Genomic DNA, 123,565 nt, shown 5'->3' with positions numbered 1-123,565 from the left:
ATTCGCAGCCCTTTTTACACTACGAGTCACATTCACCATACAAGGTGCCACCTGCCGCTCAGTTATTAACACAGACATCGGGAGCAATTTGGGGTTCAGGGTTAGGGTTATCTTGCTCAAGGATACTTCAACAGACTGGAGGAGCTGGAAATTAAACCGCTTATCAGTGAACGACCCGCTCTACCTCCTGAGCCACAGCTGCCCTAGACTTCAGACTCACCTGCATGGATTTCACTTCCACACTGCAGCTGTACACAGGAGAGATGTAGACTTGAGATCACTTAAAGTCCTTGGAAAGCCATTTTTGCAATTAACCTCTTAATATGACAAACAAGGTCCCAGAAAGTTTTTTTTGGTTATTTAATGAGAGATTTTCTGTATTTTGTGGTGTGTTTTGTGCCTGATCAAACAGACTTTTTGAAGCAGATTATCACACACACCAAACGTTGAATGTTGCACCTTTAGTAATAAGCAATATGCTTTTTGGGCCTTTCAGTCACAAAAATGAGGGCTTTAGAAATGACTTGGACTTGAGTTTGTTGAGACTCGATCTGACTTGAGGCTAGAGAGAATAAACATTTTAGTACCAGGCTGTGAGCTGGTTAAACCTCGACCCTATAAAAAATAAATAACACAGCCCTGAGCAGACCTTGCACAGCCACACCTTTCATATTTAAAACACCGGGCTAGGCGTTGAAAAGACTTAGCCTCAGCTAGGCCTGCAACTAATTTTCAAAGCTGGTGAATGTGCTGATTATTTTTCTTGATTAACCAACAATTAATTTTGTCCACGAAATGTCAAAAAATAGAGTGAAAGCTAACACAAGTTTCCAGAGCCCAAGCTGACATCTTCAAAATACCGGACTTTTACAAAACCCGGACATTTACTCGGACAATTAGAAAACAAGCAATTATTCACACTTGAGAGAAGCCGGAGAAATGTTGGCATTTTAGCAATTTACTAAATTGTTGCAATTATATTTTCAGATGATCAACTAATCAATTAAATGAAAGTGTTTTTATCATTAATTAATGTGTAAAAAAACAGTGTTAACACAGATTTAAAATAAAGTATTCCAGCGGTGTGACATTTTAACGGTCAGTACTCAGAGAGAGAACATAGAGACATGGAAGGCTTGACTTGTGTCTTATCTCTAGACTTGCTTTAACAAGACTTGAAAATCGACTTGGCTCAGAGCCCCTAAAATAAGCAGATGAGCTGTTGAGCTGAGGGAGCAAGAAACAATTTGAAGGCAACATGCCCGAGCAAGTCTCCGTAAGACTGTCCCACCAAACGCAACTTTGCAAATCTAGATATTTAAGTGCCTGCGCCAACCCTATGCACCCACTCCCTTGTCTGTCTATCCAATCCCTGGATTCATTTCCATTTGTTAATTAAAGAACCGGCCAATCTAAACGTTTTGGGGAAATTACTTGGGAGTGTGTGAGTGAAGGTCGGCCTGTGATTTTGACCCCAGCCTGACATGATGGATCTACCTCTCTGCTTCTGCTGGCTCAACACATGAGAGATCTGATTTCCATTAGTAAAGAGGACATAGTCTCCCTCCTACTGCCTTACACACACACACACACACATACACACCAACTGTGACTCTATCTCTTACAAATACACAAACACACACACACATTGTTTTATTGCCTCCTTAGCAAGCAACAATTCTGTGTCCAAGACTGGTCAGCACTTATGTTGCTACTTCCTTTGCCGAGTTAACACAAAAAGTGTTGAAGTGACCTGCATCTCAACACACTCACAGACACACACATACACACACAGATCAGCGTGTGTGTGTTTGTGCAATATGAATTATTGAGTGTGTTATTTGAGGGACAGCTGGCTCTTGAACACATTAACTCCCTCAGCCAGAGAGACAGTCATACGTCTACAGTGGCGGGAGCGAGTCACAGAACAGGAGAGAAGAAGAGAAATGAGAGAATGTTAATGCAATTTCACACTGACTTCAGCATCAGTAGGCAATGATATTATAAAGTGTTTATATAAGCTCTCAAGTCAATTAACATGAGGAATAAAATGAATTAATCTTTTCACCGGGAAGGGAACATTAAGTTATTTTTATTAGACTGAATACAATTACAGTCTGCAAATAGCACCGTCTGAGTGACATTTGAAGTTTATAATAGAGTCACTTGTGAACTGATTGCTACGACTTGAGCTCTTGCTTGCTGCATCTTGTATTGCATAATGTTTTGTTTCTGTCACGGCACAAAAGCTGCAGCAAATCCCAAAATTACATACAAACACACTGACTCCCAAATATGGATACTTGAATTTATGTTGCTCATTATAATCTTATCCAATAAGAGGTATTTTCAGGACAATATGGAGAAAGAGAGATGAACCCTGCTTGTAATTTCACATGCACGACTATCATCCCTCTAAGCCTCACTGCCGGTGGTCCTGCTGTGGTGAGCTCCTCCCAATTGTGCACACCTGCGTCTCATGAGTGCGTGTGTCTGTTTGTGTGTGCGGTGTGTGTGATGCCTCCCACCCATGTTGGTAAATTTGGGTTCCTTCCTTCCAGCACCACTGGGTGTAAGCAGGGTGCTGCCTTTGGGCCCCCACTTTCCTCTCCACAGGTGTTCCTATCCTGCCCTCAGATATGTTTTGTGTGTATGTGTGTGTATTGTTGGGACATACATGTGTTTCCACAGTCACATTGTGGCAACGTGTCCTCCTTTACGGGACAAAACTCAAGTCCCCGTAATGTAAATTATTAAATTTAAGGTGGAAGGCTTGGTTTTAAGGTAGGATAAGGCGAGATTTAGGTGAAGGTCAGGGGTTGGGATTATGCAAGTAGTGATTAGCGTTAGGGTAAGTCTCCAGGAAATGAATAAGTCTAGCTCGTTCTCACTCCCAACTTGTCAAATACCGCTGCTTTGTCAGTGATTTCAGCGTCAGACACCGATGCACACAGGCACCTTTTGTGGTGATATTATACACACCAGGCAGGTCAGCTTTCGAGGCAGTGGGCAACAACACAACTTATCCAATACCGCAGCTGTGTCGGTGGACGTCAGCTTCAGACACAGACGCACAGAGGCACCCTTAACGACTGCAGTTTGTAACGCAACACATTCTCAATCATACCTCGTCACATATAGACATTTGGTCATGGACTTTCCACGTCCACATACGATGTGCGAGGTACCCTGGGTGCGTTGGTTGTTGTGTGAATTGACATTTTTTACCCCCAACAACAAACACACATGGTTAGGTTTAGGAAAAAAAGAACAGGATTTGGCTTAGTAATCTTCCAGGACGCGAACACCACTGTCCTGGATGAATGTTGGCTTTTGCTGGACCACTCCACCTGCCCTCCCGCCCACCCCAGTTGGACTTTCATCGCCTTAACTTTCGTCCTTGCCCCGCCACATTTCCACCTGACGCCACCAGGCACCATTTAACAATAACGGCTACAAGCCACATATCATGCCGACATTAAAGGACGCCTTTTTTTTTGTTGGTTTCTGACACCGCAAGTCACTGCCCAAGTGCCAGATTTCGACGACTTTAAGGTGAGACCGGGCTCTGTAACGCTGTTGGTAACTACCATAATATAAAGAGCAAGAAAGTTTGCATAGAGAGGGTGGGAGGAGTGGTGGATGGGTCAAACAAGCTCTGGACTTTCACCTAGGAGCCTGCTGTTCATTTCCCGTGTAAATTTTAAGCCAAACCATGACGGTTTTGTTTTAAAAAAGCCTAGCCACATGCTTTTGTTGCCTAAACCAAAGAAAATAAATCTAAAAGTGATTGTTCTAAAAGTGTTTTATGTACTATGTGAGTTTATATTAAAAAAGACTGAATGCACATAACAAACAGAAACTGCACATTTCCTACGTAAATGGAAGTGTATTTTGAAATGACACAACACATGTCACAAGTGTGAATTGACACGCTGTCCCAGAATGTCCGAAACTGACGCAGGAGGGTACCTAGCACATCATGCTTAGACGTGTAGGTCCACTGACAGAGCAGTGGTAATAGAAAAGTTGGGATAAAAATGTGTTGATAAGTCAATGTAGTGTCCTCTGAATGGGTTGGAAAGGCGACTGTGTGAGTGTGTGTGTGTGTGTGTGTGTGTGTGTGCAGTACCTACCCATTTGACCTTACAAAACAGTCTTTCTCATTACCTTTCATTGTCTCACTCTCCACCCTCATTTAAAGCCCACCTTGGGTCCAAGACATCTCCATGGTAACAAGGAGCAATGGAGGAATGGGAAAGTAGAGTTGGCGTGAGAATATTGCACAAAGAGAGGGCAAAGTTTGGGTACAAAGATCATGTACCCCAACATGTTCATAGTTGTGATGAGATGTGTAAAGCACTCGGGCCTTTGACTCATGCTTCTCAGATATTGCGAAGTGGCTCATTACACCGTTCAATGGTCAAAATGTCTGCAGTCATCCTTTAACTTTCACAGCGTCGGCATGCACTGTAAAAGCTATTGCGCTGTTTTCTGGGGTTTAAATGAGCCGTGTGGTGACTGGGAGGTAAATGTCATCGGTTTTCAGCCGGAAACCTTCACCGCAAGAATGTGACCGCGGGATACCGAGTAAATCAATATGGAAGCCAAGGGAGGAGGCTGAAGGAGGGGGGTAAAGAGAGAGGGATGTTACCGCAGGTGAAAAACTAAATGACAGCAGCAGAAGGAGGAGAAGAGGGAGAGAATGAGGGAGAGGAGACTGAGGAAAGAAGTGAGTTAATCTGTGACATTATCAGTGTGTGCGCATGTGTAGTGGGGGGGCGGGGGGTCAGTCAAACAGTGGTAAACGGTGCATTTGTCAGGGACTATTTTCATCTGTGGATTATTACATTATGTGAGATCAAAGATCCAGATTAAAATCAGAACTGTCTTACGTAATTCAGAATCCTTTTTCTTTTAAACAACCCATTTTCAAGATGTCACTCAAATAACAACTGGGCCCAGGAGTGTTCAGTGGAAATCTGGTCTGGGACCTTGGGTGGTACCGATGTTCAGCCCAGATTATCTGGTTATATTTTCAAAGATACAGTCGTACATTTCCCGAACTGCTCGCAAACTTATCCGGGCTGCCTGATCATTTAAAACATGTCCGATTTTCTGTATTGAAAGTTACACAAACGAAAGCTGAAAGTTAAAATCTCGCCTCAAGTTTCCGCTGAAGAACAGTAAACCCATGCCGAACGCATCTCCCTAACCGTTTCCTCATCCAGACTTATTGAGCCATCTGCTTTTGTTTTTCTCACTGCAAAGCATTTCCATTTTGTTTACATCTGCCTCCCCATGAGATCATGTGAGGATGTGCATTCATGCTCCCTCTGGCACGACCATCATAATACCCTGTAGTGTGTGATACACAGTCATTTTCGAATCTTGGAGTGTGTGCACGTTTGAGATTAGAGAGAAGAACATCTGTGAAGTTCCTCCTTCTGTGTGTAACACTACCTGACTTCAAAAGTGTTTAAGATTTTAAATCTCCTGTAATCTGAGCCTGGCTTTGTCAGCTTTTGGACAACAACGATGTTCTACTTGTCAGTGGGATCAATTTGTTTTTGGTTTTGGTCTTTTCATGGGATTTTTTGGCAACAATATAAAATATAGAATATCACAAGGCATCACCTAAATCACACACATGCATAAATGCGTCTGCAGATAGTTTTATTTTCTTTTAATTCAGGGAACTCTGCTGCCCAGACTCCAGTCACAAGTGGCCACCTCCAGGGCTGAAAAGTGAAGCCAATGCTGAAGTGCCAAAAACTGCAGTTCCTTAAACGGTCACTTGAGGCTGGCTCTAGAAGCAAGTCAATCCCCATAGTCCCCCATATTAAAATGCCAGACTTTACAGAAGAAATAAACATGTTTACAGCCTGGTCCTAAATTGGTTTTGGTCTTTATAGCTTATTTCGCCATTCATGACAGCTGTACAGGTGTTGATTTTTTTTATAATTCACCCATTGGTGTTCTAATAAGGCTGAAAGTTACCCATAATTAACGGTGTGGTTGCTTTGAGAGACAGGCTGTCTACTGATAGTGATCTCTGCTTCTCAGTCAGATCCACCCCTCACTCCTTTACAGCTCCAGCTTCTCCTCCAAGTAGGGTCACTTCTGACTCCAAAAATAAAAGAAAACAAGATGGGCATGGCCAAAATGGCAAATTCAAGGCTTCAAAATGGGATTCTACAAACCAATTTGTGAAGCCTTATACAGTGTATGGTCACAAGTCCAGTACAAAGTAGATGAAAAATTCAAATCATCATAAAAATGACACTGACAATGACAACACAATTAAACCAAAACTCTGTGCATGGCTAAATACCAGTGTGTGTAAGTGAGAAAATATCTTTTAAAAATCTTCTCCATGATTTGGGCAGAGTGACCCTTTACAATGTCACTTCCAAAAAGTACACACTCTTCTCCTACACACACACACACGCACACAGTGATGACATTTCTCACTCCTGAATAGAAAGCCATTTAGCTTGACTCACAGAGAGGAGCAGACACAAAAGCAACAGCACAAAGAGGGAAAGAGCGAGGGGGGGTGGGGGGGGGGGTTGGGTCTTAATATTGTGGAGAGTAAAATACATTAAAGAGCATAAAAACTTGAAACCCAAATATTGAGTAATTGCATGTGTTGAGGATGAACAATAGACACGGAAACTTTATCAGATTATCTGGATTCTATGGATTATTATAGGCTGTATTCTAGATAAAATATGTTTCAGTATTCCCGTTTCTCGCCACCTTTTCTTTGCTGCGGAAAGTAAACAAACAGACGAATCAAAGCTTTGTCAAAAATGATTAAAAACCAAATTGGGTTTCGGGTGAAAATACAGTCGATTCGCTGCACTGTGAGGGTATTCCACTAATTATAAAAAGCTTCATCTGCTATGAAGGCGTCTCAGGAGACGTGTGCATGCGTGTGTGTGAGTGTGTGTGTGTGCATAGGTGTGTGTGTGTGTGTGTGTGTTAAAGACAGAAGGGAGGGCAGAGTGGGAGCAAGTGAGAGAGAAATTACATCTGTTTTGGGTCAGCAAAAAACACTTTATAGCCGTGCTCAAAGAGGCAGTAATGAAGCTGCCAGCAGGCAATACACTCAAGTAGTTCTCTCTCTCTCTCTCACACACACACACACACACACACACACACCCTCACACACAAAATCTACACATACAGTATGCACCCATATCATTTCATCAGCCCACCACAGCATTAACTGCAGATCACATATTATTCATCCTGCACACACACACACACACACACACACCTGTGCACTATCCCAGCTCTCATCTCCTCCCCTGCAAAGCTTTAAACGTGCCTGAGATCATCAGCGATCATCCAGATATCTACATGATAACAATATCAATTATCACAGCATCATGTTGAATCAGCACACATTCCCCCAGTCGACACAGACTGAATGCAAATGAAGATGCAGATCAGCTTATTCAAAGTGCCGCCGGGTCTTATCTGTATCTACAGTAACAATGCACGTTAGACTGCGGGGCAACGCTGCCGCTCAGTGGTTCATACAGGAGCTGCACACACACAGACACACAGAAGTGGGGTAAGTTGGTGAGGAGGTTGAGCAAGGTGACATCTCAGAAGAGTTAAGAGCACAGGAAAAGTGGTGTTTTTCTTGAGAGCATGTTCAAGGCTGTGTTTCAGCATACAGACAGCTGATTTAGGTGTTTAGTGCTGCAAAGATTGATGACAAATCTCTCAGCTAAGGTGATCACAAAGGAACATTTATGAAACTGCACATTTACAATCAAACGTAAAGGCGTCGCTATACTTTGTGGATGATCTCAAGTATCAGCCTTGACTATGAGACACACAGACCAAGCCTGAAAGCTATTTTAAACTTTGTCGGAGCAGACTGTAATGCTGCGACACCTGGCTGTGATCTGTGACAATGGGCCTCCATACATAACAGGATAAAACCTGGAGAGAGAAACAAGGCCTCTGATCACTCCTTTGACCTGCACTCTAATCAAGTCATGTTGGGTAATCATACCAAGATTGACACTTAAAATGTGTGCGTCCTGCTAAGATAATGGGACCAGAGTTTGCAGACAGCCTGATGCTTAAGTGTGTTGCTGGATTTGTAGTGACTGCAAGAGTCTTGTCGTAGATCTCGGCTGTGCGGTATGACGTGGAGAGACAAAATCCTCTTATGGTTGTTACAAGCAATCTGATTTTTTGCTCTGATGTGACACAGATTTGTTTTTTTTTCAGAGCAGTGTGAACACAGAAATCCAGTTTTCTCCAATCAGATCAGGCCACTTCCATATGCTGTCCATGCGGTCATATCAGAATGCATGTGTGTTTATCTCATGCATCCATGGTTTTATCCGGCCATGCTTCACTGCACGGCTCAGATCTCTCACCATACAGTGTCCGAGCTGTCCGTTAAAACTACAGAAGGCTGCCACACCGCTGCTATGGTAGGCTGCCCCAGTTGCCAGCCCCACCTGCCAGACGCTTTCTGATGGGGACAGCTTGCCTACATGCTATGAAAGGGTTGTCCTTGCCATTCAAAGGTTTTGGAGGACCTGTTCCTCTGCGAAACCCTCCACATCGCGACCCCACTACTTCTGACTCCTCTCCCGGCTGCACCAACACCTATCTTTCCACAGAACTACCAGCAGTAGCTGCTAATAGAGCTAGTGGACCGAAAGCTCATTTGTACGACAGCCCATGATCCTAAAAACAAACAGCCAGCCCTCCAAGGGGCCATTTCTCCAAAGATATGCTACACTCTCCCAAACAGAAGCACATGGCTAATCATTAGGCAGAATGACATCATTAGACCTTCGTGCTATACAGCGATAATTTGTTATGTCATTCATTTTTACACCAAATTTTTGTTTCTCAAAAGTGACATTTTTCATTGTTGTTCAAAAGCACACATGTGTGAAGTTACTGGTTGCATGTGAGGTGTTTCAGGGCAGAGATCTGTTCACACTGATGTCAGACATGAGTCACCTTAAAGAAACTACAAAATGAACCAACAACTATTAAAAGAATCAAAGTTTTTTACAATATATGATACTGCTTTAACTCCCGATCATTTCAGAGTATTGATGGTTTGAAATAAAGTACAGAAGGTGCCACATTCCTGCTGCCACTGAGGCTACGTTCACATTACATGGCTTAATGCCCAATTCTGAATCTGATTATTTACCCAGATCCTGGACTGTTCACATTCAAGTTTGAAGTGACCCATAACTTTTTTCCCATCAATATCTTCATTGAGTTTTCCATTTATTTTTCCCCCATAAACAAGACGACAGAAGCCAGAGGTCTGCAATGCAGCCCTAAGTTTGACCATGTACATCAGAATCATGAGAAATTCTGTTTTGTAAAAAGGTCACAAAGGTTCCCCAGCATTTCTCAAAAATGATACGTAATCTTCTCTGAGGGTAGGTATGATGAGAACTCTTTAAGCCACAGAGACACACTAGGGGGCTCCAAACTTTTCCAGCGCATGGCAACACATTTGTTAGATGCAATTAGGGCTAGTCTGACACAACGAATATTGCCTCTCATATTGAGTGGTAGAGCTGATATGTCCCCCAGTAATGTCAGTCTTGGGTTGGTTGGGATCTTCACCCCCACAATTCTTTTTATTATATCTAAAATAGATCTCCAGTGCTGATCCAAACATCTACATGTCCAGAACATGTGTAGAAGAGTCCCTGCTTCAGTCTTAATAATAATAATAATAATAATAATAATAATAACTTTATTTGTATAGCACCTTTCAAAACCAAAGTTACAAAGTGCTTTACAATTAAAACAAAAACAATAAAAACAATTAATGGTTCATTTTGCTGTCTTCCATTCTTCCCACTTTGTTTTCGTCTTTCCTGTAAAGCAGCTCATTGATGTAATGTAATGCACAACATGGAGGCTTATCCTGACCTCTGGTGCATCTGTAGCCCCACCCAACAGTGATGTCACAGTGTACAGAGACACCCTGGAGTGCACTTTGACAACACCATTCCCAGAAAAACATAATCACATTTCCAATATAAGTCCAATTTTAGTTTCAATGTCACTCCAAAATTAAACTTTATCGAGACCACTGATGTCTTCAACGTCCTTGCAGAAAAAAACACTGGGGCATTTCTCGATGTTTCTAACAGCTAAAATAAAACTGGTAACAGAGGACATACTGAGGACACACCGTTAGCACCTCACGGGTGGAGCAGGACAGGAGAGCTCTTCAGAGGCCCTGAGTGTCACTGAGGGATACAGACACTCTACTTTAAAACCTGTCAATTACTCTTTTCATGTCAACACAGCCTATTTTCTGATGAATGAGTACAGCAGGAAGGAGAACTTCACCTTCACCCATTCCATCTGGAATGAGAAGGTGCTTTTCATCCAGGAAATAGTCGGAGAACAAAAGAACTGAGCCGCTGCAGCCTACAGCTGTTAAACCACCGTGGAGGAGGTCACATTGTGGGAAATGTGCTAGATGTTTAATTTGAGTTGCCTAAGGAAACAGAAGTGCGTGCTGCGAGAGGTGAGCACGTTCACGTCCTGAAAGAGGATAGAAGCACTGCCCCTCACATTATAAACAATACAATAACAACATGAGTGCAGGAGAAAGGGATTCAAAGGGAATAACATGCTCTCACTATTCTATGTTTGAACTGCATGGATACTGACTGAATAGATTCAGTCTTGCTTAGTATCAGTAGGTGAGTGTTTTATCTGGCATGTTTTGAGCCCTTTACCTGCATGTTTTTTTTCTGCTACAGCATCCATGTCTGCTCTGAGATTCACATGAACGCCCTTGAGACAAAAGCATAACATAAAAGGTAAAAAATGTGTTTGGTTTTTTAATGATATTGCCCCAGCGCATCATTTGACAATACAAAGGCCTCCTGATGATCTTCAAAGGCTCAAAGAATATTTTATTCATCCATCCACCCATCCATCCATTTTCGTAACCGCTTATCCTCTTGAGGATCGCAGGAGGGCTGGAGCCTACCCCAGCTGACATTGGGTGAGAGGCAGGGTACACCCTGGACAGGTCACCAGACTATCACAGGGCTGACACATAGAGACAGACAACCATTCACACTCACATTCACACCTACAGACAATTTAGAGTCACCAATTAACCTGCATGTCTTTGGACTGTGGGAGGAAGCCAGAGTACCTGGAGAAAACCCACGTTGACACGGGGAGAACATGCAAACTCCGCACAGAAGGGCTCCCCCACCCTGGGGTTTGAACTAGGAACCCTCTTGCTGTGAGGAAACAGTGCTAACCACTGCACCAGCACCACCCTAATAATAATAATATAGTCAGCTGAGGTAATTTAAGCAACTTAAAAACTTACCTGCTAATTTCATTTTGCTCAGTTTCGATGCTAGTGTGGTTTTCACTCTTCAGTGCTATGGGTAACTCAACTCCTAACAGTGCTTTAGTTTTAATTGTTCTGCAGTAGCTTGTGGTGGCTAGCATTAGCATTAGTGTTTGACTTTATAACTTCTCTCTATTTGTGTTACTATTTGAATGTGTTATAGCATTTAACATTGTCTGGCTAATGTCTTGTATGCTGTCTAGTGACTGTTATGTAATCTTGCTTTCAACAGACATGGCTAGTGACGTCGAGTAGTGTCTCTCTAAGGGCTCATGTGTCCTTAACATTAGATATGGAGACGGAGATGGAGATGGACGGATCCTGCTGTCAGTACTCTGCATTCATTTCATCCTATTCGTGCAAGTTTTCTAAAAGTTTATGGATAGGATAGGGATGAAACGGAGCAGTACCACTGGAGACTGTAGAGGAAATGTAGTGTAGTTCAAGTGAGATACGACCATAGGAGACAAAGAAGAAATTCAAATAATGATGGAACCAGGTGAATTGGTAAAATAGTGAAAAGCATTCTGGGATGTATAATAATGGCCTCACAGACCACTGCTGTCTATAGTGCTGCCTTTCTTAAAAGCTACATCAAGCTCCTCAAATGTCATCTTTGTTGTTGTGTGAAAGTTTTGACTCTGCCCTCTAGTGCCATTTACATTTACAGAATACACAAGTGGCCTTATCTAGAGCCGGTGTTTGATTTGTCTGTTCAGGGCTACTGTAAAACAAAATGGCAGCCTTTGTGGAAGAGGACCCGCTCTGTGTGAAGGTAAAAACGTCTCATTCTAAGGTAAAGAAAGCACATTCTGATTGTCAGGTGATTCAAAACTGGTGGGGAGTCATTGATTCTGGGGAAAGATTGTTAATACATGAACTCATTACCAAAACAAAAACACCTCACCTGTCAGTACTCCTTCGAAAGCCTCCTGTCCTGCATGAGCACAAATGCCACCTGTTGCTGAATGGATGCAAAAGCATTGTTTGGCTCATCCAAGCTACTTTGTTTGTTTCTCATATACAGAGCCAAGTCTGTGGAGGTATGTGTTGGGTTTGACAAAAAGTGTCTTGAATTAGAAGCCCTGACTGCACCTTTAAATGTGAGTCTTATGCACAGACACACGCACAGAATTGACACTCTGTATTTCACACTGTAGACAGACCAAAACAGACCATTAGGAGAGGTCACAGAATTAGCGAGGGGGCTAAAATGTGATTTTACCCTTGTTATTTACTGCTTTTATTGATAATTTCACAGATTAATGTTCCTGGAGCGCTGGTGTCTGTTGTGTACACAAGGGGGCAGCAGAGTCCCTCTTTTTTTATTCTTTTTTTTTTTAAACTTGTAGCTTGGCAACACTAAAGGAAAATCCTCTGTCTCTTCTCTGAGCCTTGCTGTTTCCTCTCCTTTTTTGTGTGCTCTGTTCCTCATAGCTCTGTCCATCTTTAGAACACAATACTACACGCTTTGTTGTATCGTCTATTTATTGAGGATTAGAAACATGAAAAACATACCAAAAAGCCTGTGAAAACATGAAATAATCGTACACACCAAATAGCAAAAGATTTATATAAACACTTGATAACACGAAGGCTAATGTAGTAAACCTCTATGACACCTTAATGAACAATATCCTCAGCTGTCGCTGATGTTGGCACCATGCTAAAAGAGCATATTCACATGTAGTGGTTCATTTTGTGCTTGTGTGAGCAGTAACCTGAGCTTTGAGAGGTTGTTATTTACATAAAGGTGTGAAAGTTTGGCTGCAGCATAACTATGCAGTGTTGTTTGTGTGGTGCATCCACATCTGAGTTTGAGAGAGTGTGCAGAGTTGTCCCAGTTCTAGTTTTCTGGCTCCGTGGACCATGACCAGGTGATGTGCTCCTCCTCTGGGTATAAATGTGGAGGCAGGGTGCAAAGACAGATGATAATCTATGAGTCACTAATAAAAAAAGTTAGAGCCATGATGGACATATCGCTGGAGAGATTAGATTATGACAGATGTTTGTGCGTGTGAATGTTTGGATGTCAGGTTGGGCGGAGGCCAGGTCATGAGAGTGGTGGCAGGGATCGGGTGCTGACCGGGCTGTACTTCGCCTTGGATGGTGATGGAGGAGGCTGGGTGAGGTGAGGGGAGGAGGGGGATGGACGCATGTGTCCACTGTGGTACTCTCTCCCACTCCCTGAGTGCTCTGAGCCAGGAGCTTGTGACCGACCTCTGGGCCTGCGTAATTGAGGCGGGGTGGTGGAGGAGGTGGGCATGCATTTGTACCGGGAGGGAGAGTGATGAGATGACGGATGGCAGGTGGGGGAAGAATAGCAACCAGGTGCAGAGTGACGACTGGGTGATGGGTGGCGACTGGGTGAGGGGTGACGACCGGGTGAAGGGTGACGGCCAGGTGAGGAGTGTCTCACAGACAAGGGTTCACGGTTACTGGGTGGGTGTTCCTTTGTGTGTCTGGGTGATTTGGGTGACTTAGGCACCTTAGGTGACTTGGGTGTCTTGGGCGTCCTGGGTGTCTTGGGTGATTTAGGCAAGGGGTGAGAGGAGGTGTAAGAGTTGGCGCTGTGAGTGGGAGGGGCTTGGCTGGGAGAGGCGGAGTCTCCATTGTTGGCAACCTTGTAGAGGAAGACGTCATACTGAAGGGGCGAGCTGGTCTCTGGGTGGCGCTTGGCTTCTTTGGGGAGGAGCACCTCCAGGCCAATAGTGACTCCATCCTGATGTGGGAATATGGTGAGTGGAGAGGGATGCAACAATGTAGGAAAAGTCACAGAGGCAAAAATAAGGACAGATATGGATGAATTATGAGACAAAAACTCCCCGGGCACAGACACATCATCTTAAATCTGCAACAACTGATTTGTCAGCCACTTGGGGGCAGTGGAAACAAGCTGTGAACACAACACTGACATGTTATCACCTTTAACGTAATACAAAAGCAGGCGCCCATTTACACATCCAGCAGATATGGAGCAACATTAGCATTTATTCAGAGTTGTGTTTGTGGCCATTTGATGAGTGTAAGCCCAACATTCACTCTCCTGGTAGCTGTATTTATTGGTCAACACTAAATTAAAATACAGTTTTCCCTCACTGTTTTTCACAGCAGCAAGACTGGGGCTTTAAAGGGACAGTTCACCCTCAAATCTAAAACGCCAATCTTTTGTCTTACTGGTAGGACTATTTAGCAATCTAGACTGTTTTGGTGTGAGTTGCAGAGTGTTGGAGATATCAACTGTAGAGATGTCTGCCTGCTCTCAAATATAATGAAACTCAATGGCACACGGCTCGACATTTGAAAAGCTTAACAGCAGCGTCTCTCTCCAGAAATCATGACCCAGTTACTCAACATAATCCACGACCTTGTTGTGAGCAGTTTCATGCAGGACGTATTTTTTTTCTACTGAACTACACCCACCAACCGTATCACCATGTAGGAGGAAGTGTGCATCTACTCATAAACAAGAGGCTTGTGCTCATGACATCACTGTGGAGTTTTTTAAATGCATTTTTTGGCGTCTGGAGCACCACAAACCGAGTGAGAAGGCAGACATCTCTACAGCTGATATCTGTAATACTTGGCACCTCACACCAAAACAATCTGGATTAGTAAATAGCACTATAGGTGAGAGGTAACACATGTATCATTGATTTGGGGGTGAACTGTCACTTTAAGTTACATACCAGCCTGTAGTTTTAATCTTCTGAGAGGGAGGAAGTTATATTTCAAGCACCTGTGGTAGCTTCCATTAACTCTGGAGAGCTGTCCTTGGTGCTGAACGGGCTCACGGCAGCCATTGTTTGTGTGGCGTAATCTGTGAGCAGCCTACTGTAGCACAAAAGCAGGGTCAGCCGTGCATTCACTCATTATTAGCAGGGGAGCGGTTGGGCAGTAGTTAGCTTCATCATGAGCAGACATGCAGAGAGAGCGAGAAAGAAGAGAGAGGGAAAGTAGAGCTAATAGCAACACACAGGGACAAGCTGGATAAAATTAAAAAGATTTATTCCAACAACTGTGAACTATAATCCTCCATGTATACCCAAAAAAGTACAAAAGAACCTCAAGTACATTAAAGTATTATAAATCACATTGAAAACCAAGACACAGCGTGTGTTATATATGTATATAGATTCAAATATCAACTCCAAGCAGTTACTTTGACCTCATGTAATCTAGACATATCCACTTATTAGCAATGTCAAACATGAATATTTCGCAAATACAGATTCACTTGATTTCCACTTACTTCTTTTGCAAATATTACGTTTTTCAGACACTTTTCTTCGATAACACCAATGCATGCGGGCAGAGAGAGACAGTAAGGCGGGGCAGGCAGAGGCGAGGGGAGGGTTTGGGGGAAACGGGAGAGGAGACAATGAGGGAGAGAGAGTTCATTGGCCGAAGACCAAGGCAGGGCATCAGTAGAGAGGAAAGTCAGTCATTAGTTGGTCCAAGCCAGTGATTTTAGTCCAGCGTAAGAGGCGATAGAGAAAAGAAAGGAGGCGCGGCACCACTATGTGATCAGCATTGGCATGGCAGCCTTGTAAACAGGACTATTGTGCTTCTCAAGTTGTATTCGTAAATTCATGTTGTGCTTACTTTTGACATTAGGCCCGATTGGACTGTTTACAATACACAGTATGTACTTTGCACCACTCTATAACAATTTACTGTAGTGTAGTGTGCGCGTTAAATATTTTGGTCTGATTCTCCAGCAGCACACTTTGACAGATGGTGATATTATACCAGGTTGTTCTGGAGCGTGTTTACCTCGGCGTTCTCCTCTGTGTTGTTAGGGGTGTGGCCCTGGTCGTGGACGACAGAGGTTGGACGGTTGTTCTCGTGTTTGGGGGAATGAGAGTTGAGGATGTTCATTGACCCCTCTTCCTTGGCTTGTGGGGACTTTGCAGGGTCCTCCTGCTTCTGGGGATCATCCTGTGGAGAGAGTTTGTTACTCTTTACACATGCCTCGCACTGATACATATAAACACACGTTTATATAGACACACAGGGGTCACAGGTAAGTCAATGTTTTGCAACCTGAGGCCCTGTCTACACATATAGATCATTTTGTAAATAGATATTTTCCTGTATGTTTTGGCCTCTCATCCACACACAAACAGAGATTTAGGTCATGAAAACTGCACCAGGGGCGGGACAAACATTATTATCAAGCTGCTGTTAAGCATTTTGAAGCTGTGTCCCAGAATCAGTGAGGAGTAATAACAACAATGGCGACTGCCGTAGACAAGATAGACGCTGTTGTCTAGGCTGTTCTAAATCGGCATGTCTTCTCAATGTCGCCTGACATCGTTGTTGTTTTTACTTCGCTCTGCTCCACTCTTAAAACCCCGGCAAATCAAGTATGTTGGCATGGCTACACATCACCATAGACTTAAAATGACGTCGGATTCAGATGGATACATGCGTCTCTGGTGATTGGTCAGGGAATATTAAATCCCCCTCCCCCATGAAAATTGGTTAGAGTGCAATGTCAGACTGAAGACAGAAACACAGTGTAATTATTTGACATTACTGTCTGAATATCACCCTCACAGGTAAGCTCCTGGTTAAAAGACGAAAAGACGAAGCTTCATGGCTACCTCATGTGTATTGGAGAACACACATGGGACATTTCTCAGCACTTTTGACTGGCTAAAACTGTTTGAATTAACTAAATATCTCAATTAAAAACATACAATTCAGTAAAAAAAAATCCCAGGGAGCACTTCCTCATGTCAGAGATGATCATTCCTGAGTTTATATAGGTCACCCTATGGACTGATACTGCACCTGCAGGCATAGACTTTTATCTAATCAACCAATCATGCCTCAGTGTTTAAAAGAGAATCCCAATCGGACCTTTGACATTTAAAAAACTGCATTGCAGACCACGTGTCTGCAGGGGCTTTTTAGCCTCTAGACCTGACATTTAGAGCATCCGGAAATCACAGATACTCATCTATAACCATCGCATAGAAATGCCAGCAGAGCTCTGAGTGTTGTGGCGAGTCACAATGTGTTCACTTCATTTAGCCCAGCCAGGTGTGGCTAATGGACTGGAAATTAATATACGATTTTGTGATCCATCAGTGTGTGCTTTTGTTTGCAGAGTGTTAAATGCAGTAAATTCATGCAATTATCAAAGGGTGTAGGTTTTGTTTCATATGAAATGGGTGGATAAGGGTCTTCTGCCAGAGAATTTTAAGCATCAAACACTTCATTTCCTGAATTCTGGTGAATTTCTATGCAACAATTTGTGACTTTCTGCATCAATTTATGGTGAAAATGTCTTAGATTTTGTTAAAATACAAGTTGTCTGCTACTTTAATGTCCCAATCTACACCTGTGAAACTATCAGTCAGAGAGCTGTGTTTGACAACAAAACTATTGTGCACGTCTCAATGTGTCAGTTTGCAAATGACCCAGCTATCGATTGATTGGCATGTCACAGACATCTGAAGGTCATACGCACAGCAGGCAGTAAGTAGGGCACCATCGATTGGTCATACTGGCTACTGCTGGACAAAACACGCTAATCACCCTTTCACACCAGGGACAACAAGCTCAAAAGCGTAAAGTCACAGAGCAAAATGTCTTTGTTCTGTTGATCTCATAGACTTGATGTGCTATTATGGTTAAGCTCTGTTTATCGACGAGATTCCTCATTGTTTATTTAGATTAAGAGTTTAACCATGCATCAGTAACCCTAGAGTATAAACTGTGTTGGCTTAGTAACCCAGTGGGCGAGTATGATTGATGAATACCTAACAGGGGCACACACACTAATCTGCCTGCAAACACAAAACCCCACAAACACACAGAAACATGGATAGAAATTAACACATCCATGCGTGCGGAGTCATATCCACAGACACACATGCTGCTACAGAATGCAGCTCACTTCATAGCAGCACTACATGCATGACCTTTGGAAGAGGACTGGGTAGAGACGGGAAAACCTGCACAGGGACCCTAAAATGGCTGTCTGAGCTTTGTAAGCACAAGAGCAAAGCCAGCAGTTAAAACAAAATGGAGGCTCAGCTTCCTCACAGAACTTCTCCGGAAGCTGCGTAGGCAAGAAAGGCAGCAAATGAGGGAACTTGCTATTTAATCACACAGCTGTCAATACATAACACCTCTGAACAACTAGTTGTAGGAATCCTTGCAGGGAGGTGATTAATTATTTCAGCCTACAGTGTACGTGGAATGCAGCTGATAACAAGAGTTTGTGAGGTTTGCGTTGAAGAGAGAGGCGAACTCTGGCGTCTAGCGGTTGCACAGTGGGTAGGTTTCAAAGCAAAGCCAGGGAGGGAAATTGCTGTAGGACAATGTGGACGTTTCCGCTCTGCTTACCTGGAAGTGATTATAAGGGTTTCTGGGTTTATATTCCCAGGTATAGCTGCTTGTTGATTGCCTCTGAGGGGATTGGTGAGTGTAAAAAGCATTAAACACACACATACTGTACATTTCAAATTGTAGCCCAGTGAGAGGTTACTTGCTTTAACAGGGCACTAAGGTGAGTTAGATGTGTGCATAACTCTACGAGCTCAAAGGGGACCTATTATGCCTGTCCTTGTTCTCTGTCATATATTATGTTACAGTGTTGGATGATAATATTAAACATGGCCAAAGTTTCCAATAATGAGCATATGTAAAAGTAATCTCTGTGCCTCAGGTGTCAGGCTGCTCTGAATACTCTTTACTCTCTACTTTCGAGACAAGCTGACGTAAGCTCCATAGAATGGAAAAATAATGGCTGTAGCTATGGTGACATCACCCATTTGTTTGCGGACTCCCGTTCTGAAGTCTTGAGTTGTTTTTATAGAGCCAGAAGTGAACATATTTAGACGAGAGGGTGGATCTGACTGACAGCCCAAGGGCACTATCAAAGGAGAGCCTGTCTAAGCAACATCGCCCTTAATTTTGTGTAACTTTAAGCCCTAATAACATTTAAATTATAGATTAATTCAGCTTCCCATAGAGTTGTCATTAACAGGGAAAGTAGCTAGAGGGACTAAGGCCCTGATCACACAGAAAGCATTTTAGCAGCTGGAGGTGCCTTTTGTATAATGAGAATTAAGCTTTTTGCTCGTAGTTTTTGCGTTGCGGTGCACCTTGTGTTTCTGCGCTCTAAGTGCCTGGTGTTTTTGCCAGAGCGCTCTGAACTCCTCAAGCTGAAAAAACTTCAACTCAGAGCATAAATGCACTAGCCTGGTTCCAGACCATAGACCCTGCCCACTCAACTGAGTAGGCTTGCATCTCTGGTCTGGCATACTGCAATGAATTTGCGATTTATCTCGTCCAAACGATGGATGGACCAATGAACGCCGGGGGTGGGGGCGGGTCTAGCGATTAGCCAATCAGTGCCAGTTACGCCGGTGGGTAACTGGTGAGGATAGCAACAATGGCGACTGCTACAGATCCTACAGACCACATTAACGATGCTATCGAGGTATTTCGCCACTACTCGCGTTAATGGAGGACCAAATTAAAGAAGCTGCTAAACTGGATTTAACGACAGCTGGGCGTGCACGACGATGGAGACATTTTAAACGGGCAATGCTCGCTTGTTTTCGGTACCCCGAGGCATGGATACTAATGACGTCAGATTCTGGGTGAGTCTTTGATCTCTACTGATTGGTTAGGGAAAAATCAAATTCCCTCCCCCTTGTAAATCGCCTTCAATGGAGGCGATGCCAGACTGAAGGTTCTGGGAGCTTCAGTCTGACACTCAGGCTATAAATGCACCCAACGTCATTTCAGCCTTTTTCCCATTGTCCAGTCAGATGATTTGAGAGGCGGGCCATCTGTGGTGGTCACGACAACAAGTTTACAATTGGTCTAAAACGGAGGAAAAACTGGTGGTAGCGGTTGCTGGATACCCAAAACTATACGGCACGATGATAGACAGAAGGTTGTTAAACTGCCCCCTGGAAACGGCTATCATCGAGGTGAAGCTCCTGGACCAAGTGGTGGTACTCCCCATGATCCACCCTCTTTTTTAGGGTCTCATGTACCCACACAGATCTCCGTTTCCCTGTGCCCGGCAACCTATTTGCTGACAGCCTCTCACCCTCAACCAGAGCTACAGCAAGTACCCTCTGCCTGAACATTTTAGTAACTTGGTACTTGGTAGCAGGCCGTGAACATGTTTATTTCTGCTGTTAAGTTTTGCCATTTTAAATTAGTGGTCTATGGGGATTGACCTGTTTCTGGAGCCAGCCTCAAGTAGCCACTCAAGGAACTGCAGCTTTTGGCACTTCCTCATTGGCTTCATTTTTCAAGTTGCTGCTTGGTGTTTAAAATCATGTATACTGCTACATGTAGCTACATGTAGCTTCATTCTAACTTCAGGGAAACAGATAATCTTGGTTAATTTCTCCCTTTTTTTTGGACCATATTCCTGCTGGGACATGTCTGGTTGTATTGGCAATTTTTCATGGTAGAAAAATTGCAGTCCTAATCTTGGCTACAATGATGGTGCAGAGACACCGAGACGTGGGAGACCCACAAAACGCTGACCAGTCAGAGCTGATTGGGCTTTTTTGGGAGGTAAAGTGGCCATTAAAGTGAACATTAAAACGTGTTAACATGTTCTGGTAGAAACTCGCAAGTATGAACCTGACAACAAGCACAATAGGTCCCCTTTAAGTTAGTAGTCTGTTGTTAGTACTGTGAATGGGAGCAGTTAGGTGGCCATGCGCGGAGACAGAAGAACAGAGAATCCCAGACAGATACAAAAATCAAATCACGAAGCTGGCAGAGAAAACATAGGAGAGGACATTGTGAACAAAGAGGAGAACAGATGGTTACAACAGAAGACAGACAAACAAGGAGACAATAAGATGCAGATGCAGATGATTGGACTGAAGAGTTAGATGGAAATGATGAATACAAAGAAGATGAATGGAAGGAGAGAAAAGGGAGCATAAACATGAGGAGAGTTGGGGCGTACCTGACAGATAATGTTGTCATAGTATGCCAGGTTGTGAGTGTGAGCTTGGGGAGCGGGCGGAGGGGTGTCGCACAGTTTCCTTACATTTGGCTGCGAGCCGTCGGCTGTTGTGGAAACGGAGAGGCCGTCCGTCTGTGGCTCGCTGCTCTGTGGGCGGTACTTACTACGGGAGGGCAAAGAGAACGATTTGTGTCATAAATATTTGCAGTTAATGTGGAAGGTTTGTTTTTTAAAATTGTGTGCATATGTATCTCTCCAGGTCCATATTTACATTGCTCTGCACAGTGTGAAACTGGGGTTAAAATTTACACACATACACACCATACACAAAAATATATCATCACAGTCTAAGAATATAAATAATTCAGTGCATACCAAAGAGAATTTGATCCGCTCTAAAGTCTACATTGCGGCTGGTGACTGTAAAATCTAATTGATTAGATGGATTTTACTCACTGTACCCTGCTTGTCGACACTTGACTTTATCTCCATTTAACTGCATTCTCACCTCCCTCCTTCTCTGCTGCACCTACACTCTCTTCATCATTTGATTTCAACATTCTTTCTCAGTTGTTAGGTTGTAAAGTCTTCCAGGAGCAACACTGACTGACACATGCACAGTCACAGCTGCCTCTCTCAGCACCCATCACATAGTGTAACTCACAGCACATTTTTTTTGACATTCGTACCTCTCTGTCACACACACCTGCGTTTGCGAAGGCGCTTGTTTTCATTCTTGAGGTGGTGCAGCCTCTTGGCAAAGAATACGATAATCATGAAGAGGAGGATGAGCACCAGGGAGGCCACGCCCACCACCACGCACATCACCTGGAACTCTGTGACCGCCCAATCGCAGCGCGTGCCTTTGTTCCAGATGTAGTCCTGCACGTTGCACCTGGATGCAAAGCAACACAAAAGGTAGAACTATTTGGCCTTTTTGATCAGTGTAACACTTTGTGGGTCAGAAAAACAGCGCAAAGTAACATTCCTCTCTCCTGACCTGCTGTATGAAAAGTCAAGAGGTTAAATATGAGTGTGTACCCTCTGCACTAGCATGTTTACAATATTTATAGCCACGGCATGTAAGCCAGAGTAAAGAGTGTAAAATGGTACTCAGAGTTGATGACATGGTGTCCCGAGGTCTGTCCGGCAAAGCAGGGATTCGGCCTGCAGCCTAGCCCATAATGAGATCAAAGGATCAGGATACGTGCGTGCATGTGTCAGCGTGTGTCTATCGTTTCCATATTCCGGCCTTTCTCTGTGCAATTGCATGCAAGTGTTTCAAGTGTGCCCGCGTGAGTGAGTGTGTGTACACGTGTGTGCGCTGTTACTCAGCAGGTACGACTAGAGGAGCAACAGTTTACCTCTGAGCTTACACTGAGTCTGCTGGTTGGGACAGATGGTGCTTTCAAGGCGTGGTGGTGTATGTGCGCGAGCGTGTGCGTCTGTGAATGTGTGTGTATGTGCGCGAGGAGTGCGTGTGTTTATTTCTCAGTGTATCCTTCCCTGACCTTACTGTGTCATCCTTATACTTTCTGTGTGTGCATACTGTGTGTGTCTGCATCAGCTGTCACCAGCCTATACGTGCACAAACACACTCTCCAAAACTGAGCTAATCCTCTGGCGACCCTGCTGTGATCTTGATGAACCCTCATGACATATTAAGCCAACCTTCTATCTATTCAGTGTCTGTACGCTTGTCTGAAGTGTCCTAAATCTTTTCTTTTGTGTTGGAGAGGGAACATATTGGAAATCATCCCAAGATAATTAAAAAGGGGAATGGTTTTAGCGCCCAACAACCCCTCCATACAGCCCTGCTGCCGCTCACACACTGTAGAGTTTTCTTCTATAAAGTCAGCTTTTAAATGCTACAAAAAAACTCAATCATTAGTAAACATGGTGAAAAATTGAGGCAACTGTGCAATCCTCTTTTCAATTAACTCAAGACAACAAACCAGCTCGTGTAATTAACAGGTTTTTGTGTATTTCTCACCTGCAGAAGGCTCCCATTCCTGCTACCACGGTACACACTCCTCCATTGAAGCAGAAATTGGGTTCAATGTCACACTCAGACACACACGTCCCAGGACCAGAGCGCACAAAGCCCAGCCTGCAGCCGTCGGTCCCCATGGCACCACCTAAGCCTAACTCTTTACCCTTGTCCGACCCTGGCATAGGAGGAGCTGGCAAGGAGGGCCCGCTTTCCATTTTAGGCCTCGTGTTTTCGGGGACAGCAGGAGAGCCAGCCAGGAGCGGATTCTCGTCCTCCATGTCAGGTGGAGGTGAGGGGGTGGGCTCAGGTTCTGGGGTCGAATCTAATGCCGAGAGGTCGTCATCAGGGGACAGGTAGTCGTAAAAGTCAGAAAGCGTCCATGCAGTAGGGTCCCCCGCTTTTTGCTTCTGGGGTTGTGGGGCTTTGGCCCATCCAACAGCGACATCAGAGGGCACAATATCCGGTGCAGGGCTGTGGAACTCCACGGTGATGACATCATCGGACATGGGATTTCCAGGCTGGTCTGGACCTGCCCCTCCGGCAGTGAGCTCCTCCCCAGCAGGTGGGTCCTCATCTACAACATCTAGGTGGGCGTGTTTACGAGAATGGTGACGTTTGGTGGAGCTGAGTGGGAGTTTAGCCCCGAGCCCAATCAGGTGGTCCCTCTCTGCAGAGTCATCACTGAGCACCATCCTGCTGTTCAAGGCCTCCTTGTTGACAGATGATTGGTTGTGGTGATGATGGTGCCTGGCCAGTGAATGCCTCCCTGTTGGTTGGACACAGAAAGGCATTAAAGAGGTAATCCAGAGTTTCAGTTCCATAAAGTTGAGAGACTCACAAGAGTTAAATTAAACAAAGAACTGTCAAAACACTTGATGCTATGCTTCCCATAATTCAACTCAACTGTGTCTTTTCATCAGACCCTATCTGCCTGGTTAACACCCATGTCTTTACAGATATAGTTCAACATTTTGGGAAATGATTTCACTCTCATATCTGTCCGTTCAGTATAAATCCGCCTGTTAGCTTATTCTAGCATTACAATGGGAAACACTGGGAAACAGCTGATCTGACTTTGTCCAAAATGAATACCAGCATCTCTGAAGCTCATCTCATTGGTGCAAAAATTGATTCAAATTGACATGCAATTGCAGGGGGTATGAGGGTGGTGGAGGTGTCTGTGTCTGATTATTTCTTGGCCAGGACCAGTAACTTCATGTAGTCTTCTTGTCAACATGAGGTTGCTAAGCAAACAGTGGCGCCTGAAGGAAGTTACCGTGCTTTACAAAGGATAGCAGATGGATGATGGTCAGTTTACGGCTTATTTTAAGATGAGTCTGGGACAGTTTGACAATCTGCTGCCAATTGTTGGACCTAATTACAGTTGGTAAAATGTTGAGACAACAATTTGTTCATATATGTCTTGAAGCTTGCCTACAGCGACGATGAAAGTGAGCTAACATTAGCTTCAAACCATGTACACAACTACTTGCTGTAATTTCCACCACAGAAGGTCCAACTTTCAAAACATCTGCCTGGACAATGGGAAAAACCGCTAATGATGTCAGGCGCTTTTTCAGCTCTGGGCTAAAGTTATTTTAACTCATGGCATTCACAGGATGTTCCTGCAAAATTGCAAGGCACAAAAAATGCAAGGAAAAATGCAAGGTGCTCAGCAACACCAAAGCAGTGAGTTCATTGAAAATTATTACAAAAAGCTGTGCCAGGCTGCTTAAATGCACCCTGTGTGATAGGGGCCTAACATGCTATTTAGTACATAACCAGTATGTGAGATTTTATTAGCAGGTCCACAACCTTAGTATGAAACCAATAGTTTTGATGCCATATTATATTATACAAACACTGGACACTGCACAAGCAAGAATATCCCGTAATGCAATGCAGTAGTGACGACCAAGGCAGCTCTGTAACGTTGATAAGGCTTTAATTTAAATATAAGATTTCACTTACAACTCAAGGGGTTGCTGGTAGGTGGTTTTTTGTTACCTTTGGACAGAGCCAGGTTTACTGCTTCCTATTTCTTCTAAGCTTGGCTGACTGGCTGCTGTTTGAGATATGACAGAAGTATTAATCATCTCGTTTAACTTATGATAAGAAAGCTTATTTCCCAAACCAGCGTATTACAGTAAAAGAAATGGTAGTAAAGCTAGCGGAAATAACCCCGATGACATCACCAGGGTTTGTGAAATTCTTCCAGAGCCACTGATGTCATCACAGAGGCTGAGTATTACAGTAGTGCCAATTCAATTAGGATTAGTATCATTTAGTATTATTAGTATTCCAGGACAGGTAAACTGACTTAGATGTGTAAAGTCGATTGATTCCCCCTTTAAAATAACCTTATAGTCGGTTATTTTCTGTGATCTTATCCAGATGTAGATGACAAAATGAGAAACAAAGGCTTATATACACACACACACACACACACACATAAGTTCCTTTTTTGGTGCTAATCCCAAAGTACTGACTGTGTTTTGTTTGATAAAGATTGTGGCCCAAGGATGAAGCATAAATAACTTAAATGGATCCCTACAGTATACGGTAGAGATGCCTTGAGGCTGTGCAGACTAGCTTTCTAAGAGAATATTGTTATGTCACAATATCCTTCACCGCATATTCAGCTGAATTTGACAAACACAATACAATAAAAATATACAATATGCACCAAATGTGTTCTCACCGGAGAGGGCATTTGTAGAAAAGTGCTACTCAGCTGAAAGCCCGTTGTGGTTCACGCTTGAGAGCTAAGTGATTAATTGTCAAAGAAATCAGAACAAGATCTGAAGACTGCCGTGTAATCAGACTGTAACGATGTAGGATTAGGCACATTGAGTGACTGACTAATGTGCTCTGGTGACCGAGACTGGGTGAGGATTAGATTGGGATTTAGAGCAATAGGTTAGAGGCTGACTGGTCAGGCACTTCTCCCACTCCTGACAACCAGCAGAGAAAGATGCACACACAAAGAGGCAGAGCAGCGGACAGAGAAATTAAAAGGGAGAGGACAGAGAGGTACAGACAGATGGGAATTATAAAACCTTTTAACATGCAGCAGGCCACCGACAGGCCAGTCATTACGAACTCAGGCTGTGCAGCCAGACAATTCAAACCAGCAGAACTCTTTTAAATTCAAAAGGAGATCCCAAAGTTTCCAAAAACACCATGGCGCAGCCCTAAAAACATGAAATCTTGGGTTTGCATATTTACCCCAGCATAAACATCATGTGGCTTCAATCGAGAGTGGGAAAGAGTTGGGAGCTGATGGAAATACTGTAAGGCGGTGTATAGAATAAATAGATTTTAAAGGAGTAATTCAAAATTTTGCTTATTTGCTTTCTTGCTAACAATCAGACGAAAAGATCTTCTCATCCAACTCTTGGTAAGATAACAAATTTAAAACATACAAACTGTATCTTTAAAGGAACAGTGTGTGGGATTTAGTGGCATCTAGCAATGAGGATTGCAGATTGCAACAAGTTGAATCTTCTCCCATGTGCCAAGCATGAGCTCCCTGTTAGGATTCCTTCCTTCCTTCCTTCAGTGTGAATTATCATTAGACGTCTCTTCCTCTCCAAAACAAACTGACCAGGTGATTTACACTAAAGAAAACCTACTTGTTGTATAATATTCTATTTCTGCATATATATCTCCCCTAATCCTACAGAGGAAAGAAAATAAAGAAAGATGGATGATCGTGCTGTTGCACATTTTTGGATATATTATGTTCCCACAGTTGACTGAATTTCAAGAAGCCACTTCTTCACACTTTTCCACTGGCCTGGTACATCTGCGCAAACGGCCAAACTCCACCAAATACTTGGCTGGACGGCTCCTCTCCCACTGCCACCCTGAAATCACTGTGTCCAATGAGATCACTGCTCTCAGTGTCTGGCACTTCATTCAGAGCTAATACTAAAACCATCTGAACGTGCCTCGAGTCACGAAGACTAGTGGTGGCTGAGGAACCATGAGATTCACCTCACACACACACACACACACACACACACACACACACACACATACGCTGCAGTTGCCATGGTGAGATGTAAAGAGGTGCCATGTTGAAAGGAGGAGTGGAGCGAGGGAGTTGCAGTGGAAACAGAGAATCCAGTGTTTGCGCTTTCTCTCTCTTGTTTTTCAATCAATCAGCCAGCCAGGCAGCGAGCGTTACATGCCAACTCCATCTCTGGGAAAACTGAGGTGGAATGAACCCGAATGCTTCACAGTTTGTCAAAGAGATAGACATGCCTCACCAGTTAAAACTGATTACAGCTGATTCAAATTTCATTTAAAGGTTCAATCTGCCAATTTGTTCCCCGTCGAGCTGCAGCATCCTGTTAGCAGCTGGCAGTTTTATAGCGATTACACGAGCAAAAGGGAACATGAAGAGATTACGAGGGCAAACTGAATGCACGAGCCTCTGCTTGGCAATTTCCTTCTTAGAAATGGTGTGATTTGTGTCCTTTAAGTGCTGCTCAGCACTTCACCTCTGGCATCACGCTGAGCATGTCACCATGGTAACAAGTTTCACCTGAGGTCACTGTGATTGGCTAGGGTGCAGATTCCCAGCAGCCTTTTCATCTTACCAGCAGGACAGGACACAGTGGGAATCACGGGCAGGTATCCTGCAGGCTTTTGTTGGATAGAGACAAAACCAGTCCCACTTTGTGACTGCGCCATTCACACACCGCTCATACTACAACCACCTGATTCACCATCAGCACTTGGGTGTGGATCCCAGTTTATCCACAGAGCCCAACTTCAGTTGTGTTAAACCAGCTGATGATTGGTCGACCAATATTCAACTTCTTCCTCCCGTTCTGTGTGCGCGTGCGTGTGAATAAAAAGGAGTCAGGGAGTTGCTGATGATCTGATCTGTTGTGACATATCATGGGCTTTCTGGGGCTACAGGGCAGATGGACCTCACAGCATGCACTCACTCAGACACACACACTCACATAGCAGAGCACCCAAGAGTCTGGGTTTGATCCACATAGCTTTACATGGCTATCAAGGGCAATCTGTGTTTCTGCATGTTTGTGTTTATGTGTGGATTTATTTATTGGTTTTGCATACAGCTCAAATTATTAGTTGGGTAATCAATAGGATGATTAAAAGCTGATTAATCTGCAAACATTTTAATAAGGGATTAACTGTTTCAGTCATTTTTGGGCAAAATTGCCAAAGTTCTACTGATTCTGACTTTTCAATTGTGAGAATGCTACTTTTTTCCTTCACTTTGGGCTTTACAAAAATGATGATGAGCATTTTTTCCATTTTTTCTGACATTTTATAGGCAAACATAAATCGATTAATCTTGAAAATCAATTTGAGTCTTCATAGGAACATTGATGGAATATTAAGCAGTGGTGTAGTGGAAGGTATTTGCAGGTATACAGGGTATACCACTTGCAGTATACCACCCAAAAAGCTGAGAGCATACCCACTCCGCCCTTGGTAACCTACCCATGTATCTAATAGTAAATCCACCCCATCAACTATCACCGCATCACTGTTATTAAGGCTCTATATTCCACTGTGCTGTGGTTTTCCTTTTTATTTGGTTGTTCGAATGATAATAGCTTTTTTTTTTACAGCCCATTTCAAGGGACCCAAGGACGCTTTCCACAAATGAAGGCCACACATTATGGGTCATGGGGGACAAACTCATCTTCTTCTCACACCTCTCTCAAAGATATGAATGAAGATTCACCTACACATTACTCCTAATGAATCACATATGTCCACAGCCACGTGGTCTCTGGGGTTTAAAGGATGACAGACAGGACGCCTGGCGTGTATTTACCGGTCAATATGTCACTGTGTTAACGCCTGGTTACACATTGAGGGCGCGAGATGTGGCGTGGCGGGGAGGAGGGGTACAGTTGCAGCGCGCGCCCACGTGAACCCCGGCGACCCTCTGCGTGCACGAGCCACCCTGTTGCTGGGCAGCGGCAGCAGCGCCCATTTCTACATTTCTGAGATTTGCCACATTTCCACTATTCTTAGCGCGCGCGCGCACGTGTATGCCAGACAGATAGAGCACAGAGATTTGGAGATTTTGGTTCCCACACTGCCTGCCTCCGAGTCTCAAGGGATGGACAGACAGTAAAATGAGAAGGCAAAGGGGGGTGGGAGGTGTAGCGGGCCCGGTTGTCTCGGGCTTCCCCTGCATGTCTGGAGGAATTCAATCCTTTCAGCGCCGTGAATGGGCCTCCTGTAGCCTGGCCACGGTGCACCTAATCCCGCCTTTGTCTGGGCCACGCACCGCCGCGGCGAGTCCCAGCTGCAGCACCGAACTGTCAAACGTCTCTGTCTCTCTCTCTGATCACCTCCAGGCCTGTCTGTCTTCTTTATACAGATGTTCCCCACTCGAGCTTATAACATTTGGAACAAGCCAGTCACCTTTGTTTTAAATAGGCTGCTCACAGGAGAGACAGTTTTCCCCCTCAGAATCTGAATTAACATGAGAATGGCTGGACCGTGGACACAGCAAGTGGTTCAAGTGTCTTTAACAAAGCAGTTCTCAGCATGACAGAACATATGCTGGCAGAAAATATCACATCACACTGTTGGATTTCTCAGCACAGCCTATAAGGATTGATAGAGTCTTATAAATGCAATTGAAATGCACTTAACATGATTATTGCCAAAATACAATGGATCATCGGCGCATTTAAGATATCAGAGTCCACACAAACCAGAATTTAAAACCAGCCTATCAATACCCGGCGTGTTACTATCAAAAGGCCCAAAGACTATCACTGCTGCTGATAAAAAGATGATTGGATACTATTAACATCAATGCCCAAATCTTAAATGGCAGTTGCATCCTCATGCCGCATACGTGGACAAGTGTCATTTTCCATATGGTATGCCAATGCAGGTGTAATCTGATTCACGCACGTGCGCGTTTGCTTGCACAAACACACGCACACATACACACCACACACGCACAGGGTGGGACTCCGGTAGTGCAGCGGACTTACCGTGAGCAGCCAGGGGGATGATGACCATTGAGATGGTCAGTAGCACCTGCCAGGTGCCCAAACGACGGTCACCGCGCGCCATACCGCTGGCTATCTCTTTGAAACACTGATGCAAACTGTGATCCCGTTCCTCGTTATGCCGGTCAGATTGTGGGACTGCACGATAATCCTCACAGTGGATCCTCCAAAGTTCAGATGTTGCCGGTTTTCGCCATGTCGCCGTTAACCTCCCCAACGTTTGGCCTCGCTCACAGCTGCTGTGTGTGTGTATGTGTGTGTGTGTTAATCTCTGAACCGTTTAACGGCTCGGGTTCGGTTCCATCGTACCGAGCGGCTGCCCTCTCCTCCACACCTTTAGCGCGCGCGTCTGCGCTTTGGGGTCCGTCGGAAGCACCAGCAGGAGCACCGCGAGGAGCTGGAGTAGTACTGCGCGCGACCGGCGGAGGGTCTGCAGACGAGATTTTAATGAGCCGGGTTTGCCGCTGCCTGCCTGTGTGGATGCGATCCGTTAAGCCTTTCCCCTTGGCTGCGAAGGCGATAAGAGGCAATGCACGGCACGGCACGGCGCGGCGCAGAACGGCACGGCACGTCGTGCGCGCACAGTGCGTTTGGGTGTCAAAGTGCCAACACACACACACACACACACACACACGAGATGCTCGCCAGTGTCCAGCCTGCTGTAGCTGATGAAGAACGGAGCTGAGTGGAGGATTTAAGCAGCGTCTGCTGTCACTAGAAGTCAATATGCTCCATTTTACACGACAGTTAATGTGTGTGAACATCATGTGCAAGAGGCGCTCTTTCTCTCTGGGTGGCGTTTATGTGTCAGGGGGCTGTTTGGGTGCATATTGGCCAGCAGAGAGAAGTGTGTTTGTGTGCGTGCGTGTGTGTGCACGCTAATCCTCTTACTGTTGTATTGTGATATATGCTCTAGACAATGGCATCTGCTGCTTTTAGACCCCACCACCACCGCCACCACCACCTCCAACACACACACACACACACACACACACACACACCCTGAACCCCCCTTTCCACATTTTCCCTCTCCCCTTCCCACTAAACACCCTGACACACATCACTTTTCACCCTACCTTTGCTTCCTTTGCCTTTACAATCTTTCCTCCCATCCTAAATGCCACAATAGAATTGCTTCCAAATGCATTTATGTAATCACTGCTCTGTGACACTAATCCATTTTTCTGTTTCTATGTCTCCTGCACTGTTACAAACAGCAAACAAAACGGCTTGCGGAGGGCTGACTACCCACTCTCCTAAATGGGATTAAGTCAGATACATTATACGAAATAATTAAGACCAAATGCTTTGTTCCTGGTGAAAAAAGCATTTTCACTTATTACTCAGTGAATCAGGATCCAAGCCACTATTTTATGCAGCAACCCGCTGTTCCCTATCAATCATCTTCCAAAAAAAACCCTACCCATACCTCAAATCCCCACCCTCAGCGACAGAAGAGTGGGATTTTGTACGAGAAGGACCCAGCAGACTGAGAGAGGCAGAGATAGAGAAAGGGACAGCCACAAGAGGGGAAGAGAGGGAGAGATAGGGTGTGTGTGATGGGATTCAGAGGATGGACAGACACGGGTGAGCGTTGGAGAGAGGGAGCTGGAGAGTGGTGGAGATGGAGAAACAGAAAAATGTTCACTGATGCACTGCCAAACAGAGCAGAACGAAATTGCTTCTGCACCCGCCTACCCCCCATACACACACACACACACACACACACACGCACACAAACACATATCTGCCTTTAAAGACACACACATACACACACATCCTATCTTTCACCTCTCATCCTCCCATAGTGACTGAATTAATTGCAGTATGTGCATTTTTTACAAGCTGGATAGGTTAGTTTTCAGACTATGGGGACGAAACAGACGTGTTCTCTTGTGCAGAATGAACAGATGGATCTTACTGAGAACCAGAATGGAAGAATAGCACACCTTAGTCGACGCCAAGCTCTGCGCGTGCATGTGTTTGCGCATGTTGTGCTTAGGCCACGGCAGTTTTTCCATCCTGTTCCTGGGTTGAACAGTGAGGGGTGGACAGGATGTCCAAATCCCCTCTAGTGCATTCCCTGTGTGTGTCAGGGAGTGTGTGTCCAATGTTGCAGCATACTCTCTGGGGAGAAGAAAAGGCTGCTCATTAAGCTATACCTACATCCATAAGGCCTACAATATGTATGTCTAGGAAGAGTATGGTCAGGAATCTCATCTCTTCAATATGCAGTGTACCCCAGCGTTTATCACATTCTGAATTTCATCTCTGGGCCTCAATGAAGGCCTCTAAATATATATTTCCATGGAAAAATGCTTCATTTCTTAGTAAAAATAAGACACAATGTGCTCAACTCATGATTAAACCTCAAAGACTGGTTGCCAGACTCTTAATGGAGGAAATAAAAAAGGAAAGACTAGGACAGCACGCTAATGTAACTGCTTAATATTGCCACATGGACGTTCTGGGAAAGATGCCCTTCTTTAACGTGTATTCTGGCAATTTCACAAACAACATACACAGCTGGGGTTAATTATAGGTGACCACAACCAGCACAACAAGTACATCCCAGCAGGGGGAGCCACAGCCTTTCCAGGCACAGAGTCTCATGATGTAAGCTATAAAATGACAAGTTGCATTTACTTCATAGGGAACAGGCAAATGGAAACTCCTCATTCACCTCACTGGGGATGAGAGTAATAAGGGAGTGTATCCACAGTGTTGGTGAAGCTATTAAAAGCATAAAGTTGCGAGCTACCAATTACTTCACACTGGAAGACACCGAACTACAGCACAGCTACCCTATAGTTCAAACTAAATTAAAAAATGTGATATGATTATAACAAAATATAATTCAAAAGGAAGTCACACACCAGCAAAACATGCCAATCAATTGCAAAATAGTGCCCACTTGTTCACAGGTTAGACATAAAGGGAAAAAATAAAGAAATAAAATACCCCACTGGTGATGAAAGTGCAAAGAAGGGCAGCTTTGCTTTTCTACGTCTATCCCACAGACACCTGCCTTCAGAAACTAGAGTTCAGAGGGGGAGTAGGGGAGAGTGGGGTGATAGGAAGTTGAGCCACCCCTTGTTTCTAGGCAACCATAGACAAAATTGATCATGTGACCACATTTTTTTTTCAAGAGTCATCCATTTTATTTACTCACCCTGTGATGAGGAAAGGCGCATGGAATAAGTAGTAGGCACATTTAAGTAAAAAACAAAAAACCTTCTTTGTTATTCAAAGTTTTTTTTATGTCCAAATATCTCACACATGTGTTAGTGCTTATGATGTTACAGCATGAGGCTTTACTGTTAGCACGATGTTTGGTCTAAACTGCTGGGTGTTACAAGTTTGTTAAAATGGTGGGGGTGGGGTAATTTTAGCCAAAAGGCCTGAGGGAAGCTGAGCCACTGACCCACTTATGAGTATTTTTTACTGTAATTCTACATTGCATTCTTACTTTTTTTATCCCCAAAATGATTAAACATTTTGAATTTTAGACCAAAAACAATCATGCCTCACTTCTATAAAGGGAAGACAGACATCAATCAACTCCTCTTGTGGATTTGGACCAAGCAGTAGGAAAATTATAGAATGGGACATCTGTAAATCTGGTGATACGTTATGGGGCCCATAGAGCAGGGCACTAGAGACTTACAGCAGCATGAAGTACAGTTGTGCGACCAACTTCTGCCAACCAAGCAACTGACTTCTAGTTTAGTGCTCCACTAATTTTAATATGGACTAAATGTTTTAATTTTGTGGCGCCTCTAAACTGGAACCAAATGGATCAAATCTCAGTCGTGAAAGAAATCATTTCACAGGGGTTGTGACACTCAAATAAGTTCATCCACTGATTTACAAATGTCTCTTTCCCAATGTAAGTCTATAGCCCCATTTCCACCGAGCAGAATGGTACAGTTCAGTTCGGTATGCATTTTTCTGTTTACACAGCGAAAAGTTGCGGATGGTACCAATGGAACCGTTCCGTACCGTCCCCACTTTTGGTCCCCCCTCTGTTGGTTGGGGTACCTAGCACACAGATCTGGTACTAAAAGGTGGAGCTGTGAACACTGCAGTCTGTTGATTGGTCAGTAGAGGATGGTCACTCTGCTCAGGGCTGAGTTGTGGCTGGTTTTGAGGCTCATGTAACTACTGTTCATACCGTGTTTTATGAGTAGACTGTAAATGAAAGGATGTTTTGCTGCCTCTTGTAGCAGCTGGAGTCAGAGAAAAACTTAATTCACTGGGCCGACTGCCAGCAGCTTTTAAGGTGGAACGTTAACTTGTAATGTTACTCAGTGTATGAGATGACGACGTGAATCCATCAACACACTTTAAATATTTTATATGAAAACTTTTACCATCACTTTAGTTTTTATATGACATACACTTTTAGTAATGAGTGGATCTTCAACCGTTTGACCAGGTTTTGTGAATGCCATATATTCCAATCCTTACTTGGAGAAAAAAAAAAAGCGTTGCAGAGCATTGTTCCTGTGGGCTCCAGCAACACCAAACCCCTGAGCTTGCCTAAAGGGACTAAATGCACAAACCTGCTATATCTAAATATCTCATTGAGAAATACTGCAGCCTATTTTATTTTGTTCTGAAAATTTTGGCGTGTAACTCTGTTCTGTGGACGATAAACGGGGCACAGACTTCCCTCTGTGTCACATGTGACAAACTGTACACAACAGTGGCAATATCAGTAACTTGGCATGGCAGATTTAATTAGATTTTAAAAACTTACTCTTTGATGCAGAAAATTAAAAGTTGAAACAAAATCCTGTAGCTGAAAAAAGGCCTTGGGTCTTTAGTATTGTCATGCATGCAGAAATACAGTTTTGCTTTCTTTTCTTTCTTTATTTTGGGCAAATTTCTAAATGAAACATGTAGAATTCAATGACTTTTAGGAAGCCGACATTGCGCATAAATGGTGTAATTGTGACGATTTTTAAATAAAACAAGCCTTTTAAACCTGCTTGCAGACCTTTGGGTTCAGACTATATTTAAAATGAATACAAAATACGACCATTTCAAGTTGTAAGCCCCTCCCCTAAGGCAAAATAAAAAACACAAGTCCTTCCCCAATGCTTAAATCGAAAAATTAAAATTATTTGACATGCCGCCCCCATTTTGCACCTCCCCCCTTATCAGTAAGCCTCTTACCTGGACTTTCAATGGGACCATGCCAGTGGCGTAAGGAAATTATGACGGGCCCTAGTGCACACTATCGTGCACATTGTCTTGACACAAACAGAGACTTGACACTGGACAACATCAACATACATATTACCCAGAAATCATCACTGCATATCTGACAAAAAATCAAATAAAGTAAGAAATTAATCATTTAATTGAACAGTTTTTATGGTATATTTATAGATTTTATAGCTTTAATAGAAAAAGCATATAATTTTGTTTTAGATAGCTACTGACTACTCTGAAGTAGTCAGTAGCCTGCTCTTTCTGCGGGCCCCTCCACCCCAGGGGCCCCTGCACTGTTTAAATTTACGCCCTGGACCTTGCTTCTGTCCTTATTTTTATCTCCCACGACTATAAATCAACCAGAAGTTTATTCACAGCGTGAGATGGGTAGTGTCAGTCTACTGGATAGATAAAGAAAATAAACTCAAGGTGCTTTAATCGAGAGATCAGTGTTGCCACTAACTGTTGTGTCTAACAGTTGGGAATCTCATCTGAGATTCTGATCTGAGAGCTGACCAAAGAATATGCAACAGACACACTTTGTGTCATTTGCTGTATAGTGAAATGCACAGTGAAGTTAAAATTTTGCAGTGCAACAGTGATAAAAGACCGGCGACTTGAGACATGACTTGATTTTACAAATACAGCATCATGAACAAAATAACTTGATGGAGGGGATATTTTGCTCTTGAATGAGTAGGCCTACGAGTGAAACTGAAAGTCACTGCATGTCAGTGTTTTTCCACTATGGCAGTGATTATATTCTTCAGCTTCAGTCAGCTTACAGCACTGTAGACCTACTACAAATATGGCTTCAAACATATCAAAATAAATATGTACATTGTACAGAACAAATGTATAATGTTGTATGTTAAAATCCTGTACACTTTCAGATATGCTCATAACATTACAGGATAACGAGAGCTACTCATTCTTCAGACTTTTACGTTCAACTTTCTGCTGTCTGAATAGCTGCACTGAGAGGAAACACAGCACATCCTCTCAATGTAAATCTTTGGGAGGGGCGGAAACATGTTCAGCTGAGGCTGAACCCTGACATTGGATCTAAACATCCAGCTGACGCCAGACTGCTGTGAAGAGAGAAGATATGGGGGATTCGTAAGTCATTTTACCTTCAGCTATTGGTGATATTGTTTTGTATGAATACTGTAGGTTTCTGAGTGATACAGGGACAAAGAGTTTATTTCTAAACACCACAAATGGGAGGGATGCCAATAAACAACTTATCCTCGTATAACGGTTCTTATGATATCCTACACAGCCCAAGAGCAACGTTACTTGCTTATCATTAAGTTACAGAAGTTAGGTTTAGATCGGTAAAGTATTGGGGTTAGGTTTCAGAAAAGAAAAGTGGTGATGACGTATCTGAAATAACCCAGAGTTCAAGTAAAGTTCACTCAAAGTTCACATGGTTTTTTTTCTAGGGGAAAGTCCTGGGAGAAAGTCTCATATGACACATCAACCACCTCAGATATCGATATTGAAAACGGGGATTACTTCCTCTCTGCTATCTCGTTGTATTTTAGAAGTAAAACTGTGCAAACAACTTTATGTTGTGAACATTTAGTGTATGTACTCTTTACTTTTCCACAGTGTTGTCTGCACTCAGACCACATAGTTCACACCCAGCAGCATCTTCTTTAGTTTCATTTTCACTCTCATGAGGACATGTACTAACAGTGAAGGTTTAATACAAGAGGATAAAAAACACAAGGAGGAGGACTCTGTGCTGCAACCGAGAAGAGGGGAGGAGGGAAATTCCTCAGGATCAAGGTTACGCACAGACAGAGCTCACTGGCAGCAGGGCCGGCCCTAGACTTTTGGAGGCCCAAAGCAGATTTGGTTTGGGGGCTTCTTTAAACATTTTCCCCTCCTTTTTTCTGATGCAATTTATTTATTTTATATGTTATTTTAGTGGTTAACTAGAGTTGCATCATGTTCACATTCATATGGCACAAAGTGTCTCGTACTTCAGCGGCATTTGATATCTGACATGGTTGTTGAAGACTGTGATTAAAAGCTTCAAAGGGCTCTGTATGCACACAGTATGTTTTGGGACAATGTTTCAAATACTTAACAATAATTTGTGCTAAATTATGACTGTTTTCTGAGTCTTTTCCCTTTTTTAGACTAGTCTCAATAAAATTTTTTGTTAAGTCGACAGAGAAATTAGTCGCCAGGAACGTCCTTAGTATATATACATGAAACTACAGAAGAGACCTTCTGTTTTTATGCACAAAAAATATTTCATTCTATCTTATTCCATTCCCTTTTCTATCAACATTTGAATTTGTGCATTTTCATTTAAAAAAATAAACAACATTTCAGATAAAAAAGCTGAGCATAGACTTTATATAAACATGGATTCCGTATCTCCACATACTCCCACTGTATAAAATTGAAGCCAAAATATCCCAGAAATGGTCGCTGCCATTTTGCACTGGTGACATCATTTGGAACCAGAGACTGTGCAGTAGTGATTGATTGTTACCACACTGATTGGCACAAACAGCTGTCAATCTTGATGCCACGCCCCCTTTTATGGCATCGAGTAACCAAACTTATCAGAAAAATATCATGGTATAAATCAAATGATATAGTGATGCTGACTGTTGCTCACTCTTTCTAGGTTGTCTTTCAAACTTCTAACCTTGACCTAAGTCACTGGTTCAGTGTCAGCGATAGTTTTTGGAGTGGCAGGGCCAGTGACAGTGGGAGTGGTGACGGGAATTACCTTGTACGCCATCCTGGTAAGTGATTCAACAGTCTCACCAAAAGAAGGTTGTTTTGTCTGAAAAATTAATAAATTGCACTATGTAATTATTAAAAGTTTCAAGTGTCAGTAATTGTTTGTTTTTTGTTTGTAGACAAGTGAAGACAATCCACAGGCACCCGCCCCACAGATGGAGACAAATTAATGACTCTAAAATGAACTGCAAAAACATCAGTTGAATCATGACTGCAATAAAAACGATGGCAGACAAACTATGGTTTTGAAGTACATTTTTGTGGGTGAAGATTTTTCATGATTTAGCACTGTGTGAGGTAAAGAGCACGATGTTTAAATCCTGACTTTAATAGCGTAGCATTACGCAACCTGAAAGCCTGAAACCTTTGATTTAGTTTGAGCTCTTCAACCATTAAATGGTCTTCTCTAGTTGCTGGGCACCTTTTATTCATTAATGTTCTGGTTCAAAAATGATTCAGCCTGATTGAGCCATCTCTTGCTTTCAGCTGAGTTCTGAATATTTGGGCCAAAAAATCTGCAGGGTGCACTCTTAGCAAGCAGCCTGTGCATTATGTTGTCTAGTTTCAGAGGGCATACTAAACAGCAATGTAAATACATACCCCTTAAACCAGTGTGATGACTTTGTGACTGAATACTTTAGGTAGTATAGGTTAGTTTAATGAATTGAATGATATCTTACTATATAATGACGAAAACTCTGTGTCTGTGTGTGTGTCTGTTCCATGTTTTTCTCCTCACTGACTTGGTCAATCCATGTGAAATTTGGCACAGTGGTAGAGGGTCATGGGAGGATGCGAATGAAGCAATATTACATCAATTGGCCAAAGGGGGGCGCTATAGCAACCGATTGAAATTGCAAACTTTGAATGGGCATATGTCATGCCCCGTATGTCATAGAGACATGAAACTTTGCACAGAGATGCCTCTCCTCACGAGGAACACATTTGCCTCAAGAACCCATAACTTCCGGTTATATAGATTTTCTGCCATTTTGAATTTTTTGAAAAACACTTAAAATCGATCTCTTCCTAGGAAGTTTGACCGATCTGCATGAAACTGGGTGAACATAATCTAGGGACCAATATCTAAAGTTCCCTCTTGGCAAAAGTTGGAAAACTTACTAAAACTGAGCTTCTATAAGGCCATAAATATTGTGGAGGGCGTGGCTCATCACATAAAGGTGTATAACATCTCAAGGGTTTCACCGATCACCATGCAACTTTGTAGGCATATGACCACACATAATCTGAGGGGACCCCTCCATTATTGACCCCATCAAACAAAATGGGGGCGCTAGAGAGCTAATTTCTTATCTAGGCTGAACCGCCATATGATTTTTACCAAACTTGGTAGATATGTAGAACAGGACGCCTCAAGGTGACTGGAGAAATTTAACTCTAATTGGCAACTGGGTGGCGCTATAACAACAGAAAAATGCTTAAAAATGGCTAAAATGCGACCGATCGCTGTGGCTCCCCCTGTGGCCGAATGTTGTTGTATTTTTTTTACTAATTTTTGGTATGACTAAGTCATGGTATGGTATGCTGCTGCAACAAGGGCTAGCCGCACCTTTCCCATGTGAACTACCAGTGCGCCCCACTTTTAAATCAATACAACATATAAACACTTTAACTATCTGCCTTTCAACGTGCTACCTCAACTTCTAATATACAGTTTTAGCCCACTAACTATCCCACTATTGGCAATGGTACTATTGTACTTTCAATAAAGTGATCGTACTATCAAATTCACAAAAACTCTGTCTGAATACATTGCTCTTCTTAATGGGTTCAGTTGACTATTTAATCTGCATTTTCCTATGACCTGCATCCCAAACACACACCATGTGAAACTGTACGTGGGCAGCTGTGCACTCAATGGGTATGGACTAGTTTCCTTGTATATTTGTGGAAAATACAATATCAAAGTGATTTTTTAAATGCATTTATTTATTTTTGTTTTGATTTTTTTCAGTTATATTAGTCAAGCTGACATCTTAACAGTTTAGTAATTTCCCAAATTAAAAAACAAACTGTGTTCAGTTGAGATGACATATGGTTTTCATTGACTAAAAGAACTGAGAAATGCAAAGTAAGAAAAAAACCCACTGTCTTTTACTGGGTGGCACCATAAACGGTTAAGGCAGACACTAGACTGTAACCTAAAGTGAAAGTAGGTTGTATGGAACATGTGACATGTCACTTGCTTACAGACTGATAAGGAACAGGATCACCTGTTCATGATCAAACCTGTATCAGGACTGTTTGCCAAGACAGAGACATCTCAGTGGAGCCATAACAACTGCTGAAACAAACAGAACGCTTCTCTCAGATGCCTTTGATGACCCTCACCTTCTTCATTCTTCTCACAGTAGAGTTATGTAGTATGAGGATGGGGCATCAGTCTACTGGAGGGATACAGAAAATAAACTCAAGGTGCTTTGTTAAAGGGAGCAGTGTGACTTCTGCACTGGCGACTGTAATAAGACATCTGACACACTCTGTGTCATTTGCCATGTAAATAGTGACATGCACACAAGCATGTGTTACCTTGAATCAGTACAAATGTATCTGAGCCAGTGAATATCCATGTTTTTCCACCTTTGGATGACAATTACATACTGCAACCTTACAGCATTGTGCAAGAAATATTGCTTAAAATATGTCAAAATAAATATCGTTCTTTAAATTGCGCAGGACAAATATGTTTCGTGTGTTAAAACCTGTACACTGTACACATGTACCTGTACACTTACAACTTTAGAATTAATTTTCTTTGTCTCAAATCAAACATATTACTGCTTTTGAATATCTACTTTCATCCTGGGCAACTCTGTATTGCTTTTGTTACCATTATAATCATTTGTTGAATGGGTTTATTTATTTGATCATTCTTTTTCTCGTTTTTTTCCCCACTCCATTCACAAACACACACGTGCGCACAGACAAACATATAGTCATTAACACATCCACCGAACCTTCATCCTAGCAACCATGCCTAGCCAATCATAGGAGCAGCACTAATGCAGGCAGTGCTGTGCAATGTATAAATGCAGGCGTCTCTCACCGAAGCCATAATCCAATTGCTCTCTCTGATGATTGGCTTGTTTTTGCCTGTATGCCCATCAGTTTCAGCCTGTGCTCTACTTCTTGTTTATTTGCTTCTGATATATTTAGTCACAAAATCTCACAACATTGGATAACAGGACGAACAGGATGACAAGACTTTTACTTGTATTGGTATATTTCTACTCCGTGGTATTGCTTCTTCCAATAAAAGATGGTCCACTGCTGTTATAAACTGTAAAACGGCAGACATAGCATAATCAGTTATTGTTTTTGAATCCCTGCAGTGTGCTAAAATGGCTAAAACACACTCTGTAATGTCTCCCTGACATCTAACAAATATGCAAGACACCACGTTAATTTATTTGTGTGCCTGGACCACGTTATCAACACGACATAACATCAATTTACCTCCTGTACATCCAAACATCCAGCTACTGCAACTATCGCCATATCTGTACCGGTGCCTGCACAATCACTGTATGTAATTCTATGAAGTACACACCCCTCTGGCAGCTGGGGAGTAGGGGTGGGAACACAGCACATTCTGTACATATGAGGGGCTGCAACAAGTAAAACTGAAACTGACAGCAAACCCTGGCACTGAATCTGAACGACTGATCCCAGAATATCACAGAGAGGAGAGAAGTAAGACACCAAGGATGGCTTGCATCGTGTAAGTAATTTTGCCCTCAACTATTGGACAGGGTTCTGTTTTTATGCTTCAGTGTTAAAAGACAAGCAATTAAATAGTGCTTAGATTTTACGTCTGAACAAACAAAGCAATATTTTCTTGAGGTACATGCTTTGATTTGATAATTGTTGTACAGTTTTTGTTGTAATTTAAATGTTATTTCATGGTCTGTTGTCACTGAATTAGCAGTCTGAGCCTGCAGCCACACTTTGGCTCTGTAAGGCTGAATGTGGACACAATGGTTCTTCGCTAATATGCTGATGTTTAGCATCTGTGGCATGCAAACCTTTGCTGATTTGTACAAAGCACGGAGTACAGCAAAGTACAGTTGAGGCGTGTGTGAATGTCAGTAGCTTTGCAGGTATTTGGTCATACACTGAAGTACAAATTAAAAGTACAGTATGACCTGATGATAGATGAAAAGTCACATCACCACAGTTAATATAATCATCCTGAGGAAGACATAAATATCTGTACTAATTATAATGGCGTTAATTGAATTAAATATTGTCATGCTGCAGTGAGTGCAGATGCTGAATGTTTCTCAATCCTTTTCAGGGAGAGTTGTGCCTGTGCAGTTTCAGAAGCCGGCGCTGAAGTGGCAGTGCAGGGTGTGACTATATCCCCTTTGTGTGGTGGGCTGATTTTTGCTGGGGTAGCAGTAGTGGGAGTAGCAGTGGCCGTGTACCTGGTAGGTGATTCAGCAATCTGTCCATAAGAAACTGTGCTATACTTAAATGTTAAAGTTAAATGTTAAAGCATGATTCACAACAACAAAATCATTTCAAGTGTCTTTTTCTGTTTTTGTATTTCTTGCAGGACAACAAAGAGAAACAAAAAAGAAGCTGACAGAAGAGCTCATTCCTCTAAAATGAACTGCCAAAGCATCGATGTAGTCATGACTCCATAATAAAAACAAACTTGGCAGACGAACTGTGATTTTGAAATTAATTTTTGTATTGACATTCACATTTATTCCTACTGCTCACAGATGACACTGCCGTTTTTCAAAGCATAGTTTTAGCTTCAGTTACCTCAGGCTGACACACAGCATTCAGTAACTGTAAAAAACTTATGGAGGTGAAGATATTTTATGATTTAATGGCTGCTTTAAGTTGCTCCACTCCCATGCTCCATATTCTCTGAGATAGCACCATGTAAGGGAAATAAGAAAAGTCATTTGTCTTATGACACAGGACGTTTAAAACCTGGCTGCAGTGGAGTTACCCATCCTTCTTCTAAACTTGGCCTTAATCTATTCCACCTTTTTGTCATAGCCATTCACTTCCCCCTGCCTTGCAGCAATAATGTCTCCTAACATAAAAAATGTTTTAAAAAAGGAAAGAAAACAGCAGAATGTCAATCTCTCTTTTCCTTTCGATTCAAAAATAAATATTTTTCCTTGTAATATAGCAGCATTTAAAATGCTAGGACAGCCATTTCTTAATTCACCAACCATTATTGTTTGAGGGCACATGGTTAAGAATATTGATCTTGATGCAAACCATCTTTTGATAGTCGTCTAAAAAACCACAGGGTAGAAGAGGCAGAACCAAAATAAATGTGACATATGTTCAATTTTAGATTTACAGAAACAACAGTTTCCTTTTTTTTTTTTTTTTTTTTGTCGGCAGTATTTTGCATCAAGTTTTTAAGTGCACTCTTAACATGCAGCCTGAGTATAATGTAGCACGATGTGATTTTGCCAAGTATGCTCCTGGATCAACACCCCACATTGCGTTTACCTGTGCTTCTTTCAAAAATCCTAGTTTTCCAAATTGAAGTTAGTAAAATTTTAAAAAAAAAATTACTTGGTAACACTGAACAAAAACCTTTTCAGCTACTGCAGGGTTAGTGAGTTAGCTTTCTAACTACGTTGGCTATGCTAATGAGTAAACTTGCCAATAGATGGGAATATTGGCGAGCTAGCTTGCTAACTAGGTAGTTATGCTAACAAGTAAGCTTGCCAATAGATGTTAGCGGGCTAGCTTGCTAACTAGGTAGTTAAGCTAAAATGTTAGCTTGCTAAGTAGGTAGGCTATGCTAACAAGTAAGCTGTTCACTAACAAAGAGTTGCAAATTCCTGCAATTAACACATTTACATTTTTTTGTTTAGTTTTATTGAGGATTTTGTTCAATTGTATTATCTTAAATTTGTAAAACTAGCTCTGAAGAAGCACAAAGGAATTTTGAACAAAGCACAGGAGCAGCACACTGATGATGTCAGAGGGCTGTGATTGGTTGGTTGGTTGTAATGTTGTTCCTGGAATGTGATTTGGGATGTTGATCCAGGAGCATGTCCTACTTAGCAAAATCACATTGTGCGTATACCGTAGTTTAGTTTTAGAGGGCTTATCAATGATATAAATGCATACCCCCGAACCAGTCTGATGACTCTGGTCACATTTAGTTTATCATTACACTCCTTTTAGTTATGTAAAATAAACTTCTATTTGTTGCAACTCATGTGTAGTCTCCCCACCTTTGTCCCAGCTTGAGCCAGGTTGTGACACCATTGCACATAACATTGTGACTTAAAATGGCAGCCGAACAGAAAGAGTGGAAACACAGAACATCCTGATCCTGTACATGTGTGAAGTGCAGGAAAATGCACACCATCTGTGGTTTTACAGTGCCCCGACATTTGCAACATATTTGAATCTCGTGTTCCCCGTTGAGTACATCAACAACATCAAAAAACAGGCTCAACGGGCTGAGATGCCCATCTAGTTGGCTAAATAGTTTATTTGTGGCCAAAACTAAATATTACTGTGGAATACAACATTTTCTGATGACAAGCTGTGGCCCATCCAATAAATGTCCAATAAATCTGAAATCTTTGGTTAGTTGAGTTTTTTATTGACTAAAGGAATCAACAAAGTAAGAAAATAAACAACTGCTTGTTCCTACTTTAATGCAGACTAGAACAGCAGGAAGGGTGTAACCACAGCACTTAGGCATGAGAGGCTGAAACTGAAACCAACAACATAACTTCACATTGCATCTGAGTGATACAGCTAATCCGAGAACATCACTGAGACAAGAAAAATAAAATAACGAGGATGGGCACTGCAGTGAGTGTGTAAATAATTTTACCTTCAGCTACTGGTGATAGGGTTCTGTTTGTTTAGTGAAATGCAGCAAAGTAGAAAAACCTGACAGCACAGCAGCAGTCAAACGGACGCGCTTCAACTCATAGCTATCCGGCTGTCGGATTTATGGCACCCAATTACTCTTTGAAACTTTTGAGTGAGCACAGTCTGCTGATTACCTGTTTATTGAAATGCACCTTGGCTAATAAAATATACAACACCAAGAATAAATTAAATGAATCTTTGTCCCTTATTGCCTCACTTGAAGCAGTTTAATGAAGTTGACGCACATGCATGATACTTAAGCTTTGCCCACATTGTTGAATGCATATATTGTAATAGTTGATAATATCAGCATCATATGATGGCGGTGTTAGATGTCAGAGGAGCCAGAGAATCACCAAAGTTATTACATGTGGAACATCTATGCTATTTGTCACTCCTTTTTAGGGAAGCTATAACTTGTGGTGCCTTGTCGGTCAGTGGCTTGACTATATCCACCGCTGGTTTAGTGATTATTGGAGGTGTGGTAGTGGCAGGAGTAGTAGCAGGAGTGATTGTGTACAAGCACTTGGTAAGTGACAACAATCTCTCCAATAGAAGCATGTTCTGTCTTAAACTGCAATATATTTAAATGTTAACTTTTAATGTTAAAACACATTTCACTTGAGCAATGTCAGTTTCAAGTGTCAATGATCCGTTTTTTGTTTTTTTTGTAGTGCAAAGAAAAGTCGCACTGACAGAAGAGATCATTCCTCTCAAAGTACCTGCATGGCGCTGCACAGTGGCAACGGGTGCCTGTGATACATCAGTTTGTTTGTGGATTATGTTGCCCATAGTCAAAGCCTGTGGAGTGCACTGCTGTTGGCCATCTGACTTTAAATGTAGTGTATTTTGTTGTACCAAGTGTATCTGGAATCAGCAATAAAAACAAAATGCAGACCTACTATGGTTTCAAATCACACTAATTGACATTTGCAACAGTAGTTTGTAGATTACAAATGCAGTTTGTCGTATAAGCTGAGTTAAGATAATCAGTTCATCTGATTCAAATTGATCTTCATTTGAATGACCTGGTATTGAATCATAAAAGTGAGACTGAATCAAATTGAATCAAATAGGGACCTTGTGAATCCAAATCAAATTGATTCAGGAAATCAGTGGGATACCCAGCCCTGGTGTGAACATTACACACATTTATTTTATTGCATCTATTGATACATTTCAGCCTAAATACTAACTTATGTTGGTGCTCACAGATGACACTCCTGTGTCACTATTTTTCAAAGCGTACATGTTTAGTTATAGTTACCTCAGGCTGGCAAACAACATTCAGTTACAGAGAACTACGTTATTGTAGGTGAAGATATTTCATGTTCATTGGCTGCTGTGTTACACCACCCCCATCCTCCACTTTGTCTCAGAAAGTATCGTGTAAGATAAGAGGAAGCACAGAGGCTGTTGCTCTTGATGAGACACAGTGTTTCCTGTAAATCCTGCCCTTAGTAATCAATGTTTACTGAGCGTAAACAGCACTACAACTCTGAGCCTTTGCTTTAGTTTTAGCTTTTAAAAACCTGAAATGGTCCTCTCAGGGAGACCATTTTTCTTTCATTTCACTCTTCATTCTTCTCAGAAAGGGCACATTTAATTTAAAAATTACTCAATCTGGCTCTGGCTGTCAGTTCGTGTTCAGGTGGCCCTGCTGAGGAAGTTAGAGGCAGAGGAAACACCCTTAGCATGTGGCCTGTGTATAATGTAGTTTAGTTTCTGAATTCTACTCCTCATTTTTCTTCATTTATCTTAACCGGACTTAGCTCCCTTGACTGTAAATCAACCAGAAGTTTATTCTGTATGACTCAGCCTCCTATAGGATTCACTGTGTGAGATGATAACAATAACAAGGGGCGTCAGCCTGCTGGATAGACACAGAAAATAAACTCAAGCTGCTTTATAAAAGGGAGCAGTGTCACTATAAAGTGATGGCAACGTTTATGCGTGTGTAACAGTAATGTGCAGTTATCTTTTGTTCTGCACTGGTGAACATAATCAGACATCTGACACGCCCTGGGTCATTTACTGTGTGAAAACTGAACTGCGCACAGGCATGTTTTACAAACCACGGAAATGGAGCAGTGCACTGAGCACAAAGACAGTTTCCTGAGAATGTTAAAAGGAACCACTGGAGCATTATAAGCACATTGTGACTGCATGATAGTGACTATAATCTGAGGATAATAAAAGAAAACATAAGGTATAGAGTAGTAATCTGTATTTTGTTCTTACTGAGATTATTGGCAAATTGCTGCAATCCAACAGCGTTCACAAAATGGTGAGAAAAGAGCATCATGAACAAAAGAAGGGGGATTGATTTGATCTTGAATGAGTAAGAATGAAACTGAAAGACACATCAGTGTTTTTCCACTATGGCACAGAATTATATACTGTAAGCACACAGCACTGTCAAAGAAATATCACTCCAAAATTTGTCAAAATAAATACATTGATTGTGCAGAACACGTTTATAGTTTCTGTATTGAAAACCTGTAAACATTTAGCTATCTTAATAACACTGGATAACAAGTGGACAAGCAGGATATTAAGACAAAGATCTAAGTATCTCCCCCACCACTGTTCACAAACATAAAGTGGCAGACATGGCCTAATGTTCTTACTATATAATGATGAAAACTCTGTGTGTGTGTGTGTGTGTGTGTGTGTGTGTGTGTGTGTGTGTGTGTGTGTGTGTCTGTTCCACGTTTTTCTCCTCACTGACTTGGCCAATCCATGTGAAATTTGGCACAGTGGTAGAGGGTCACGGGAGGAAGCGAATGAAGCAATATTACATCAATTGGCCAAAGGGGGGCGCTATAGCAGCCGATTGAAATTGCAAACTTTGAATGGACATATCTCATGCCCCGTATGTTGCAGAGACATGAAACTTTGCACAGAGATGCCTCTCCTCATGAGGAACACATTTGCCTCAAGAACCCATAACTTCCGGTTATATAGATTTTCCGCCATTTTGAATTTTTTGAAAAACACTTAAAATCGATTTCTTCCTAGGAAGAGACTGATCTGCATGAAACTCAGTGAACATAATCTAGGGACCAATATCTAAAGTTCCCTCTTGGCAAAAGTTGGAAAACTTAGTAAACCTGAGCTTCTATAAGGCCATAAATATTGTGGAGGGCGTGGCTCATCACATAAAGGTGTATAACATCTCAAGGGTTTCACCGATCACCATGCAACTTTGTAGGCATATGACCACACATAATCTGAGGGGACCCCTCCATTATTGACCCCATCAAACAAAATGGGGGCGCTAGAGAGCTAATTTCTTATCTAGGCCTAACCGCCATATGATTTTTACCAAACTTGGTAGATATGTAGAACAGGATGCCTCAAGGTGACTGGAGAAATTTAACTCTAATTGGCAACTGCGTGGCGCTATAACAACAGAAAAATGCTTAAAAATGGCTAAAATGCGACCGATCGCTGTGGCTCCCCCTGTGGCCAAATGTGGGGGGTTTTTTTTACTAATTTTTGGTATGACTAAGTCATGGTATGGTATGCTGCTGCAACAAGGGCTAGCCGCACCTTTCCCATGTGAACTACCAGTGCGCCCCACTTTTAAGTCAATACAACATATAAACACTTTAACTATCTGCCTTTCAACGTGCTACCTCGACTTCTAATGTACAGTTTTAGCCCACTAACTATCCCACTATTGGCAATGGTACTACTGTACTTTCAATAAAGCAATCATACTATCAAATTCACAAAAGCTCTGTCTGAATACATTGCTCTTCTTAATGGGTTCAGTTGACTATTTAATCTGCAATTTCCTATGACCTGTATCCCAAACACACACCATGTGAAACTGTACGTGGGCAGCTGTGCACTCAATGGGTATGGACTAGTGAGTAATTGTTTGTGAAGTGTTGCAGTGTGCTAAAACCCGCCCTGTCTAGCAGCCGCACAAAAAGGGTTGAAACACAAAAACTCCACATTGAACCTGAACGATACAGCTGTTCCCAGAGTACTACGTGAGAGAGAATTAAGATGTAAGTAATTTTGCCTTCAACTATACTGTACTTGATTAACATTTGTTTGTGTATTATTAATGAGTGGTTGTCAATTAAACATCTCTTATTAGATATTCCAATAAACAAAGCAATATTTTCACGAGGCCAGGCATTGAATTTAATAATCGCTACACTGATTTATGTTGTAATTGTACGGTCTCAACATCATGGTATAAAACAGAATTTGAAATATTGTCTTGCTGCACCGAATGAGTAGAACTGCTGACTGTTTCTTATTCGTTTTTATGGTTGGGTCTAAGCACCTTGTAGTCACAATGGCCACTGCTGGTGCCCTGACTTTTCTAGAAATAGGGCCAGTGGGATGGGCAATAGTAGTGGCAGCGGCAGCGACAGTGGTGCTGAAAGCGACAAAGAAATGTCGTGGTAAGTGGTTCAACAATCTCCCTAAAATAAGTTTGTTTTGTCTGATAAATAAATGAACTGCAGTATATTTAAATGTTGAATTCAAATGTCAAAGCATGTCACACATCTTTGTTTTTGTTTGTTTTATAGGAAAATGACGGCTGACGAAGGAAAGGCTGAAAGGCATTGATGAAATCATGACTAATAAAAACAAAGATGGCAGACAAACTGTGGTTTTAATGTACATTTTTGCACAACATTTATTCTAAGAAATAGTATGTAGATTCCTTACTGCTGGCTGCATTTTATTTTAAACACTTTCATTTAAGCTATTGCCACCTTTTTGCTTGAATGCAAACTTGAGTCTGTGCTCACAGATCACACTCCTCTGTGTTTTCCAGTTACCTCAGGCTGACGTACAACATTCAGCTACTCAAAACCCTTTATCCTGGTGCAGGGTTACAGGGGGGGCTGGAGCCTATCCCAGCTGACATTGGGCAAGAGGCATGGTACACACTGGGCAGGTTGCTAGACCTGACAGACAGCCATTATTGCTATCATTCACACCTACAGGCAACTAAACTAAAAGTCACCTATTAACCTGACCTGCATGTCTTTGGACTGTGGGAGCAAGCTGGAGACAACCCACACTGACAGGAGGACTCCACACATAAGGGCTCCAGCCAGCTGGCAGATTCGAACCCAAAACCCTCTATTACTGTGAGGCAACAATTGCTAACCACATTCAGTTACTATTACATTAAAATACATCTTATTGTAGGTGAAGATGATTTTATGGCTGCCATTAGTTACAGCACTACCATCCTCCGTCTCCTCTGGGAAAACATCTAAAGGAAAGAACATTTGTCGGTTGTCCTGGTAACACATGGAGTTTACTGACCTAAATAACTTATGAGTTATGCAAACTGAATGTGCAAGACACTATTCCTCTCAACCTCTGATGAAGTTAGAGCTATTTAAAATGAGGTTTAGTAGTAAATTGTTGCAATCCAACAGCATAATAAAAAGGGGAGCCATGAACAAAAGAACTTTCAGTCAGCGTTGACCTAAACATGCCATTTGATTGAGGTCATTATTTTGAATCTGGAATGAGTAAGAATGAAATTGAAAGAGTCATTCCACAAAGTGTTTTCCCACCATAGCACAGAGGTTATATAATGTTCTTACAGCATTGTGCAAGAAATATTACTCTAAAATATGTCAAAATACGTTGATTGTGCAGAAGATATTTATACTTTCTGTGATGAAAACCTGTATATTCTCAGTTATCTTAATAACACTGGATAACAACAAGACAAGCAGGATTACAAGAGAGTGTTTCTACTATATGGTATTGTTACTTTTGATTAAGTAAAATATCCTCCACCCCTGTAAAAACTGTGACATGGCAGACATTGCCTAATCATGTATTGCTTTTGAAGTGTTGCAGTGTGCTAAAGCACTCCCCTGCTGGCAGCTGCAGAAAGGGCTGAAACACAAAACTGAAACCAAACACAAAACTTCACATTGCATCTGAATGCATATGCGAACATATACATTATACAGGCCTATTGTCTGATGTTCATACTTCAGTTTTATATTCGTTAATCATCTTGTGTTTAAATATTTCTTTAATCTATTACTCAATCTACCACACACTTTCAATTCCATTTCTAAACCATTCCAGAAATAAACTCTGTATACTGAAACACACCTTTGTTATACATTTGCTCTGGGCTTTGTTTTTGAGAACACACAGTCCCCTCTCAGTTCATACTGACATTCTCTTACTTGAAACAATCTCTGGATACAGTTCGGCTTTGTACATCAGTGATGCTATTTTATAATCCACAATCTAAATTTGAGTGCCTGTGAATTAATGAAATAGATATGAAAGAATGATGCAATATATGTGATGAATTTAAGTTAAGGATGCCTATTGTTTTGTTCAATATTGCAATGCACTATGATATTTTGGTTTTAGTATGATTAACATGCGGTTTCCAGCATAATTTGTGATCTATGACAACTCCCCAAAACGTGTTCTCATGTACTCTTCCTATTTCAATATTACACTGTAAAACATCACAGCCTCATTCTGGTATGTCCACTTACTATTTCTCTTTAACTTTAAGAGCTCTGAGAAGTTGGGATTGTTGTTGACTGGTTGTCTAACCGACCCCTCCCACCCCCCCACCCCCCACCCCACTATGAATGAAACTGAAAGACCATATGGAACACCTGACATGTCACTTTCTTACAGACTGATAAGATACTGTGAGAGGGAAACTATTGTATCACCAACTTAATGTACAAGCGGTCTTCATAAATCATGAAAATATACTTTAACATAAACGTTAGATTAGGCTTTCATATATTTTCTACATGTCTTCTTAACTCTGCATACAGTTCAACAAACATGTATCTAATATTTGTTATTATTATCAAAAAATGTATGAAAATGTATCAAGTAACAGGGTTGAACACACTGTAACAGGGCTGAATGAATGACACAACATTTAAGAGTGAGTGTGTGTGTGTGTGTGTGTGTGTGAGTGAGTGAGTGAGTGAGTGAGTGAGTGAGTGAGTGCGTGAGTGCGTGCGTGCATGCGTGTGAGTGAGGGGTGTGTGTGTGGAAGGTGGGGGGGTCTGAATTCACTACTAAAAACAGTAAACCATGGCTCCCTTCCTACAAGTGTATATTTCTTGGGAGCTACAAGAATAATCAGATTAATCATGTATAAATCAGTGTATATAGTAGTGTTTTTTAAGCAAGCTATCATAATTTAAACCAAGCACTATCTCTAACCACATATTTCCCTCACCGTGAAGACTCTGGTCTGGCTTGTACTGCATCTTGAATTTCACTGTCAGGACTATGTGGAGGGGTTAGTGTTAGAGTTTGGGTGTAGCCTCTCCCTTTCCTTGTGTTTTCCTGTTTTTCCCCTCCCTATTGTGTCATGTTTGTCTCAGTCTGTCTGTGTTGCTGGGCGTGGACTCTGGGTTCCCTCCTCCTGCCTGCCCATCTGATCTCCTGCAGCTGCTGGTTCTCCTCACCTGCACCTAATCTCCAATCAAGCCCTGCAGTGTATATAACCTTGGTTCAGACCTCCAGACTCCGCCAGATCGTTCAGTTTCCGTTGCGGTACAGACGTCTAGGTCTCCTTTCCTAAGACTATTTGGATCATTTGTATTTCTGGTGTTTTTCCTGGACAACCAGTTTACCTGTTTTTTTTCTCTGTGCCTCAGATCCTCCACGCCAGCTCCACCACTATACGAGACTCGACCTGCCTCACTTCTGTCTTCAGCAGCCAATTTGGTTTCTCCTCCTTCAACTCCACCGCCTGCCCTGCTCCGCCGAACCCAACCTCCTCAGCCTGTCCACTCCAGCCAAGCCTTCAACCAACTTTCCTTTTTTGTCCAAAAATAAACTGTCTAAACTGTTCAGTCTTCTGGTGGTGTCTGCTTTTGGGTCCTAATATTGAACTGCCTTAACAGAACGATCTGGCCAGCATGGACCCATCAGACACAGACCCTGAAACTGTAAATTTACAGAAAGCCATCTCCAGTCATGGTCAGTTATTAGGACAACATCAGCAACATCTCCGAGCACTCTCCGAAAGCAGCCAAAGCATGGTAAATCAAATATCTGAACTTACACACCAAGTGTCTCTACTCACGTCTCTGCTCACTCCTTCAGCGTCCCCAGCTCAACCTCCTCAGTCCGTTCCACCTGCTGCTGCTCCTACGCCACCTCCACCTCGGGATTCCTATGCCACCGACCCAGAGCCCTTCTCCGGACAAATGGACAAATGCCGAGGATTCCTCCTGCAATGTGCCATGGTTTTCCAGCAACGGCCTCAAGCATTTACTTCGGACCAATCTAAGGTACAATATTTACTGGGATTATTAAGAGGAAGAGCTTTGGCTTGGGCGGAGGCAATTTATTCAAGTCAATCTGTGGGAACCTGGTCTTATGAGGATTTTGTTCACAAGATGAAAGCTGTGTTTGATCATCCTGACTTCAGTCTTCTGGTGGTGTCTGCTTTTGGGTCCTAATATTGAACTGCCTTAACAGTTAGAGAGATAGGCCCACTGTTTGTCAATCTCAACTTTTCTTTTCTGTCTTTCTTTAGCCTTCTGCCACTCCTTCCGCTTACGTCTTTGAGCTCTCTTACTCAGGTCATTGATGGATTTCTTTTTCCCTGCTTCTGTATCTCTTTTCCACTGCTCACGCTCTTTCCTGAGGTATTCTTCCCTTCTCTGTGAATCTGCATTTCTTCTTGCCCTGTACTCTCTTTGCCTCTCTGTATTTGATTTAGCCATCTGATATCTGAAAATAATAAACATGAAATAACATTTAGAGAAAAGGGGCTGGCTGGCTGGCTGGCTGGCTTGAGAACAGTTCAACCTTCAACCCTGTAACAATGATTCAACACGGTAACAGTGTTTTTTTTGTTACAGGGTTGAAGATTTTCGCTAAAACTAGCCATAAGTCCACATTGGCTAGGGTATGGAGCACCACATGGCATGAGGAAAATAAGAAATTAATTTATTTTTCCAACACTATTGTTTGCTTTTCCCAACAATAGTAAATATCATTTATGCATGTAACAGTGTTGAAAGGTTGAGCTTGACGATGTCAATCTGACAATAAAAACAATGAAATATAGGTAAGAAAGTATGCAAACACATACCTCTCTTTACAGTGTGAGCTGGAAAAGACTTGAGTGATGTCACTCCCTGGGTGCTGAGGAAGTTGTACTGAACCATTATTTTCAAAAAGGGGGAATTGGTATGCTGTTACAGGGCTGAAGAAAACTGGGGGACATGATTAAATAGTGCTATTTATAAATAATTCATGATTTCTTTTATTTAGGTTAAAGTAGATGGGCAAATAATTATATTAGCAGAAAAATCTTGGGGTTACTGGCTATTTTCATTTTTTATATTTAATGAAAAAGTAACTTTGGTCAGTGGGGACATGCACATTTGGCTGACCTCTACTCCTCAGCAACCCATGAAATTTTTCAAAACATAATTTTTTAAAAATATGTTTGTGTGTTATAATGCAAAGACACATAGGTATTTCCATTTCTTGCTTTAAAATGCATTTTGTGGTTTACTTTATATGAAAATCTTTGAGGTAAACCTGTGGGACACAAAGTGCACCGAATTCAGAGAATCACCCAGCTATGGCGTAGGTTCTCCCCAGAGCCCAGAATTGTAGCTACGCGTCGTGGTGACGCAGACCTCAGTATACAGTTTCTGTATACTGAAACCATTTCCCTCAGTGGAAAGGAAGCTTTGATTTATTTGTATTTCACAGATCCAGCCATCCATCCATTTTCTAACCACTTATCCTCTTGAAGGTCATGGGGGGGCTGGAGCCTATCCCAGCTGACATTGGGTGAGAGGCAGGGTACACCCTGGACAGGTCACCAGACTATCACAGGGCTGACACATAGAGACAGACAACCATTCACATTCACACCTACGGACAATTTAGGGTCACCAATTAACCTGCATGTCTTTGGACTGTGGGAGGAAGCCGGAGTACCTGGAGAAAACCCACGCTGACATGGGGAGAACATGCAAACTCCACACAGAAGGGCTCCCACATCCGGGATCGAACCAGGAACCCTCTTGCTGTGAGGCATCAGTGCTAACCACCACATCACTGCATAAGAAACAATAAATTGTGAAGACAATAAAGCCTCCACTAAAATACCATTCTAAGTCTTGTTTGTGATTTATCCTGGCTCCATATGAGAGGAGGAAATCACAGCTTGTTGCTAGGCTTATTTATACAATGTAAACTGCCATAGGCTTGTGCTAATAACGTTAGCATGTTATATTTGTTCGGAAAACGTGTTCAGTGTGACAGTTGTTTTGTTGGTGAATCTTGTGAGTTGTGATGGAGCCAAATTGTGTGCTGTTACCTTTGTTAATGTTGCTGTTGTCCCTGGCTTTGTATGAGAAGAGGGAAAGATCACTAAATGCTAGGCTAATTTATAGAAATGTAAAATGCCATAGGCTTGTGCTAATAACGTTAGCATGTTGTATTTGTGGGGAAAATGTGTCCGGATAAAGACAAGTGTTTGTCTGTGAATGCTGTGAGTTATAGGGAAGCTGATTTGTGTTCTTGTGTTCGAAAAGGTCTCTATTAAGCCATGTTTAATGTGTGTTTAATGTGTGTTTTGAATCAACTAAACTTTACAGCACTTCACAGAAACCTCTGTTGCCGACTAGCGTCTTGGAGGTGTAACTGCAGAGTGCAACCAGACCACTGCACAAGTAAAAATGCTCACAACGATGTAGGCTACGTGTGTAGGGTCTACGCACAACTATAATTCCCCTTAAACAAACCAACTCAGAAGATGTAAACACAGAGAGCATTATTAGTTAATTTGCCCTTACTGTAAAAATGGGACCAACCAGACCAACACAATATGTCTCACATAATGTTGCACATATAAATTGCTATTGGAGAACATGTTAAATGAGTATGCATGATTTAATGAAAACTGAATGTAACTTGATTCATGTAGTATACTTAATAAATATTCTGATCGATTAAGAAGACTTACAACAACAGGCTCGTCCGCGTACTTAAGGACAAATCTTGATGTATGCTATTACATTAATTGGTGTACAAACAAAATAAAAGAGGACCCTCTGAGCCCTGTTTGTTAAGAAGTCAACAAGCCAACACAAGGCTAAAATCATTTGAAAAATGTATGAGAAGATACCACTGAGCTGACCGGTACACCTCTTCAATTTGTTATTGTTTTTTTGATGTCCAAATATTATTTAGTTTTAGTTAAACCAACAGGTTGAGATGTCTATTTATGGGTAACGTAAGCTAAACACAAAGCTTCACATTAAATCTGTTCCCAGAATGCTGTCGTTGAGAGAGAAGTACAATAACAATAAGGGCTTTGGGTGTGTAATTATTAAACCGATAGAGCAGGCTGTAGACTGTGACATAGACTAAAACAGAAAGACCATATGGAACACCTGACATGTCACTTTCTTACAGACTGATAGGATACTGTGAGAGGGAAACTACTGTATCACCTGTTTATGACCAAAGTCTTATTAGAACAAGACAAAGGACGTCTCAGTGAAGCCAAGTAACTGCTGAAACAAACACAGGGCTTTGGTCAAGATGATAGATCCAATCCAGTTGTGAGTACATGCTGTCAGTGCGTTAATCTGAAATCTGTTTTCTTTGCTCTGTGAAAGTATCTGTTCGACCGAGTGGTGATCTCTCTCTCTCTCTCTCTCTCTCTCTCTCTCTCTCTCTCTCTCTCTCTCTCTCTCTCTCTCTGTTGTTGTCATTTCCCAGGAAAAACCTACTTTTTACATTTGGAGGGGCAGCATCGGTGAAAGCAGCACATGTAATAATTCCATCTTATCAATCTGTGTCAGTGACAATAACAGTTTCGTTGATCTTCCTTGGAATCTACGCAGTGACCAAAGACCATTCTCCAGAGTAGGTTTACTTGTCTTTCCAATCATTAAAGTATTTATGAAGCTAGAAAAGAAACTCATTATTAATAATTACTCTTTGTGTTTTTCCAGAAATATGACAAAGATAATCATCGGAATGATCGCATTGAACGTCACTGATTTGCTCAAAATGGAAATCAAGCTGGCGTGTGGATTCAATGCTTTTGTGATACTCATACTCGGTCTTATGTCTATGAAGGGGAACCAGGAATCAGCTGAAAAGAAGCCACAAAGCCTACCAGGTGGTCCTTTTTCTCTCTCAAGTACACAGAGGTGCAGAGTTACGATTGTGCGAGGGGGCCAATCTGTTGTAGTTTATAGGAGAGGAATGTAAAGTGACATTGGTTCAAAGGTTGGTGTGCTGATAATAACAATGAATTTACAGGGTATACTCGATGCCGTAGCTATGAGTCTACGCTGTAACCTATGCTGTAGCATCATGTGCACTCCTGTCTGTTTCTGTTTACTGAAACATTTTCTCTCAGTGGAAACGCAGCTTTTATCTACTTGTATTTCACAGATAAGAAACAATAAATTGTGAAGACAGTAAAGCCCCCACTAAAATAGGATTTTAAGTCTTGTGTGTGATTTATCTGTCAGGATTTATCCTGGCTTCATATGAGAAGTGGAAATCTCCGCTCATTGCTAGGCAAATTTATACAATGTAAAATGCTGTAGGTTAATAAAGTTAGCATGTTGTATTTGTTTGGAAAAAGCTTAGTATGGAACAGTCGTTTTGTGAGTTGTAATGGAGCCAAATTGTGTGCTGTTACCTTTGTTAAATGTTGCTGTTGTCCCTGGTTTTATATGAGAAGAGGAAAAGATTGCCAGCCACTAGGCTAATTTATACAATGTAAAATGCCTTAGGCTTGTGCTAATAACATTAGCATGTTGTATTTGTGGGGAAAATGAGTCAAGTGTTTGTCTGTGAATGCTGCAAGTTACAGTGAAGCCAATTTGTGTACTTGTGTTTGAAACTGTCTCTGTTAAGGCATGTTTAATGTGTGTTTAATGTGAGTTTTGGGTGTGTTTTGAATCAGCTACATTTTACAGCACTTCACAGAAACCTCCACCGCTGACTAGTGTTTTGGAGGTGTAACTGCAGAGTGCAACCAGACCATCTCACAAAATGCTGCACATGTAAATTGCTTTTGGAGAACATGTTAAATGAGTATGTATGATTTAACGAAAACTAAATGTGACTTGATTCATGTAGTATACTTAATAAACGGCCAGGTATTGCAGTCTTTGTGTACTGTCAGTGTAAGGGGTGGGGTGCAAGGAAATAAGTTGTATTTTTAAAGTTGTTTGACTGCTTGGCACACACAGTCTTGTCTTTCTATCCTTGTGAGGACTCCCAATGATATTATGGATTCCCTACACCCTTACCCCAACCTTAACCATCTCAACTAAAACCCAAACCATAACCACAATTCTAATCGTATTTTAACCTGAACCTTAAAACCAAGTCAGAACCCTGGAAGGCTCATAAATGTCGACCTCAAAAACAACTGATTCATAAATTATTCTATAAATGGTGAAAATAAATGGATTATAAATAATAACTGAGAAACCAGCCAGAATGTCCTCACTCCCAAGTACTACAACTAAAGTTGGTGCTAACAAAGATAGATGAACAAATACACATCCACTTGCACAAGCATGTGCACACATACACACACATCGAAACTAGTTGTACTCGAACAAAAGATAAATTTAGTTTCATGTAAAACAACTTTAATGAGTCGAGTTCAATCTTCAGATTTCTCAACTCAGGTCAGAGCACAAATATTTCACAGATATAAGATGGACTGAGCCATTGACCAAATACACGTTAACTGTGTGCTTGTGTGCCTATAAACATGTGACTACTGAAGAGTTACAGGGCTCAATTTCTTAACAGTTGCTCCTGAACATTTCTGCCAGTGTTACATTTTCATGTGTGTGTCCTGGTTGAATGAGATGTGTGTGTGTGTGCGCTTCTTGTTTTCCGGTCGGTTCAGCTGTGGCTGGACGCAGGAGGACCCGGCTGAGTTGGTGCTATCCCATCAGGCTGTGAGGACGGATCTGAGACAGCAATGAGAAAAAAAAGACATCGTCATCACATCACAGTCTGAACATGTTTAAAGTATCACAAAGAACATTTGGAACCAGTAAAGAGTCCTCACACATGCCATTGGGAGCTCCAGGGTGTCGAGAGGCCATTGTCTGGGCGTTTCCTCCACCAGGCATCATGCGGTTGGGCATGGACTGGCCTGAGGGAGCAGGCAGGGCTAAATTTAATGAGAACCATAAGTGTTAGGCATAGGAACAAACTATGATTTAACACATGAATTTAAGAGCTGAGTGACACTGGATGCATTTTATCACCTTGGAATTATTAAGTTCTTAAGTTAATCTACCCTGTTACTGCACTGCTCAGTGAAAGTGGCAAAAGGAGCAGAGACGGCAAAGAACTTGGCGGAGATAAAAAAAAAATTTCACATAATGCAATGTTTATAAGAAACCTTAAGTCTTGTTAAGGACGGCAGTACAGATGTCTGGTAAGATCAGACTTTTTTAACCGATTTAGATCTCACTGAGGAGTTTACTGTCATTGTTAGCCACCAAGCTATTCAGCTAACACAACCCTCCTAATGTTAGTCTTTCAACTGGTGGAGGTTATGTTTTCCTCTTCCAACAAAGCATGCTAGCATTAGCTGCCAGACTAACATTAGGAAGCTAGCTTTAGCTGGCTAACATAGCCGCTAACAAGATAAACTCATCAGCCACATCTAAAACAGTTCAAAGAAAGACTAAATTGCCTTGCATTTGCACTGTGGCCCTTAACAAGACTATGAGTTAATCTTTCAGTCTTGAGGTTCCTTATCCAAATTGTGTGGTATTTTCTCATCTGCACTAAGTACTTTACCTGTCACATTTTCTCTGGAATACAGTTTTAGTTTGATTAATCCAGAGGAAACTAATCCAAAGGAAACAAACCTCTGCACAGGATAAAATATTGAGCACTGACTTTTATACTTAACCTGCAATGGGTTTTTTTTGAGAAATAAAAAGATGATTCATCCTGATACAATAAATTTATGTCATATAATTGTCATAGAAACAGTAGCGGATTCTGATATTTTTCCAATTAGGAATGCAAAAACTTTGCAGCTCAATACCTCAAAACTAATCCGAACGCAGACAGAGCCTTATAATTCCAAAGTGGCGATTTTACTGTGGGAAAATATGTCTGTTTTTGTTCTTCAAGGGTTAACAAGATTTGAGGGTGTGTCAAATCTTAGAGGATGTTTGATTTTGTGTGTATGATCAGACCTGATTGCTGCATTGTGTATCCCGGCTGACCATGCTGCTCCCTCTGCTGGCGAACCTTCATCTCTGCCTGTTTGAGCTGCTCAGTGTGGAAGGTCTGTCTCTCTGACAGGAGCTGCTGCCGCTGCTGCTCCAGCTGCATGACACACACATATACACGCCGACACAAAGTATTGATTATACAGGCTGGTTTCAATTGTTTATGGATGCAAACGAAATAACAAACAGATGTCAAAAACCAGCCATTAGAGTTTTGTCATTGTACATTTCAGGACTGAACTGCGCTCTAGTAGATATTCATGTTCACTCACAGCCTCTTTCTCACGGTCCATGATGGTCTCCAGCTCCTCAAAGTGCCTCAGTTTGATCTCCAGCTTCTTCATCTGGGTCTCCACCAGCAGAGCCACCAGGGACTTGATCTTCCTCTCCTCTACTGCGGCCAAGTGCTGCACACACACGAGGCAAAGATGGAGAAAGTTAGAAGAGGGTGAAGATAGATGAAACCACACACAACAAATGAGTAAGGAACTGCGTGGTAAGCGCATGTGACAGTTAAGAAGAAAGGAAATGAGGTAGTGGAGGTAAAGATAAAAGAGGAAAAACCCTGAGGAAGAGGAAAGATAAGAGGTGAGAGGAGGGTGGAATAAATTGGGTGTGACAGAGCGTGGCAAGGAGGAAGAGAGGAAATGAATTAAGAGACTGAATGAAAGAAAACTACAGAATCAATCATCGGCAACAAGGGATGGGACGATAACTGATCTAACTCATATATTGTATAGAGAGACCGAGCAAGACATACATGATACAACACCTCATTGGGTTACAATTAACTTCAAATTTGGAATCAAACCCAATTAACAGGGGCATTTATTTTCATCTGTAAACTGCAGCTAAACTGCATTTTTGAGATAATTCCAGTCTCTGATCTGCCAGATATACTGCATATCCTACACATACTCATGTGCAAAGACATCTTAAAGTGCTCTCTAAGATGGTGCCTGTCTTGGTTGCTAGGAGACTTGTGACACAACTGGAAAAAAAAACCAAGCCCTCTATTAAAAATGACAACCATTTCTTCACTGTACATTCCTGCGATTGGTCCGTTTTGAAGTGGAAGGGCGGGCTTTACCTTGGCCTTTGTGGCAGCTGAGGCCAGAGCAGCTGCTGCTGCCGTGGCAACGCTGCCCTCCACCAGATCCTGCTCCATCACTCTCGCCTCATCCACATCTCCCCGCTCTATGCTCTCATCATCATCTCCCTTCCCTGATCAGACAGAGTTTCTTTAATGCAGGCAGACAAACACATGTACACACATATAGTAAATACACACACTGTACATATTTACATACCGTCTCTCTCTTCCGCAAGTGCATTTTCGGCATTTTCTCTTTTGACCAGTTCTCCCTCCACTTTGGCCCCACTGGGCTCCACCTTGAGCCCATCTGCTCTTAAAGGGACCTGAAGCAGATCCAAATGTACGAACACTCAAAGTAAGCCACAAAATCACCAGCAGATGCAACAAAACTCTCTCTGAGCTCTTATTGTTGTCTCACCTGATGGGAGGTGGAGTTCATTTCACCTTTTTCCGTATCCATCGACTCTGAAGGACAGAGGAAGACAAAATAAGGGATGCATTGCAGCATGAAGAGAAAGATTCGTTTGTGTGTGATTATGTGCACGTGTACGTAATCACAGTGTTACCTGTTTTGTCAGGCTGGTTGGACGTTTCAGAGACTTTATCCACTGACTCCTCCTGCACTCGGGAAAACTCCTCTGAAGAAAAAGATGTAGAATCACTACCCAAATATTATACATACAGTTCACTAGCTCAAAACCATACCATAACCCACCGCACAAACATATCCACATTCCTTCCTGTCCTCTCACCTAGTGCGGCCTTAGCTGCCGACGATGCCACCCGTGGGTCCACCACGGATGCCAGGAAGGCCACAGTGCTCATAACGGGGTTTTCCGATTGGCTGAAAGGCACAGGCTGGTACGCCAGTGGGCCGAGGGAGGCCGAGGAGTCCTCTAGGTAAGGGTCTTCTATTGGAAGACGAAGGAAGTGGAGGATACACTCGTCCTGTGTTCTGGAGCCCACATGCTCCGATACTTTGTTCCAGTCGTCTCTGTAGACCTCTAAGGCCTGAGAGAGACAGAGAGGGAAGACAGAGGAGCAGGCGAGGCTGAGAACAACTTGCAAAATGTCGACTCGCATGAATCAAAAATAAAAAAAATTCCCTTTTAGGAGGGCAATGAGTCACGTATCAAATCTGTGACAGAAATCCGAAAACATGAGTGATTGCTTTACCTCTAACAGCAAGAGCGTCTCTTGCTCTGTCCATTCCCTTCCCGCACTCGCTCCTTTAGTCTGTGGCAGATGCCATATGAATTATCAGCACAATCCTAGCAACTCTTAAAACACTTACTTCGAGAAATTGTTAAAAAGAGAGACTAGAGATATACAAAAAGGGAAACATATGTCAACAAGTGAATGTAAAATTGGATAAGTGTACAAAACATGATTAAAACTATCTTAAAACAAAGAAAAGGAGGTTAAAAAAAATGGGTAAGACCTTGGGGTGTTTCTTGGTGTAGATGTCGGAGCGCAGACCAAAGTTCTGGCAGTCTGAAGGCTTCTCTCTGCTCTTCTCTGGGAAATACAACATGTGCTGCGAGGCTGACACCTGCAAGAGTGAGAGCGTGCACCTGAGTTTATCAGGAGGCAGCTCAGATGACACAAATACATTCATGTAGAGCTCTCGTCATGTGTGTGTTTTACCTGCAGGGGTTTGTGTTGCAGGGGGGCCAGCCCGGACGGTGTGTCAGCCAGTACGTTGAAATGAGGAGTAGGTGGGGGTCCCATGGGGAGGGGTCTGCTCTCTGCGTCCACCTGGTAGTTAATCAAACCCCACTGCTCCAAAAATGCATGAACCCTGTGCACAAAGAATATTTTCTCTTTCTATTCACTTTACTTTGCTGAAGCTATAAACCTGCCCCCACATCTGACTAAATGTAAATGCACTAACAAATCAGCGTGTCATGATGTAATTAAAAGTAAAAGCTGCTTTTGAGATGCATTAAGCGCGCCACATACCACTTGTTCCATCCCAACATTAACAGATTGAATTTTTCACCACATTCCTTTTTCAGGACGCCCACACACCGCACTTAGTTTAGCAGAAGCAGCAAGACAATGCATGGTAGCAAACACCCACACATGAAGTTATACCTCATGACAGCACAGACGTCTCCAGTGAGGTTGCGTCTACAGGACGTTGAGCTGAGATATTCCTGGGGGTTGAGCCGATATGTGTCGATCATGAAGTTACGGTACGCCAGGTAGCTGCAGTACACAGGACAGACAGTGTTTCTAGTGATGTCATCTCCATCACCTGGTTTTACTTCAACAGTAAAGTCTGAATGTATGCAGTACTCACATTTCTGGAGATTTGGACTTGTTTTTTCCATTGAAAAACTCAGGCAATGCACGTTTCTCTATTGAGTGAATGCTGGAATATGTGCGTAGAAAGGTTGTCAGAGGTTAGGCTACAAATTTGGGAACATACTCAAGAAAGCTAAGTTTGGAGAACTGCTGTATTTAAGTTACCTGTTGTAGTTGAACCAAGATGTGTAGCTTGGTATTATAATGTGATGTGTTTGTTCTGTGATGTTATCCTCTCCCTCTGACAGACGAGGTATCTCCGCTCTCCCCTCCTCATCCTCCTAGACACACACAGACACACACAGAGTTCAACACTTTCACATCACTGAAACAGACTATCCAGGCCTCCTGCAATTAGAAAATGCTGATTGAGAAAAATGACATCATATTTACCCTTCCTGGGAAATCCTCCTCCTGTTCATCTGGAAAAGGAGAAGAGAACGGAGGGTGAAAACTTGAGGTGTATTCGCACAAACCAAAGGCCAGTGTTTGTTTTTTAACAGTTTAAATCTGGAAGACACATTTACATTATGCTACATTTCACCTTAAACATTACTCGAACACTTAACCTACCAAGGTCAGCCATGGTCCCTCCTTTGACAGGAGTATTCTCACTGTCCTTCTTCAGGTTGACTATGGGAACATAAGAAAGTGATTAAAAGATGAATTCTTTCATGTGGCAAATTTCTTAGTCACTACTTTTTGGTGGGTTTTTACCATTTTTGGGTAGGATAACCTCCTCCATGTTAGGAACAGGGGTAGGGTCCTCCATGTCTTTGGTCAAGTCCTCTTCTGGCTCCTCCTCCTGTTGTCCACGCCTTCTCCTGTGCACACACACACACACACACACACGCACGAAAATCAGTGCTTAGACCGCACACTGAAAGGCCAAACCAAAAGCATAACCTCCTGTTTGATTAAAACCGTTGTTTCTTACCCCTTCTTTCCTTTCTTCCTGCCTTCAGAGGAGGGAGGAGAGGGGGAACGTCTTCTCTTTTTGGAGGGGGTGGGTTTGGCGTCCTGCAACAAAAGGGGGAGATCTAAGTGTCATTACCTACAATATCAGAGATCGAGATCGAATCGTTTTGAAAATGAGTCTCATGGTTCACAGCTGCCTCCATTTTCCACCAGGAAACTGCAAGATCAATGCATTATTAATTGAGAACAGTTTTCCCCTAACAAGCCCTCGTGACTGCCTACAGCTTCACACAAACCTGGTCGTCTCTGAGGTGAATACGCCGGCGGAGAATTATCGGTTCATTCCTGTCATCCGCACAATAGTCCTCTTCGTTCATCCACTCGTTGAAAACATCTGTGTCCAGAACCCAGCCAGCATGGACCTGTAGCACACCCACCAACACAAAATGAGCATCGATGTGATGCATGCTGGTGTATCTCATCAAGCATCCAAAATAAACACACATGATTATATCAAAAATGCCGGTGAAATTAATTTAGACTAATTTATTTATTTAAAGTTACAGAAACCATGTTGTGTATAGGGTATACAGAGTGGTACAGTATCATGACTTTTATATGCGTGCTGCTGTACTAACCCGCCACGGCTTTTCTGAATGTGGTGGCTCTTCAACCTCTCCTTCAACATCACTCGAGGACAGCCAACTGTCGTAACTGTTGAAAAGTAGCAAAAGATTCGATAAGTAAGTGTTGATTGTGTATGAGCATCTCTGTGTTTGTGTGTGTGCTCATGCATTACCTGTCAGGGTGCATGCCCCAGTGGACCAAAACATGTTTGTCCTTCCGCATGACAGGACGCATCCATTCATCTGAAATTAGATGTTTATGAAAAAATTTATCAAACCAAAAAAGTACAAAATAGCCATTTAAAAAAGATAAGAAACACACATATGCGTAAACTTTAACTGACCTTCCTCTGTGGAAGCAAGTGAGGGGCAGATGTGGTGACTGGCAAGCGTTCTGTCCTCAGTAAGTGTACCCTGTGGAAGGACAAACTGTCACCCTGTAGCACTGATACTGAACTACTTTATCAGCACTACGCTCAGTTTTCATATGCTCGCCCCTTTTTAAATCAGCCAGACCTGCCTATGCATATGTCAACCTATAGACATTTTCTCCTTCATATCTGCTCATCTTTAACTCTCTTCTGCCGCACTTTACCTGGTGTTTGGTGATAACCTCTGTAAGTCTGCTAATCAGCTCCTGATCCAGTGTAGGCTCCATGTATACCACAGGCAGTGACATACACTTGTTCTGTGGACAATCAGAACACAAGTACAAGTTCATCAGTGGTGTGTCCCTGGTGGGCTGATGTGTATGTGTATTTATACGTGACCGTGTTACCTGTATCAGCGCTCTTTCGATAGTACCAAACATCTCAACATTCCTTTCAGTTCTGGATGGATTCTGCAAGTCAAACCGCCGCCTGTAAAAGGAGGGAGCGGGAGTGAGATGATATGAAGGATACAACTATGGAAATGCAAAGGCATCAGAGGCATGCAACTCACCAGCCCTGCTCAGCCTTGAACTTGTAGGCAGTGCCAACAATGTGGCAGAGTCCACCTCCTGGCCGCAGGTCCAGGAAGCACTGTGCCTGCAGAGAAATGGAAAAATCAATTTCTTAATGTTATTTTAACCCATCTTGCAAGATTTTCTTTCCCCATACTCTTTCCCCAATGAGCACCACAGCTGAAAGACACTTTGAGATGTATTTTTTTCTTATGGACGGTTATTGTCATTATTAAAGACTGAAATCCATCAAATCACATTTTATGTTACATGTACAATCATAAACAGTACAGGTTGTAGTGGATTTTTTGTGCCAAGCCCCAGAACCCAAATAACAAATAGTCAAAATAGAATATGTTTGCATTAATGCAGAATTGGAGTATAGTTTTTATACTGTCACACAGCTGTATCTATCCAATTACTGGTATATTTCATTATATCCTGTCATGCATTAACGCAGTGATCTCACCCCATGTAAAAACACTAGACTAAATCAACATAAATCATAAAAGCTGGAGACATTAGAGACTGCTGACAACCTAAGGCTGGGGAATTGTAAACTCAGAGTTCTCAGCTATAAGTGTGGAAACCATACAAACGGACTCACAGGCAGTTTGGTGAGAGCAGGACTGGTAGCTTGTCTGCCAAAGGCATCCTCTTGAAACTGAAGAAGCTGCAGGGTCACTGCAGCCAGAGCCTGACATGATGGAGCATCCACCAGCACATACTGACAGACACACAGACAGGTATTTAGAAAGGAATATGAAGAGGAGAATGTTTCATCATTATGCTTAAATGCAACGTCCTGCATTTTAACGACAGTGTCGCCAAGTTAACCGTTGTATGTGTCTGTTTAACCTCTGGGATTTGGCTTCATCTTTTATATTTTTAATTTTGAATAGATACAGGACTCTTTAACTCCATTACACATATCTTGCTAGGCAGTGTAAACGCGACGGTATCCAGCATGAGACGTTTGTTTACAGTCTGAGCCGCTAGACTCGCTAGCAGGGGGCGGCGAGCTTCTTAGCTAGCATAACCAGCTAACTACCTTTTTGTAGTGCTTCCCGATCCACTGTCGCACCACCTCCAGCTGGGCTAAAGTATCCGGACTCTCCCAGAACCTAGCGGACGGACTGCTATCTTTTTTCCGGTGTGCGGATGATCCGGAGCTGGTTTGGCTCGTCCCGGGAATGCCAAGGTTTGTTCCTCCGGACATTGTGGCCATAGTAAAACGACAATATTCTCAAACGAGAGAACAAAACTGGCTAGCGCGCTCGCTAGCTTTGGTGTTCTCGCGTTCTCTCGCGAGACGTGGCGCGATTGTCGCAGTTCGGCAAAAGGTTTTTTTTAATTTATTTTGTTCCCATCTGTCTTTCATTTTCTACTGTTTTATTATTTAATTATGCGCGTTTTTGATCCAGTGCTATTTCTTTAAAATACCCCAAAGTGTTTATTTATTTATTTATTTTAAACAAGGCAGGGCTTTTACTTTGAAATGCAACAATACAAGGAAATAACAGCGCAGGACATGTCAACAGAAGTGAAGTAAAGTGACATTGGTTAGTAGCAGCTCCTATTGAATATTTTAATTCCAAGCTACCTGCTGAATAGTTGTTTGAACATGTAACGTTACTTATAATACGGTCAAATCATTTGCCGTCTGTTTATATGAATTGTTTTGTTGCAGCAGTTTCCGCTTTCGCACAGTTTTCCAAGAGACAGTCACAATGTTTTTGTTGGGAAAATCAAACTCCTGTGCAGCTGACTGTCCACTCAGCAGTTGTTGTGATTCCTTTCCGTCGCTTTCTATTATTGGATTTCTGCAAAACCGCAGACTCCACACCCTCAGTCCAACCAGGAAGTCTGCAACCACTGCGTGTCACAGGAGCACCAACTACCCAGTGGGTAACTCATTCATCTTCTCGCTTCATGTTTTTCTAGGCCCTGAGATCCTATGGGTGTCCAGGGTCTGACCACCTATGTGGAGGGGAACAAAAACTTCCTCCAAGATGTGAAGTTCAGGGACAGTCGTCTGGTTATTGATGGCTGCAGCCTGTATTTCCGCCTCTACTTCACCCACGGTTTGGACCAGCAGCATGGAGGGGACTATGATACTTTTGCATATCTGCTAACCCAGTTCCTCTCTGCATTGGCGGCCTGCAACATCCAGCCATATGTGGTACTGGATGGAGGTGAGGATGCTTTAGAATTGCAACACCCTATGAGCTTCATTTTAGGAAACTCAGCTTCTTATAAGTTTATAACATCTATTTCCTTTTCTTTCTTTTTGTGGTTATAAGGGATTGACCCCAGTGACAAGAAGTTCCCCACTCTGCGTCAGCGTCTGCAGTCCAAGATAAAGGAGGCGGACAGTCTCTCCCATGGCCGCAACGGCTCTGTGCTCCCCATCCTCACCAGAGATGTCTTCATTCAGGTCCTCATGCAGAGAGGAGTCCCATTGGTCCAGTGTCCGGCTGAGGCTGACTGGGAAATCGCATGTTTGGCTCACCAGTGGAACTGCCCAGTTCTGACCAATGACAGTGATTTTTTTATCTTTGACCTGCCAGGTGTGGGTAGTGACAAGTATCCAAATAGACCTTTGTAATGACTGATAGCGGTAGTGGTTGCTGATGCCTTACATATTGTTTATGTTCTTTGTTTTCTTAGGTGGTTACCTGCCACTCCATTTTTTCCAGTGGACCAACCTGAACGGTAAAGCCTCTCACCGCTACATCTCCGCTCGATGTTACACCACTAATGGGTTGTGTCGCTGGTTTGGCGGCATGAACCGGGAGTTGCTACCCTTATGTGCCGTCCTGGCTGGTAATGACTATGGCACTCCAAAAGATGCTGAAACCCTCGTGGGTCTGTTAGATGTGAGTGCAGTAGGGAGAGGTGGTGGCAGGGGTAAAGGTAGAGCACCCACTTCCCGCATTGAGGGCTTCCTCCTCTGGTTGTCCTCTTTTCCAAGTCCAGTGGAGGCCCTGGAAGAAGTGAGCAGGCTAATGGGGGAGGAAGGTGGGGGCGGTAAAGGCAAGAGAGGACATAAGGATGGGCTCAGTTCCCAGCTGTGGGCATGCATGCAGGAGTACCACATCACGGCTCAAAGCTCTCTGGCTCGCTGGTTCACTGGAAGCAAGGCAGCTCCTGTAGGACAGATCTCAGGGCTGCCAGAGTGCTTGTCGCTGGCTGCAGCGCAAGGTCTGTTGGCTCCCATGGTGGTGGATGCCACAGTGATGCGCAGGGTTCTGCTCATCCCACAGGTGGAGAACAGCAAGCTAGCTAGCAGCCATTGTAGTGCCAGAGCCATACGCCAGGCTATGTATGGGATTCTGCTGAAGCGAGGCCCAGATGTCCAAGCACGGGATATGAGGGTACAGGAAAACATCGGTCAGGGTACAAGAGGGCAAGGGGGAAGGGGACGGGGAGGTGGTCAGACTGGTGGGAGTGGGAGTAGGGGTCAGGGCATATTTTTTCCCACACAGCAGGGTGTAAATGTAGGATATGGCATTGAACAAGCAGCTAGTGCAGCTACAGTGCAGACTCAGGGCTCTAATGCTCCAGTGTGTGTGGAGGAGTACGACCGTGTGGATCTGAACCTGAAGAAAAACCAAGTAGAGGCACATCTGCCCAGAACTCCCCTACGTCTAGATACACTTGCTCAGGTACACATTACAATGAAAATATTTATGTTTGTTAAGTTTATACTTTAAAAAACTGTTCATGTGATTTATTTACATTGCCCAGTGTTGTCCCTTAAATTTCCCCAGGCTCCTGTTGCAGTCCGTCTACGCGTTCTGTTAGAAGTCCTGGGGATAAAGGAGTCTGCCCTGGCTCCTGTTCCTCCCCACCTGAGGCTGGCTATAGCAGTGACAGCCTTCTGGTTGCGAGAGGCTACACCGACACCCTCGCAGCACCAGCTCCAGGCCTTGTTGCTGGGCATGGTTCACGGAGAGCTGTCCTGGAACAACCAGCCTGGAGCTACCCACCTCCAACATGCTGGTTAGCTGTGTTGTATCTTAAGTGTTCTTCCACAAGTGATCTATCCTTGACGATCTAAAACATGTTGCTTCTGTGTATCATCCTAGTCCCACAGCCAAACTGGGCTGCGGAGCGCAATGTGTGTGCTGGGTTAGATCGACAGCGCGTGAGGCCAGGTGAGAGACGGGGCTTGGATGTCGGAGTGGCTCACAGTTTCAGTCAATGGCAGGCCTGCCTCTGGAGTGCTCTGTGTCTCAATCAGCTATTGCTGCTGCCACTGCCTGAACCCCTACTATCATGGTAAGACACAGTGATATGAGAAAGGGTAACACACCGTTTGCATTTTCCACCTCTGAGAACAAGGGCTGCAACTATGGCTATTTTCATTACCAATAAAGAATGCCCATCACAGTTTGTCACAATCTCAATGTGACATCATCTAATTGCTGGTTTTGTGCGATAAACTGTCCGTTAGACTGTTCAGACATTCAGTATGCTGTCAAATAAGACAGAGAAAAGCCACAAATAGTCACATTGTAGAATCTGGCACAGTCATTTTTGCTTCTTAAATGACAACATGTCCGTGACAGTCAAATCAATACACAGAGTAGCTCACCCAAATCACAAGACACAGTGAGATCTGGTCATACAGTTAGTTTTGGTTTTATTTGCAGAGGCTTAGAGATGACTGTCTCTTGATATTTCTGCTGCCATTTGAATACAAGGTTGATGTAAATTTGTCTGTGGTGCTCAAAACATTTACACGACATGAAGACAAATCAGGCTTTATTTTGCAGTGGATAGGATTCAGTCCTATCTACATCACAGATATGCATGAATTGAAGGTCTGTAATTCAGAAACATGGAAGGAACTTTAAGATGGCAACATATCTGTGACCCTTTTGTACTTATGAGGGCAGACCATGCCTGAGCATGAGCATCTTAAACTTCACTCAGGTTAACTCTGGCCTCATTAGAATCTCCAGTAATCCAAATAGCAGCTTCTTAACTCTCTAACTTGCTGAAGATGATGAATGAAATGATGAGTTTACAATCACTAAAAGAAGTTAGTTATAAATGAAACGGCAGAATTCGAATCGTCTTGACATAGATGGAAAAAAATGCTGAATTCATTAGAATTTATTTGTTATGGATGCTTGAATTTTTATGTTAGTGTTGTCAAAATATGGACTTATTTTTATACATATAAAAACAGTTTTAATACTCGTTTCTCGCAATATGGATACACCAGTACCAGCTGACCTTTTTGACTCTCATAATAATGTTTACTACAGTGATTCTCCTGTTATAGCCTTATAAAATTTTATCTTTAACATTTTTTTAAAACTTGTACGCCCTCAATTTCAGTTTTAGTATCGAAAATGGTTATCGAATGTCTATTTTTCAAGGTATTTAATTGAAGTTAGAAATCCTAAAATTGTGACGACACTAGTTGTTATATTAACTGTCTTTAATTTATGTAATTACCAAGACATTCTCCTTAGTTTATGTGAATTTCTAAACAATAAAATGTACAGTGCCCTCCAAAAGTATTGGAACAGTGAGTCCAATTCGTTTACTTTTGTTGTAGACTGAAAACATTTGGGTTTGACATCAAAAGATAAGACAAGAGATCAACATTTCAGCTTTTATTTCCAGGTATTTACATCTGGATCTGATACACAACTTAGAAGATAGCATTATTTGTAATGGAACACAAAATTTTTAGGTGAGCAAAAGTATTGGAACATATAAACTTAAAATAGATTAAAGTGAATGAGACTTAATATTTAGTTGCAAATCCTTTGCTTTCAATAACTGCATCAAGCCTGTGACCCATTGACATCACCAAACTTTTGCATTCTTCTTTTGTGATGCTTTTCCAGGCTTTCACCGCAGCCTCTTTCAGTTGTTGTTTGTTTCGAGGGGTTACTCCCTTCAGTCTCCTCTTCAGCAGGTAAAATGCATGCTCTATTGGGTTTAAGTCTGGAGACTGACTTGGCCAGTCTAAAACCTTCCACTTCTTGCCCCTGATGAACTCCTTTGTTGTTTTGGCAGTGTGTTTTGGGTCGTTATCTTGCTGCATGATGAAGGATCTCCCAATCAGTTTGGTTGCATCTTTCTTTAAATTAGCAGACAAAATGTTTCTGTAGACTTCTGAGTTCATTTTGCTGCTGCCATCATGTGTTACATCATCAATGAAGATGAAAGAGCCCGTCCCAGAAGAAGCCATGCAAGCCCAAGCCATGACATTACCTCCACCGTGTTTCACAGATGAGCTTGTATGTTTGGGATCATGAGCAGATCCTTTCTTTCTCCAAACTTTCGCCTTTCCATCACTTTGGAAAAAGTTAATCTTTGTCTCATCAGTCCATAAAACTTTTTCCCAGAATTTTTGAGGCTCATCTCTGTACTTTTTGGCAAATTCCAGCCTCGCCTTCCTATTCTTCTTGCTAATGAGTGGTTTGCATCTTCTGGTGTAGCCTCTGTACTTTTGTTCATGAAGTCTTCTGCGAACAGTAGGTTGTGATACCTTCACTCCTGCCCTCTGGAGGTTGGCAAAAACCTATCGTACCCAATCTGAAACTGAGCTCAGACATCCAGTGCTATTTATTGTTTGAATAATCAATGTAAATGGGAGACACCTGGGCAACAAAACACACCTGTCAGTCACATGTTCCAATACTTTTGCTCTCATGAAAAATGGGTGGGTTCAAACAAAAGGTGCTATCTTCTAAGTTGTGTATCAGATCCAGATGTAAATACCTGGAAATGAAAGCTGAAATGTTGATCTCTTGTCCCATATTCATCTTTTGATGTCAAACCCAAATATTTTCAGTCTACAACAAAAATAAAGGAATTGGCCTCACTGTTCCAATACTTTTGGAGGGCACTGTATGTTTAGCCACCACAGGTTAACATCTGCATAGCTTGGACTCTGACATTTTGAAAAAAGGTGTCTATTAGGCAGGTTTTAAAATTAAAATGGCTGCCACAGAGACTTTGAGGTGTCATATTTTTCCCCCCAAATTTTTAATGAAAATATATACGTAAGCACCCGAACTATGGGGTACATCTAAAAATATCTGCAAGTATCATGGTTCAGTAGGAAAAATATTTTTTCTAATCAGGTTGCCTCCCTGTGTGTGTGTGCGTGTCTCAGGTTGTACAGTGGTACCTTGGTGCATGGTCTCATCAGGTACCTGAAAGGGGGCCGAGCAGCTGAATCCCTCCTCACCGGGGGTTTCTTATCCGGGCAACTCTACTCCTCCCTGGTGGAAGCTGTGAGGAACTGCAGCTCCAAAACCCATCCCTCCTCCTCTGCGGCAGGGAGAGGGAGGAGAGGCGGAGGCCGGGGAAGGAGAGGGAGAGGGAGAGGAAGAGGAAGAGGAGGTGGTGGGAGAGGAAGGGGAGGAGGGAGAGGAGCTGAGGAAATTAACAACAGGTTTGCTCTCCTGATGAGCGAGGAAGAGTCTGATGATGACTGATGAGGAGGCAGAGGATAAAGAACTGATCGATATGAAGCACTTGCTAGGGGCCAAATGAGGGAGGACATTCCAGTGTTTTATTAAACGCACTCAGGGGATGCTACAAACAGTTATTTCACAAGCGAAGAACGACACCTGTTAATGTTGACCACTAAGACTCTATCCTTATAATTGTATTGCACTAATTTAACCTCCCTGACTGACATTTACCTGCCTGTGAAAACTTGTGTTGCTGTCTCAAATCAAAGGCATATCAAGCAAAATGTCACGTTTTCCTAAAGCACACTCTTGCCACATTTTAGCAGATTTATGAGAGCTTTTATTAAAGTAACGCCACTGTAATTTATGCATGTTTTCAACCCAAAAGTTTTATTCAGTTAATGACAACACAAGATTTAAACAGTGAATGTATAGAGATGTCTTATTTTATCATCTCTGTGACCTGTGTGGCAGCTAATATCATCTTAATGAGCAAATCTTATATTATTATCGCAGATGCCTTCAAACTTATGAATTTGGTGCTCGAGTTTAATCATCTTTCTATAATAAAAAATATAAATCAAATTTATTTACATAGTTGTTTTTTTCCACTTATCACATTCAACTAGGTTTAAGTCATAAACACATATGGCAAGTAAGTTTAAAGTTACAGTGTGTTACCAAAGTACTCGTATTAAATATGTACACAACACAACCAAGATACAGCTTTTCATAAATGCAGTCTAACTTCAGTAAAGAGGTTATCCCTATGTTCCCAGGGTCCTGTTTCTCAACATACACTAACATAGTGAACTTGGTAAGGGTTAGCTTCGCTGTTCAAACTGCGAAAGAATGAAGGGATGTGGACATTTCAAATGCAGTCTGAACTGTAAAAGTCTGTTCTGCCACTGCTGAGGTATCAACATCTAAAATCAAGTCTGTCTTGCCCACAAATTTGAAGGTGTAGGTTTCAAGGAGTATGACATCAGTAGGCTGTAAGCTGTAGGAGGGTGATTTCAACATTTTGACGGAGGGAAACGTACACTGAACAAGTGAACCTCCCCTTAATGTGTTCTAATAACAGGATGTTGAGCTGGAGAACATAGATACACAACCTGTCTACACTCTGTAACAGTACAGACGTCACAAGCAACAAAAACATCACAAAATTCTTTAAAATAAGGACCAAGAAATTAAATTAAAAAAATCTCCACCTGTATTTATCAATCTCTTTTAGATTAAAAAAAAAAAAAAACAGTCCAAGGATCCAACCTAAAAAGTCTCCTTGTTCCCTTAAATTTGAGGAACATTGCCCCACTGGCACTTTAAGGACTTTAAGGAACATAAGGACCTACAATTCTGGCACAGCTAAAGTTAAAAAGAAATCTGCCTACTGGACATATTTAAATAACATAATCAGTTTTCTGCCTAAATACACATGTGAATATTCACATTAGCTGTCAGGCCTTGCCCTCTGTCAGTCAGCTCCACATTCGACAAACGCACAAGTTGTCACAGCAGTCATCAAACGTCACAATTCAACATACACTGAATCCTCTTCTTGTACTATGAGGATGACGACGTCGAGGCAGACGAGGAGGCGGCGGCTGCAGCGTGTGACTGAGAGTCTATGAGGTCCATGTCTTCGTCTTCGTTGACTCCGCATGTGTCAACCACGCAGATCAGGCAGCTGGTGACGGGAAACGCACGCACCTTGCTGCAGGTCACCCATCTGAACAGAGAAGAAAACTGACTTGTAGGCAGATCTTCAGGTTTTAAACAAGCTATTTTAGATTTAGATTCAATGCCTATTTATTAATCGGTTTTATTTTACCGCACTGACCTGTCAGTATCTGTGTGGTACTCCAGGACGTGTCCGAGCCTGCCCACACCTTGAAACCCTGCCAGTACGTAGATGACCTCACCGACTGCTGCACACTTCACCGTTATGCCTCGCCATGGCATCGCCGCAGCGGCACGCCACTCATTACTGGCAATGTCATAGTACTCCACCGAGTCTAGTCCACCTAAAAAAGAAAACATCACACAAAAAAAGAATCATACAGAGGCCACATATGTTACAGTAGTAGAAATACAAAGGTATTATACCAGTGTAGCTCATCCGTCATCACTGTGGTGGTTATATTAATATCAGATTTTTTTGTACCTAGTGCCCCCTGCCCTCCCACAGCATAGATCCTGCTGTTGACCACCACCAGCCCATGGTTCTTCCTGGCTTCTCTCATCCCACACAGCTCCCTCCATCTGAGGGCAGAAAGACAGGAGAGACAGACGGACAAGGAAGGGATCAGGAAGAGTGTAACGGAGATAACTGTGCAACACAACATTGCATATGACTATTGTCAGGTTAAAAAACTTAGAAACTCCTGTTTTGAACATTCCTGTGTCTTTGTGGAAACATTTCTATGACCTCTTGTTCTGATAAAAGCTTTTCAGAGCCCATTCAATAAGATAAAAAAAGCTTTGTGAGACTTACTGTTGAGTGTTCGGGTCATAAACCTCACAGTTGTTGAGGACCCTGCCTGACACATTATTGCCCACCGTGCCTCCACAGACGTATATGAGCCCGTTGGCCTCCACTGAGCCGTGGCTGCAGCGGGCCATCAGCATGCTGGTTTTCACCTGCCAAGACTCTGTTCTTGTGTCGTAGCATTCAAAAAGGTTGAGGGCAGAGCTGCCTGCAGACACACACATACAGTACATAACACTGATTAAATGCTTTCACCCACGAAGCATCATCAAAGCCAACTGTCCCCAATCCCAAGGTTCCACGTTAACCCCTTCCACCTCCCTGTTGCTCACCCACTTCCGACCCCCCAGATGTGTAGATCTTGCCCTGGGCAGCGCAGGCAGCCAGGCTGTCACGAGGCGTGGGGGGGCCCAGCTTGGAGTACCAGCTGTCCTTCAGTACGTTGTAGCAGTCCATGCGCTTGATGGGGAAGAGCTGTGAGCCGCCCAGGATGTAGACTACATTGTCCCAGAAGACGGCTGTGGCGTCCCGGCGTTTCTCAAAGGGACAGCGGATGTCTGTCCAGGTGGAGTCCTGCACGGAAAGCCAGACTGACACTTAAAGACTTGTTTGTTTATGCAATATCTAATCTGATTAATGTGAAACAGTACCCCAGTACCTTGGGGTTGAAGTAGCGGCAGGACTGAGGCTGGGAGCCTCCGAACAGAGCGATGCGGTAGTCGTGCTTCTTGCGTCGCGGTCGGCTGCTTTCTCCCAGATCCTCCCGGTCCTCCAGGGACAGCAAGTGGTAGCGCATTCCACCTGGGACGAAAGCACATGTAACATTTTCCTAAACACAGCAGACAATGTCAACTATTCCATTATTACACCACTTTTTTGTGCTCCTTCATATGAATGTAATGCACTCAGTATTATGTGTGTACACTTTTAAATAATGGTTTCTGTGCATGTGTCTCTTCCCACTCACTAATGACCATCTTGAGACACTGTGGGTTGTCCTGGATGAGGGGCTCAGCCTGCACCGTCTTGGAGAGGAAGGTTTTGGAGACCAGAGGAAAGCGGACGCAACCCAACACCTCCACCATGTACTGCTGCCTGTTACACACATCGTACTTCAGCCAGCGCACTGCTGCGTCATAAATCTGTACACAAATGCAACAATGGGGGTTACTGTTTTTGTTCTGAGCTGATGAAAAACCATTTATTCGGCAATCCAAATACTTCTCATAATTTGCACATAATACTTCACAAAACATTGTTAGGGACGTATTATTTTGCTACACTCTCGAACTTAAGGGCCAAAAGTTTCCATGAATATTGCAGACATTTTTTTTCTTTAGCCTTTTCTTAAAGATTCTAGCACAAAAGAAATGAAGCATATAGTCAAAGAACTTGTGCATGTGTACCTGGGCCTCAGCACGGACAGTGAGTTTGTCCTGGTGCAGCAGGTGTGTGAGCTGTGTGACATCCAGTTGTAGGAACTCGTCCAGTTTGTAGACTTCAGTGAAGTGGAGCTGGAAGAAGTCCTCTGCTGCTGCCTTTAGCTCAGGACAGTCCATGCAGTCTGCCAAGGAGGAAATACCTGCACAGAAGGAGCAGTCAGTCTAGTAAGTTACAGGATGTGGCAGGCATGACCCAAACACAGATGTGGAGAGAGATAACTTAATGCTCCTAATTGTACAAACCAGGCACAGATGATGTTGATTGTATTTTTGATCTTACCAAGGCAGTTTGTTGCATCAATTTGTCCTTTGAGGAACTCAACGCACATCTTCTTGACAGGCTCAATCTGGTACTGGTTGGCTGCATCAAGCAATGACTGGACGTTACTGCTGTTCACAGAAATCCTGGCACACACACATACACACATACTTTATCATCAAAGAGGTGTTTCTGATGAAATTGTGTGAAAGTACTTTTTCTAACCAATTAAGCCACAGTCTCATTCAGTATGTATATTTTAAACTGTGCTGTAGGCCTCAGAACGACCACTCCTACGTGTCACTATTGATGCTGTACTTTTGGTCAAGAGTCTTACCGTGCTGTGTAGATAAATTCAATCAACAGCTCAATGATCTCAGGCTCGGCACTCCTGAGCTCCACCTCATGGGACATTGACTCCATCATTCTGGCTGGAGTTGAGGGAAAGGAGGTAGACATCATTATAAATAAAACATACAAGAAATGTTTTCCTTGCTATGCTTGAGAACAGTTTGAGGAGCACTGCGTAATTAATAATTTGTGATTTGGTCTGTCATGATTTTGACTTACAAAATCATTAATCTTGCTATGCTGGACTACAAACATTTTGCTTTTGTGTTTGAAGCCATAATAAATCTTGTGTTGAGAAAAGTATATTTTTCATTTAATTATCAAGACTTATAACTGATATTTTTAATATTTAGAGGTTCACTGTGTTTAGGATTTAGGGTCATCTATTGGCAGAAACTGTATACAACACTTATAACTGTGTTTTCATTAATTAATAATCACCTGAAAATAGGAATTGCTGTGTTTTCTGTTCATATCTACGTATGGAGCAGGTCCTCTCCATAGATTTATAGTAATAACTAAATACCGTATGATTTTTGTTCGCTTTTCTCAGCTCCAGGGAAGTTATACAAATATAAAACCTCCATGGATCAAAAATTCATGATAAAAAGAGTCATAATTGACCTTGTTTACATTTTGAGGTGTCCTGTCAACAGATTCACAGATGCCTCTTTTATAATGTTGGCCTAACGGGAAAATGCTTTTTAGGCTGCAGAGGATTTTTTGCTGCAATACCACAAGTAGCCACAAACATTTGGCTGCAAGGCTGAGCAGAGTTTCTGAGGGCCTGGTCCTCTCCCATGGAGTCAACCATGTTGTTTCTACAGTAGCTCAGGACGGACAAATTAAACACTGGCTCTAGATAAGACCATTCATGTTTCTCAATGTGGACTGTATAACACAGCTGGATGACATGACAGCTCTGCGAAAGTGAAGCCAAAACATCTTGTTGGCTAGCTGCAGCATAGGTCATTAACCCTACCCCCTGCATGTCAGCAGATGGTACATGGGCCAAACTAAAAAAAAATCAAAGTACACATCAAATAAACTTTTCCCAAAGACAGTTTCTGTCATTTGGGTAATTTTAATTGCACTGTTCAAAGTTCAAGTGTTCATCTGTCTTATAAGTTTGGTTATAACTGTTATCTAATGCTATAAAAAGGGGTTTGACGTGATGATTGACAGCTGCGTGTTCCAATCGGTGTGCTTGTGATTACTGTTGCAGCAGGATCTCAATACTGCGAAGATCCCTTCTGTGCAAACTCTGGCTCCAAGTGGCGTCAACAACGCAAGATGGCAGCGACTGTATCCAGGATATTCTGACTTCATTTTTGCACATATTCAGTCATTGCTCAGCCATAATATCTCTTACGGGCTTGGCGCATGGGAGAAGATTCAGTTCTGCCACCTCACCGCCAGATGCCACTACATCCTACACACTAGGCCTTAAATAATGATCAGAATATCTAAACACTAGACTGGGAAGTTTTCTTTATCTTCATATTCAACATTCACATGTCTCTGCATCCTTGACCTCCAGAAATATGATGTTCACCTAGAAATCACACTACTCCTAATGGCAGCAGAGACAATTTTCTCATTGCTGTGGTCCACCTGGACCCAATGTACTAAATACCAAGCGTGTCTGCCTGTGATTGTGCGTTTTTGTGTCCACACTTACTGGTAAACATGAGGCTGAAGAAGTGGCTTGCAGCAGCCAGCACTACTCTGTGGGCTGAGAAGTGTTTCCCCTGAACCACCAGGGTCACATCACAGAGAGTACCCTGAAGAAAACACACACACACAAAGCATTACATGGACACACACTTACAGTATATGCTGCGTGTTAAACCCTGTTACACACATACACTCTTGTCCTCTTTTGTGTCTCTGTCACACACACACACACACACACTTGCACACCTGTTTCCTCAGGTTGTTCATGACTCCCATGATGCTGGACAGCTGTCTGTACTCCTCTTTGGTGGCACACTTCCTCTCGCTCTTCTTCTTGGTGCTCGCCGCCTTCTCTGGAGAGGCCACCCCCGTCATATTGGCCTGATTAATGTAATGTGTTCAGTTATGGCAACAACACTGTGACTGCCAGCAGTGTGCAGCTGCAGCAGCTGCGGTCTCTTTGTCGTGTAGCCGCGTACACTGTGCTTGCTAGCAGCAGCCAGCAGCTCGTTGTGTAATTAATAATTAAAAAGCCGCGATTTGACGCGAGCGTCTCCTTACAAACTCGTAGAGCAAAAGAAAATCATAACGATGAACTTGCTGTCATGTGAAATAGTGATAAAACGGGTTAGCGTAGTGGTATTTTGTAAGCTGGAGCTAGCTTTTGGCTGTGGGTTTCTTCTTCTACGGTTTTGCTTTGGTTGAAGATGCTCGCGTTCGCCCCCCACCGACAAATACGAGGAACTACACGTTAACATGCGGGATTGCGGAACTGAATCATCCTTTAAAACAGTTTGTAGATACACAGAATATATTTTGGTATTCAAAATAAACAAACATACAATACTTCGGGTGTTTTTTCCTCTCGGTAAAGCAAATTTTTTAATTTACTATACCCAAGGAGTTACAGCTAATGGCGCCAGCAGAGTTTTGTTTACCTCGCTGCAGCAGCTCACCTGTAGGCGCACCTGTCTGCCTGTCGCGCATATCAGCACAGCAACTCAGAAAACATAACCAGGAAGAAAAGTTTTATTGGAGTCGCATGACGCTGACGTCATTTGGAATGTGCGGACGACAGATGCAATTGTCAGAAATAATTGACCCGAGAACAAATCAGCAGACCCCAGAGCTGCAGAAATATGCTCCGCTTTCTCTGCTGTTGCTGCTTCTCAGGTGAAAACTCCGCCAACGATGAGGTATGTGTTTGTTTATTGGCTTTTGTGTGCATGTTATTGCGTTGTATTCGAGTTCAGACGAGAAACTTGTCCAGTGCTTTGCCTCACTTAGATTTTTGGATGAACCCCTTTACTGCTAGTGTAATCTAAGAATGATCAGAGCTACATCCATGGCTGGATTATGAGACAATTGAACCCTGGGCACAAATATGTAAAAGGCCCCACCACCTCCCCTACATAGGAGCAAGAAACAGACTTTGTGGTGATGTAGTGTGGTTTTTTTTTTTTTATTTTAATTTGTGTCATTTTGTATCTCATTGTGGTTATTTAGTGTGTCTTTTTTATGATGACCACTTGGGTGTCAGCATCACACTCAGGCTTTTGTGAGTCAGAGCTTTATTTTTGTTTGGGGGAGAAAACTGTCTGAGCCGTTGTCACCAGTTTTGTGTTACAAACCTCTTTTTGGACGCTGAAACCTGACCTGTACGACAACCACATCTGCCCACAACAATTCCTTTGACAACTCCCTGGAGATAAACCACATCCCTACACTTTGCAGATCATTTGTGTCTCTTTGTGGTTATTTTGAGTTTTTCCTGGTCAGTATATGATCATTTGAGTGACATTTTGAAGTTGAAGTTAAGTAGTCCATCCACGACTATCCCCATTATAAAGATTTATGTATTTGAATTATGCTGTCACAGATAAAAAAAGTACCCCTGACAATATTTTCATTGTGTCTCACGAGAAAAGGAAAATTTCAGCTAAATCACGATCATTTTATAGTTTTGTCACAAAGTCCAGTGATACAATAAAACCTTAAAGTATAATAAGGTTCCCATAAAGGGAGTATGAGCGACACAAGACACTTGAAATAAAAGTTTTTTGTGTGAAACATGAACACTTGGGAGGTGCAGTTTATGACTCAGTAGTCACATGTGTCCAGGTGAGCCTTATAATTGCTTTATTTCTTCTTCTTCTTCTTCTTCTTCTTCTTCTTCTTCTTATGAATTTCCAGCAGCCTGCTTTATTTCCCTTCCTGAAAAGTGCCACTAAAAACAAACTCATTCTACATAAAGACAACAAACAACTCTGCTGTTCTGTTTCAGAGACAGCCTCTCCTGCACCCCACACCGTCTGACCTGAATGGAGCTGGCTCAGCCAGGCAGACCCGGTCAGCGCACAGTGGTACATCATTTCTCTAAATGTTCATGTGTCTTTTCTCTCAAACCTGTAGACTTCCATAAAGTTAAGGATGAATTTGAACTACATGTGTCTTTCTGTGTGTGCCTGTTGTGTGATACTCTTTTTCCTCCTCAGATGCACACATTGTGAGGCGGATTGGCAAGCTGGTGATGAGGCGAGTGTGTGTGCCAGAGTTGGACCAGAGGTTTACTGACATGGCCGAGACCTTCAACGAACAGCACGAGCGCCATGAGGCTATGGTCAGACATATCAACAACCTGCGTCAGATCTACGGCTGTAACCGCAATGATACCTTGACTTTATCCGAATGTATGGGGAGGATCAGAGATCAGCATGGTAATTGGCACACTCAGGAAATGCAGTGGCAGGTTTTCTTGCTTCAATGTTCTGCTTCCTTTATTTCTCTGTTTCAATCTCCATCTCTCCCCTCTCTCAGATTCCAGGTACAGGGTCACACTTAAGCTGAAGGGCTATGACTTCTCCCTCGATGTGGTTTCTGTGGATGAAAGTGAGGAGGAACCGCTGCCTCCGCATTTGCGATTGGCTCAGGATGAAGTGAAGGGAACCTCTGAGAGTGCCAAAGCCACAATCTCAAAGGGTGCCACGCTTCAAGAGATGACTGGCTGGCTGCTCCGTAGCAAGGATCAAATGGCTGAGCAAGTGAATGCAGCTGCAGCATCCTACCAGGAGCAGGGAAGATTGAATGAGAACCTGGAGGAGAACATGAAGGAAGTGAGGAGGGCGAAGGAGCTGTCGCTGGGATACAGACAACAGGCTGGGGAAGTCCTCACTGAGGCTTCAGAGATAGCAGGGGCTTATCTGTAGTTTTAGATACTTAATCTGAATCCACCAATTATAATACATGCATACAGGATTTGAATATTTACAGAGTTTATGCACACCTTGAATGCCATGCATGCATTCAAATGTACCAAGTATACTCTCTGCTTATTGCAGCCTGTCCTGTCATATCATTTTTGTTATATGAACACAAAGACTTGCAATGATGTCTGCCTTTTAAATGTTTTATCGAAATTTTAAGAAATGTAGCAGAGACTCACTTTAACACTTAAAATGTATTGTATATGTGAAATTTAGTTTCTTCCTGGATGGGTGTAATCTTACCAGCTAACATTAGGGGGCACTGTAGGCTCACTTTTCTATTCTAACAATTGCTCTTCATATCATATGCCTTTGGTCTGGTTTTCAGAAATTGCACTACATGGATGAAGATACCCTAAATTTCAGAATCATGTATCAAAAATAATAAATGTGTTACTTTCTTCTTTTTAAGAATTTTGTACCTGATTGGATGCTTAAATTTTTGCAAATCTTTGATTGTTCTTTGGCTCACCAAATGTGTGAGCTTTCTGATTGTGAACTGCACTGGATTACACTTTTTTTTTTTTTTTTACAAGCCAATAGAGACAGGAAATAGTTTCCTATAGCAGCAGTGGGAATTGGACCAGATGTTTGTTGTAATTGTGTGTGTAGTGTCTTGTTATTGTAACATTTAGAGGGAGCAGATTTACTGATTGTTATCCACAAAAGCCCATGCATTTATCAACTGATTAAAAACCCAAGCTTTCCATCTGCTATTAACGTAAAAGCAAACAAACACATGGTCATATGCCATCTTGATAATTAATTTCGGAAAATCCATTGTTCCAGAGGTCATTGTCAAGTGGTCATGCATTATTAATGCAACTGAGACAGTTTTAGAATACTGCATTCACCTTAAGCTTTATAGATTAATTTGGCATTAAGAGTGCAGCATGTGGGGGTTAAAACCTGAGAATGAGTTCATATCTAAATGAAAAAATTTGGGAATTAAAAGAAATAAACAACTGATTAAAAAATGTGTATATTTAATAAGGGCAGACTATATTAATTATGGTCTTCATGACTTTTATAATGTTTAGGCGACAAAATGGTTGAAATAAGGTAGCCTAACTGATTATGTTTATAATAAATATATTTTAATCAAATGCATCAAAGACAGTTATGGACTAAACACTGCTAAAATGCAGTTTGTAAGCTGTAATATAATAATTTATTCTTACAATACAAGCCTAAACCAATTGTCAATTCATAACTTATTAATGTGATTTATTAAAATCACCTCCTGTAGATCACTCTGCTGTCAAAGAGCACTGACTGACAGCGACAACGTACCTTGATCGTGGAAATTATTAACATGCAGCCAATAGTCTAATCTGATTGGGTGTTGCGCTCAGGGGGCGCGGCATTTATATTATATACTGCTCACTCATTGGCTCAGACGCCTGTCACTCCGTAGAGACCGAGTCCCCTTGTCTAAGGTAGTCTGAGTGGAGAAAGTAATGAAGATGGAAGGAGCTGATGTTGATGAATTATTGAGGAGATTTATGGAGTAACGAAGTGATAGCCGTTTACTTGTCTTGTCGGAACGACAGAGGACAGCGATACCAGGGAATTGACAGATAGCATGTCCGTAAGTAAACCGTAACTTCCCCTGTTAACTTGGTGTCGCGCCTTAGCCGAGCTAGCTAACTAGCTAATCTGTAAGCAACCGTTGTGACAGTCAGAAGTCATTCAGCAAGCCCGGACAGAAAGTGTGTGACAGCGGAGGATTCATTTACAGTCTCTGCTTGGTACTAGTTAATAAATACACTGAATTATATGGCTGGGGAAGCTAATGCTTGCCCTTGAGCTACCAAAACCTTGAGGAAGAATTTTACGCTGTTTAAACGCAGACTGTGGCACCGGTTGTCATTGTGGCAGACTAGCTGGTTAGCAGTGCCAGGGGACATATGTAGTTATTATTTTACATAGCTAACGTAAGATAAGATGATATGAAACAGGAAGGTTTCCTTGTATGTGAAGCAAACGAGCTTGTCTTTGCTCCCATTTCGCTACAGTAGTAGATTAAGTCACGTTTGCCACAGAGACAGACTTTGTACCTGACTTTATCCTGTTCAGTATCAGCTGCATGTGTGTGTGATCTGTCAGGACCTTGTTAAGATACTTCCTCAGGTGATTCATGTATTGCTATATACGTGTGTGTGTGTGTGTGTGTGTGTGTGTGTGTGTGTGCCCCAGTTTGGCAGGGGCACAGACACCATTGTAGACTGGTATGGTAAAGAATGCGTTGTTGGGATTTTTCTAGTAGCTATCATGTGATGCATCTTTCCTCTGTACCACTCATCCAGTTCAGGGGTTTCCTGTAGGATGGGAATTGCTGTGAAGCTTTGCCGCAGAGCCCCATGGCAGTCCTGTTGCATGAAAAGAGCTCCTTCACTACTGCACATGTCAGAAGTTGAATTAATGTTCAATCTGTACCCTTCACAAGGTCTGTGCTTCTGGTGGTGTGCCAGACATTGCTTTAATAAGATACAGTTTAAGGGTTAGTTCATAGGTTACCCTTTGCTTTCCATAAATGTGTGTGTTTGCCTATGTTATTAAGTAGAAGCTTGTCCTGTAGCAGTAGATGGGTTTGCCGGGTGAGTGATTGTGCACTGTTAAAGTGGTATTACTAGGATGTGAATGTATGTGTGTCCACCCGTAATAAAAGTATACCCAGGCTTGTTAATGTGTGGCATCCGTAGCTGCTAGTGTTCCGAGCCTTTTAATGCTTTTTGACAGTGAAGCCCGGCAGGTCATGGAGCAAGAAGATCGCACGAGCTCTGTTGTCATCCAGCATTACTGTTAGAGTCACCCATGCCCGTGGGTTCATGAAATATCCTGACAGCTTGAGCAATGAAAATCATTGAAAGCCTTTCCATTTAATTCTGCGCACAAGCACAGTATAAGTGAAACATAGAGGGTGATTTTTCCCAGCATAAGTATAGACACCAGTAGATGCCACATGCTTTTAGCTCTGCATAAAATCTAGAAAATAAAGCTAATGAGCTGAAGCAAAAGTGGTATTTAAATATGAAATTCCAGTGCTGAGCATTAATAGATTACGAGAGAGTTATCCAACTGTGGCAACAGAAGCTGAGACAAATGGAGAGGAAAAAGGCGACAAGAGAGAGCCCTAAATTGAAAAATCAGCGATGTTAATCATTGGTCTCTTCAGGCTCACTTTCCACAAGAAGACAGGGAATTGAAGGGATGCGCGGAGGGGTGAAGATGCATCACTGGCTTAGAGGCAATGGAGAAAAGAGCGTGGGCTGCTATAAGAGGATTCCTCCTTGTCAGATCTCTGTATCTGTCTCCCTCAGCAGCAAAAACCACACACACAAACCACAGACTCTGTTGTCATGTCTACTTAGCTACCAACAGTCTTCTACTTCGTGTGTGTGTGTGTGTGTGTGTAAAAGATGAGAAAAGAAAACAAACAGAATAGCACAACCCCCCTTTTTTCTTGAAGCTATATGCAACCTGCTACTGAAGAAGACCAGGGGGGAGAGCAAGGTGGGAGGTGGTGATGCAACAGGGTTAACCGCAGGCCAGGAAAAGTTCCAAATAAAGAATACAGCAGTCGACAACATGAAAAGATGTGATATGAACTGAAGAGAGATGTCAAAACAAAATGCTACAGTCCCATGAGTGGACAAACAGTGTAAAGAGCTCTTAGCACGGCTGATGAGCACCAGTTCAGGTGAAGCTGTGAGCTTAGGGCATGTTAGAGGCTCTGCCCTTTATGACCACGGTTATATAACCCTGCCACAACCTTTATTTGGACAACCCACAGCTCCTCAAAATAGTGCCTTAACAGCGTTTGCTTCCATTCAAGTTAAAACACGCTAAGAGTCACTGGTCCAGTGTGTTGACAGTTGACACTGAGGTGGTTGGTAGATCTTGGGTGGAGTCGATGTTGATACAATACCTCGTTTTGATGTTGGTTAGTGAAGTTAAACAGTTTGTCAGTGGCTTGGGTGTGTCTGTACAAGAGTGAAGTCAGCTGAGTTAAAGTTTATTTCAGCTTACTCGATATATTTTCCATCTTCCTGTAGCTTTAATTCACCGAGGGCTCAGTATCTTAGGTGTCATTGTCATTATCAGCCCAACCGGTAGTTTGTGTGGCTTACACCGGCACCACAGGAAAAAGCAGCTGGGGCAGCCCTACCACTCTCAAAACCACCCACTTTATCTGTCTCTCTCTGCTTCCTTTCTTCCCTCCATTCAAGCTTTCGGTCTTATTGGTCCTCTCACTTCCTGAAAAAAAGAAGGCTGCAAAGCATATGTGTAATAGGAAATGAGGTAATCAGCAGGGAAGGCTGCGTTTGTGTGTGGGTGTCCCCTTAATTCAGTCTCACTCGGACTCACGTCACTTCTCAGGCAGCTTTCCCAGACAGGTATGTTCTTGCTTCACTACAGAGCACCGGAGGACACTCAGTGTTTTGATAGTGCCGATTACCTGTTGTTGTTTTTTTGTATTAATCCACATGAAGTAGTGTGTGTATGGTGTGCTTGCTTCAGTTGTTGTACAGTAACTCTGTCTGGACATACAGGCAGTCTTACAACAAGGATTAGGAATGTAAACTCAAAGGAGACCTGTTCGTGTTGGAGGAAGCCTTCGGAAGGAGGAGTCAAAAATAAGCTCATTTAGACTGCCAGCCCAGTGTGTGTGTGTGTGTGTGTGTGTGTGTGTGTGTGTGTGTGTGTGTGTGTCACAGAGTTTAAGACACAGGCGTGGGTGTAAACTCAGAAACGAGCTGTCAACTTTAGCTAGCTCACAGGAACAGGTTTTGTCAAACCAGACATTGAATAAACACACTTGCACATACACACTTGTGCAATGCGTGACACATTCTCACTCCTTGGCAAGAAGTGCACTCCATCAAAGCTTTGCATTGGTGGAAAAACTCAGTAAGCCGTAGCTAGGCTACTAAAATCATTGGTTAGATCCATTTCTTGAGCCTGTTAAGACCACAGAGAGGCGTGTTTCAGTACCTTCCCTTATCCTGTGTGTTTGTCAAAGCCTGGGAGGTTGCCTGGGGCAGCACAGATTGAAAACCTAATAGACTCTCCTCTTTTATTGACCCCACGGTCTCTCCCCTTTTTAGTTATCCACCCCTTGGGTTGTCATACATTCATTTTAACCCTCATCCCACTATACATCCATTTATATCTCGCTCTATTCATTTAGGTATTGATCTCTGCTCTGTGCATCCTCCTGCAGTCCCTCTCTGTCCCTCTCCTGCTTCTACTTGTTCAGCACTTCACTGGTTTGCTACTTGTGCTTGTCAAAGCTACTCAGCCACTTATTCTTAACACTGGTTTATTAATGTGTGTTGTTTGTGCTGCTCAGAAGAAGCTCGCCAGCTGCTATATCATTTGCAGTGTGCTCTCTCTGTCTTCTGTTGATTTCTGTCCTGATCTATGAGTCCTTAATGACTGAGAGATGGCTATCAGTTAAACAGACTAAGACGGAAGACAAACATCTGCTTAATAACATAATTGCGCTCTATAGTGTTCTCACAGGGCAATTAGTTTGCCATTTTTCTCCCCCAGTTGCTTGTGCCAGTCCGCAGGATGTGCATAGAGATCCTCGAGATGGGGCACTTCGTGCTGCTTGTACCGCTGTCTCTTGTGGTTTGAGTGCAGTTTCAGAATGAATCATCATGATTTTCAGGGGTGATTAGTACATAAAATGCATGGTGAGGTTGATAGATGGGAGTGATTATGTTTATCTATTCATTTTTGTTTGTTACTGTTGCTGCTAGGGCTAAAATGATTAGTTGATTGAGTAATTAGTCGTTTAAGGGCAAATTAAAATGCAACAATTTCGATAATTGGGTGCTTATTTAGGTTACTTTAAAAATAGCAAGTCTTGGGCTTTAGGAAATTATGATGGGTTTTTTTTCTACTTTGTGACATTTAATAGGCCTAAAAAAATAATTAGTGAAGTGAAAATAATCATTAGTTGCAGTTGCTAACTTTTTCTGGCACTTAAATATTCTGCAAATTTGATTTTAACCTTGTTAAGGTTGACTGGGTCGTGTTTATACTGTCAAAAGTAAATCAGAAATTCAATATACACTTTGATTTACAGGTACGTCACATTAAATTTGCACCCGAGTGTCCACCTTCTGCTGCTGCTTTTGTGGCGCTGCCGTTGCTTCTTAGCTTGCAGCTGAGGTAGGAGGCAAATATACCACATAGGTAGGAGGCATGGCAAGCAGCTGCTGAGATTAGTCTTCAGGTATCTTTTTCCGGATACAGGTGATACAGATGCCGTGTCCCCAGATGCCAGCCTGGACAAAGTTGATCGCTTAAAAGTGACTCCGTAGGAGGAGAGCCCGTCCTCTTACAAGACTGACTCATCCACACTGTAATCACAGCCTTTTATTTTTGCTATTCAGAGAGCACATGCTGGCTTTTAGATATCGACGCTGTCCTCCTTGTAGTCTTCACCAGCATGAAAGAAATGGAACAACAGACCGCCACAAAGGACTAATTTCTCTAAATGGAGGCTATTCTGCTTTATAATCCTTCCCCATTTCATGAGTCACTGGCTCCCCTCCCCCCTGTCATTCCTGTCATTGGTACAGTCCATAAATAGACACCTGGCTGCCATGGAGGGACCAAGCACCATAATAATACAAAATAATGCATTTGAATGTGTGAAAGATGGATTAGGGAGTAGGGAAGATGGGGAGAGGGAGAGGGAGAGAAAGAGAGAGAGAGAGAAATGATGCTGTGTGGGAGGATGAGCGGAGGAACAGAGGAGGACAGGAAGAGAAGGAAATTGACCATAAACATATATTTTTTTTTATTTCTTATAACACACATGCATCACACATTAGAAGGTTTTTGGTGATTGGCAGTCAGGTCTATAATGCTCTGAATCTGTACTCTGGTCTATTGCTCTGAATTCACCTCCAAAATAGGTCTGATATAGTTTCTTTCACAGCCAGAAAGGTGTTGGAAGTGGACGGATTTTTAAAAGGTGTTATTATGCCACCTTCAGCTCCAACCTGAGTACGTTTCTGCATGACTAGCGTGCACATAGAAGGACTTCTTCCTCCCTCTTTCTTTTTTCTCAGACTCAGTTACCAGACATACCAAACATGGACTTTGTTTCTGCCTTCAACAGCCAATTTAGCCTTGTGCCTGCAGTTTTAGAGCACATGCACAACAGAGTGCAGACACGACATAAACCGCAGTGAAAACAGACTGCTAGTGAAAAACAGATAATCAGAGATGAACAGTGACTGTGTCCTCCTCCTCCTCCTCCTCCTCCTCCGCAGAAAGCATGTCTTACGGTGACAGTCACTGTGCATAGTTGGTTAAGGTGACACAAGTACACTGCAATGACTGATTATTTTTTTTAAATTCATCGACCAGTTGTTTGTTCTTTTGAAATGTCATAGTGAAAAATAATCAGCACAATTCCCCAGAGCCTAAGGTATTCACTTTACAATGATATGAAACAAGAGAAAAGCAAAACGTTGTTGCATTTGAGAACTGGAACTAGTAAATATTTTGCATTTTTAGAGAAGTGGCTCTAGAGGTTGGTAGGTCCCTGACTTTGACCAAACAATACTGCTTTGTATCATCATCATTTCCACATTGTGGTGGATAGTTTGAAATCTGGATTTTTTAAAAAAAAAGCCCCATCTTATTTTTGTCCTGATATGTTCTATTTCTGTTGCTCTGTCTCTCTGCGTTTCGCTCTTTTACTTTCTTCCTTCTCTGTATGCGACTGCAGGACAGCAGTGTCAGATAGGAACCAGCAGATGCTTTATTAAAACACACACACACATACACAGAATTAAGCTTACATAAAGAGCATAAGAACGCTGTCCAAGGAATAAGCACGGTAAGATAGTGTAGCATTGGAGGCTAAATAGAAAAGATGCGACATGTGTATAAGTTGAGTGCTTAGAAGAGGAAAGGGAGATGTAAGATGCAGAAAGTGCAAGTGTTATGGATTGCAAGGGAGATATATATATATATATATATATATATATATATATATATATATATATATATATATATATATATATAAAAATGGGAATGGAGGCAGAGATGGAGAGAGGCAATCATTAAACATCATAAATAAATTGTAGTTAAAGCTTTTTCTGTCCGTTTCTGCTGAAAGACATTGAAACCGTACAGCCTGTGCAACAAGCATCTAAATTCTGTCATGCCACTTTTTTTTCCCTCGTCAGTGCTTCATCGGTGAAGCCAGCCAGGCTTCTCTGTGTGGGTGATTTTTCGATTTGAGAGCCTGAGTTGAGGAAAGGTTAGGTACTTGCTGCAGAGGTGTGTGTCTGGAGAGAAATGAGGGGGAAACAGGAGAGCGAGAGGGAAACAGAGACTTATGCTTCTTCGGAGTATTGAATTGATGCCTGGAGGCTGGAACCTGTACAGTCACTTTTCATCTCTGCCATGGTATCATTTGCTGTTTGTAATAGAGTTTTTTTTTTTTATCAGGATACCAAGTAATAGAAGGCTGGCAAACATGGAAAGAGCTTTGGCAAGCTATGATTGCTTTTGTGTGTGTGTGTGTGTGTGTGTGTGTGTGTGTGTGTGCGCAATGCCCTATACATATGCCGCGTGTCAATAATTATTCAGTGTGTGTTTATACAGTTTTTCCTTCACTTGTAGGTAGAGGTGACTCCACTGCAAATGAAGGAACATGTTGGCTATGGACCAAGGAGTGGTGGAGGAATGGCTGTCAGAATTTAAGGTACTGCTTTACTGTGTGTATGCATGCATGCGTGGGCAAAACGCAATATTAAAAAGCACCTACCCCTGATTAGTGTGCTGTACATTCTGCGCTGCTGCTTATTTCTTCCACACACATAAACAAACACTCTCTGAAGTGCTTTGTTGCCAGAAAATTACATGCTCCTACTCAGACACGATGAGCACTCACCGATACGTGACTGCTAACAAAGCCAAGGCTCAGTGAGGTGTGACTATAAAGGGGCAGAAGGGAACTTCCTGTGTGAACGTATGAGGACCCATCTTCCTCGCTCAGTGCAATTAACCTCTAAACACAAACAGAGTGATGTGACTCGCAGCTTCTTATATAGACGCAGTCACTGTCTCTGCAGGCTTTAGTTGCTATCAAGATATCATTTAAATGTCAAAGAGTGTACTTCCCTGTTGCTTATACCTAACAAACCAGTTTTGTTTCATTATCTGTTAACATTATTTCTTAAGCCCTGTTTCCTCCAGACACTTTCAGTATGGTACATTTGGAACTGAAAGTAACCCTTCAGACATGGTACCCAGACTCTAGTGTTTCCACCGCAAACCGTGCTCTTTCATGTGGGCAGGGTTGTCACTCACTGCTGCGTCCAGCACTCACTGAATACGCAATACACAAACTAGAACAGGCTGCAGTGAGTCTCTCTCAATGAGATATTCAGATATAGTGGGTTTGTGCATTTAGTCCTTGTAAGGCAAGCGTAGGGGTTAAGTGTTGTGAGAGCACACAGGAATTACGCTCTGCGCTGCTTTTCTGTCTCAGAGTGAGGATAAACATATATGCTGTTCACATAACCAGGTCGAAATTAATGTGTATATAAACACTTGATGGTCCACTCATTAATGAAATTGTATGTTATATAAAAACTAAAGTAATGGTCAAAGCTGTAATTGAAATTTAAGGTGTGCTGATGGATTTACATTTACTTGTGTGCTAGGTACCTTAACAGAGGGGCTACAAAAAATGGGGACGTACCGAATGGTTATATTGGTACCATCCACAGCTTTTCAAAGTGGAAACATGTACACAACTGAACTGTACCATACTGCTCGGTGAAAACGGGGCTTTAGTCCTGGATGTGATGCGAATCAATGAACAGTTGAGTGTCAAATCTAGACAGCTCAAATTTAGACTACATCAACAAATGTTTGGGTATTCACTTCTCAACCTGCATGCTGTGTGTTTATTTTTAGCACTGGTAAGTCACTTAGTGTATCAAACTTCAGCTCTGTGTGTGTGTGTGTGTGTGTGTGTGTGTGTGTGTGTGTGTGTGTGTGTGTGTGTGTGTGTGTGTGTGTGCGCGCGTGCGTGTGTGTTTCAGACCCTCCCTGACAGCGCTGTGTCCACCTATGCCGCCTCACTAAAAGACAAAGTTGCCCTGGTTCCCGCGCTCTACAAGGTCATCCGAGAGAACTACAGCGATGTATGGACACACACTTTAATATTTCATTCATGTAAACATGTATTGTAAATACCCAACCACACAACCTTTTACCGACATTTTGTATCAGGGGTGGGTGATATATCGATTATACTTGATGTATTGCGGCTTGTTCCGTGTTTGAAATGACTGCATTGCGATCATCGGGTATACTGTCACGTCATAATTTAAAGACACCGGCATGAGATTCTTTTGCATTTTGGTTCTCTTGCTCTCTCCAAGGCTCTCTTCCTCTCACAGACACAAAACGAAAAGGCTCCCATCTCACACACACACACACACACACACACACACACACACGCACACACACTTGCCTGCCCATTCACACCACTCTCTCCTGGGAAATAGAGTGAGCAGGTGTTTTGTTTTTTTTTTTTTATCTGCAGGGCTCCAGGCCACCAACATTTAGTCACATTTTGTGACCACTGGGCACCAGTGAGACTTGCCGATATTATTAATGTGTGAACTGGAGAGCTGTTGTTTGATTCCTCCTCACAGAGAGTAAATCCTCATGTTTAATGGCACCACGGTAACATGTTAACTTTCTGCTAACTTCTAACTGTTGACCTGAAGCTTCAAGTGCACAGCAAAAAACATCAGACTTCCAAAATATCACGATATTATGTATAGGCTATATCACCCAGCCCTTCTTTGAGTATTTTGTCATGTTTACTGTGCCATCATTCACCTGTATTATTATATTTATACTTACCCCAGATTATCTCATGTTGTTATGTCCTGTTGTTTTTTTGGTTCATGGATCTGCCTGACTGTCCGACACACTGTATTTCCCAAGTATTGCTCTGCTCCCTGACATTACTGATGACCCATAAATGAATGAATCACAGTTACAGTGGCAGTTGCTGCCTGTTGATTTTTGTACACAGGATGTCAGGATGTAACCATGTGCCCATGTTTTTTGGCTCTCTGTTCTCCCCAGTTGCTGGAGCCAGTGTGTCACCAGTTGTTTGAGTTTTACCGAAGCGGTGAGCCGCAGCTGCAGCGTTTCACGCTACAGTTCCTGCCAGAGCTCCTGTGGAGCCTCCTGTCCGCCAGCGCAGCCAGAGACCCTCACACGTCTGGCTGCATCGAGGCCCTGCTGCTGGGCATTTACAACCTGGTAGGGGACAGGATGAAGCTGGTGGTGCACATTATATTTTCAACACCACATTCTTATGCCTCAGCTGCTCTGTTTATTTATTAGCAGTAGAGCAGAGCTGCTCTTGTTAGTAACAAAAAAATGTTTCCAGTGTGGTAGGCAAGGTAAGGAAAGGAAGAGGAAAAGGTCCTTGATCCCTTGCAAGTGGGTGTAATCATGCAGTTTCAGAAGCAAGGGACTTAGCCGCTCAACTATTTCTGGGATCTGTGTCATGTGTTTTGAAAGATTACTCCATGCACTTTCTGCCTTCTTAGACAGCTATGTATCGCGAGTAACAGGAAGTATGGGTTTTGAAATAAAGGAATTGAAACACAGTGAATTTGCTAATACACAATATGGATGGGTTGCACTTTGTAAATGCCCTTAAGCTTCCCACAGTGATGCCAGCCGGTTGTTATTATTAAAGTGTGTTGAGTCCTATTTTCCTCCATTTTGGCTCGGTTTTCTATCTATCAGCAAAGTGCAGTGTCCCCTAACTTCCTCTATGAATAGCAGAATAGGTCAGCTGTCACTCAAAACACTAGCTGGCTCCCATTAATCTATCTGACATTAACATGCACACAGGGGACACCAAAACCCTGGGGTTTGAGTGTGTGTGTTCACACGATATATACACAAAAACGCAAACACACATACACTAGCAGACAGAAACAGAAACAGAGACCCTGAGGGCCACACACGAACACCCACACATAACAGATGAGTGTGCTTAAAGTGATATGCATGCATGAGGTTTAGGGCACACGCAGATAAAAGCTTCTGTTTTTCTCGCCTACAATAACATTTTCTCACTGTCTTCTTCTTTTACAGGAAATAGTTGATAAAGATGGACAAAGTAAAGTATTATCTTTCACCGTCCCTTCCCTCTCCAAGCCCTCAGTGTACCATGAGGTGAGAAACACAAACAATTGCACACAGATCTTCTGCTTTTGCAGAAATGTGCAGTTTAAAAACTTCCTCTTCTTCTCCAGCCTTCAGCCATCGGCTCAATTGCCCTTACAGAAGGGGCTCTAGCCAATCACGGGCTGAGCAGAGTGGTGTACAGCGGGCCACACCTCCAGAGGGAGACTTTTACAGCGCAGAACAGGTAAGAGGCTTGATGGGCGGACTTCTTTGAAAGGCTGCTGGACGGGTGGTGACGTGTCAGTAGGGTGGAGATTGTTCATGTTTTTAAAATAGGCTTTCCTGGTAGCAGGCTGCGAGTCTGCCTGCTTTGAATTGGCAGCAAATACCAGACAACAACCAAAATAGGAACACACATGAAGGAGGATGCACAATCTGTCAGTTGCTTTTGAAGTTAAGCGTGCAAAGTCTTGGCAAGACATTTATTGCCTCTACTATGACAGTTTAAGGCCGCCTAAATTTTATTCACTAACAGAGTTGTCTCAGAAAGTGAAATCCAGTACAAATAACTCGTACGCTCAGTGAAATTTGAGAGGAATGTGTTGAATGTTGTGTATGTTGATCACCTTTGTACCTAAATACATTTCCAAACTGATCAAAGATTCCATTATACATTCAGTTCAGATGTTGTTTTGGATACAGTCAGTGGGGTGATAAGTTGAGACACAAATCCATCAAGCATTTTTGACTCTCAGCTGAGCTTTGAAATAAGATTTAGTCCGACAGTCTCATTAAATACAGTAGTGTCAGTGACTCCTGTCCTCAAACATATGTAGTGACAAAGAGTTTAACTGCTGCCAGGGCCAATTATTTTATGCACCAGCTTCAGTGATGGCCCGTGGCAGTTGTCTTTGCTTTGTTGCATTCATTAATGTAACGAGGCCCCAATGCGGCCAAACACTGAAGGTCGCGATGGTCTGAGTTGTACCGCTTTTTTCAGCACTGTTTTCTTGTGCTGTTTCAGATGACCAGGTAGATTATTTAAAACGGAGAGGAATTTTCATGTGACAACAAGTCCGGCTGCTTTTTAAGATCGTGCAGAGATACTTGTATCTTAATCTCTTCAGTGTAGCAGTCAGTGTTTGCCTGGGTAGATGATGTATTTTTCACTGACTGTAGTTTTTAAATGGGAAGTCCCCTGATTTTTCACATCAGAGTGTATATACAGGTCTTGAGGAGTACTACTTCATACGTGGTGAAAAACCCTTTTGTGAGGGAGCTGTGCCAAATCTGATATATTGCCTCAAAGTGAGTCATTTGAGTCTGCGTCAGTTTAAAATCTGAAGATGTTGAGTTAGGAAGAAAGGATCCTATCAGACTGCTAGCATAGCACACCCTCCCCTGTAGCTGAGTTGTGCTGTGGGGAATGTAGATGCCAGGCTTTGACAAGGAAGAAGAATGCACAGAATAAAAGGGACGATATCTCTGGTACAGTTCTGCTTTTGAAATCTTCTAATCTTTCTTATTTTTGTGGTATTTCTATCTACAGCATAGATAGAGGGCTAACTGTGTCTGTGAATTTCTGCTCGGATATGTCGTCAATTTTGTTTTCTATGTCATGCTGTAATCTAGATGTGCTGTTTCAAGGGTGTATTTGTGTTGTTGAGATTTGAGGTGCTGACCTTCCTGCTGCTGTGCTACAATGCTGCTCTCAGCTACATGAGCCCCAACTCCCTCCAGTCCCTCTGCCAGCTCAGCTCCAGGTAAACACACACACACACACACACACACACACACACATACACACTTTGTCATGAGGACTTGTGGACACTATAAGTACACACAAACCAATTTTATACTCTGTGATGACCTTCTTGATTGTGGATGTTTTTGAGAAGGGTACTTGAATAACCCTACATACATACACACACACACACACACACACAGGCGCTTTTTTTTGCAAGCACTTGCTTATCTGATCCTCTTATAGACTTTGCTGCCAGAGAGAGCCAAGATACCGCTATTCAGCAAAGAGCTTCGATGTACACACATCCCAGATCAGTGGTTTTTGGTATTCGGCCAACTGTAGCTGAGCATTGCTCCAATGAGCACAGAGCTACAGAGAAGTCGTCAGCTTTGATTTCCCCTGGACAGTTTTGTGTGTTGTCAGCTGTGTACTGTACAGTGGCATCATATACAGTAGCAGCACCTATAGCTTAAAAAGACAGGTGAATCCTCTTTGTTGCAACTTGCATGACACCTGTTGGAAAATAATTAACTATCTACAGTTTATGTTCAGAAAATATTCAGCACTAATGTGTGTGTGTGTCTGTGTTGGATTCAGCAGTTCTTTGCTTATTGTTGTTTTTGTAATCAGCTCACCACAGGGAAGTAAATTGCCTTAATGGAGCTGCAGCCAAGTGGCTCAGCAGAGTGGTTTCCCTGATTAAAGCTTCCCTGTTTCACTGATACAAGCTTCCCTGTTGCATTTCTCTTTTATTATCCTCCAGGGTCTGTATATGTGGTTACCCGCGGCAACAGATGCGCCGCTACAAAGGCATTAGCACACGGCTGACAGTCACGTCAGAGTTCCTGGTTCAGCTCATGACGGGGATACACTACGCTTTGTGAGTGTACACACATGCCTGCACAAACAGCCAGATCAGCGCAGCACAGACTCCCTGATCAGCTTTATCTTCTCGTGTCTTACATTTCTCCAAGTGTTTTCTTTAAAATCTGCTCCATGTGTCTTATCTCTGACAGCATTTGATTTGGTCTAATCATGCATGTATGTAAATACCTGTTGCAAAGAGGTTTAACTATGACAATCGTTCAGTCTGCTCACTTTGCATTTTGAGTATGAACCAGTTTACATTGCTGTGGTGCATTTCACAAAAGACGTCACGTCTTTATCACAATGTTACATAAGCAGTTGGCATCAAAAAATACTAACTGGTGTCTGCTGTCTAAACCAATATCTACAGTTCTACTTATGTGAATTTGTATGGTATTACTGTCCTCACTCTTAATCTGATAATCAGGCTGTTAAAGGCGCCCTGTGGAGTTTTCTTCTTCTGACTAGTTTTTGTCTTTAGTGGGAAAGTTTACAATTGGCATTTATTCCAAGGACAAATGACTGCAGTAAACACAGGTATTTATCGGTTCCAGATCTGAAACGTGACACCCAGGTGAACACGCTACTTTTAGCCCCTTTTCCAGTGTGATTCAATGATACACAGCCACAAATTCTGTCTGTCTCTGTCCAAGCAGTGCTTAAAACGTCTTTCCAAATGAGACAGCACCAAGTTTGGTATAAAAAGGGCATTGCAGTCTTCTTATTTTCTCTGTCCTTGCTGGTGCATTGCTTCATATCTTAGGGTGTTACCATTACCTGGTGATAAGTGGAATAGCGTGACATTAATAAAAGGACTATGTACCATGTCACCTGCGTATATTTGCATCCAAGATAAACAAAACGGGGACCCACAAATAGAAAAACGGCTCTGCAGCACCACTAGAGGTCTGACACTCCACAGGGAGCCTTTAGTCTTGGAGTCACACACTGTGTGTATTTATATGTTTATGTGGTTTTTGCCTGTGCGTAGGTGTAACGGGGAGGTCGAACTGGGATCCAAAGCACTGGATGACGTTTTATATCGGGCCCAGCTCGAGTTGTTCCCTGAAGCTCTGTTGGTGGGTTCAATCAAGTTTTTCATCTTTTACTATCACGCTGTCCTTCTATATATGTGTTTTTGAAGCTGTAGTGTGTGTGTGTGTCTCTGAGAGCATGTGATTTTGGACGCACATGCTCGCCTGTGGTTTTGATTCATGCACAGCAGCACAGTATGCTGTATTGTGTTGGTCTCTGTGTGTCAGAGACTGCAAGCAGAATGTAATCCCACTAGATTATTTACATGCTTTCCACTCTGCTCTGTTAAGCCATAATCCTTGAGGCCCAGGGAGTAGAGGATTGAACCTAAGCTCACAGTATTACTACACAAGTCAAGGTGTGCTCCTCCACAACACGCAAAACACACAACCTTTGGATTCTTATTATGAGACTGGTGTGTGGTTAAAGTATGTTTTGAGAATAAAGAAACAGCTTTGTGGACATGCGACATGAACACTATTGTAGGAGGGTTAGAATCTCAGTGTGTTTATGTAAGTGTTTACTTGTTGCAGTGGGACACACCAGGTGGCAGCATGCTGACGTGCCCCTCGTGAGACTAACGTGTTGCAGCCTCACAGACAAAAGACACGTTGTGTTGTGATTATGATGCCCTCCACCTCATGTTACTTACTCGGCTGTTATATGATCATTAGTGCCACCTGAAACGTTTTCAGCGGAAGCTTAGGTTATTGTAGGAACACTTGTGAAATAGTGTTATATAGAGCAAAATACAAAGCCTTTTTGTTTTTCTTATATCACTCGTCTGTGTAACCCAGTCAGTTTGTGGTAAGCTTTCAGGTTTATCCTTTTGCATAAATCTGGTAGAAATAAGATTATTGGTCAGATGTTATTAGTTTGGTAACATGATCTGAGCTTCAGTTTTACTTAAGAGCAAAAATGTGTCAGTGATATTAGAAATACCGCGTTTACAGGCATTGTGTTCTGGGCCACTGCCTTTACATTTGGATCTTTTTTGTATTATCTGCCTGTGTATGTCTTTCGTTGGGTGGTGGGACAGAGAAGTTTTTCCATAGTCGTACATTTAGGTTGTAAAAAGCTGTTTTCACTGACACGTGTGCTCAACAGGTAAATATTTTTAAAAAATTGTTTTTTTGTAAAACCTTTAATATTGCAGTTAACCATAAATCACTGATACTCAACTTCCTACTTGATAGGGTGCCTAATGGCCCCACAGCCATTTCCTAATTCACAGTGAAAATAAATTAGAGCATATATAGGAAATAAAATGAATTAAATAAAAACGCATCAGAATAGAGCTTGTTTATCAAAAATAGTTACACAGGAAGGATGCCTCAGTCCCTGACAGAAGTCTGGGCTAAGCCTCAAATGTCCCCAAATCCTAGAAATGCCCCTCCGTACACTTGACCTGTGCAGCGTTGCTGTAACTGGCCCCTGGCCTCCTGTCATTTTGCAAAAGTGGCCCAGAGGCAGAACAAGTTTAGTATCCCTGCCATTCATCCATCCATTTTCGTAACCGCTTATCCTCTTCAGGGTCGCGGGGGGGCTGGAGCCTATCCCAGCTGACACTGGGCGAGAGGCGGGGTACACCCTGGACAGATCGCCAGACTATCACAGGGCTGACACATAGAGACAGACAACCATTCACACTCACATTCACACCTACGGGCAATTTAGAGTCACCAGTTAACCTGCATGTCTTTGGACTGTGGGAGGAAGCTGGAGTACCTGTAGAGAACCCACGCTGACACGGGGAGAACATGCAATCTCCACACAGAGGGGCTCCCCCACCCTAGGTTCAAACCAGGAACCCTCTTGCTATGAGGCGATCACTACACCACCATGCCGCCAGTATCCCTGCCATAGATATTTAAAATTTACATATAATATTTTGTCTTTTTGCAGTAATTCATGCATCCTTTTTAAAATCTTACCAATGACATCTTTTAAAAAATCTGTAATCACTAGTAAATCATTTATTATTGCAACATAAGAAAAAATAACAACTGCATCTTAGTATGGACATGGTGAAGATATATAGTGATTTCAGGTGTAAATTTTATTGTATTGCATTCATACACAATCAGGCCTTGACTCATCAGTGCCACCTATGAAGGGGAATCTAAACACATGCTTTAAATTTGTTTGCAGGGATTGTCTGTAACTGTAGCAACATCAATTCATTGTTCTTTCTACTTGAGGTTTCCTCCACATTGATAGAAAACCCCTTTCGATTTTTGTATTGTAAATTTGATATACCAGTTATTGTATTGGCTTCACAAAACTCAGAGTCAGCAGTAATTGTTGTGGTGTCAGATGTAGCACAACAGACAACAAGTGGACCCAGTACAATGAAGGAGAAAAAAAAGGATAACAACCAAGTAACATTAAATAAAACATGTTGGGCCAGTTGCCAACCTGCCAGTGAGCCAGTCCAGTCCAATTCCTCACTGGCCAGGGGCCACTTGGCAATCCCTCTGTGCGAGCATCCTCTGGAATCCTCTGAAGCAGTAATGTTTGTGTATATGTGCCTCCCCTCGCCCTCAGGTGGGCAATGCCATCAAGTCGTCACTGCACGGCGCCGCACTGAAAAGCAACAACAAGGAGGGTGCACGGAGTATCCAGGTGGAGATCACGCCCACCACCTCCAGGATCTCCCGAAATGCTGTCACCTCCCTCTCTATCAGGGGACACCGCTGGAAGAGACACGGTAAGATTCACACATGGGGGGGAAAAAAGCAAGTGGAGATGTAGGGACACAGCCGCGGGAGTTCAAGTCACTGAAACACAAGAAGAGCGCTCACGCACATCTTTCTGTCATTTTGTAATCACATTTTTACCAGGTAATAAAAAAATAGAATTGTTTGATTGAAGAACGGATCACACCAAAGGAGAGAGTGAGAGGTTTAGATCTCTTCATCGTTCACTCACCCCTCCATTTCATGTCCTACAGTCACTGTGTACATACGTGTCGTTGTCATCATCAATTCCTAAGCTCGTAGAGCACCTTTTCTCAGCGTGCTATCTGGTGCTGCTGTCAACATCCTTTTCAGAATCTCCTTATTAAAAACCATGTGTTCAGGGTGTTAAGGTGTCCCATGAACAGATAGGAGAAAGCAAGAAACCAGGGGGCAGGTAGTGTATTTATAATATAAGACAAGTTGCAGTGTGAACACTTCGTATTAAATATGTTGTGTTTTATGTAGTTTCAGCTCTGTGCCAAAGGAAATTGATAGTGCTTAGATGGCCACAGAACAAATTAAACTTTTTGGTTTAGAATTAAGAGAGGGATGCTCTCTTTTCCCAGAGTACAGATAAGGCAGGTAAATTACAGCCTTCAGCTAGTTTAATGAGTAGTTTTCATCTGGAGCCTAACACCCCTTTATCATGTCATGGATCCTGCTCATTGGTGCCCTTATCGGAGTTACTTGTTTATAGAGAAAGCTTTTGTTATGAGCAGATGATGGAGGAAAATACTATTAAATATTAATTAATGTGTAGGGGTGAGTGGTGACTTAGTATGATGTGATTCCATTCAAATACTGAGCTCACATTCATCTCCATATTGCATGCACTTTGGCCATGTGTTATGTTCTGATCACTATAATTTTTGTCTTTTTATTTTTCTGCCATTACATTAATTACCTCTGTGTGTCTTGTGTCACTGTGGTCGTGTGTGCCTGTGCACATGGCCGTCTATCTGTTTTTCATGTACGTGTGCATGATGCGTGTCTTTTTGTCCATCTGTGTGTGTATGTGTGTTTATGTCTATGTATTATCCTGCTACCCCCTCATGCTCCCCCACCACCAGAGTCCCAGGAGGTGAGTGTAGACAGTGATGCGGCACTGGGGGGCATGGCCATCCCCGAAATCAGTGTGACAGGTGTGAGCGGCGAGCGAATGCCCAACGGAGACTCCATGCGGCTGCGCCCTGACGGCCGCGTCCAGCCAGACGGCGACCCGCTGGGCGCCGCCTCCGAGGTCAGCCTGGATGCCCGAGGTCATGACTCCGGCACGCGGGGTCAGGAGGTCAGGAGGCAGAAGTCTGTGAGGCGAATGGTGGAGAATGAGGGTTCTGGGTCGGCCTCCACAGGGAGGAGCCAGTACTAAGGCCCTACCCTCCTTCCCCCTGCCCCAATCCTGGGGTAACCTAGGTAACCGTGTGTGGGGGCGTGGTCTGAACAGCTGCATGATGACTTCCCCCTTTTACCTTTTGCACTGGGCTCCACCTTCCTCTCTCCACCTAATTGCACTATTCCTCTCATCTGTCAATCCAACATCACTCATTTACTCTCTCCTTTGTGGCTAAAGCTTCCTCACGAAGATCTCCCGCAGAGATTCCTCATATCAAATTAATTATTTAAGATCTAATGAATAACAGATTGATAACCTAATAATAAATGCATGATAATGAAATATGCTTGGCTGAATCATAAAATCAAGATGATGTGATGTTTTTATGTTGCGCAAAAATAGAGTTGAACCTAATAAAGGCAGAACATAATTTAAACAAGGAACAAAAAACAGCTATAAAAGTAGCTCAATGAACATTTCTCAGTAGATATGAAACACATACTGTAGATACAGGACTGCAAACTCTGGCTAGCTGTATCTCATTTAGTAAAAGTCACTCTGAGGTCAGGTCACTGATAACAGTAAGGCCTGATACCCTCTAACCATAACGCCCAGATGTGATCTCTGCTAGCTGTGCCTGTATTATAAGATTGTGCTCTTCAAGTGTTGTGTAGGGGTCTGACTCCTGTTTTTGCCGGAGAGATGATTAAGTTCTTGGGCCTCTTACAGCACCCGTTGGTACGCCTCGACACATTACTCCTGGGTTGCACCTGGAGACAGATTACTCCCTTCTGATGAATAGTTAGGAGCTGAGGAAAGATATGCAGGTCTTGACTGATGTGAAGCAAAAGCTGCTCACAGCGTTAAATCCAGACTTGAATCTGACAACTTTAGACTTGTTCTGACAGGCTAAATCTGACCATAAGAGATTTGAACCGGACCTGCCTATCTGTCTAATTACCAGCTGTTTACAGGTGTTCTGTTACAGTGATAGCATCAGATTAAAAGTGTGTTGTTCTGCATATGCAGGTGGCTTGCCACACACAGGGGTGTGGATGCATGCCTTGAAGAAAGCAGGACAGATGTTAATGTGTGTGTTCGTCTTCAGTTAGCGAAGACACGTGAATTTAGGGTTTTGTGTCGTTGTTTGCCTTCCTCTACTCTCCCTTTGTGGTCTTTCCTAGGCTTATGCTCTTAGATTCTGTCCTCTCCTGCCTTTGGGACAAAACATGCACTCCTCTGACAATAAACCACTCACTGTTGTCTCACAGCTCTGCTGGTTAAACTAACCTGTGTGCTGGGCTGGAATACTGAACCTGCATTGTGGCATGTCAGGTGGCGAGATATGCCTGTTAGCTGAGATTGCAGTGTGAAGGCGCCACCTGCTGGACAGTGATAGAGCCCCTCTGACATGCAGCCTTACATTTAAAACGTTGAATATTGTCTTTACACCATGTTAATATTAATCATTTGATTGGATCAGAAGGGCTGCATGACAGATGAGGTGGTTATTTTTTCTTTTCATGCTCCCGTTTTTTCATTTCAGTGCTTGTTTTGTCCCCCTCTGTCCATTTTGCAGACGCAGTGGATTTGGGTTCCCCGGATGAGCTGATGGATATTTCGGAGGTGGATGAAGGGGTGTGGCCAGGTGGGGTCGGGGCTGACATGACTCCACCCACCATCACTATTAGCAACAGCGTCACCACGTTGAACCTGGGGGCCAAGGCCATGAAGAAGTGTCGGCTTGGGGGGCGATCCAGCAAGGATAAGGACAAGGAGGCAGGCCCCTTAATAACAGGCCGAGCTGCCAGCGAGAACGCAGAGCTGTCTGTCAAGCGACTGACGCTCACTTCCAGCCAATCGGTGCCTAAGGCGGGAGCTCTCACCAGCCTGACGCGCACCGCCAGTGCCGTCTTCTCTCGCTCCTTTGAGCAAGTGGCCAGTGGCAATGCCCCTCCCTCCAGCAACCACACAGTCTCTGAAGTTGGCCGCTATTCTTGCAGCCTGCAGGAGGACGGGATGGGGTACTTGAGTCCGGCGCCAAACCACACACAGCGTTCTCCCAGCATCAGCGTGCACCTTGGCTCTGACCTTTGAACCATTTGTGACTCCTTATTACCTGAACTGTCGCCTCTGATCTTGTGACCCTGTACCTGTGACCTGGAACTCCAAGCCATGCCAACGAACAAACACTCCCGCTGGTTCTCTCGTCGCTCCATTTTAACGTCTTTGATTGTCTGTGCTGTGATGCAGCCTGCTGTCCTGCTCCATGAAGACACCCAGAGTTCCATCAGCTCCCTCTGCTGCTTTCCCCCCAGCGGTCTCCTCTGGGCCTGATGGAGCCGGGATGTCAGGGATGTTACTTCCAGCTTCACTGATTTTTAGTAGTGTACTGTTGCCGTGAAGTCGTACTGGGACAAAACAGCACTCTGACGCAGAGCAGCCTGTCTGTAAATGGGTGCACTTAAAACTTACTACTAAAAAACTGTGTGGAGAAATATTTGGAAAGTATTTTAATCGGCATCTGTTGCCCTGCATGGCTTTTCCATACATCCATCCTGACCTTGCCCAGGTTCTCAAAGGGCAGATGTTGAGTATGTGTGAGCATGCTTGAGTGTGTGTACTGTGTGTGTTTGTATGTACAACTGTTTTTAGAGTAAAGGCTGCTGATTGATACATTGAACAAGGTATGATTCTTAAAGTGAAAACAATTGTTTCTACTACTTTTTTAAAAGAAAAATATAGATCCCTTACCATAGCAATACAAGTCTCTCGTAGTGAGTGTTTTCCATCTTTTGGGACGATTACACAAACTCCCTGTGGTCACACTTCTTTTGTCAGCAGTTACAGCTGTGCTCCTTTAAAGAAAATATGCATTCTTCCCTAAATAATTAAAAAAATGACCACTAAATAATCAGCCAGTACGATGAAATTATGTTCTTTATGTTTACAATCGCACAGTATTGTCCTCATGATGGAGAAGCAATATTTGTGTCCTTCCCTCTCGCTCCTCTAGCACCTTCCTGAATTGCTGTTTTTATTTGATAGCAAGAATAAAATTTCAACTTCTGACAAATGACAAAGATGATTTTGGGAACGATGGACGTGTATGATTTGTCAAGTATTGAATTTTGCACTTGAAAGAGCAAACAAGTTGTGTTTTCAACTTTGGTATTTTCTTATGATGAACAAGAGAGGTTTGACTCTCAACTGTGGTATTTTCCTGTGGGAGAGATGTGCTTTATCGCTTTGTACGGATTTCTACAAAACAGGTGTGAAGTCCACCTCCTTGCACAGAGGTACCGCTGAGTAAAGATGTTAAAACTCCAAAATGGCAACTACATCTATTCCTGTGTGTTCTGCAGTGAGAGGGTGTGTGTGGGCAACAAGGCATCTTTCCTCTGTTCTGATCCACCCACAGCTCCAGCTGTTTGTAGTACTTTGGTGATATGTTTCCTGTGTCCCTCCTTGTTCACATCATTATGTCACAAGACGTGGTGATATTCTCTTGTACCAAAAAAGGAATTCAACTCTGCCAATCTGCTACATTTGATGTCTGAAATCAAGCTGCCCTACCCACAAGCAAACTTGTGTTCTGTCGTCTGTGTACTAGACCTGTCGAGTGTCCATAGCTTGGTGGGACAATAACAATCAATGTGTTTCTGTACGTGGGTTTACAGAATGTCACTGGGTAAGCTCTTGTTATACATCATACTGTTGTACTAAATTTGGTTATTTTGGCCTTTCTATGTCTGAAAATAACTCACTGCTACAACTTCTGGGAATAAAGTGTTTCTATATTTAAGATGTGTGCTCAGTTAATATTTGTCTGTCTCTCTGAGGGCGTCTATTGGCAGGTATAGATTTATAAATATGTTTAGTTTACAATCACCTGAAAGTAATTGCTGTTACCTTAGAACATCCTCTTTATACTACATATGGAGCAGGTCTTCTTCCATTGAGTCCACCATTTTGTTCTTCAGTAGCCCAGAAAGGACAAACCAAACACTGGCTCCTCAAGGTCATTTGTGTTTTCATCTTTGCCACTGTAGTTCCCCAACATGCAAGCTAACTGCTAGATGCCACTAAGTCCTATACACTAGACCCTTAACCGTTTTGTGTGAAGGCTGTCTAAGGATACTAATTATTTATGCAACTAGACAGCTGTTCAACACCACAGCCAGAGAAAGGTGTTGCATAATAGTATAATTAAAATAGTGTTAGGGGCTTAATGCGTTACATGTCAAAATAAGGGTTTAATTTTGGGCAAAGGTTCCGCTGTAATTAAAGCTCTTGAAAAAGGCCCAATCACCAAGCGTATTATATTCATGTATTGGTATGTACAGTGCTTTGCAAAAACATCCACCCCTCATCCTATTTTTTTCCTGTTTTGTTGCATTACAACCTGTAATTTAACTGGATTTTACTCTGATTTTTTAAAGGACCTTACACAAAGTAGTGAAAATTGGTGAAGTGAAATGAAAAACTTGTTTTAAAAAAGAGAAAATAATGAACTGAAAAATGGTGGGTGGGTGCGTACTGTATGTATTCACCCCCATTGCCATGACACCCCCTTTAATAAGACCAGGTGCTACCAGTTACCTTGAGAAGTCATGTAATTAGACTCTTATGTGCAATCTGTGTCACATGGTCTTAGTATATACGCACCTGTTCTGAGAGGCCCCGGAGTCTGCAGCACCACTTAGCAAGTGGCACCATAAAGATGAAAAAGCTCTCCAAGCAGGTCATGGACAATGTTATGGAGAAGTACAGATCAGGTTTGGGTTCTAAAAAAACATCTGAAATCTTGAACATCCCAATTAAATCCATCATTACAAAAAAGGAAAAGATATGGGACCACAACAGACCTGTTATGAGAGGGCAGCCCACCAAAACTCAAGGACCAGGCAAGACATTGACCAGAGAGACAACAAAGAGACCAAATACAACCCTGAAGGAGCTGGAAACCTCCACAGTGAAGACCGCAGTCTCTGTCTATAGGACAACTTTGAGCTGTACACTCCACAGAGCTGGGCTTTATGGCTGAGCGGCCAGAAAGAAAGCCATTGCTTAAAGAAAACATGTTTGGAGTTTGCCAAAAGATATGTGAGACTCCCCAGACGTCTGGAAGAAGGTACTGTGGTCATATGAGACTAATATTGAACTTTCTGGCCATTCGTCCAACTTTATCCTTTTAGAACGTTGTCCCTGACCTGTTTGGAGAGCTCCATGGTCCTCATGGTGCTGCAGACTGAGGCCTTTCAGAACAGGTGTTTAAAGTCATGTGACACTTAGATTTTCAACTAATGACCTAACTTCTCAAGGTAACTGGTAGCACCAGGTCTTATTTAGGGGCTTCATAGCAAAGGGGGTGAATACACACACACACACACACACACACACACACACACACACACACACCCCCCACTTTTTAGTTTTTTTTGTTTGTTTGTTTTATTTTATTTTTTGTGGGTCCATTACAAAAACATTCCAAATAAAAAATACATTTAAATTACAGGTTTTTATGCAACAAAATAGAAAAAAATACCCCACCAAGCGGGGTGACTACTTTTGCAAGGCATCGTATACTTGAGGTTTCCTTTGGATGATTTCCTTTTTTTTATCGAGTTTTATGTGCTTTTCTGCTTTCTTAAAATTATGTATATATATATTAAGTGGCCCAATAGTAATGACAACATTTGTAAATACATTTTTTAGCCTATTTCCCATTATTATTGTAATAATTTAAAATAGATAAGTGAGAATCTCTGTAAAAAAAAAATATTAAAAATTGTGCAAATTTAATCGGTATTACCTGGATAAATATTTAAAATTCCAAAATTAGTGTCTTTAGTTTTGGTTTCTGAACATTATCTTTAATTTAGTGGCATTTATTAAAGTCAGTATTTGACCTGCAGCAGACTCGGCAGTTAGACGACTGTCCACAAGATGGCGACCTATGACAGATAGATGATGTCGGTTAATAGCGAGTCCTCTACGTCACTTCCTCTTCCTCGTCCTTGGTGGAATCGGCATCCTCGCTGTTCGGGATACACACATGGCTAAACTGAGCAAAGAGACCAAACAGCGGCTGCAGCAGCTGTTCCAGTGCGGCCAGTTTGTCATCCGATGGGGTTTTATCCCGACCGTGCTGTACCTCGGTCAGTATCTCAACAGGAGCGGAGGGGGATACGGTGGGAATAACGTTAGCTAGTTAGCTTAGCATACTAGCTAATGGTGTGCTGATACTGCTAGTAGTATCGTTAGCCTACACTTGTAATTGTCCCCTCCCCACTCAGGAGAAGTAATATAATGTATGGTATTTAATGAACGATGGTGTATAATGTGCGTAGACGTGACAGTCATGTGATAAACTGGATGAACTGCTGAATTAATGCAGTAATTGCTAACAGCTGAAGATGAAACTGCATATAATCTCTCCATGACACCAAGCTGTGACACCCTGATATTAACTTTCAGACTAGTAGCATGGGAAAGAAGGAGAGATGTTTTTGGCTGATCTCTCAGATGGATTGGGGACTTGGTCTAATCTCCCTTTTGTGTGGATAGAAAAATATTAAAGTGTTAATCTTGTACTTGTGCATTAAGTCCAGGGCAGTTGGACTTGTAACAAGAACAGTTTTAAACCAAGACATCCATGTGCACATGTATTTTAGCCTCAGATGTCTGGGGCACTGAAATACTAGTTTTGGAAGAAAAAATTGGGAAGTTAAGATTTTTGCATGTGTGACGTCACAGCCGGTGGAGTTGCCCTCTGTGAGTGAATCTTCTCTGACTTCAGCATATTGGAAACACCAACGCTGATGTCATACTTTCTCCCCCCTTTCTCTATTTCTTACTCTTGTGTTACATGTTGAATAACGCTATACATTTCAGGCAACCATGATCCGACTGCGTAAAAACACCCGGGTCAATTGAATAGTTAGTCGTGAATGAAAAATGAACTAAAACCCTTTGGCATGAGTACGAAACGAGACATTAAATGACATAATTCTGGGGTTTTGGAGAGACAGACCGACATTTTTCAACATTTTTCAATAAAATGAATAGTCGACTAATTGAAGAAATAATCGACAGATTAGTCGACGACTCGACAATAAAAATAAGCGTTAGTTGCAGCCCTAATGAATGTTAAAAGTCAACTAATGCCAAGCTTTTTTGGGCTTCAGCCTTTCTGAAGTGAGGATTTTAAGATTTTTACTTTATATGAACCTCTTTGAGATATTTGACTCGCCTGATAGCAGATAAAAGTATCAACTTGTTTCATCCTAAAACATTTTTAACAGTTGGTCGGACATATTTCTTATATTTTACTGACTAAACAAGTACTTGATAAATAAGAAAAACCCAAAGAATGAAAAGCAGCTGTAGCCCTATATTTAGGGAATAACAAGTCCAAGCTATCTTTAGTCTTCTAGGAACCTCTCTTGCCTTTTTCTCAAGAATCGGTTGCATCACAGTTGATTTCGTCTATGACTTGTGCAAGGAGCTAGAAAAACTATCAGGGAAATGATGTTTTCCTTTCTACGTGTGTGTGAGGAGGAGGCAGTGAGTCACGTGTACCTTACTACATTGCAGTGATGTTATTTCAAGGGCCCTCCAACCTTTCCACAGAAATGAGATCTGTAAGACCTCATGGATGTCAGAGCTCTCTCATGCAATGATGCACTTTAATCAAACCAGGGTGCTTTGCAGGGGTCAACCACTGACAAAGTGTAATGACTCAGTGCTTGCAACACTTGCTAGGTCATCCAGTGGTGAAAGGATGCATCTAACTGCCAGCTGAGATACAACTTTCAAGTGTGGGCACAACTGCAGTTGTTAAAATGTATTTTATTCTAAGCAGTGGGCTGTAGTATATAGTAAATATGCAAGTTGATTTTCTATACTAGATGCTTGCAGCTAGCTGTTCCAAGTTCTTTTGGATGAAGACAACAGCAGATGAAGCGCTCATGTGGGTTGCAGTATCATGATATCCAGGAAGGTGCTCTTTGGTCAGGAAGTGTAGTACATCTTGAAAAAAACAAAATCCAAGGCAACTCTTCTCTGGTGCAAAAGTTAAAAGGCCTTTATGTATAAATGGCTAGTTCATGATGAACATTAAAATCACCAACGTGTTTCGGCCATGCTCACTGGCCTTCATCAGGGCAGTTCTTTTGGATGAACTTGAGTCTGTTTTTGCTGTGTCACATCATATTTCTTTTCTGATACATGCTCCAATATTTCCTTGTGTTTTCTGATTTCCAGGTTTCAAACGAGGAGCAGATCCAGGGATGCCTGAGCCCACAGTCTTGAGGTAAGGATGGATTGGTCTTGTATTTGTGCTTCTTGTCCAGTCATAGATGTGGTTTCAGAAACAGCAAATAGAATGGCGTGAAATGTAACGCCTAAAGGGAGTTTTCACAGCTTTGCACCACAGAAACGTATTTCTTGTAATCGTGGAATAGTCGAGCTTCCTGTCAAGTAGTTGTTCGAGCTGTTTTAATAACCGGCAGCAAAATGAACTCTGAAGTTCCATGTGTCATAATGCACGTAGTGATTTTGAGAAAAGATTGTAAAATTAAAAGTCTAATGAGTTTATTTGACACTATGGTTGTCCATAATTTTGGAGGCGGGATAATTCTGCTGCATCTTTTCAATATGTTTGCAATTTTCTGTCTGTTATTTTAAGTTTACATAGAAAACAAGACACTTACAGACATCTACAAATGTTCTCTTTTACTTAAAGTCCCCAGTCACAAACTGTGTCACGAGATGTGAAAAAGAAGCTTATATCTTTTACAAGAGTATTGGGTCTCTCCTCCCACAGTGTATGTCAGGTTTTGCAGCACATCTCTTAAAGGGATAGTTCGACATTTTAGCAAATTCGCCTATTGCCGTAAAGCATGTAGTCATGAGTAGGTACATTACCTTTGATTATCAGCACACAAAATGGAGGTGAACAGTACAGCCCCCTCTCTCCCTCAAAACTAATCAAATACACCATCAAATGACTCCAAAACGCTCTTGTGGACAACTTGAAGCTTACACATTCACCACGCTATGAAATAATCATGTAATATTACAAGACAGAGTTGTTTTGAAGCCAAATGCAGAGCCGGAACTACATTCCAGACATACAGTACTTGCTGGGCGGAGTGATTTCAAACAGTGTATGTTTAGTGCAGTTACTCCCGTCATCAAAACAACAAGTTTGTTGAGAAGAAGCCCTTATCCATAACATAGCCACAACAACATTTGCATTTTAGCCTTATTTACCATGCTTGGGTTGTAGGCTAATGTTACTCAACATGGGGGTAACGTTACAGCAGAGAGATTGCTGAGCAAAATACACAACGATCACTTACCATGTCTGCTCGTTTAGTGATGCCGACAGATGGTATGGCAGTATCTTTCAAGAAACGCGTTTGAACCATTCCTGAGCTTCTGCACTCCATCCTCCGGTAAGAAATGGTTGGAGTAAACAAACATTTTCCGGACTGTTTCCACAGGCGTGTTGGGGTCGATGTCCAGCACAAATAGCCATTGTCTCATCCTGTCCGTATTTTTGGTTGGTACTACGTCAAACTTCACTCTGCTCCATGTCTTCGGCTTGTTACCGCAACCTTTTACAATACATGTGTAAACCATGATTTACAACAACACTCTGTGAACTTTCCTCAAACTTTCTGCTGCGTCCAGCTGACGATACCGCAAATGCAAGGCTGCAAGCAATAACTACGGCACTGTCTCAGGTATGCACTGTGTCACTCCGCCCAGTGGTTTACTCAAGAAAGTAGTTCCGAGTATTTGCTTCATGTGTCGTAATGTTACTTAATTATACATTATTATTTCATAGTGTGGGGAATGCGCAAGCCATGTGTTGTCCACTAGAGCATTCATTTGATGGTGTATTTGATTAGTTTTGAGGGAGAGAGGGGGCTGTACCGTTCAACTCCATTTTGTGCACTGAGCAGCAGGCAGCTCTGCCCCACCGATCTCAGAACAACAGGCACTGACAATTAAAGGTAACGTGCCTACTCATATGACTATAGGGATTACGGCAATAGGCGAATTTGCCAAAATGTCGAACTATCCCTTTAAATTTATTGAGGTTTATGTCTTTTGATATCCCTCCATACTGGCGAATTAAATATTTTTGAACCTCCATTTTTCTTTTCTGTAGTTTGCTATGGGGCTAAAGAACATCTCCACACCGCCGGTCCCCTCCCTTTGTCAACACCATGTGACCCACCTGTCACTGAAAATCCAGGAAATGGACATTATTTTTGCTTCCCTGTCTATAAATACTCATGCTGTCTCATGTCTGAGAAGTAATGAATGAATGCTATGTGTGGCCATAATGTTTACGGCCACATGTACAGTAGATGCATGGAGATCTTCGGCTACATGGATAGAAGATACTTGGATTAACAAACTGGATTCAAGATGTCGTCCTGACAAAATATGTAGTGTTTGACTGGACTTTCTGTTGGGATTTTGTTGGTAGTGTGTCTCATTCCAGGTTTTTCCTCTTTTTATTTGTAATTTAAGATTTCTGAGAATAAATCCACAAAGAAATGTCACTCTTGTCTTTATTACATAGGAGTCACATTGATGCTTCATCTCAAAACAATCAAAACTGGGTCTTTATTGTAAAAAAAAAAATTGCTGAAGAATTCACAAAAAAAATTTGTGTGGAAAATCCAGAATTGATTGATCCTTGTGTGTTTCATGATTAGTTAAGGTTGACATTTTAAATTTTGGAAATTCCACAAATTATGATTAACAGGTCACTGCTAACATGTTTTAGTTTTAACTGTTTTTAAAGTTTAACAGTTATATTTTCCAGCCTCCAGTGAAAACGCGTACATAAGGAGACTGATCAAAATCTGCATTTGACATCAATGGTTTATTGAAAATAGTTTAAAATGTGTGCCATGTTGGAATGAACAAACAAGCTTCTCATTTAAATTAATAAATTTTTATTTCTGCATGTGCACAATATATTCCTTCCAGTCACTAACTGGTCATGTGTGTTCAAAACACAGTAACAAATCCAGTCCAATAACAATAGTTGTAAATAAATAAGAGCACTATTGGTATAAAATCATCCTTCACAAAATAGGAGATAAAATTCTCAAAAATATTTTCTTACAAATATCAAAATCCAGAAATGAATCAACACTAAAATCATAAATAAAACATGCTTTTTTTTGGTGCAAGAAACCCACGATCATGGGTTTTACTATGACCAATAAATAACACTTTTCACCAAGTATAAATAGGTTAAATAAGTTGTGCAATAGTGGGCTATTTAAGCCCTTAGGCCTTCAAGATTTACAAAATCATAGATTGTGACTATACCGCACATACAGTTGGTGCACTCAGACCATGCATTTTCATCATCTCCCCATTTAAAACAAAAACACCTGAATGTGAGAACAGTAACAGTGTTAACGCCACCCAGTTTCCCTGAGATATTTCTCCATAACTGATTCTTAATATTCTCATCTTTTCAGCGTGTGTTAGATACCGATGGGTGCCATAGTCCTGACAGCCAGACTTCCTCTGAGCCTCTCCCTTTTATTAATTTGCCTCTTGCTGTCGAGGAGGAAGACGTGGAGCTCGCGCAGGATGCTGTGCGCGGTCATCTTTCTGTGGAAGGTGCTGGGGTTGTCGAGGTCCTTCAGGAGCTGTGTCTCCTGGCTGCTGGTCAGCGCCGTGACCTGATCAGGGTTCCTCATCTGTGGGGCAGAAGTGGCGGTGGAATAATATGATTAAGCAGTCCGATATCATAATTATTAACGAAGAATTGAATCTAATTCATTACAAAGTCATCCACGATAAGACATGATGAAAAAGTTTTGAGCTGTAGGAAACACTGATCGACATTTTTCACCATTTTCTGACATTTTATGACTCAAGAAAATAAGTAACAGATTAATCAACAATGAAATTAATTGTTAGTTGCGGCTCTTATACGAAGTAGGTGAGATATAGTTTGACTGAAGCGCCTTGGAAGTCAAATGGTTACTGCACATGCTATGTCAGTGTAACATCACTCGTTTGATTACAACTGTGGGACCTCTAATGCATGTCATACACCTCCTTCTTACACTACTCGTCATCTTTCCAGTAAAGGCAAAAATGCCACCAAAAAACAACAACCTTACATTAATGCTTTGGTAACAATAATCTTAAAATGTAATGCATAATAATGTAACACTGACAGGAGGTATTTTGCTCAGTAATAAGTATGTTTTGTGATTTATCTAAATCATTCTTCCACTACTGGCTTTAACAAAGATGGTAAAAAAAAAAAACAGGTGACAAAGTAGGAATTAAAATGTGAAAGGCGACTATGCAGCATCTCAGACCCACCTTTCCTTTGGTTAGGCTGACCAGGAGGCCGCCGTAGTATCTGACCTCTGAGCAGATCAAGCTGCCGGGGTACTCCTTCTCCACGTGCTTGAGGAGAACTGTGTATTTAAGCACACCTTGGACCAACCGGTGGAGACAAGACTCCTGGAGAGAGGAAAGAAAATCACTGTTTAGCACTCAGCCTCACCCAAACACAAGTTCCTTTAATTAGTGCAACAGCATGACGACGGAGGAGACACTCTACCTTGCTGAAGTTGGAGGAAGGGCAGCCTGCTGGAAGTGAGGAGATTTTGTAGTGCTCCAGAAAATGATATTTCACCTCATTTTGGAATTCATCTTCAAACTAACAGAAGGGAAATGGCAAAGGAAAAACAGGTCAAGAGTGTGCACCTGCTCCAGTGCCATCTTTAAGATGCTGTGGCGCTCATGTTGTTAAGGTAATGCAAAGATAGTGGTATCTTGTAAAACTAGACAACCTAAGGCATCCATTAACACCAGGGGGGGCCAGATTAGATCATGTAAAAATACTTGGGGGGCAGCTGCTTTTCACATCAAATGCAAATGCAAATTGATCTTGCTTGATTAACCTTGTGTAAAGGGCCAAATACATTTTGAAAGTCAAGCCAAGAGCCGTTGAAAATTGTTCCCCGGGCCATGATTGGCCCCTGGGCTGGACTTTGGACATGCCTGATTAACACCATGCCATACTATCTTGCTGTGAAAGGGGCTAAATAATGCTCCAAAGTTAGGTTAGATTTTGGCGAAGGGAAAAACTTGCACGGTCAAAAGGGTCCCTTGAACTCTGACCTATAGATTTGTGAAAATGGGTTCTTTGGGTACCCACAAGTCTCCCCTTAAGATGAGAAAGCTTCCTAGCAAAGGTTTTGTTCCATACAGGCAATCTACTACTTTAAGATAAAGCTGTATATTTCTCTTTCAAGGAAAAGGACAACCAGCCTATAGATTACTATCCAACCCACCAGTATTCAACTCCGAAATTTTCATATTAATATATTTTTCACCCATACTACTACAGCAAAATGGCATCCCTGAAATTTATAGATTTTGGTTTTGTTGTGCCACCCCAACCTCTTCAATGGCCCCATCTGGCCACCTCTACAAAAAAATTCTGGGCTGCTCAGAAATTGAGACCCTTGTCATTCAGCTCTAACTTTAAAAAAAAATGTGATATTATTGGAGGATAAAACGCTTACCTGCTTTTCGTGGCGTTTAGTTGCGCCAAGGATGGAGTCCCAGACCGGGGAGGCGCTCAGGAGGTCAGGAGCCGCCAACTCCTCTTCACCTGACGGGTCACCTGTCGGGCTGTCGGTGGGCGCGTCCTCCACTGGAGCTCCGGGGGCGCACAGGAGCAGAGCCGCCAGGGTCACTGCAGAGAGCATGTACGCGTCTGTGCGGAGAGGAAAAACGTGAATGAATGAATGAATGAATGAAAAAAAGGAAGAGGCACAGGAAACGTGCGCACCACAGGATGCAAATCACTTACTGAGTGTAGAGGGCATGTTGCGCTGCGGGGAAGCACTTGGTGAGTTTCCACTGATGCTGAGGGCTGCCAGGGCCAGAAGAAGTTGCCTTGTCGTTGCAAAGGGCTGTCATTTTATATTCTTCAGACAGGAGGGATTTCCCGATACCTCCCTGCAACAGGCACGGAATCAAGAGTTTACGTCAAGCATCCGGTCCGGGATCCCTCCTGTGGTTGATGTTGATTTTAATAAAGATAGCGGAGTGTCGGGAATCTAATGTCGCTACTCTGGCTGAAATTAAAGAGTAAGTCATGGATTATTGGAACAATAAAGCACGTTTCACACACACACACACACACACACACACACACACACACACACACACTATCGGTTCTGACAGTTCTGGAGAAAAAAAAATCCCAATGATATTTTCAGCCATGTATTTTAAAGGGAAAATCCACCCCAAACCATAAAGTTGCCAAGCAGTATTCCAGTGACCTGTGGGGGGAAAATCAGCATAGGTTAAATAAATAAACAGACAGGAAGCCACATTTTCAGTGGATTTTTAATTTCAAGCACACACTGAAGCGCTAATAAGGATTGGCTGCATATCCCATGTGAATGGGGGCCAGCTTAGACAATGTGAAAAAAACTAGGGAGCAGCTGCTTCTCACATTATACGGGTTGTTAATCTAAAAGATCACATACAGATTTGACAGACTGTTTCATCATCCACTGAGGAAGTATTCAACTTTCCATCGCTCCTGAAAACGGTGGCCCTCGCTGTCGACTTTAGCTTCTTCCTTAGATTGTTTATCGTCTCTTAATGAAAACACACTGTGTAGTTCCTACTTGGTGCAGGTCTACAAACAAAAAGGATAGTCCTGCCATCTTGAGGTGAACAGAAAAAATGCCAAGTGATCTTGCTTGACTGATCAATAATGTGTGATGGGCCAAATATAGTAGGTTTATACTTTGAAAGGCAAGCTGTGGGCCTCTATTGGCCCCTGGGCCAAACTTTAGACATGCCTGCTAATCAGTTTCATCAGTCCTTTCCCAACTCTCTGTAGCTATATTTAAGGAATAGTATCCTCTTTGTACTTTTTTCTGTTTGAAAAAAATCTGACATTTTTAGAGTTGCACCTGCACTGTAATTTGAGCATCTGTCCATTTAAGAAGTAAGCAAATGTAATAAGTTACATTACTTTGATTAAGTAATTGAAATAGTTACATGATAGGGTAATTAGTTATCTGTAATATTTCACAAGAAAGCATCCCAACACTGCCTATATAGGCCTCAGACTTCCCCAATGTCAGCAACACTTGTGTAATGTAAGATGTTTTTTGTCACATGACCACCTGAAATGATCAATATCTGTCACACTGTGCCATCAAATAGGTATTTAATATCAAAGAAGTACATTTCTGCAGTAATACATTGATACAAGTTTAATTATTACTTGCCTTTTGTTTCATGAAATCAGTGGTTTTCTTGTTGTTTCTTCACAGTGCTGTTCTGTGTCATGTTCTGCTTCCAACATTAGTCACGATACTAGAATGACAGGATAAGGAAATGTTTCTTTTCACTCACATCTACTTAAAGTCGCTCATATCTTCTCCTTTTTATCAGTGAAAGTCAAAAAAAGTGCTAGTCAAAATATTATTTGTTGAGCCCTGGTATCTGGGTCAGCAGAAAAATAGAGACTACTGAGACATCATCATTTACTGTACTTGAAGGGGTAACGAGTGATAAGCTAAGAAGCAAAACATGGAAACGTTTGCTGGCCTGCTGAATCACAAAAGGTGTCGAATTAAGTTTTCTAAACCTTATGTTTTCTGTTAGGTTCTCGTTTGTGGTTCCATAGAAGCCACACAGATCTATTCAAACTACAGAGAAGCAAACTGTATTATTATATGAGATGTATTAGTTGTGTTACATTTATTGTATGACACTCACAGACATGCTGAACTCCAAAAATACATGTTACATCGGAAGAACTTTCTCACACTGAATCACCACAAGATTGCAAGTTACAGGATGTACATACTTGTGAAGCAAGAGGGCAGCTTGGTTTATTAGCACACTTACAACTTAAATAAAATGACAATAAGTTCCCGTTGTAATCCTTATTGATATCAATTAATATACATTGTGCTTAGTATTTTTCAAACATAACAAAATAACCAAACTAATTTCATTCCAAACCCCTTCAATAGAGTGACGGTCATCTGTTCCAGTGATTCAGTTTCAACCTCTGTGTTCCAACACCATCTTAGCTGATTGTAATTTGTGCTTGTTTTCAGAACTGGTATTCTATTGTAGATTGAAGAAAATGTTAACATTGTAGATGGCAATGTAAATGGCAACCTCCAGGCCTGAAAAATGAGGCCAACACAAAAGTGCCAAAAGCTGCAGTTCCACTAATGGCCACTTGAGGGAGGCTCCAGAAGCCAGTCAATCCCCATAGACCCCCATGTGAAAATGCTCAACTTTACAGCAGAAATAAACATGTTTACAGCCTGGTACAAAAACGTTTTTGGTCCCTACAGCTAATAGACTTAAAGACTTAAAGTTATGCATTTTTGAGTGACAGGCTGTCTGCTGATAGTTTAGTCATCTTCTGAGTCAGGTCCACCCCTTGCGCTGTCACAGCTCCAACCTTTCACCCAAATATAGTCACTTCTGGCTCCAAAAAACCAAGAAGCTGATAGCCAAAATGACAAACTCGAGGCTTCAAAACAGGAGTCCACAAACTAATGGGTGGCGCCATGATAGCTCACCCATTATTTTAGCAGTCTGTTGTGTCTGCAAACTGCAGATACCTTACATTTGTACTTTTCATAAAGAGATGTAGTTGTGATATGTATATGAGCCGACTTTCATCAGGAGGTGGAGAGAATGATGGATGGTGTGACACATAGCCAATATTGCTACCAAGCTGCAGACTGCTGTTCAAGACTGACAAACAACAAAACTGGTGTTCTTTAATGAGACGTTGGCAGCATATACAACCATGACTGTGGCACCAAAAACATGTAAGCCAAAACATTATCTTTTCCAAACCATAACCAAGTGCACTTTGTGCTTGGAATAAATTGACATACTAATTTTGGTGATCCCTGAGCAACATCTCTAATTCTTTAATTTGCCCAACACTTCGGTTTAAGACTAAATACCTGCAAAACTACAATAACATTACCCTCAACCTCAGTTGTAGGCTAGTCTGTTAAGTGCTGATTAGCAATTACTAGCTTGCTAACACAGTAAACCGTGATGGTGAACATGGTAAACACATCTACTAAACATTGTCATGTCAGCACTGTCATTGTGAGTAGCCTACTTTAGTATGGCATGCTGACATTAGCACCCATACAGCCTCACAGAGCCAATAACTCGGCTATAGACTCCTGTTTTAGACTAATCCAGTGCAGGATGGAAGTGCTAAGATCTGAATTCTGCAGAAACTGTTTCTCGGTAGCCGCCTGAATCTTGACTATCGTAAAAGAGATCTGTGTGACTACAGTGCTCTTCACACACACACCCGTGTGACCCTGCAAGCAGCAGGAGGGTTTCTCATCTCCTTCCCTTTCCTGGAAAGCTCTTCAGGAGAATAACCGACGCAAATCCTCATTGTGTTTTTATTCCACTTTAAAATCCTGTTTAGTTTCACTATCATGTGGTCAGTGTCTTCCGTACATTTCAGAAGTGACGGTGTCTTCCTCCAACAAGTTTTAGTTATGTTATTACAACTTTCTTTCTTCACATTCTTCTTCTTTCCAAAACAAAAGACTTGCAAACTTCCTTGCTTCCCTTAAACTCAGCATCAGAACATGCATGATCATTTACTCTACAGGCTTTGTGAGATACTTTGCAATCAAAATATTCACTCTGTTAAAAATTCCATCTGCTACTATTTGGCATTGTCCTTTAGCTTTAAGACTGCCGTGGTTAAACCTTGACTTTAAAAGCACAACTCAATCCAGGGTCTTTTAATCATTATCGACATGTCTCTAATGTTTTTTTCCTTTTTTAAAACACAACTTTCAGACCATATATGAAATGGTAAACTGTTTAACTCTTTCAGTTTGCCTTCAGGGCCTGTTACTCCACTGAAACTGTGCTTACTTAAGTTGTAAATCATCTCCTTAACAGGGATTCAGGTTTCACCTCGGTGCTTTTACTACTGGATCTTTGCTTTTGACAAGTGATGATAGTATACTCCTTAATTGATTGGAAACTTATAGGCATCTCTGGCTTGGCTTTTGTATGATTATAATCTTACCCATCTGAAAGAAGACAGTGTGTTTCTTTTAATTATTTGACACTGATATTTTCTGTTGTAAAATATGGAGTACCTCAGGGTTCTGTTATTGGCCCTCTGTTTTTCTTGCTATAGATCTCACCTCTAGGCCAAATCATACGCAGTAATGAAATTGATTCCTGCTGCTACGCTGATGATACTCGGATCTATGTGCCCATAAAGAGATAAAGAAATTAGAGGCCTGCTTGTCTACTAGGAAAATTGGATGGCATTTCTTGCTCCTAAACTCAGATAAAACTGATCAAACCAGTTTGATCAACTAACAGTCCATTCCACTAAATCCTGTCTTTTTAACAGCACATTGAAGATATCACCAAGATTGCCTTCTTTCACCTGCCCAACATACATGTAGCTAAATTCTGACCTTTTTTAAGCCATGGCAGATACAGAGATCCTAATTCACACCACTGAATCATCCAGACTGGATTATTGTAGCGCTTTGTTGTGTGCTAGCACTGGAAGTCCTCAAATGGTTCAGAATGTGCAAAGATTTGACCATATTAGACCAATTTTAGACTCCAAATCCGTGTCAGAGTAGACTTTAAGGTGCTTATGATGACTTACAAAATTGTAAATGGACCTGTCCCTTCCTTCCCGTCTGATCTCCTTAAACTTCCTATTCCATCCAGGGGCTTCCTGCTGTCAGAGTATAGGGTTCCTCTCTGTCCTCAGAGTTAAAAAGAAGTCAGAAGGCCACAGAGTCTTTTCCTAACGTGCCCCCTTCCTCTGGAATAAGCTTCCTATGAACATCAGACAGCCTGGCTCTGTTAAGGCCTTTAAATCTCAACTCAAAACTTTTTGCTTTAACTTTCAATTAGCTGCTTATTCTTTCATTATCCAGCTGGCAGGTCGATCTCAGTCTCAGTGTAAGCCTAGTGGTGCCAACATGAATAATATTAACTGTAAGCCCACTGCTTCTTAATAACTCTCTGTTGTTTGGGTCCCAGAAGCACTGCTGTGCCTCTCTCTACCCCCCAATCTCTTTCCTTTTAACTCAAGCTTGTCTGGGACCGATCACTGGCCTTCCTAGGAACCTTTCCGTCTCTCTTCTGGCTGCCAGTGCCTCATTCCACATGTTGGATCTGATCTCCGTCCTCTGGGAGATTCACCCTCTCTCACTTTTCTCCCCATGTTTGTTTCATTCTCCTGTCTGTGTGAATGATGTGCTTTAGTTTTGTTTCTTGTGTGTTTGTATAGTCTCTCTTCTTTCTAGATGGCAGAGAGGAGGCCATGTGGCTCAGGCTCTAACTGTTTGCTTACAGTTTGTTTTAAGTCATATGGATTGTCAATACTGTAATTTTATTATGTTGGTTTGTTCTGCAGGCACCTGAGGAAGATCTTGTAGATCGAAACGTTGCCTTAAAAGAAAAAAGAATATGTATTTGGAGCCTACAGTGTGCTGACCTCCTCGGTGACCTGCAGTGAAGTATTATTTGTCTGGCCTCTGAGTATTTTTGTCTGGATGGGTTCACTCTTGGTCCCTCTTCTCTATTCTGTACACACGACATACTGCACGTCAGTCCATCCGGGGAGCCCCCAGAGGCAAACTGTAATTTGTCATACTGGGCTGTATAAGTAAATTTGACTTGACTATTTTTGATACCTAACTTTCCCTCTGTCTATTATGATTACTCATGGGGAATCAAACGGGAGAACTCCTAAATTGGGTCAAAAAAAAAAGCAGTCCAGTGTATACTAGTTGCTGCTGTATCTGTTCTGTGGAGGATGATGTAAGAGTGGGTTAGTGTCCACTTTTAACCAGGGGGTGTTTATGTACTTTCAGTGTACAATTCGAGACTTTAGAATAGTTCAGTGGTTGCAGTGGCTGAGGTTATGGGGAAGTGCTGCTCGTGGACATTCTCCTCCCCATTAAAGAGCTGAAGACACACTTTCAGTTTTCTTTGGGCATTTTTTTAAAAAAATTTTTAAATTCTTTTCTAAACAGCGGTTCAGAAGTGCTTCACAGTTAATAGTAAAAACACATAATATTAGACAGCATTAAAACAGCAAGTAAAGATAGAATTTATAACACAGAAACAGATCCTCAACAATAAAAGCAAACAAAACA

At 42.3% G+C, this 123,565-nt stretch overlaps 9 protein-coding genes and 2 long non-coding RNA genes across 16 annotated transcripts; 7 read left to right on the top strand and 4 right to left on the bottom strand.

Annotated features, from left to right (window-relative positions):
* Positions 1-13,309: 13,309 nt before the first annotated feature.
* LOC117263882 (uncharacterized) lies at positions 13,310-31,069 on the bottom strand. 2 transcript variants are annotated; one of them, XM_033637588.2, is made up of 6 exons: positions 30,369-31,069; positions 23,359-24,124; positions 22,072-22,260; positions 21,366-21,528; positions 16,178-16,342; positions 13,310-14,123 (listed from the first exon to the last, which is right to left on the bottom strand). In XM_033637588.2, exons 1-6 carry the CDS (start codon positions 30,448-30,450, stop codon positions 13,455-13,457), a joined length of 2,034 nt encoding a protein of 677 aa, XP_033493479.1. In that variant the 5' UTR covers positions 30,451-31,069; the 3' UTR covers positions 13,310-13,454. The 2 variants fall into 2 exon arrangements, with proteins under 2 accessions (XP_033493479.1, XP_033493480.1); XM_033637589.2 differs by having other exon boundaries at positions 21,450-21,528.
* A 5,500-nt stretch (positions 31,070-36,569) lies between these two features.
* On the top strand, positions 36,570-38,635 carry LOC117263101 (uncharacterized). Its single transcript, XR_004502167.2, has 3 exons — positions 36,570-36,725; positions 38,257-38,377; positions 38,495-38,635. It is a non-coding gene; the product is annotated as an uncharacterized LOC117263101 (long non-coding RNA).
* A 3,325-nt stretch (positions 38,636-41,960) lies between these two features.
* Positions 41,961-46,173, top strand: LOC117264180 (uncharacterized). The gene is made up of 5 exons (XR_004502254.2): positions 41,961-42,117; positions 42,694-42,826; positions 42,955-45,217; positions 45,678-45,801; positions 45,947-46,173. It is a non-coding gene; the product is annotated as an uncharacterized LOC117264180 (long non-coding RNA).
* Positions 46,174-53,040: 6,867 nt separating this feature from the next.
* LOC117263758 (uncharacterized) lies at positions 53,041-57,453 on the top strand. Its single transcript, XM_078176093.1, has 4 exons — positions 53,041-53,252; positions 53,379-53,566; positions 57,030-57,176; positions 57,266-57,453. Exons 1-4 carry the CDS (start codon positions 53,192-53,194, stop codon positions 57,311-57,313), a joined length of 444 nt encoding a protein of 147 aa, XP_078032219.1. The 5' UTR covers positions 53,041-53,191; the 3' UTR covers positions 57,314-57,453.
* A 1,460-nt stretch (positions 57,454-58,913) lies between these two features.
* On the bottom strand, positions 58,914-67,734 carry smarcc1b (SWI/SNF related BAF chromatin remodeling complex subunit C1b). 2 transcript variants are annotated; one of them, XM_033637375.2, is made up of 28 exons: positions 67,492-67,734; positions 67,048-67,167; positions 66,440-66,525; positions 66,276-66,357; positions 66,093-66,185; positions 65,842-65,911; positions 65,671-65,740; positions 65,510-65,585; positions 65,168-65,293; positions 64,891-64,973; positions 64,671-64,777; positions 64,527-64,586; positions 64,347-64,375; positions 64,119-64,234; positions 63,949-64,020; positions 63,741-63,854; positions 63,291-63,444; positions 63,085-63,195; positions 62,820-62,879; positions 62,396-62,654; positions 62,210-62,281; positions 62,062-62,108; positions 61,858-61,966; positions 61,638-61,771; positions 60,820-60,954; positions 60,512-60,644; positions 59,362-59,466; positions 58,914-59,260 (listed from the first exon to the last, which is right to left on the bottom strand). In XM_033637375.2, exons 1-28 carry the CDS (start codon positions 67,666-67,668, stop codon positions 59,193-59,195), a joined length of 2,868 nt encoding a protein of 955 aa, XP_033493266.1. In that variant the 5' UTR covers positions 67,669-67,734; the 3' UTR covers positions 58,914-59,192. The 2 variants fall into 2 exon arrangements, with proteins under 2 accessions (XP_033493266.1, XP_078032218.1); XM_078176092.1 differs by having other exon boundaries at positions 59,362-59,448.
* Positions 67,502-74,223, top strand: aste1b (asteroid structure-specific endonuclease 1b). 2 transcript variants are annotated; one of them, XM_033637378.2, is made up of 7 exons: positions 67,502-67,641; positions 68,385-68,635; positions 68,744-69,010; positions 69,111-70,108; positions 70,214-70,445; positions 70,532-70,724; positions 73,588-74,223. In XM_033637378.2, the coding sequence occupies exons 2-7, from the start codon at positions 68,398-68,400 to the stop codon at positions 73,910-73,912; spliced, it is 2,253 nt and encodes a 750-aa protein (XP_033493269.1). In that variant the 5' UTR covers positions 67,502-67,641; positions 68,385-68,397; the 3' UTR covers positions 73,913-74,223. The 2 variants fall into 2 exon arrangements, with proteins under 2 accessions (XP_033493269.1, XP_033493268.1); XM_033637377.2 differs by lacking the exon at positions 67,502-67,641 and adding an exon at positions 67,865-68,002.
* klhl7 (kelch-like family member 7) lies at positions 74,209-80,799 on the bottom strand. Its single transcript, XM_033637381.2, has 12 exons — positions 80,358-80,799; positions 80,116-80,218; positions 78,421-78,514; positions 78,105-78,229; positions 77,789-77,964; positions 77,350-77,524; positions 77,041-77,183; positions 76,715-76,955; positions 76,389-76,590; positions 76,059-76,156; positions 75,735-75,918; positions 74,209-75,623 (listed from the first exon to the last, which is right to left on the bottom strand). The coding sequence occupies exons 1-12, from the start codon at positions 80,484-80,486 to the stop codon at positions 75,458-75,460; spliced, it is 1,836 nt and encodes a 611-aa protein (XP_033493272.1). The 5' UTR covers positions 80,487-80,799; the 3' UTR covers positions 74,209-75,457.
* Positions 80,800-81,133: 334 nt separating this feature from the next.
* Positions 81,134-83,464, top strand: LOC117263757 (uncharacterized). The gene is made up of 4 exons (XM_033637382.2): positions 81,134-81,307; positions 82,396-82,474; positions 82,607-82,828; positions 82,929-83,464. Exons 1-4 carry the CDS (start codon positions 81,251-81,253, stop codon positions 83,315-83,317), a joined length of 747 nt encoding a protein of 248 aa, XP_033493273.1. The 5' UTR covers positions 81,134-81,250; the 3' UTR covers positions 83,318-83,464.
* A 1,348-nt stretch (positions 83,465-84,812) lies between these two features.
* hycc1 (hyccin PI4KA lipid kinase complex subunit 1) lies at positions 84,813-107,115 on the top strand. Of its 3 annotated transcripts, XM_033637039.2 has the most exons (12): positions 84,816-84,965; positions 92,036-92,117; positions 93,466-93,567; positions 94,526-94,705; positions 95,555-95,635; positions 95,716-95,831; positions 97,255-97,350; positions 98,098-98,214; positions 99,193-99,280; positions 101,784-101,946; positions 103,048-103,390; positions 104,890-105,028. In XM_033637039.2, the coding sequence occupies exons 2-11, from the start codon at positions 92,067-92,069 to the stop codon at positions 103,344-103,346; spliced, it is 1,293 nt and encodes a 430-aa protein (XP_033492930.1). In that variant the 5' UTR covers positions 84,816-84,965; positions 92,036-92,066; the 3' UTR covers positions 103,347-103,390; positions 104,890-105,028. The 3 variants fall into 3 exon arrangements, with proteins under 3 accessions (XP_033492928.1, XP_033492930.1, XP_033492929.1); XM_033637037.2 differs by lacking the exon at positions 103,048-103,390 and having other exon boundaries at positions 84,813-84,965; positions 104,890-107,115; XM_033637038.2 differs by lacking the exons at positions 84,816-84,965; positions 103,048-103,390 and adding an exon at positions 87,671-87,774 and having other exon boundaries at positions 104,890-107,115.
* A 2,200-nt stretch (positions 107,116-109,315) lies between these two features.
* Positions 109,316-113,896, top strand: tomm7 (translocase of outer mitochondrial membrane 7 homolog (yeast)). Its single transcript, XM_033636723.2, has 3 exons — positions 109,316-109,471; positions 111,579-111,627; positions 113,497-113,896. Exons 1-3 carry the CDS (start codon positions 109,369-109,371, stop codon positions 113,510-113,512), a joined length of 168 nt encoding a protein of 55 aa, XP_033492614.1. The 5' UTR covers positions 109,316-109,368; the 3' UTR covers positions 113,513-113,896.
* A 138-nt stretch (positions 113,897-114,034) lies between these two features.
* Positions 114,035-117,525, bottom strand: LOC117264168 (interleukin-6-like). The gene is made up of 5 exons (XM_033638018.2): positions 117,199-117,525; positions 116,909-117,102; positions 115,939-116,037; positions 115,695-115,838; positions 114,035-115,057 (listed from the first exon to the last, which is right to left on the bottom strand). Exons 1-5 carry the CDS (start codon positions 117,212-117,214, stop codon positions 114,839-114,841), a joined length of 672 nt encoding a protein of 223 aa, XP_033493909.1. The 5' UTR covers positions 117,215-117,525; the 3' UTR covers positions 114,035-114,838.
* Between the last annotated feature and the right edge of the window lie 6,040 nt (positions 117,526-123,565).

Source organism: Epinephelus lanceolatus, chromosome 16 (genome assembly GCF_041903045.1).
Source record: "Epinephelus lanceolatus isolate andai-2023 chromosome 16, ASM4190304v1, whole genome shotgun sequence".
NCBI lineage: Eukaryota > Metazoa > Chordata > Actinopteri > Perciformes > Serranidae > Epinephelus > Epinephelus lanceolatus.
The sequence above is the reverse complement of the archived record's forward strand: the minus strand, read 5'-3'. Positions and strand labels throughout refer to the sequence as shown.

Coding starts and splice junctions, on each gene's coding strand:
- LOC117263882 (XM_033637588.2), bottom strand. CDS start 30,450: ATGGCGCGCGGTGACCGTCGTTTGGGCACCTGGCAGGTGCTACTGACC. Junction 21,529..22,071: donor AAGCGCCTTCGCAAACGCAG/GTGTGTGTGACA, acceptor GCCCTCCCGTAG/TAAGTACCGCCCACAGAGCA. Junction 14,124..16,177: donor ACACAGAGGAGAACGCCGAG/GTAAACACGCTC, acceptor TTCCCACATCAG/GATGGAGTCACTATTGGCCT.
- LOC117263758 (XM_078176093.1), top strand. CDS start 53,192: ATGGACCCATCAGACACAGACCCTGAAACTGTAAATTTACAGAAAGCC. Junction 53,253..53,378: donor GAAAGCCATCTCCAGTCATG/GTCAGTTATTAG, acceptor TCACTCCTTCAG/CGTCCCCAGCTCAACCTCCT. Junction 53,567..57,029: donor TTACTTCGGACCAATCTAAG/GTACAATATTTA, acceptor GTCATTTCCCAG/GAAAAACCTACTTTTTACAT.
- smarcc1b (XM_033637375.2), bottom strand. CDS start 67,668: ATGGCCACAATGTCCGGAGGAACAAACCTTGGCATTCCCGGGACGAGC. Junction 64,376..64,526: donor AGGGACCATGGCTGACCTTG/GTAGGTTAAGTG, acceptor CTCCTTTTCCAG/ATGAACAGGAGGAGGATTTC. Junction 62,109..62,209: donor CAACCAGCCTGACAAAACAG/GTAACACTGTGA, acceptor TCTGTCCTTCAG/AGTCGATGGATACGGAAAAA.
- aste1b (XM_033637378.2), top strand. CDS start 68,398: ATGGGTGTCCAGGGTCTGACCACCTATGTGGAGGGGAACAAAAACTTC. Junction 70,109..70,213: donor GTCTAGATACACTTGCTCAG/GTACACATTACA, acceptor AAATTTCCCCAG/GCTCCTGTTGCAGTCCGTCT. Junction 70,446..70,531: donor TACCCACCTCCAACATGCTG/GTTAGCTGTGTT, acceptor GTATCATCCTAG/TCCCACAGCCAAACTGGGCT.
- klhl7 (XM_033637381.2), bottom strand. CDS start 80,486: ATGACGGGGGTGGCCTCTCCAGAGAAGGCGGCGAGCACCAAGAAGAAG. Junction 78,515..80,115: donor CTTCAGCCTCATGTTTACCA/GTAAGTGTGGAC, acceptor CCTCAACTCCAG/CCAGAATGATGGAGTCAATG. Junction 76,956..77,040: donor GCCGCTACTTCAACCCCAAG/GTACTGGGGTAC, acceptor CTTTCCGTGCAG/GACTCCACCTGGACAGACAT.
- LOC117263757 (XM_033637382.2), top strand. CDS start 81,251: ATGCTCCGCTTTCTCTGCTGTTGCTGCTTCTCAGGTGAAAACTCCGCC. Junction 81,308..82,395: donor AAAACTCCGCCAACGATGAG/GTATGTGTTTGT, acceptor GTTCTGTTTCAG/AGACAGCCTCTCCTGCACCC. Junction 82,475..82,606: donor GACCCGGTCAGCGCACAGTG/GTACATCATTTC, acceptor TTTCCTCCTCAG/ATGCACACATTGTGAGGCGG.
- hycc1 (XM_033637037.2), top strand. CDS start 92,067: ATGTTGGCTATGGACCAAGGAGTGGTGGAGGAATGGCTGTCAGAATTT. Junction 95,832..97,254: donor ACTTTTACAGCGCAGAACAG/GTAAGAGGCTTG, acceptor TGTGTTGTTGAG/ATTTGAGGTGCTGACCTTCC. Junction 101,947..104,889: donor ACACCGCTGGAAGAGACACG/GTAAGATTCACA, acceptor TCCATTTTGCAG/ACGCAGTGGATTTGGGTTCC.
- tomm7 (XM_033636723.2), top strand. CDS start 109,369: ATGGCTAAACTGAGCAAAGAGACCAAACAGCGGCTGCAGCAGCTGTTC. Junction 109,472..111,578: donor CCCGACCGTGCTGTACCTCG/GTCAGTATCTCA, acceptor TCTGATTTCCAG/GTTTCAAACGAGGAGCAGAT.
- LOC117264168 (XM_033638018.2), bottom strand. Junction 116,038..116,908: donor CTAAACGCCACGAAAAGCAG/GTAAGCGTTTTA, acceptor CCCTTCTGTTAG/TTTGAAGATGAATTCCAAAA. Junction 115,839..115,938: donor CTTCCTCCAACTTCAGCAAG/GTAGAGTGTCTC, acceptor TCCTCTCTCCAG/GAGTCTTGTCTCCACCGGTT.